We start from the raw sequence: 119961 nt of genomic DNA, 5'->3' as shown, positions 1-119961 counted from the left end.
TTGTTGAGGGATGACAGGTCTGGATGATATATAATAAACAGTTTCTCTTTTAAGCATAGGTTGCATCTTTTATTACCACTGTTGTAAGGTGTGCTGGATGCAAGAATTTGCCATGTTATTGAATATTCAACATTATTGTCTTTGAGGTTCCAAATGTGCTTGCTGATTTCTGTAGAATTCCGCAAGGTCTGGTTTCTAAAGGAGGCCTTGTGATTATTCCATCTGGCTTTTAACGCTCCTTCTGTTAATCCTACGTACGTGTCGGATGTGCTAATGTCCTTGCGTGTTACCTTTGCTTGGTAAATGACTGATGTTTGTAAGCACCCCCCGTTGAGAGGGCAATCAGGTTTCTTGCGACAGTTACATTCCTTATTGGTTTTAAAGTCGTTTAGTCTAGGGGTAGGCAGTCCTTTTGCAATTGCTTTGTTGTGGTTTGAAATGATTTGTTGTATGTTGTTCATACAGTTGTAGCTCAATTTAATGTTGTACTTGTTGAATATTTTTCTCAGGGTGTTGCCTTTGGGGAAGTGTTTGTCGATCAGAGTGAGGAACTTGTGGCCGATATTGGTTGAGACTACGTCTCAACCAATGAAGTAGTCTTGTGATTTTTCCCACACATACATATTGCGCTCTACCACGGTATCGAGCACTATTCTCTGGATAATCCAATCAAGACATATATATATATATATATATATATATATATATATATATATATATATATATATATATATATATATATATATATATATATATTCTAAAGGGTTGTACTTTTATAGCGCTTTTCTACCTTCAAGGTACTCAAAGCGCTTTGACACTACTTCCACATTTACCCATTCACACACACATTCACACACTGATGGAAGGAGCTGCCATGCAAGGCGCTAACCAGCACCCACCAGGAGCAAGGGTGAAGTGTCTTGCTCAGGACACAACGAACGTGACGAGTTTGGTACTAGGTGGGGACTGAACCAGCGACCCTCGGGTTGCACACGGCCACTCTCCCACTGCGCCACGCATATATATATATATATATATATATATCTATATATATATATAGATATATATATATATATATGTATATGTATATATATATATATATATTACCAAATAGTAGCCCGGGCGTTTATTTCACAAAATCATTTTTGGAGACGGGCGTTAAAAGAAGCAGGCGGTTATTTGCACAAGGCTTTTATTTAATTTTGCACCAGCCTGCACCAGGCCATTATTTGGTTACAATAGTTACTGTCCAGTATTTTTTTTTCGTATAAAAAACTTTAAATGTAAAAGCTCTTGTAAACATACAAATAAAAAAAACAAGACTATCAAAAGACAAGAGATCAACAAGGCCTCAACATGGCAGTAGTGCAACAATTGTCAAATAGAATACCAATACTGAAAATAAATACAGTTTTTAAATAAAGCAGCCTACTGGGAAAAATAAAATTATGGTACCAAGTACTCAAGTGTAAAACCCACCATCAAAACAGAACAATAATAGTGTCACTTAAAATATATAAAGGCTACAGTATTCCAAGTTTTAAATAAAGCAGCATACAGGAAAAATAAAATTATGGTACCAAGTACTATATAAAACCATCAAAACAATAATAATGCAGCAAACGCAACCCCAAATGCAACTCAAACCCACTCATAAATGGGTTGTACTTGTATAGCGCTTTTCTTCCTCCTCCTTTTCCTCCCCCTCCTCTCCCTCACCCCCCTCATCATCATCCTCCTTTTCAATCACAAGTTCTTTGAGGAACTGCTGTTCCTCATCACTCTCCTCCTCTTCCTGAACCACAGCAGCACCCTGCTGTCCAGCCCTCTACAGCATCTCTCTGCCTGCCTGACATGGCTGTCCCTCCTTGAGGCAGTAAATGAGCTCGTCCTCACTCCCATCATCTGCCACCGTCAGCCCACACACCTTCTAGGATACCAGAAAGCAACAATCAGCTATGGCTACAGTTTGCAACACACACACACACACACATACACACAGCCAGCCAGCCTACCTTGAATGAGTTGATCAGAGTGTCCCGATCCCAGGCTCCTAGGACCCAGTCGACCAGGAGGTGGCGGGAAGGAGCTCTCAGGTTCCCTGACTTGGTGTAGGTCTTGTCTTTATCACCAGCCATCCAGTTATCATAGTAGTCATGGAGCTGCGCTTTGAAAGGGCAATTCCACACAACATCGGGGGCCTGCAGGTACTTTGTGTACCCTCCAGATATAACAGCCGTTGTAAGGTTGTAGCCCCTTTTGAGCTCTGCCTTCGTGGCCTCGCTGATATGGCATCGGTACGAGTCCCATGCAAGTAGCCTCGGTCCGAAGTGAAATTTCCCCACTGCCCTCTGGAGCCAATCCTTTGTCAGGTCATCATGAAACCAGCCATTCTTGGAGGAAGCTATGATCACCCTGGGGATGCTCTGCATAGCCTTTACATCACGGACAGCACCTTTAAACACAATGTAAGGCTTCAGCTTTGTCCCGTCTGCTTTGGCTGCAAGAGCCACCGTGACGCGTGCCTTCTCGTGGCCGGTGGTTTTGAGGCAGATGGAAAGGGCGCCCCTCTCATTGACCGTACTAAAACCAACCATGTCAAACCAGACGGCTGTTTCATACATATTTTTGGGCTGGATTTTCTTGGCCTCTATCTGTTTAGTAGAGAAAACGAGGAAGTTGACAATCATCTCCGACGGCAGCGTCCTTCTGTGCAACAGTTGTTCTCCTCCTGAGGGTAAAGTTGTTCTGACGCAGGAATCGATTAAGCTAGCCACTCGTTGCACCAAACTGTCGAGTCACTCGCAGTGGCATACAACTCCTTGGCCTTAATGCAGATCATTTTGCAGGACACACGGTGGTTCAGTCCACGAACGTGATGTATCCACTGACACAAATTAGCATCAAGCTCGTCGCTCACTTTCTTCCTACCTCCGCCGGATAAGCGAGCCCGTTTTCCATCGATTGCCGACTGAGATAGTAGTTATCCCTTTTTTTGTTTCCATTCGCAAACACGTTTTGGGTCAACGTTAAACTGCCTGGCCGCTGCCAAGCCAGAATTCTGCTCCGCATACTTCACAACCGCTAGCTTGAACTTGAAGTCAAACTTTCTGTTCTTTTTCCCCTTTAAAGTACTCCCGTCCATCAGTTGTGGACGGCTATTTGGACATGGGCTATTATTAGGAAGAGGCGTTTAATTCACAAAATGGGCTCAGACCCGGGCGGCTATTAGGACATGGGCGGTTATTTGCCCAAGGGCGTTTATTTGGTTATATATATATATATATATATATATATATATATATATATATATATATATATATATATATATATATATATATATATATATATACACTGTATAAATAGATTTGATTGACACTGCCAGGCATTTAATCATATATTTTTAGTTTAGTTTGTATAATGTTTTTCATAAATTCAGCTTGTAAAAACTTAAAAGTGGTCCAAAAGCCAAAAGAAACATTACCAAATGCACATATACAATATTTATCCATCCATCCAATTTCTACCGCTTGTCCCTTTTGGGGTCGTGGGGGTGTCGTTGCAGCCTATCTCAGCTGCATTCGGGCGGTAGGCGGAGTACACCCTGGACAAGTCGCCAGCTCATCGCAGTAAAATATTTATACAAAACATTATTTACCAACTGCGATGAGGTGGCGACTTGTCCAGGGTGTACCCCGCCTTCCACCCGATTGTAGCTGAGATAGGCACCAGCGCCCCCCGCGACCCCAAAGGGAATAAGCGGTAGGAAATGGATGGATGGATGGATTATTTACCAACAAAACAACCTAAGAATCCTAAAAGCAAACAAATAACCCATACATACTCATAAACAAGATGAAATATGATAACAATATATATTTTGCGTGGCGCAGTGGAAGAGTGGCCGTGCGCAACCCGAGGGTCCCTGATTCAACCCCCAACTAGTACCAACCTCGTCACGTCCGTTGTGTCCTGAGCAAGACACTTTACCCTTGCTCCTGATGGGTGCTGGTTAGCGCTTTGCATGGCAGCTCCCTCCATCAGTGTGTGAATGTGTGTGTGAATGGGTAAATGTGGAAGTAGTGTCAAAGCGCTTTGAGTACCTTGAAGGTAGAAAAGCGCTATACAAGTACAACCCATTTATTGTTTATTTATTTATATTTTATATAGTTTGTCATAGTATTTGCTGCTGATGTACAGACTCAAACTATTCCTAAATGTTTTTCTTAATCAATGTTTAATATATCGTTTGAATGTCATTTTTAGTTATTAAATTCCTTATTAGCACGCCTTCTATCTTTGTGTATCTGTTGTTACTCCTTTATTATTTACTCTTCCTATGAGAATATGCTTTAATTGCCAAGATGCAATACTTTCTTTCACCACATACTAGTGCTGTTCACAACATTATTGTGGAGGTGCAATACATTATACCAGGGCTGTCCAATTTTCTTCTGCAAAGGGCTACACACAGAAAAATCAAAAATCATGTTCAAAACCAATATTATATAGATGTGTTTAACCTTCAGGGATACCCTAAAGTGTGGTCCCAAAAATCTTACAACTAAGTCATATGTATATGTACTTTTTAAATTCAACGTTTAATAATCTATATCAACTTCAGCTCTATCTGTCGATATAAAGTATTTTTTTATATTTTAGACTTCTTTGTCAAAACCCTGCTTTTTATGGTAAAAACACAACGTATTCAATATTTCTTCACCCAAAAAATGTTCAAGTGGAATATTTGATGTGATGTAATTGTAGCCTTAAATAAGTCAATTGTGTGAATGCTTCAAAGAGTTGATAGTTATGCAATACACCAACATTCATCTATTTATTAATATTGTGTGAATGCCTTTATTCTATACCAAAAACACCTACATTTATTGTGTGGATTTAAGATTCTACACCATATTTTCATCTATTCTTTATTATTATATGAATACGATGTCACATGTTCCAACCAATTCCAACCATTCCACCATCAAAACATTTCAGTAATCAGGACAAGAATGTTACCTATTTGATTTTTCCTAAAAAATTCCACAAATTCCGAAATACCAATTCTGTATTCAAACTGCTACAATGTCCACAATTTTCAACCAACTCAAGAAAATCCAACACCAACCCATTCATAAAGTCTAAGACAATTGCTGGTGTCAATATTTGAAAACAATTCCCGGTTTTCCCGAAATTCCCCAATTTCAATGACATTCCAGTTTAAATGAATGGACATATTCAAAGTTCTACATGGCCCCAAATTCTCAAAATGTTGTGTCATTTTCAACCATCCACAAACAAAATATAGTTTCGTTTGGGTATTAAAACTACGAGTTGGTCAACAATAAACACATTTTTTGTCAAAAACACACTGATTATTCCCCCCAAATAATTTCAAAGTGGAATTTTTGATGTGACTCAATTCGAGCCTTGAATAGGTCAATAATTCATAACAATGTTCGATTCATTATTAGCTTATGAGCGATGACAGCAAAAAAACCAACAAAAAACAAAGCATGGCAGCTTTGTATTATTAGAGTCAACATTGCTATTTGTTGTCGTTACATTTCACCTGTTTGCTCTTTTATTCCACTTGGACACCACTCCATGAAATAGTAAAATAGAAATCAATTCCATTTAAAAGTAATTATGCTCCAATAACCAATACATTTTAAAGTTTCAGACGTGGAACATTGAAAGTCTGCGGGCTAGAGGGCGTTTTCTATTTGGGCTCAAGTATACTGGATTGCCCTCTGTAACAGTTAGAGATGTTACCTCAGTAGAAGCATTTAAGTCCCATCTTAAAACTAATTTGTATACTCTAGCCTTTAAATAGACCCCCCTTTTAGACAAATTGATCTGGCGTCTCTTTTCTGCTTTGCCCCGCTCTCCTTCGTGTAGAGCGAGGGCACAGATTAGTTGACCACATATATTGTCATGTCTTGTTGATCATGTCTTGTTTGGCTATGTTCTGTTGACCTTTGGACTCTTTAAGTTCCTGTTTTTTCACTCCCTGTTTTGTCACCATGATGACCAATCAGTTCACCTGTCCTCCCGACTCACGCACCTGATTCATTTGAATTCATGCACCTGTTTTCAATCAGCACATCACTATTTAAGCCTGTCATTTTCTGTCGGTCGTCCTGGCGTCATTGTGTTCATTTCATTCTCTGTCCATGCTATTATTTTCATGCCAAAGACCATGCTCCTATTGTCAAGCCACAGTAAGTGTTTTTTTTTTATGTCCAAAGTTTAGTCGTAGTGTTAGTTTTGGTTTCCTTCGTCAAGTTGTGTTTTCGCCTTGTGCGCCTTTTTGTTTGTACCTTTTTTTTTAGTTAAAATTAAATCATGTTTTCATCTAAACGCCATGTCCCGAGTAGTCCGTCTGCCCTCCTGGGAGAACGACCTCACAGCAAGCTGCGACCCCCCCATCTTTACATATATGACGCGCTAGCTGTTCAAAGACGGGACCCGGGGTGGACCACTCATCCGTGCGCCAGTTGGGGACGTCTCTGCGCTGCTGACCTGTCTCCACTCAAGATGATCTCCTGCTGGCCCCACTATGTACTGGACTCTCACACTATTAACTAGATCCACTCCAAAGTTTCTCAGTGTATCCCATTGGGTTGAGTTTTTTCTAGCCTGATGTGGGATCTGAGCCGAGGATGTCGTTGTGGCTTGTGCAGCCCTTTAAGACCCTTGTGATTAAGGCCTATATTAATAAACATGTCTGTCTATCTGTGTTGGCCCTGTGATGAGGAGGCGACTTGTCCTGGGTGTACGACGCTTTCCGCCCGAATGCAGCTGAGATAGGCTCCAGCACCCCCCGCGACCCCAAAAAGGGACAAGCGGTAGAAAATGGATGGATGGATGATTGATTGATGTTTGATTAATGAACTTTTTGTCAAAAACACACAATATCTTCTCCCCAAAATATTTCAAAGTGGAATTTTTGATGTGACTTAATTAGAGCCTTGAATAGGCCAATAATTCATAACGATGTTCGATTCATTACTAGTTTATGAGCGATGAGTCAATATTGCCATTTGTTTTCGTTACATTTAACCTGTTTGCTCTTTTATTCCACTTTTTAATTTTTATAATGTTCCAAGGACCGTTAATAAAATAGCTGCGTGCGGCAAATGGACCCCTTGGCCACAGTTTGGACACTCCTCCATGAAATAGTAAAATAGAATACAATTCTATTTTAAAAGGGATTAAGCTACAACAGTGGTTCTCAACCTTTTTTCAGTGATGTACCCCCTGTGAGCATTTTTTTATTTCAAGTACCCCCTAATCAGAGCAAAGCATTTTTGGTTGAAAAAAAGAGATAAAGAAGTAAACTACAGCACTATGTCATCAGGTTCTGATTTATTAAACGATATAACAGTGCAAAATATTGCTCATTTGTAGTGGTCTTTCTTGAACTATTTGGAAAAAAATATATAAAAATAACTTAAACTTGTTGAAAAATAAACAAGTGATTCAATTATAAATAAAGATGTCTACACATAGAGGTAATCATCAACTTAAAGTGTTCTCTTTGGGGATTGTAATAGAGATCCATCCGGATTCATGAACCTAATTCTAAACATTTCTTCACAAAAAAAAAAAAACCTTTAACATCAATCTTTATGGAACATGTCCACAAAAAATCTAGCTGTCAACACTGAATATTGCATTGTTGCATTTCTTTTCACAGTTTATGAAGTTACATTCATATTTTGTTGAATTATTATTCAATAAATATATTTATTGCATTGTTGCATTTCTTTTCACAGTTTATGAACTTAAGACCTACTAAAACCCACTACGACCCACCATGCAGTCTGATAGTTTATATATCAATGACGAAATATTAACATTGCAACAAATGCCAATAAGGCCTTTTTAGTTTACTAAATTGCAATTTTAAATTTCCCGGGAGTTTTTTCTTCAAAACTTCGCGTAATGATGATGTGTACGCGTGACGTCACGGACTGTTAGGAAATATGAGCGCTGCACACACACACAGCTAAAAGTCGTCTGCTTTAACGGCATAATTACACAGTATTTTGGACATCTGTGTTGCTGAATCTTTTGCAATTTGATCAATTAATATTGGAGAAGTCAAAGTAGAAAGATGGAGTTGGGAAGCTTTAGCCTTTAGCCACACAAACACACGGTGATTCCTTGTTCAAAACTCCCAGAGGTGAAACTTTACTATGGATCAGAGCGCGGTCAAGTGAACATGCATCCCGACCGAATGTCAACCAGCAGGTTTTGGTGAGAAAATTGTGGTAAAAAGTCACTTTTTACCGGAGATCAGCTGAGCTTGTCCCGTCCATAAAGTTGGCGTCGACTTCCCTGAGACATTGGCGTCAAGACACCCGTGGACACACACCTCCGACTATCAGGTATTGTTAAACTCACTAAAACACTATCAACACAATAGAAAGATAAGAGATTTCCCAGAGTTATCCTAGTAAATGTGTCTAAAAACATCTGAATCTGTCCCAATGAAATTGCGTAGTTTTTTTTAAACTTGTTTTTTTTTTTTTTGATGGGGAAATTGTCGTTTTCTCGGTCCGAATAGCTGTTTTTGTTGGAGGCTCCCATTAAAAACAATGTGACTATGTGAGGAGCCCTCATTGGGTGACGTCATCGTCTGCGACTTCCGGTAAAGGCAGGGCTTTTCTGTTAGCGACCAAAAGTTGTGAACTTTATTGTGGATGTTCTCTACTAAATCCTTTCAGCAAAAATATGGCAATATCGCGAAATGATCAAGTATGACACATAGAATGGACCTGCTATCCCTGTTTAAATAAGAAAATCTCATTTCAGTAGGCCTTTACATTCATAGTTTGTTGAAGTATTATTCAATAAACATATTTATTGCATTGTTACATTTCTTTTCACAGTTTATGAACTTATGTTCATATTTTGTTGAAGTACTATTCAATAAATATATTTATAAAGGATTTTTGAATTGTTGCTATTTTTAGAATATTAAAAATAAATCTGACGCACGCCTCGGCATACCTTCAAGTACCCCCAGGGGTACGCCTACCCCCATCTGAGAACCACTGAGCTACAATGACCAATTCATTTTAAAGTTTAGCTCCATCCTATCTTGCCGATTGTATTGTACCTTATGTCCCGGCAAGAAATCTGCGTTCAAAGGACTCCGGCTTATTAGTGATTCCTAAAGCCCAAAAAAAGTCTGTGGGCTATAGAGCGTTTTTCGTTCGGGCTCCAGTACTCTGGAATGCCCTCCCGGTAACAGTTCGAGATGCTACCTCAGTAGAAGCATTTAAGTCTTACCTTAAAACTCATTTGTATACTCTAGCCTATAAATATACCTCCTTTTTAGACCAGTTGATGTGCCGCTTCTTTTCGTTTTCTCCTCTGTCCCCCCCTCCCTTGTGGAGGGGGTCCGGTCCGATGGCCATGGATGAAGTACTGACTGTCCAGAGTCGGGGCCCAGGATGGACCGCTCGTCAGGACCTAGGATGGACCACTCGCCTGTGTATCGGTTGGGGACATCTCTACGCTGCTGATCCGACTCCGCTTGGGATGGTTTCCTGTGGACGGGGCTCTCGCTGGTGTCTTGGATCCGCTTTGAACTGAAATCTCGCGGCTGTGTTGGATCCACTATGGATTGAACTTTCACAGTATCCTGTTAGACCCGCTCGACATCCATTGCTTTCGGTCCCCTAGAGGAGAAGGGGGAGTCTCCAAGGTTCTCATAGTCATCATTGTCACCGACGTCCCACTGGGTGTGAGTTCTCCTTGCCCACTGGGTGTGAGTTTTCCTTGCCCTTTTGTAGGTTCTTCCGAGGATGTCGTAGTCGTAGTGGTTTGTGCAGCCCTTTGAGACATTCGTAATTTAGGGCTATATAAATAAACATTGGTTGATTGATTGAAAGTTTCAGACGTTAAACATTAAGATGTGCAAGGTCAGTAATGTGTGGTTTAATGCGACCATCTGGTCATTTTGCGACGTGTCGTTTAAATGTTAGAAGCGCAAAGCTCGTCTTATCTGCAAAGGGGCACTGGATGATGTCAGCCAGAGCGATGTTGCGCACTTCTCGTGTCGCCCTGGCGACCACAACACGTTCTTGCAGATGAGGTCATGTGTTACGCTCATCGTTTCCATAGTAACAACCTAGAGAGGGCGCTGCGAAGTAGCGCCGCACGTAAAAATGACGCAGGGCGGGGGTGTGCGCGCGCGCGCGCGCTGCGCAACGCTGCTTGTTGTTCCCGCAGAGAGGCGAGAAGATGGCGGCCGTGTCAAGCGGAGGTGCTGCTGGGACTCCCGCGGCCGGGATAACGCACTCTGCCCGACCGACCCACGCCGGCATGGGCCCTCAGAACCGAGTCCAACCATCTGCCGGGCTCAGCCACCCCAGTCGTGCAAGCGCGGCCGCCGGGTGCATCACCAATCCGGTCCAGACTTCCACCACCAGGCCCCCTCCTGCCCGAGTGGGCCACTACGAGATCGAACGGACCATCGGCAAGGGGAATTTTGCGGTCGTAAAACTGGCCACACACATCATTACTAAAGCAAAGGTAAGGCGAATACTTGTCAACGTTAAAAGCAGTAAGTTGTCATTGTTTATTCGTCAGAGTTTTTTTTGTTTTTTTTAATAAAAACACACGGAGGACCAGGCTGGGGCCTTCAAGACACAACGGCCAGCTCGCTTTGGTGACACCGCTGCTGCTCGGGCTTCATTCAGTACCGTACGTCCCGGGAAACTGTTGACACATAAACGCACTTACCGACGACAGCGCGGCCGTGTTTGTACACACATGAGGAAAATAACATTGCCACAACGCAGTTGGAGTCGTGACTGAAATGCGGCGAAGCAGCTGAGGACGGAGAGAAGGTGCTGGCGAAGATCTAAGAGGAGAGCCCTCCCGCTGTAGCAATTAGCTTAGCATTAGCCGCGAATTAGCTGTGTGTTTGGACTAAAAACATAGACGGGTGACATTGCACTGAATCGAAACTTTGTCTTCGACGAGCTTTTAACGACTTTTATTTTACTTTTTCTTGCCACTGGGGTGTTATTTTTTCTTTAAAAAAACATTGTCTTCTTAGTTTCACAAATAGTCATGCGAGGACACTGCAATCCAATTCAACTTCTCGAAGTTTCACCCAAGTAAGGCCTTTTGTTTTAAAAAAGAGGTACTGTGCCCTTTTTTGGAATTGTATTTATTAGGGCTGCGAATCTTTGGGTGTCCCACGATTCCATTCAATATCGATTCTTGGGGTCACGATTCGATAATATATCGATTTTTTTTCTATCCAACGTGATTCTCAATTCTAAAATGATATTTTTCAAAACGATTCTGTATTCATTCAATACATAGGATTTCAGCAGGATCTACCCCAGTCTGCTGACATGCAAGCAGAGTAGTAGATTTAAAAAAAAAAACCTTTTATAATTGTAAAGGACAATGTTTTATCAACTGATTGCAATAATGTAAATTTGTTTTTACTATTAAACAAACCAAAAATTTGACTTATTTCATCTTTGTGAACATATTGGACACAGTGTGTTGTCAAGATTATGAGATGTGATGCAAGTGTAAGCCACTGTGACACTTCTTTTTTTTTTAATTTTTATAAATGTCTAATGTTAATGTCAATGAGGGATTTTTATTCACTGTTATGCTGAAATTATAAGCAATATTGATCCTGTTGTTGATAATATTCATTTTTGTTTCACTACTTTTGGTTTGTTCTCTGCCGTGTTTGTGTCTCCTCTCAATTGCTCTGTTTATTGCAGTTCTGAGTGTTGCTGGGTCAGCTTTGGTTTTGGAATTGGATTGCATTGTTATGGTATTGCTGTGTATTGTTTTGTTGGATTGTTAAAAAAAAATCGACTTTTTAAAAATGAGAATCGATTCAAAACGATTTTTTCCCACACCCCTGTATTTATCATTCACAATCCTTACGTGAGAGAAGTGCACATGTTGTTACATTTTTTAATGCATTCTAACTCATAAATTTTTTTTAGCAAAAGTCAGTTAACAATGGAGCCAATAGAAGTTGCTTGATTTTGCCTATACAGCGCTCTAAAGCCCTGTTTACTCTAAGGTAGTGGTTCTTAACCTGGGTTCGATAGAACCCTAGGGGTTCGGTGAGTCGGGCTCAGGGGTTCGGCGGAGGTCAAAACACACCCGACTCATCGTGTAAATAAAAACTTCTCCTTATCGGCGTATTACGGATACGGCAACAGCAGAAGTCATACTAATTTGCAGGTGTGTCATTTGTTGTGAGTTTAGACACTGTGTTGGTTTTGTTCTCTGAACAAGGTGATGTTCATGCGTTTTTTGTGCACCAGTAAAAAAACATGCTAACACTTTAGTATGGGGAACATATTCACCATTAATTAAGTTGCTTATTAACATGCAAATGAGTAACATATTGGCTCTTAACTAGTCATTATTAAGTACTTATTAAAGCCTTATTCGGCATGGCCTTATTATAACCCTAACTAAATAACTATAAATTAGGTCTTTGATACTTACAAAGTGTTCCCCTAGTGTCCAAAAAACTCTAAATTAAGTCTTTGTTACTTAGAATATGTTCCCCAAAACAAAGTGTTACCAAACACACATAACTTTGTCTTGAATCTGACAAAAAACAACATTTTATTTTTCACTAAAGAAGGGTTCGGTTAATAAGCATATGAAACCTCCAACAAGGTTAAGAACCACTGCTCTAAGGTTATCCAGGGTAAATCCCACCGAACCTTATCCGTGTCCACACACAGCAATACCAACATTTAAGACCCCCTCCGTGCGCCAGCTAAACGCGGCCTAATACGCACGTGCGGAAAATGCGCACATCATAGTCACCGTCAGTGTTGCTTTGTGTGCTAGTTCTTAAATTAAATGTAACTTATCTGAACAATATCCAGTGTTGAGGTATTTCAATTAACTGGAATCCAGTGTGCTGTGGGGGCCTGTTGTAGTGAATCACACCTGAGCCGTCATAAATGAATCAGATCTTTGATAAACACTTAAAAGTACACAATGTGACAAGAACATTTTACAACAATCAATCTCAGGATCAAGATATCTGTTTAGGAGACTCCTCACTCTTTTGCCTTCACCTTCATTGGCCATTTGTTTTTGGTGACTTTATATACTCTGGCCCTAGACGTTGAGTCCACGACATACATTGTGGACAATAACTGATACAGTCTGCTTTGCCAGACCAAAAGCATTCGCCGTTTTCCGTAGTCTTCCCTCGACAACCAGGTAATACAAAGCACACGCTGCCTTTTTTATCACATCACGGGAGCCCGCATTCTCGTTGTCTCTCCTTCGACAAATTGACAAAGTTTTTCGGTAAGAAGAATCACAGCTGACCTGGACATTCAAAAGTTTTCTTGCCGTTTGAGATGTGTAGTATTCGAAATAGCTGCAACCGCTTTTTCTTAAGGTATTCATTTGTGATTTCCACAAGCATCAGTACAGACTGAAGGAGAAACGTGCATGTCTGGATGACTCGCCTTCATATTTTCACTGATTAGCTCTGAGTTACGAAACCGGTTTATTATGAAGCTAGCTCTGGTGCGTTCTTTCTGACATCACTTCCTGTGTGAGACACGGTCTTTCTGGCATTACTACCTCTCCAAACTCCGTTTGTAAACGATCAATGAGTCCATACAAACCCTGAGGGGGACCTTAAATGATTGTTTAGTGTGGCTGAAACAGGGCTTAGGCTAAATAATTATTTGTTTAAGGGGTTATCCGTCTGAGTATAGACATAGCCTAAAAAAAACCTCAAACTCCAAGTGTATATGTGATGTAGTAACAGGCATATTAAGAATAAGATGTAATATTTGAATATTTCGGTCATTTTAAAGTACAGTATAATGGAATCTATATCTATTATCATATATATTTAGGCCGATAGGTTAATTAACTGTTGATAAATTTAAATTAATTCGGTAATTTTTCCAGCATCGATAAATCGCGATGTGCATGCTACAGGATCACTCACGCTTTTCATCGCTTTCAGCACACTGTTGTGCCATAGGGGAATGAAAAAGGAGTGAATCCTTGTGTCTTTCATTAAGTGTCTTTGACACTTTGTGCGGCGAGGCGGGGCTACTGAGCCGCTAGCATCATACAGTGCAGCAAGTTAGCTCGTGACCAACACATGTCGTAGTAGAATTTGCAAATATGCAAATGTCCACCAGTGTGGGAATATTTCAGTTTAAAATTTTGGAACAGATTGTGCCAATCAACACAGAGGAGCCAGTTTGTCGAATGTGCTATTTTACACAAGACCACCTGACAGTTCACACTCACTTGCATTGGGTGAACAAGGTGAGTGCAGACAAAACTGCACATAATTGTGAACGTCCCACAGATAGTGCGGTTAAATACATTGCAAAAAACATACTGCCATTTAATACTTTTGAAATACACGTTTATTGCATTTGAAAGGATATGCATTTTTATTATGTATTATTACATCATTGGTAATTTGGTCTCAAAAAATAATGGCAATAATATTGTTTATTGGCAATAATTTGTAGTCAATGCAGGGTTTCCACCTTATGTAGTTGAATGTGGTGCGTTGCCACATGATTTTTATTACCGCCACACTTTGACCTTCTTTTTTAGTTGAAAACCAATTAAAATAATAGAATGTATTGTAGTCCCGAGAAGAAATCACAAAGTCCGAGGCTATTTTTAACTATTATTACCAATATTATGATAACAAACGGCACAGTTCCAACAGGTTTTACCTCACAGGTATACACTTTCGTCTCGTGAGTCTGTGTTTCCCCGAACACACCAAACCCTTCTTCATTCTGCACCAATCACCTTTCAGGCACAGACGGTGTGTTTGTGACCATGTGAAAAACTGGCATCAAATACAAACCACATAAACATTAACATTAGTTGGTTGTTACAGTATGAATTGCTATTGACAAATGATGTACCGAAAACCTGACCACCGGAAAAAACTTTGATCACCGAAAACCGTGCTACTGTAAACAAAACGCACGGCATTGTGACTATCTGGAGTCTTGTCAGCATGTCTGTGGAGGTAATATTTATTTATATTGCAGATATACCCGCAGACAGCCATCGGCAAAATGTGCAAATATTAAGAGGGCAGTGGTGGCTTTTAAGAATTATGCAAATTATTCTGAAGTCATGGTGACCACGCCCAAAACCACGCTCACACTATCACATATATCTTGGCAGTTCAGGGGAAACCCTGCAATATATTACTGAGCAAAATTTGTTTTTGACCCAGGCATATACATATTTGATTTATTACATTGAAAGACTTACAAAGTTTGCGAGTAAATAGATATGACTTCAATAGTATCAATCTCAAATAGACTCCCGAGCAATATTGAGAGATAATGAGCAAGCCAGTCACGTAATCTGTGACGTAGACGTGGGAACCACAGATCCCTTCCCCACCAACATCAATGATAATCAATCAGATATCGTAAGCGGCAAAAAAGATTACTTAGGGAAGAAATGATTCAGAAAGTAATATTTCTGAGCTTAAATATAAGAAGCGGGAGTTACACATTTTTGCTAAACAGATCCAGCTTTAGTAAAGGCAGCAGCAGGACACTAGCCAGGTCAATGCTGCAGCATAAGCTTGTGAGCTCTCTGTGATCAATGCACTGCTAATAAATAGTTTGTCTGGTTCAGCGTTTATAGTAACAATATCGCTAATACTTGGTTAATATTCAGGTGACAAGATGTAGATGGAGTATTGCTGGCGTTTTTTGGATGTTGGATGGTTATTTGGACTGGGTTTTGTTGATGGAATAGACAGGGATGGGAATTTTCTGCGAATCCGCGGAATTCCGCCGATTTTGGCGCCGCCTGTCATTTATATAATATAATGCCAATGTGTGAAGGTACCAGATTGGCTAGCTCTACAATCAGCTGACGACATCAACCAATGACATTGCCCGTTAAAGGCGTCTGCACGCGTCGTTTGCTGACAATATTTATTCCCTGATCCTCAATTATTGTGAGCGCTTCTGAACTCTTACTCTAATAATATTATATATTATATAATTCGTTATACTAGAAGAGAACAAGATGGCGCTGTTGTGTCTGGTTCGCCGCTTGTTTCTGAGCACTACTGTCTGTTTTGTGGTTATTTTGACATGTGTATTGAGGACCATCGATTCACTTCTAGTGTATGAACGCCAGGAGTTGTTGAGGATAGGGGAGTCAGTACGGTCATGTGAACTTTACAATGCAAGAGACTCATTCATTTTTCCGTGCTAATGCTAACCTACCCGAGTGCTTCCGTCGCGTGAACACGCCACTGCCCAGGAAGCGGAAACGCAGAGGAGTGCGATCCGGCTAACTGGTAAAAGTGAAAGCTTGGTTGGCACATCCTGACGCGGTGAAGATCTCTGCACTTCCCCTGGAGTACAGCGACTGTTTTGGTCGCTATTTGTCGCGGCGGGCGCTTTGACTGGTCGGTGGGACAGCAGGAGGGTCCCTGCGCGCTGCGCCCTCTTCGCTCATCTCCCCGGGGCTCAGGTGGCGTGTCCCTGGCTAGTCTTCGGTCTCAGTGCTTATATTGCAAGGACATTGTGAACTATGGATCTCTGGTAAAGGTGGCACTCTTTGACCACGCGAAATCGGTTAGGCATCTAAGTAAAGTGACTTTACGGAGAAGTAATTTTTCACTGGGATCTGCCTTCAAGCTGAAGTCAAACATCATCACAAATGCAGCCTCAAATCAACTATTGAAGCCTCCCACCTCCGACTCGGCTCCACTCACACCAATCTATGACAGACGAGTCCATTCAGAGGGACAATACACGATCTTATGTGTTTCAACATTTTTATATTTTGAATTCTGGTTAATCCATTTGTAAGCATATTTTTGTCTATTATCCAAAAGTGTGCAAGAATTTGATATGTGTAAACTTGTATACATAAATTTCATCACATGATACATTTTTATGAAATATTTGCTAATAAATGTGAAATTTTGGTCAGGAGAATATTGTTAGATTTTGACTCAAAATAGCAGGAAATGCATCCTAAGCTAACATATATTTCAAAATTTTTATGGGGGAGCATGGCCCCAGACCCCCCTGGCAGGCGACTGCACTTTTTAGCACTCGGATCAGGCCGCAAACGGCCTTCCGCAAAGCGGTGTTTTAGGATTAAAACATTTTCAGATGATTTGGTAAATCTTCATTCCCATCCCTGAAAAGAGGAGGCACCATTGATTCAATTGCTGGCTGACTTTATATTTATTTATTTAACATTTCAAAACCATAAACAGGAAAAACATGTGTTTTGTCTGAAATAGTGATTATGAATGATTTACAGCATGATGCATTCCAATTTTTGCGTATTTCTATTCTAGTATGACTGATCTGATCATATGGTCAAGAGTGCAAAAGCGTTGCCATCATGATGTCAACCAACCCCGAATCTACAAAAATTGACATTCGTAACGGAATATTTAAAATGGCTGTCTAAAATTGTGGAATTTTTACGGATTTGGAAATACAATTGGGTATGGTTTATTGGATACAGTGAACAGTCAACTTGTTTTTCCATTATAATGGTACTTTAAGCATCAACGCATATTAATTTCACAGACTCATCACAACGCTCGCTTTTCCCTTGAACAACAAAACTACTACTCATCATGACAGACTTCATGAGAGGCATCCAAGACTGCTTTGGGACAAATGATGACCCAGAACCTTATATTTTTAAGCTTGAATATAAGGAGAATGAGCTACACGTTTTAGAAGCTGTGTGCTAAACAGATTAAGCTTTAGAGAAATGCCAAGCATCATGCCGCAGTATTGCTAAGTGCAAAGCTGGAAATACAAACTACGAACACAATAAAACAATCACTGACTGTACGGTGTTTTCTCTCACTGGAATGCTGACTCATGGTATGTTGATATATTTTTTTATGAAGGATTAATAATAATAACCCACCCAAAGGTTTAAAAAAAAAAAAAAGCAAAACGCGCTTTTTCGTGTCTTTCTCGCCATCTCTGGGTCCAAGTTGAATGTCGAAGCTGACCAACTCCTTGATTTATTGCTAAAACCTTCCACTATCCAGGTGAGAGGCGTAATTCAATAATCTAGAATTAACTTTCACCAACGCACGATGCAGTAGCTCATTGGCTTAGTATCTGCGATCACAACGCCACTAAAAGTAGTTTCTGCGTTATAGCGCTTGTAATAACAATATTGCTAATACTTGTTTAATATTTAGGTCACAAGATGTAAATGGAGCTTTGTTGATATTTTTTGGATGTTTCTTTGGAGGGCTTTATGGCGCTGTATTGTTAGCCATCTAATACTTTGCGTATATTAAAAATTAGACTGCATTAAAGTAAAAAAACAGATGTGTCCTTGTCTTACACAAGTCATAGGCAGTATTCCCCAATAAAATCTGAAAGCAATGTTTAATAAACAGTGATGTGAAGACACAGCTATCCAAGTGATACACAACTGCTCGAAGTTATATTCAATTAATTTAGTCAATTTAGAAACCTTTTCTAGAGCTTATTGAAAAAATGGTAAATTATAAATACAATTACTGTAACATTGGTGTTATATATTATAACAATATAATATGGGAGCCTTTTAATGGAAAAATGAGTAGTTTGGAGCGAGATTGGCGAATCTGTGGGTACCTCATGATTCAGTAACTATGACTTGATTATAAATTTAACATTTGCATATCCATTTTTCTACCGCTTGTCCCTGTTTATTATTTAGGGCTGCAATGTTTGATTACAAAAAGCTTTTAGATTATTGTAATAGCTTGCCCTTTCATCCTCTCTCTGTCTGTATCACTTCATTGAACATTCATAAAGAATTGATATTTAGATATTTATCATTTATTTTGAATCCTCCTTGCTCCAAACATGATGCATCGAATAATCGATAATTTTCTCACCTCTTTTTGCAACTTCTCACTTGAGTGTTAATGAGCAACGTTTGACACAATCTCATCAAAGATGTTCTGTAAACCATCAAACTGAAAGCATTGCAAATTGTTAGTTGCACCTTTGAGACTGCTTTTGTGTATGTACTCGGGCTGCACAATTTTGGCCAAAAATAAAATCCCCATTTATTTTCTCTTAAAAGAAAAATTTCCAATTATGATTTTGATGTTTTTGGTGTACATAAACAATACAATACAGCAGTTGCTGACATTACAGTATATTGTTATTTGTAATGAAATAGGTTAATTAAAAGGATAAAGAAATGTTGTATGTAAGGACACATTTTTGTGTCTTTATGCATTACATGGATCAATATTTTCATCTTTTTGTCATTACATTATTTTGTTATTAACCATAACAATGACAATAAAATGAGTATATCGTATTTTCTTACATTATGGCTCTTTTATCAGTTTTTTTATTTTGTTATATTATTTCTACAATGTTCTACGGATTCCAAAAAAAAAGCTGTGTTCCACAAATGGCCCCTTGGCCTAACATGGAACATCACAGGTTTACATATTTCACCAGGAGGGTCAAAGTGTTTGCAAAACAAGGGAAATGTTTGTTTAAGCTGTGTCTTAAAAGTTCTTAGCATTTATGGAAATTATCAAGGTTGGGTTTGCTTCTGGAGGTTTTCTGTGTGTTGGTGTGTGTAGAGTAGCTACGTTACCCAAAAGTCTTAGGGGTGGTTTGGAACTAGAAGTATAGACGATAGTAGTAGCAGAGATACGACAAGTAAGTACGAGTATCCTGCGGATTTGTAAATAAAGAGTTCCTGTGTTTTTGAAACAAGCAACAAACATAACATTAAGTGACAACCCGAAGGCCAGATTATTTCCGTTTGCCGACAAGCAATTTTTATTCAATATAGTCAGTCATTGTGGTAAAATATAAACGCATAAAATATATGTTTTGTTAAACCTCATTAGCCTGCCGGTTTTTGGTTTGAAAATATAATTTTAAGCAAGTTGTAAACAGCCACTTAATAAATGTGGTTTATTTTGTGGATCAACTTGATCTGGATTGTCCTTAGGCCCATAAAGGACAACCAATAACAAATACACCAGCCTTATTGACACACACTTTCTTAAGGTGTGTTCACACTTGACGGTCAGTTGTTATGATACACACAGTCCACTGAACCCAGCACTGGACCAAAATGGTGGACCGAGACCACCCTAGAGAGGGGGATCTGTCCGCCTGCAAGCAGGTTTCAGTGTTGAGTGAGAATGCTGACCACATCAAAAACCCTAAAAATTATGTTGTGTGTAAAAGAAGTCTAGAAGCGTAAATACAGGAGTTAAACCTAAAAATAAATTAAAAAAAAGTGAACAAAGTTGTCAGAATTTAACGCCACCAACCTGAAGCACAGCTCAGCTAATAATGGGTGATAGAAACAATGTATAATTGTTAAATTTTGCCCATGACAGTGACTTTAATTCTATTGCTTTGTTTTGATAATGCATGTTGATCACTCAGTCTGTAACTAATAAACAGAGGAGCTGGTGAAAAAGACTGGTACCTCATCCATCATTTCAACTTGGTTAAAATTTAAGCCGTCTGACCATCAGCAGAAAACTACCCACTTCACAGTGGGTGTAGCAATAATTCCGACACAGATTGGTAATATGACCAATTTGTTTTACGGTCTTAAAACGAAACACATGGTTGAGAACGAGCAATTTTGTGTCATTTAACTGAATACAATAAACTAAATGGAAATAAACCTCTAAAATTTAAATACTGTATTTCATTAGAAGTAAGTAAATGGTAAATGGGTTGTACTTGTATAGCGCTTTTCTACCTTCAAGGTACTCAAAGCGCTTTGGCGCTACTTCCACATTCACCCATTCACACACATTCACACACTGATGGAGGGAGCTGCCATGCAAGGCGCTAACCACCACCCATCAGGAGCAAGGGTGAAGTGTCTTGTTTAAGGACACAACAGACGTGACGAGGTTGGTACTAGGTGGGGATTGAACCAGGGACCCTCGGGTTGCGCGCGGTCACTCTCCCAACTGCGCCACGCCGTTCGTTCATAAGTATGCCTTATGCTGGAAGTATTTCTCTATTGGAAATAAACTTTCAAACTGTAAATACTGTATTTCATAAGAAGTAAGTGTGCCTTATACTGTAAGTATTTATTATATTTAAATGATTACTTTAATTGGAAAAACATAGCACTAATTGTTGTTTTTTGTGCTATGTTTTTTTTTTAAGTATCTTGAATAATTGTCTTTATTAAAGTAGCTACTAAATACTTAGTCATTACTTAATTCACAGTCACAATTCCTTTTTTTTTTTTTAACAACAAACCAGTTTTTCCTTTTTTCTGTTTTTTGGGTGTCATTCCAGAATCATGGACTAAAACTACCTGGAAGGTAGTACAAGTGGTACCTCGGGTTAAAAGTGACAGTTTAGGAGTTTTCCGGGAAACCAGCTGTCTTTCTGCAAATTGCTATGCTCTAGGGTGCGAGCAACAATTTGTGTTACGAACCTTCCCACTGTGAGTTTACGTAACAGATGCCACAGTAAACCCCTTAGCTGTGTGGTATCCTTTTTGACACATGGAAGCCAGAGAAAACATTTTAGCTGGTGCACACAAAGTTTAAAAACAAAGGTTGCAGTGATGCATTATACTGAAATCCACGCAAATGGGATGATGGAAGGGGCTGCCAGTTTATTTGGACGAATGTCTGCTTCTGCCAGGCTTAGTTTTTTAAACAGGGATACACTTTGACCTATTGTGTGCAAACATCTGCTGTTGCTGGTGAAAGACGAGATTGATTAAAGGCGAGTGACATGATCTTTGTGCTTTATTTATTGTCCTTTAAAGTAGCATTTATGTGTCTTGCTTTATGAAATGTGCTGCAATTGGTCTTTTAAAAAATCTGGGATTTATTCGGTCGATTTTTGACCCAAAAAACGCTGCTTGTCCAGTGTAGTTTATAGCGTTTACCCTATCATAATGTTGTCGCATTTAGGGATGCACAATATATATTTTTTAAAGTTGATACCAATACAGATAACTACCTGCTTCTCAAGACCAACACTTGGGGATGCACAATATATATTTTTTAAAGTTGATACCAATAAAGATAACTACCTGCTTCTCAAGACCAACACATATATTGATGACCGATAATTGATTTATTTTACTTTTTAAAAATACAAATTAACTAGTTTGCACACCCTGCATTGTAGCTCGCTGTGGGGCAGCTTCTTTAGCAACACAGGCGTCTTTGCAGGCTATGAAATCATAACATAAAAGAAATACAACACAAAGTGCTTTACAGACTTAAAAACATTGCCCAGTTCCCCCCTGCCTTCTTCCGAACCGGCCCACTCATCTTCAGTTACACACAAACACGCGCACGCACAGGTTAATGCGTAGCTGAGTACAGAGGAGCCAGGTGACAAAACACAATCACTCTCAAAACACTGTCATAGCGATGCTGGTGTTTCTGGTGGCTGATTAGGGTTGATGTCTAGAACCTTGATGTTTTCCTTCCTTGTGGAATGTTTGCAGAACATTTTGTGCTAACAGCATGTGGAATGCATTCCTCTTAAACAGTGCACTATTGATGCCATGTTGTTTACAGTAAGCTAAGGGGAAGTTAAAGGAAAGTAGCGCTTGATTTGTGCACCCTTATCCCACTTACTGCACTATACAGGTAATCTCGCCTCCTTGAACCGTTTTTAAAAAAAAATCTGAACTAGGGCTACACAATTAATCAAATTTCAATTTTGATTATGACTTCTCACGATTATGAAAATATGATAATGAAAAAAACTAAACTATTAATTGGCCGCGCAACGTGCATGCAAATTCCAGAGCTTATGATGATGAAACAGATGAGTGAATTAGTGAAAAAAACAGCCCGTCTACTAGAAGTCTGGAATGTCAACATGGTACTTTCTATTTGACACAGCGCTAGTATATCTATGCCGGGGGTCGGCAACATGTGGCTTTGGAGTCTTCAGCGCCGCCCTTGTGGCTCTGTGGAGCTTTTAAAAAAAAATAGATTAAAATGGAAAAAGTTGCGGGGAAAATATATATATTTTTTTTTAATATGGTTTCTGTAGAAGGAAAAATATGACACAAACCTTCCTGTTTTTTAGAAATCCTGCAGTTTATATTAAACATGCTTCACTGATGAGAGTATTTGGGGAGTGCCTTTTTTTTCCTACAAATTCCGACAGTCCTTGAACTCACCTTAGTTGTGTGGACTGTGACGTAACAGTTTGTTTACACGTATAACTTTCTCCTGATGCTGCCGTAGAAAGACTTGTAAAGACTTGTTTTGTGCCACTTTTTTTTTCATTTTCTCCACCAAAGGTTTTATGGCGTGTGTGAGCTTTGTTGATATTGACCTGTGTGGAGTGCTAATCAGGCATATTTGGTCACTGCATGACTGCAAGCTAAGCAATGCTAACATGCTATTTAGGCTAGCTGTATGTACATATTTCATCATTATGCCTCATTTGTGGGCATATTTGAGCTCATTTAATTTCCTTTAGTTATGTCCTCTGTGTATTTGATGTAGATTTGCAGATCTCATGACACATTATCTGTACATAATATTGGCTGAAATTCCAATTGTTGTTTGTGTGCCATGTTGTTCCAGAACACAGCAAGCTTTACATAACTTGCAAAGACTGTAGTAAATCCCCTAGAAGAATACAGCCTTCCTTTAACTTGGACATACACATCTATACCTTTGGCCACTCTAATAAGCCATTATTTTCCAGGAGTTATCGCACCCTCTGAGAATCATCTGTTTTACTAATGTTTTCCAATTATGCAAAAACGGGCAGAACAAATAGTAAATTTAAACATTTCTGTCAACAAAGATTTGCTTCAACCTCTCAGACAGTCATTTTGATAGTAGGCTATTGTAGCTAATAGACATTTACATCATAACACTTTTATAAGGCGATTACAATATCAATCTAAATAATGGTGGTTATTATTTTTGCTATAATTGTCCAGCCCTAATTTGAATTTATCATTATGATGTCATAGTTCGTCATATAGGCCTGACAATTATACATCAAATATTTATCATGCACCACTAATTATTTTTCTTCAGTTCTATGTTTTTCATATGGTAAAGTAATCACAATCATTATAAGACTTTCTATTTACGTGCACAATGCCATGCGCAGACCTAATGCATTGTTTTAAAATTTTTGTTTATCAACAATTGTGAAGTAGTCATTCTTATCTAGCAAAGAGTGATTGTATTCCACTCATTTTATAACTGAACTACGCTGAATGCTGGACAAGTGGCCACCTTAAAGCATAACACAGGAAATATGTTTGATGCCAGAGAAGCTAAACATAAGTTTGAGAAGTATTTACATTATTAAAAGTTATAATGTTAGTTTACTATTCTGAGAAACAACATTTTCCAGACTGATAAAAAACATCGGTAGAGGACACTGCTTCCCGTAATGTGAAAGTTGAAAGACATGAAACTGTACATTGTTTTATACTTGCTACACTGGATGTTTACATTGTTACTTTAAAGACATCAACTGTAAGTTATTATTTTTAAATATGTACTTGAAACACTAGATGTTCCTATTTAAGATTTTTCCCCCCTACTTTGAAAAAAACAAAACAGGCATTGAATGACAGAGATAATTCAAAAACAAGTTTTTATTTAATTTAATCAAAAACTAGTAGTTTGAAATGCCACTGCATACACTGCAACTTACTCTTGGCAAAATATTCATTTGTATAATGTTCTTCTTTTTAGACAATTAATTTAATCAAAAACTAGTAGTTTGAAAGGCCACTGCATACACTGCATCTTACGCTTGGCAAAATATTCATTTGTATAATGTTCTTTTTTTTAGACAAGACATAAATTGTACTTTTTATGCAATGATTTTCAAAGAAATATTTCAAGAAGCTTCCAGTAGGAAGCAATACTTCTGCTTTAAATACTTCTGCTTTGATAGAATATTTTCCAACATTGTGATCAATAAAGTGCAAACTTCAAACTTCTGTTTGAATAACATCCAGATGGGTGGATGGATGTTTGAATAACATACTTCTGTAAATAAAAATGTCATATAACAAACTTCTGTACATAAAAATATCATACTAACCATTGTATCCAAATAAATAAAGAAGTAAAACGTTGAAAGGACTATAGTTTGTTTTAGCAAAGGGGTAAAGTAAACGCAGCCTTTTTTATGCACACATCTTGGCTGTGTGCAAAGGGACTGCTTTAGTGACCGCTTTACACATTGTGCTTCATTCTCATCATACATGGCATCATCAGACATCCACATCCATCCAGCCATCCATCCATTTTTTACCACTTGTCCCTTTTTGGGGTCGTGGGGTGTGCTGAAGCTTATCCCAGCTGCATTCGGGTGTAAGACATATATTCTGTAAATGATTCCACCATAGTAACGTGTTTTTAGCCCTGTAGTTTTTTTGTTGTTGCGTCTTGTTCTTCTTGAAAATTGTTGTATTTCCTGCACTCTGCTGGATGCTTAGGTTTCAGATGCTGGAATAAGTTAGTTGTGCTGCTGCCTTTTTGAAACAAACTTTGCAACGTGCAGTCACCTGATGCACGCCTGTTGCCGCAAAACCAAAGTACTGAGTCTGACAACACTTTTCTTTTCTTGGAAACAAACATCTCGCTCTTGTTAGCATTAGCCATGTTTTGCTATGTGTGCCGCAAAGAAAGTAATGGGACGGCGCAAGCTCCTGAGGGGCAAAAAGTATGCGGAGCATGAAGAAAAAAAATAGATTTTAAATTTTTAACTTGTCTGCAACACAAAACTCCAATATATCGATGAAATTGATATTGCCAAGGCCTAGTTCTTACATAATTATTGGCACTTAGAAATACACGTTTGTAGTAATAAATATGAGTAGAACATTGTAACATTAAGTTTTTGTTCAATTACATTAAGTGTATTTGAACGCATGCTTTATCTTAAACACTCCTGACCAACGTTCCCTCCAAGATACGCGCCTGTGCAATTGCACACTGCTCACGCGTCCTCTGCGCACAAAATCGAATAAAAAGATAAGCGCATAACAGTGTGCACCAGTCTGCCGTCGCTCACATGTGCGCCACTGAATGCTCAAGGAGTTTTGGCGTTTGCTCACACATATGAAAAATTTGAGGGAAAATTGCTCCTGACACTTCATTATACACACTATGGCATTTTTACAAAAGCTTTATTTTTTTTAGGACATTAGCCACAATAATATCGCAAAGTGGCCTAAATACTGTGATAATATCTTACCATGAGATTTGATACCGTTACATCCCTAGTAATGAGAGGTGCAAACATCACCGAGATGTGTACCTGCCTGCCTTAAGAAAAAAAATGGTGTGGTTGATCATTTATTTGTATAATGTCGATTGTAGCTGAGATCGGCTCCAGCACCCCTCGCGACCCCGAAGGGAATACGCGGTAGAAAATGGATGGATGTTTGAAAATATAGGGCTTCACAGTTGTGTAGTGGTTAGTGCTCTTGCCTCATAGTAAGAAGACCCTGGGTTAGATTCTCGTGCTCAGTGTCTTTCTGTGTGAAAATGTGCGTGAGTCTGAGTGGGTTCTCTCTGGGTACTTCGGCTTTCTCCCACCTCCAAAGACATGCACTTGGGGATAGGCTTATTGGCAACACTAAGGCCCCTTTTACACATTATCCAGGGTAAATCCCACCTAACCTTATCCTTGTCCACACACACACAATGGTCGTTTAAGAACCCCTCCGTCAGCCGGCGCAACGCGACTTAATAAGCATGCGTGGAAAATGCGCAAGTCATAGTCACCTCCAGTGTTGACTTGTGTGCAAGTTCTTAAATTTAACTTGTCCGAACAATATCCAGTGTTGTGGTATTTCAATTAACTGGAATCCAGTGTGCTTTAGGGCCCTATTGTAGTGAATCACACCTGAGTCATCATCGATTAATCAAATCTTTATGGGACACGAAAGTACACAATGAGACTGATTGTTGTCAAATGTTTTATCTAGGGATGTAGATATCTGGTCAGGACACTCCTCACTCTTATGCCTTCACCTTCATTGTCCATTCGTTTTTGGTGACTTTATATACTCTGGACCTAGACGTTGATTCCGCGACATACATGGCACGCAATAACTGATACAGTCTGCTTTGCCAGTCCAAAACTGCTTTACCTGTCCAAAAGTATTCGCCGTTTTCTGTAGTTAGTCTTCCCTCGACGGCAAGGCAATACAAAGCACACGCTACCTTTTTTTTATCACAGCCACGGTAGCCCGCATTCTTGTTGACTCTCCTTCGACAAATGGACAAAATGTTTCGGTAAGTAGAATCACAGTTGACCTGGACATTCGAAAGTTCTCTTGCCGTCTGGAGAAGTGTTGTATCCGAAATAACTGCAATCGCTTTCTCTTATGGTATTCCTGTGTGATTTCCACAAGTGTCTATACATGTAGAAGAATGACAAACACGGATATGTTGGTTGACTCGCCTCCATATTTCCAGTGGTTAGCTCCGAGTTATGAAACCGCTTTAATATGAAGCTGACTGTGGCGCGTTCTTTCTGATGTCACTTCCTGTGTGGGACGCAGTCTTTCTGGCGTCACTTCCTCTCCGAACTCAGTTTGTAAATGATCAATGAGTCCATACAAAGCTAAGAGCTGGAGATTCAAGAAATACACGGCGCACTTACCCATGTAAAAATTTGTCCGTGGAGCGGAACCTTAAATGTTGGTTTAGTGTGGCTGGAATGGGGCTTAGGCTAAATAATTATTCCTGTAAGGGGTTATACGGCTTAGTGTAGACCAGTGGTTCTTAACCTTGTTGGCGGTACCAAACCCCACTAGTTTCATATGCGCATTCACCGAACCCTTCTTTCGTGAAAAATAAAATGTTTATTTTCAAATTCAAGCCAAAGTTATATGTTTTCAGTTCCACTTTAGTATGGGGAACATATTCTAAGTAACAAAGACTTACAGTAAGTTGGAGTTTTTTGGACACTAGGGGAACATATTCCAAGTAACAAAGACTTAATTTAGAGTTATTTGGTTAGGGTTAGAGGGTTAGGGCCAGGGTTAGAGGGTTAGGGTTATAATAAGTCCATGCCCAATAAGGCATTAATAAGTACTTAATAATGACTAGTTAAGAGCCAATATGTTACTAATTTGCATGTTAATAAGCAACTAATTAATGGTGAATGTTCCCCATACTAAAGTGTTACCATGTTTTTTTACTGGTGCACAAAATGAACCGTTCTTGAACATCTCCATGTTCAAAGAACAAAACCAACACAGTGCATGAACTCAAAACAAATTACACACCTGCAAATCAGTGTGACTTCTGCTGTTGCCGTATCCGTAATACACCGATAGGGAGAAGTTTTTATTTACACAAGGTGTGTGTCTTGACCTCCACCGAACCCTTGAGCCCAACTCACAGAACCCCTAGGGTTCGATCGAACCCAGGTTAAGAAACACTGGTGTAGACACAACCTAAATTGGCCTTAGTGTGTAATTGTGAGTGTGAAAGTTGTCGAGCTGTTTTGGCCCTGCGATGAGATGGCAACTTGTCCAGGGTGTACACCCCTTCCACCCGAGTGCAGCTGGAATACGCTCAAGCCCCCTCACATTCCTGAAAGGGACAAGCAGTAGAAAATGGATGGCTGAATGGATGATTGTGAAAATACAATAAATAGAATAGACAAATTAATCATCTTAATTTATTAATAACTTGAAGTGTTGTCCTTAAACCAGTGCTTCTCAAATAGAAGAAGAAAATACTTTGCCACCCCCATCCTCTTTCTCCAGCGTGACTATGAATAGGATAATTTGTCTATAAAATTGTTATAACTATACCTCTGCATAACATTGTGCGCTCATTAACAATAAAGAAAACAACACACCAGTTTTTTCCACGTCTCCCACCATTGTTAAATTGAAACCAAGTGCTTCATACGCTTCATCATTTTCTGGTACGGCATAAAAAGCATGTTCCCCGAGGTAACACGTGCCCCCTCCTGGCATTGCACCGCGCCCCCCCAGTTGGGTCCTCCCCACTATTTAAGAAGGACTGCCCTAAACCAATGTCTTTAATTTCCCTCTGCGGATGAAAATTTTGTCAAACTATTTATGTAAAAAATATCAGGTTTTTCAAAAAATATTTATTCAAGGTGTATGGGTACATGTATTCAAAATCTGATGAGGCATACAGAGTTCCCACGCAGTACATGTTGAGTAAAGGACAGGAATTTTGCCTCGTCACGAGTTTACTTGGTGAACAAATAGATTTGCTTTGCTTTTGGCTACTAGGAGTCAGGGCTAGTGATCATGCCAAGAAGAGAGCTCCTGAAGCCACTCTTCATTTGTTAAGTATCCTGTTTGGGAACAATTGGTCTTCCCGTTTAAATATGTAAACGGGAAAAATTACAGTTTTTGTTTTTAGATTATTGGTTCTGGAAGGGTGGTGGAATAGGTTTGTGTCAAATGAGCCAAGAAAGTTATGTGTAGAGGTGGATGAACTGGTCTGTGAAATGGAAGGGTCTCAGTTTTGGGGACTTCTGTAGATGGGATAAGATAAGATCAGAATTTTTTTTAAAGTAATTTTGTTTGGTCTCATAATATTATATTTGCCAAAGGCTGGATTGGCTTTGTAGAGTTAGGGCGTTTTTATACACTGTTAAAAACTATACTGATACTTCATCATGTACGGTATGTCACAGCACAGCCGAACATGGCGTTTTATGTGAAGCGTTGCTATCATCAAGTACCGATATTGCTCTGAAGTATCTTTGTATAATTATCATCATCATCATTAGGCTTGTGTCTGTTGTGCATACTTGAAATTAAGGACAAAACGATTAACAGTATTAATGACAAACAACAGTAAATTTCTCGGCAGTTAGTATTAACATTTTAAATTAAAGTTATTGTGAAGCCATGCTGATAACTGCACTTCAATAAACTTGTAGAACAGTGATGATGCTATTTTACTGGAGAGGCAGGCTAGCACGTTAATAGCTAGCTAGCTTACTTGTTAACATGAATACAAGAGACATTAAAGTCAATCCTCATTCTAAACATAGTTGTGTTATTTGAGTTTGTAAACAATGAAGTCTCTAGATCAGGGATGTAAAAAATGCGGCCCTTGGGCCGGAACGGGCTCGCGAACACGTTCAATGCGGTCCCAGGGTAAAAGTTAACAGCATTTTAGAATTAAAGAAACTGGTGTTCTAAATGTGTTCACTGGATGTCGCAATAGTAATTCTGTTAGGCAAGCAAATAGTTCATACCGGGCGAGCAAGTATACCAAGCAAGAGTTACACGGTACAGAGGGGACTGCAAATCCTCCCCCTCGACCCAACATTAAACATAAATTGGTAACCCCACTTAAAATGCTGAATGAGACACTGCACATTGATATGGTTCTGTGAAACTTAATGTATTTTTTCAAATATAAAGAGTGAACAGTGTATGATTTACTGCAATACTGTCAGTTTTTGAAGTATTACTTTTTTTTTGTGGAAATTGTTCACACATGGCAAAGAGTTTGATTTTCTTTTAATCTCAGTGTATTCAATCAATTGCAACTGGACTGTTTGGTTTGTCTTAGGCAACGTTTTGCCTCTCATCCGAGTAGGCTTCATCTGTTCATGCTCATAGACTTAAATTGGTCAGATCTAGTCTGGCGGCTGGTGCCAAAACCCTAATGATTTATACTCCCAAAACCAGGAGGTTGTGTCTGGGAAATGATGGTTTTGCCTTATTGTCTTGAGAAAAACAACTGTTTTGATGCAAAACAGTTGTTCCAATCATACTGTCAAAGCCAACAACAGTCGTTGAAGTGTAACTTCCGCTCGTTGCATTAGGTATTGCGTGGCAGAACTATCGCTGTGGATGGACTACTACTAAACCAAAATAGTCAGAATATCCCACGTTGGCATTCCATTCAGTTGTAACCAAAAGGCATAATTGGCATTCTAGTCCCAATTCTGACACTAAACTGTTGTAACTCCTGTTATTCGTTGGAGGCTTAATTGCAGCGTCTTCAAGGTATGGTTGAAAGGACAGATTTATTCGCCTCCTCTGTTCAGGGATGGTTTTTCTATCTATACACAGTGATGCCTAAAACACAGAGAGTAACTCAACCCTCTTGAATAGTTTCTACCTCAGTTTGTAATGTTTATTGAGTTAGCACACAATACGTGGAAATAAGAAATTAGGTAGTTTGTACATAGAAGAGTTTTTACTAATGTTTTTTTGTTTGTTTTTTGTTCAATCCTAGATGGGCTGTGCCTTAAAGTTTAATGGCTTTGTAGATACACTGAGATTATGTCTAAGTTCATTGTGTTCTTCATGGTGATTTTGAAACGGCATCAATTTTTTTCCTCAGAATTTACAACTAATTTGACATGATTTGTCAAGAGGATAATTTGTGATATGTACATTTTCAGAATGTGCTTGTTCTATTTTGGGCCAAAGTAAAACAAAGAAAACTATCTGAAGTTGTCATAGATGTATTTTTTTAGTTATTATGCCATGATTTTACCTGTCTGGCCCATGTGGGAAATGATTTTTCTCTAAGCGGCTCCTGAGCTGAAATGAGTTTGACACCCGTGCTCTAGATAGAAAAGGCTTTGAGGGCAAATCCTAAGTGATTTAAATGGGACCCAATAGTAGGTTTGATTAGTTATTGTACATTATTAGCCACTTAATTTTGTTTAAAAAAATTTATGTTGCAATTTAATACCACACATTTAATGCATCATCTAATTTACAAAAATACTAGAACATTTTATATAGCATTACAACATTCACATAATTATAATTTTAATAAAATACACTTTATAAAAATGTGTTATTGTGTTTACTTCAGTTACTTGCCATGAAACATTTACACATCTATAATATATAGTCAAAGTATCAAATCCAATCAGAGGCCTTAAATATTGATTGGGAACATATTTAAACAATCAAATCAATATAATATGGCTCTTAAGAAATAAGATGTTTAATGTTTCTTCTGCCAAGGAAAGTATGTTGTGTCCATTATCCTTTTTAAATACAAAAACCCAAATCCAGTGAAGTTGGCACATTGTGCAGTCTATTCAATTGAAAATAGGTTGAAAAGGATTTGCAAATCATTGTATTCTGTTTTTATTAACGATTTACGTGCCAACTTCACTGGTTTTGGGATTCGTAAAACATGGAGAGCGGGGCGATTAAATGATCATGATTAATTTGAGTTCGAACATATATTATTTTGATCAAACGTGGCGGAAATCTCTTTTAGAAGATACCACAGGAATAAATAATAGGGAAGCAACGATGCTCGGTATATTGCTGCACGGAGAAATCCGCCTTTATTGACCTTGATCCTTTGTGTGTCTGTAAATGTTTGTGTACGTGTGCGCGCATGTGTGTGTGCGTGTGTGCACGCTTTCCTCTTACACAGCTGAAAATCCGGACCAGAAAAATAAAATAAATAAATGTGTCCAACACTGGCATATAAATTGAAAAACAACGTTGAAAAAGACCACAACTTTATAGTGACACACTTAGTCTCACTGCAGCTCACCAGTAATCCTGCTCTTGATGCGAACTCGCAGGCGGGCAATGTATGTGTTTGTGACTGAACTACTGTATTGGTGCCTACATACTCATTTATCAGAAATAATTTATATCTAAATATTTTTGAATCAGACTTTGTTTGTTTGCGCTCTGATTTAACTTTTCAGATGTAACATGTTTGACAAAACCCTCTGCAAAAACGTTTGTTGAAATCATTTTTGAGTTTGCGAATTAAAACATTTTGTTTATATATACATTTTGAAATAATAATTAAACATGTCCTGGGTTCAAATCCAGGCTCGGGATCTTTCTGTGTGGAGTTTGCATGTTCTCCCCGTGAATGCGTGGGTTCCCTCCGGGTACTCCGGCTTCCTCCCACTTCCAAAGACATGCACCTGGGGATAGGTTGATTGGCAACACTAAATTGGCCCTAGTGTGTGAATGTGAGTGTGAATGTTGTCTGTCTATCTGTGTTGGCCCTGCGATGAGGTGGCGACTTGTCCAGGGTGTACCCCGCCTTCCGCCCGATTGTAGCTGAGATAGGCGCCAGCGCCCACCGCGACCCCGAAAGGGAATAAGCGGTAGAAAATGGATGGATGGATGGATGTTTTATATGTTTGTACTCGGGCTGTCAAATGATTAAAATATTTAATCGCGATTAATCTCATTGTTCATAGTTGACTCAAAATTAATCACAGATGAGTATAATTTTTCATCATTAATAAGTGTATCCTAGACAGTTCATTTTATTCCTAAAACTGATGTACTAGCATTTCTTTGGTTACAAATATCACAGAATAACTTTACAAAATATTTCTGACGAAGCATGATTGTAATGTAAGACATTTTTATTTTGTTAATGTCAGGGTTTCCCCTAAATTGCCAAAATACCTGAGGCGGTGGGGACCTGGTTAGGGGTGTGGTCGTTACGACACCGTCACATTATATGATGCATATATTCCTTAAAAAGGTGTGAAAAAAAAATGTGAATATACATTTAAAACAAAACTGTTAACATAAAGTATAGTAACAACAAATATATTTTTCTGACATAATATCGTTTTGTTTTATTTTTAAATTGTTGCTTGCATTTTTGCTTGCTTGTGGCTCATCAGTAGCAAGTGAACTGCAGCCAAGTTCCCCGCTATGGCACGTTCCGGCCCCAAGGTAAAAAAGTACGTGTGTGCGTTACTCGGCCGTTAAAAATATTTGTGTTGTTATTAAAATTTATAGTAAACGTTAGTGTTGTAATGATACCAATATTTTGGTACCGGTACTAAAATTATTTCAGTACTTTTCTAAATAAAGGGGACCACAAAAAAATTTAAATATTGTGCAGTTTAAAAGGCAGAATAGATATGCAGTATTTTAAGCAATCTAAGTAAGAAAACCCACTGTCCTACAAACACCTATGCAATCCTTGTACGTCAATCACTAATTTTATTTCAAATGTTCTGAATGTGTACACTGAATAAACATGAACTAAAAATGTCAAACTTTGTCAGTTAATGCAATTAAAACAAGACAACTTGTGTGATTATGATTTAGAATACAGCATTACATATTGTTTCATGTTGCTGTATGGGGTCTCAGAAGCCCCTTTTCTCTGTCCCTCACTTCCCTTTCCTGTCTGCAGACAGGAAGTCTGTCTTGTCAGGCCGGCGTTGTTCCTTGGTTCTCCGGAAAAGGTCTTGGGGTGACACATAACAGATTTGACAGAGGATGCTCATAGTGTGTTTATTTGCGTGTGTGCGTTTATTCATGTTGAACGCGCATGGTATTTTCTCACACACACACACTTGAACAGGCGCTTATTTTTGGCAGTAGGTACATTTTTGGAACATCCCTTTTGATCCACATGAGTAAATCATGAAAGAAATCCGGTTATCCCTAAGTGGCAGAGCAAAACTCTGTCACACGCCATCATCTTCCACATGGCTGGTCCAATTGTTGACAGCTCTGCAGTTATGCAATAGTCTTAATCACTGTCAAAGGTCATAGTTGGGCCACATTAGCCAGACAGTTTCTGAAAAAATACTCCTTTCTAGTTTTAATATTAACTAATTATTTGTTTGTAGTATTTATTTTGGCAGCGAAGTCAAAAGCATTGCTTAAAAAACGTTTGTGGGTCTGGTCTCTTAATGTTTGATAAAAAAAAGTTTTTAGATTTATCTGATTAATTAATTTGGATATCTTGACATAAGTCGAAAAGCAGAGGAGCATCACTTTCTAGACTGATATACTACTGTCCGAGCCATGTCTGCTTTGCTATATTCAATTTCACTTATCTTTCTCTAATCCCTCTCTTGTCTATTTGCTTCAAGGTGGCTATAAAAATTGTGGATAAGACCCAGCTGGACGAGGAAAACTTGAAAAAAATCTTTAGGGAGGTGGAAATAATGAAGTTGCTGAAGCACCCCCACATCATCCGTCTATACCAGGTGCGTACACATCCACATTGACATTAGGGTTGGGTATCGTTTGAATTCGAACGATTCCGATTCCGATTCTTTGTTTCGATTCCGATTCTTTGTTTCGTTTCAGATTCCTGACGATTCTCGATTCGGATTATTTCTTTAAAAAAAAAAAGAGAAAAAAAAGGCAGTGTCAAAAAAAAGTTTAGGATATTTTAAATGAGCTAGCTAACCTACAGTCTTTCTGAATGAAATAGTCTAACATTCTCCATCAATTTTAATTCTATTAAATTTTTTATGAAATTTACTATAAATTCCCCACAGGGCTGTTTTCAACTAGAATATAAATATCAAATCTATGAACTTGAATATAAATATTATAAATTATGAATACATTTTCACAGGGGTACACTTTCATCAAGAGAGCTTTACTTTTGAAAACCTCATGAAAACACATTTACACATAAGTGTATGATGCTGCAGGAAACCTCATGAAAACACATTTACACACATGTGTATGATGCTGCAGGTACTTAAACATGTTACCGTGCTCCCACTGATGGGCTAACTTGGTGCAGAAAAGCAAATAAACAATAAGAAACAACTTGCAAAACCCAGTCCAGATTAGCAGCAGGTACAGTATAGAATCAGAGACAGTTCTTGTTTAGGAAAATGACTATATCCGCCTTCTCACGCAGGATGCGTGAGCGTTCTGGACAGATAGTGTCTCCTGTCGAAGACGGGACACGCATTTATTTGTACTCCATGAACTCGGAGGTGCTTCATCATGTTCGACGTGCACCCTCCTAAGCACGAAACAGTCCTGTCGCACGTTTTACATTTCGCCAATATTTCATTTTTTTTAGTAAAATAAAGCCACACTTTCGACCGTCGACGCCCGCTATCCATGCTTGACTGATTCGCTCGGCTACATAGGCTCGGCTATGCTAACACTTCCGGCAGTGGGCGCTTCTTCGTTGGTGTTCAACGGCTTCTTCTTCCGGTTCGGCGGACTTATAATTTTTTTCCGGTCGGCGGACTGGGTATCGAAACTACAAATCGAAATTTAAACTTTTGAACGATTCCGGGAGAATCGGAAAGTTAGTCCCGGTTCCAATCGATACTCGATACCCAACCCTAATTGACATCCAACCATACATTTTCTATGAAGAATTACTCCTATTCTTATGCAGGCATGATAGTGCCCCTTAAGTCACTTACCGTTAAAAAAAAAAAAAAAAAAAAAATCACAAATAATTGGCTTGATTGTGGCCTGTAAAATGCTTGTAATAAAATATTGTTTTTGGTTTTAGGTGATGGAGACAGAAAGGATGATCTATTTGGTAACGGAATATGCTAGCGGTGGAGAAATTTTTGGTAAGACTTAACTTTTTAGACTACCTTTGCCTATTTGTCTACTTTTGAATACATGTAGATTAAGGATGATTATCGATTTTAATTAAAAAGTATGTGATTGCCATTGCCTTTTTTATTTTTAGTCCCGGTTGACTAGCTAATAGCTAATTTCAGGGTTTCCCCTAGATTGCCAACATACCCGTGGCAGTGGGGATGTGTTCACCATGACCCCATCATATAATTTAGCATAATTTGCCATGATGACATGATATTTTTTTAAAAGGCTAAAATATGTATACATACATAGGGTTTCCCCGAGACGGCCAAGATTTCTGTAGCGGTGGGGGCGTGGTCACATGACGCCATTGAGTATTTTCCAAAATTTTGCTACGATATTTCTTTAAAAATGCTAAAAAAATGTATGCATACATTTGAAAAGAAATCTGTTTTTAATTAATAATGAAATATTTTATTGTTTTGCCATATTTTCAATTGTTGTTGCTTGTTTTAGAATGTACTTTGTTGAGATTTTTCCATGTGTTTGCAGACTTTTAATTTGTTTTTTACTAAAAACAACTACCGTATTTTTTGGACTAAAAAGTCACAGTTTTTTTCACAGTTTGGCCAGGGGTGCGACTTATACTCAAGAGCGACTTATATGTGAAATTATTAACACATTACCGTAAAATATCAAATAATATTATTTAGCTCATTCACGTAAGAGACTAGACGTATAAGATTTCATGGGATTTAACGATGAGTGACAGATTGTTTGTTTGGTAAACGTATAGCATGTTCTATATGCTATAGTTATTTGAATGACTCTTACCATAATATGTTACGTTAACATACCAGGCACGTTCTCAGTTGGTTATTTATGCGTCATATAACGTACACTTATTCAGCCTGTTGTTCACTATTCTTTATTTATTTTAAATTGCCTTTCAAATGTCTATTCTTGGTGTTGGGTTTTATCAAATAAATTAACCCCCAAAAATGCGACTTATACTCCAGTGCGACTTATATATGTTTTTTTCCTATTTTATTATGCATTTTTGGCAGGTGCGCCTTATACTCCGGAGCAACTTATATTCCGAAAAATACGGTAGTAAAAATATCTAGCATTTTATGGTATTAAAAAATGTACTCGTGTTTAGAGACTACTTCTGTCCCTCGATTTCCCTGACGAAAGGCAAGCTGCAGCGAGCATGACGTCACACTTCCATGGTGCTGTTGCTGTAGTTGGACTTTCCCTACATAAGAGCCGCCACTGTCCTCTTAGTATTTGCACATTTTGTAGATTGCTGTCCGCGGGTGTATCTGGAATATATTAAAATGTTGTCAACATTGCAGACATGTTGACAACGCTCAAAACAATGGCATGCGTATTGTTTACATCTGTGCTGCTCAAGTCTTTTTCCGGTGGTCAAGTTTTCGGTTAATAATTTCTCAATAGTGCTCAAATAGGTTATATACAGCAATTCATACTTTAATGACAAGATGGTGTTAGTGTTTTATGTTCGTGTAGCTTGGATTTGTTACGAACAACAAATCTAGCGTTTTTTTTCTGGTCATATTGGAGACAGACATGAAAGCATGTATACTTTTTTTCAATGAGTAGCGACAAAAAAATTAAAAGAAGCCACAGATGAACTTTAATTTGTATTTCTTGTAGAGGTGCAGGATATCGGACAGATAATTATTGGGCTGAAATTAGGAATTATGATGTCATACCAATAAATCAGATAGCATTGAAAAATAGCTACAATTAAAAAAAACAAACAGAACACTTCAATGGGACAATATTATCCCTATTGTGCTGTAGGTGGGTTAGGGTGACTAAATCAAGCACTTCAGTGCTTGTAGCATGTAGAAAGTGTTAATTTTTCCCTTTAGTTCCCTGTAAGCAAACATGAAGAGCGTATGGGACTTTTTTATTGTTTCAGAGGAAGACATTTTGCACCAAATGAAATACCGAAATTCCACAAAGAGGGATAAAAATATTTAAACATCAAACAACTTCAGACAACTTTAAACACGATGGTGTTTTGAAAGCCTACAAATATGCTAGAGCTGCTAAAGAAGCTGCCTCAAAGCAAGCTGCAAAGAAATGTGTGCGCCAACTACAGTTAAATTAAAATATACAAAATAGTAGAAACAAAAAAACTTCTTAGTATTGGTCTTGAAAAAAAGGACGTCATCTCCATCTGTATTGGCTTTATAAAAAAATACTGCATCTCCAACTTCCAAACGTATATTTTGCTTTTCATGATTATTTTCTCGTTTTTTGTCTCGTACAACATTATTTCGCTGTCCTACAACGTTCTTTACATAACATTAATTGTGGCCAATTATGCAAATTTTATTGTCATCTGGCATCCTGCACCCAAACCCACCACCACAATTAGATAACAGTTCTGTGGAAAACTCTGCTGTGCCCATGACATTGTATTAATTTTCATTTACTAAAACATTGCCAGCAATTGGGAAACTTAATAATTATTTGGGGACTACCTATTTATGTATTGAGTTTTATTTGCATATGCACAGAGGAACCCCAAAAAGTGGATACCAGCATTGCCGATTATAACAATACTGGTATGGGAATTGATAAAATTTTTCCGGTTATGACTCCACTTTCGATTCTGCTTAACTATTTGGTCCCTTATCAGTTTTCTTATCAATTCTTATTTGGGGAAAAAAAGAGAACAAAAAGTTGGATTTGCATAAGTTGTGTTTAGTTTAGAGGTAACATGACCTTGCAAAGCCAACAGTGAGGTTTCATGAGGCACATACTTAGCATAGAAAAAAACTTTAAAAAGAAAAAATATAAACAAGAAATATTCCTCTCTAGAATTTTAACAAAATAAAACATGTGGAAATTACACAAGAATATAACATTTTAAAACTTTTGAGAATTTTTTTCATCTCCCAAGATAATACACTGGTGAAACTCAGAAAATATAAGATTGTGCAATGTTTTTTTTAAGATTTACAATGTGAAACTTAATATATATATATATGACAGGCCCATTCATAAAATGCTACTATAATCATCATAATTTTGATGATTATAGCTTACAGTTTATGAAAAATTTGAATTCTAAATCTCAGAAAATTTGTGGTTTAAAAAACTGTAAACCATGATTATCACAATTATAATAAAGGCTGGGCATATCTCACTTTGCATGGAATGAGTTCATATCACATATTGGTTTCACATTTGAAGTTGAATTGCTGACATGAACAAACTTTTATACCATATTCAAATTTGTTTGTGTTTCACCTACATAATGGAAATTACTGTGTGAAAATCTGGTGGGAAGAATACATGCAGTTTTTCTCCGACTACAATTGAACCATTAACTTTTGAAAATCTGGAGTACTGTGGCAAATGGGTGCAAGTTTTTGCCCACAAACATAGTCACTGCTCGGTGACTTTCGTCTAGCGCCAGATGTAAACTGGAGTGAGTACTGCCCGCGTTAGAGCCCTTCTGAATATGTCTCTCGTCATGCTCATCTAAATGAGAAAGCATTAATTTCAATTGTACAGGTATTACCACTAACATGATAGGCAGTGTTAGTAAGTACCTGTACCTAGTACATGACTTGCTATCTTTACTGCTGCTGGGATGAGATTGGAGCAAGCAATTTCAAGGAATTATTACACTGGGAACTGGTTCTGAACAAGATTCAGTTTTTGATTCCTATCCCTACTAATAACTTTGCTTTGCATGTCCAGACCACCTGGTTGCCCATGGACGTATGGCAGAAAAGGATGCCAGAAAGAAGTTCAAGCAGATTGTGGCGGCGGTTCATTTTTGTCACTGCCGTAACATTGTCCACAGAGACCTGAAGGCCGAGAATCTTCTTCTAGACCACAATCTGAACATCAAAATAGCAGGTGTGTGAGTTGGCAGGACAGAATGTGACTTGTTTTATTAATTACAGACTTTCTTAATACAAGTAGGTGTTAGCAAGCGACAGAATGTGTGATATGAGCATCTTTCTATGACCAGGGAAGAGATGGGATTGAATTAACTGTCACTGTATTTCTTGTCAGACTTTGGTTTCAGTAACCTGTTTTCTCGAGGCCAGCTGTTAAAAACCTGGTGTGGCAGCCCTCCCTATGCCGCACCAGAGTTATTTGAAGGCAAGGAGTATGATGGACCCAAAGTAGATATATGGGTGAGTTGAAGAAATATTGACCAAGTTGTCTGTTTTGTTTATTTTTTTATTTACGTCGGTTGATCAGATTTCATGAAGTTACACTTTTAAATACCACCTAGAAGTGGGTTTATAAGAACATCAATTCAGATATGTTGAACCAGGGGTGTCCAAACAATGGCCCGTGGGCAAAATGCAGCCCAACGGCACCTTCAGTTAGCCCGCAAGACGACCGAACAAGTTCAATTTCAATAAGCAATCTGGCCGTAAAGGGTGATTTCATCTTAAATTTAAATAACCAGGAACCTATTTGTTGCCATCTTGTGAACAATATAAGAAACTCAGATCAGTGACCATGATGGCTATTTTTTTCCCCACATTTCAACCACAGAATGGCCCTATATGACCCAATCCAAACAACTTTTCCTAGTCATGGCGCATGTTAAAAATTCAACCAGCACAAAAAGTCAGCACCAATGGTCACACGTAACATAACATAGCTCACTGAACTTTGTGCATACTATTAAAAACATCCCATCACCATCAGAAATTTGAAATTAACATTTAAATCCATTGCAAGGCATGATGGGAAAACAGTCTCTCCACACTAATCCATGTTTGACCTTTAGATGTTTGATATTTCTGATTGATTACAAAGCTTTAAAGTGGTCACTACATACTCTTATTACTCAATTGTAATTTCCTGTATACAATTTTATTTTAATTGTATTATAATTATATTTTTTAATTATATATTCATACAATTATGGTTACTTTGCATGCAGTCAGCTTTTGTCCTCCGGTCAGATTTATTTAACCTAATGCTGCCACCCAGTCAAAAAGTTTGGACACCCCTGTGTCCAAACTGTCCCTGTGGCCATTGATCAGACTTGAAGTTTAACAAAATGCAAATAGAGTAGAGGTCAAAAGTTGACATACACTTGTCAAGAACATAATGTCATGGCCGTCTTGAGTTTCCAATAATTTCTACAACTCTTATTTTTTTGTGATAGTGATTGGAGCACAAACTTGTTGGTCACAAAAAACATTCATGAAATTTTTGTTTCATCTGACACCACATGGACAAAGATAAGACCTTCTGGAGGAAAGTTATGTGGTCAGATGAAACAAAAATTGAGCTGTTTGGCCACAATACCCGGCAATATGTTTGGAGGATAAAAAGTGGGGCTTTTAATCCAAGGAACACCTCGCCTACCGTGAAGCGCGGTGGTGGTAGTACTATGCTCTGGGCCTGTTTTGCAGCCAATGGAACTGGTGCTTTACACAGAGTAAATAGGACAATGAAAAAGGAGGATTACCTCCAAATTCTTCAGGACAACCTAAAATAATCAGCCTGGAGGTTGGGTCTTGGCCGTAGTTGGGTGTTCCAACAGGACAATGACCCCAAACACACGTCAAAAGTGGTAAAGGAATCAAATCAAATCAAATCAATCAACTTTATTTATAAAGCACATTTAAAATTTACCACAGGGGTATCTAATGGCTAAATCAGGCTAGCAATAAGGTTTTAAAATGGACTTCCCAAAATCCTGACTTACACGTGTAGACAATGCTGAAGAAACAAGTCCATGTCATAAATCCAACAAATTTAGCTGAACTGCACCAATTTTGTCAAGAGGAGTGGTCAAAAATTCAACCAGAAGCTTCTGGATGGCTAGCAAAAGCGCCTTATTGCAGTGAAACCTGCCAAGGGACATGTAACCAAATATTAACATTGCTGTATGTTTACTTTTGACCCAGCAGATTTTGTCACATTTTCAGTGGACCCATAATAAATTAATAAAAGAACCAAACTTTATGAATGCAAGTATGTGCTCCAATCACTCTATCACAAAAAAATAAGAGTTGTAGAAATTATTGGAAACTCAAGACCGCCATGACATTATGTTCTTCAGTAGTTAGTTTATGTAAACCTTTGACGACGACTACATGCATAACAAAAAGTATGTCTTGCATGTATGGAATAATTGACAGGAAAGAATCATTGAAAGTTGAAGGATTTTACATTTTTATGTAATCGGCAGCTTTCTTCTGGACATGGGTCTTATCCAAATTTATGAGTCTACATTTTATCCCTGACATTAGTTTTCTGAATCCCCACAAACAGTGTTTTGGAATGGAAAAAGTGCATATCTACAAATATTTTGACAGCTTTTGGGTGACAGATTTGTTTGAGCCAATATTAATTTATTCATTTTCATATGATTTATTATTATGTTCTCTCCTATCTGTTCAGAGCTTAGGTGTGGTGTTATATGTGTTGGTGTGTGGTGCCCTTCCTTTTGACGGCAGTACTCTACAGAATTTGCGAGCACGTGTCTTAAGTGGAAAGTTCCGAATCCCCTTCTTTATGTCTACAGGTAGGAGCTCTTCTTCTCTAACCAGTTGTAGAATAATGTCACTAATGTATTTCTGTGTCATTAAGCTGAGCAAGTAATATTAAAATATAACATTTCGGATATCGATGGCATTGCATTGTAGAAAGAGTTAAGCTTTGTCATTAATACCCTATTGATGGGAAAAAAAGAGTGTCTTTTTCAAAAACTGTTTTTAGAAACATGTTTTTTAAGACAAGAGTTATCATTTTTTAGAGTCATGTTTTCAATGGCAGTCATGTCATTTTTAATTCCCATATTTTATTGATCATACTTCTTAGCTGCTTAGCAGTTGTTTGATGACTTCGCTTCAGGGCTAACTGTAATCTTAAAGGCCTACTGAAATTAGATTTTCTTATTTAAACGGGGATAGCAGGTCCATTCTATGTGTCATACTTGATCATTTCATGATATTGCCATATTTTTGCTGAAAGGATTTAGTACAGAACATCCACGATAAAGTTTGCAACTGTCGCTGTTAAGAGAAAAGCCCTGCCTCTACCGGAAGTCGCAGACGATGACGTCACAAGTGTGGGGGCTCCTCACATATTCAGAGTGATTTTAACGGGAGCCTCCAACAAAAAGTGCTATTCGGACCGAGAAAACGACAATTTCCCCAATAATTTGAGCGAGGACGAAATATTTGTGTTTGAGGATATGATATTGGTAGCGACGGACAAGAAAAAAAGAAAAGAAAAAAAAGAGTTAAAAAAAAAAATCAACGAGATTGCATTGGGACAGATTCCGATGTTTTTAAACACATTTACTAGGATAATTCTGGGAAATCCCTTATCTTTCTTTTGTGTTGCTAGTGTTTTAGTGAGTTTAATATTACCTGATAGTCGGAGGTGTGTGTCCACGGGTGTGTTGACGTGGAGTGTCTCAGTCAACGGCTGCTATGGACGGCATAAGTTCAGCTTTTCTCCGGTAAGAACCGACTTTTTAACCACTATTTTCTCACCGAAACCTGCTGGTTGACATTCGGTTGGGATCCATGTCTGCTTGACCGCATTCTGATCCATAGTAAAGTTTCCCATTCGGGAATTTTAAACAAGGAATCACCATGTGTTTGTGTGGCTAAAGGCTAAAGCTTCCCAACTCCATCTTTCTTCTGTGACTTCTCCAATATTCATTTAACAAATTGCAAAAGATTCAGCAACACAGATCTCCAAAATACTGTGTAATTATGCCGTTAAAGCAGACGACTTTTACCTGTGTGTGTGCGTAGCGCTCATACTTCCTAAAAACGCGTGACGTCTTGCGTACACGTCATCATTCAACGTTTCCAAAGCGAAACTCCCGGGAATTTTAAAATTGTAATTTAGTAAACTAAAAAAGCCGTATTGGGATGTGTTGCAATGTTAATATTTCATCATTGATATATAAACTATCAGACTGCGTGGTGGGTAGTAGTGGGTTTCAGTAGACCTTCAAAATTAGCATCACAGCTCTTCCAATTTTATTGCGAAGAGTAAATGTTAAACGTTCAGCTAGTGCAGTTCATTCGAGTTCCAAGTGATAACGCAACCCTGTTGCACACCAAACAAGCAGGCCTGGGTGCCATTTGCGGCCGGCAGTTAATATTATGTAGTCCGATACATTTTATATTACAACATTATACAAATAATTAAAAAAATAATATAATTGCCATAAACAACGCCCTTCCCTCCAAAAAAAAGAATTAGGACCTGAAAACCAAAATGATCTGTCATACTGTAAATTGTGTTTGATCGTTCCCATTAGGGTTGGGTATCGAGTATCGATTGGAACCGGGACTAACTTTCCGATTCTCCCGGAATCGTTCAAAAGTTTAAATTTTTATTCCTAGTTCGATACCCAGTCCCCCGACCGGAAAACAATTATGAGTCCGCCGACCCGGAAGATGAAGCCGCTAAACACCAACGAAGAAGCGCCCACCGCCGGAAGTGTTAGCATAGCCGAGCCTATGTAGCCGAGCGAATCAGTCAAGTATGGATGGCAGGCGTCGACGGTCGAAAGTGTGTCTTTATTTTACTAAAAAAAAATGAAATATCGGCGAAATGTAACACGTGCGACAGGACTGTTTCGTGCTTAGGAGGGTGCACGTCGAACATGATGAAGCACCTCCGAGTTCAAGGAGTACAAATAAATGCGTGTCCCGTCTTCGACAGGAGACACTATCTGTCCAGAACGCTCACGCATCCTGCCTGAGAAGGCGGATATTGTCATTTTCCTAAACAAGAACTGTCTCTGATTTTATACTGTACCTGCTGCTAATCTGGACTGGGTTTTGCAAGTTGTTTCTTATTGTTTATTTACTTTTCTGCACCAGGTTAGCTTATCAGTGGGAGCACGGTAACATGTTTTAGTACCTGCAGCATCATACACTTCCATCCATCCATTTCCTACCGCTTATTCCCCTTTTTTGGGTCGCGGGGGGCGCTGGCGCCTATCTCTTGTGTGTGTAAATGTGTTTTCATGAGGTTTTCAAAAATAAAGCTCTCTTGATGAAAGTGTACCCCTGTGAAAATGTATTCATAATTGATAATATTTATATTGAAGCTCATAGATTTGATATTTATATTCTATTTGAAAACAGCCATGTGAGGAATTTATAGTAAAGTTCATAAAAAGTTAATAGAATTAAAATTGATGGCGAATGTCAGGACTATTTCATTAAGAAATACTTTAGGTTAGCTAGCTCATTTAAAATATCCCAAACTTTTTTTTGACCATGACTTTTAAAAAAATTTTTTAAAGAAAGAATCAGAATCAAGAATCGTCGTGGAATCGGAATCGAAACTCTGAATCGGAATCGTTCGAATTCAAACGATACCCAACCTTAGTTCCCATGCGTCCTTGTTACGATGAATGTGTTACTACAAATATATGGTTCGTTTATAATCGTGCTAAGAGTCCTTAAAAAGATTGGAGTTGGTGGAAAAATATTGGAAAAGAATAATACCGAGAAGAAATTTGTTTTTGTGGTTGTCATCACGAACATTCTGCAGTAAACAAAGCATCATTGATGTTGTGAATACTATAAGACTTTTATGTCAAGTTAACATTTACTAAACAAACACTTTCTAATGGAATATTAGTATATTTCTCCTTTAATTGCTTGTGTACATCAGCGCTTCATACCAGTGCTGTGGCAAACAGCATGCGGTGACCCACATTGTGGAGTTTTTAAAACTCAATTACTGTATCTTCTATTGAATGAAAAAACATTCAAGTGCAGTTTGAATTTGAGGTACTGTAAAATATGTACCAACAAATAAAACAAGTTTCCTACCACTTGTCCCTTTCGAATGATATGAAAAAAATAATCGTGACCATTTTATTTGGCCATATCGGCCAGCCGTAGTTGAATGTGTTTAAAAAATACTCATACACACACACTGCCATCCTTAGTTTTGTTTTAAATAACTAAAATAACTAGACACAATGTTAGAAACCCACAATTTTGCATGTTTTGTATTTCTTATGCTTCACTGATCGTGTTTTAGTGAGAGTATTTTATGTGTTAATAGCTAAGCTTTTATTGTTTTAGATATTTGTTTGTACTTAAGAACTTAAAGATTAATTTAATTTAAATAAAAATTGCATTGCAAATGAAATCTTTTATTTTTTCTGGTAGACGGTCTACTCTTTGGTTGTCCTATTGTTTCAACAGTCCTTGAACGCAGAGTAAACACCTCCGTCTCGTATTTCTCAGATCTATTACTTTGATGACAGCACAACTCAATAGGCTCAATGTGCACAGTTGAATATCTTTGTTGTTCAAACAGTAATTTGTTTATGTAAGTTTAGATTAAGTAATTTTTTCATAATGGGGAAAAATGTTAATGTCTCTTGTTTTCATGTTACCATTTAAACTAGCGCAAGTCAGTCCCTGAGTTTAACAAAGTGCAGTTATCAATCACAGTTTTTCAATGATTTTAATTTAAAACGCTAATACTAATTGTCGGCAGTTTTACTGGGGTTATTATCGTTCATTGCTAGATCCCTAGTTAGAGCCAGCTCAGTTTACATCCGGACGTTACATCACCCACAACCCAACATGGCACCGTTGGATTTTACGTGAATCGATGCTCTGTCGAACCAGCAAGATTTAATTGGTGCCAAAAAAGGACAGAACTCTGTGCACATCCCTAGTTACTTTAGTTTACAGTGATGCATTTTCACTAGTCCTGGTTTTGTTTGCTTGTTTTCAAAGAGTGGTGTTTACACCTGTTTGACAAACTTCCCCTGAATGTGTAGTGTTTATTCTCTAATGCCAGACTAAGAGGCTTATTACCATCGAATTATTCAACAAACCAACTAAAACCCCCTTTTAAGAATTTTCAGTTTTGGTTGATTTTGGCGGCGCCACTGGACCCAAGCCACAGTGTTTTGCCAGAAGTAAGACCACATTTTCCTTGATGACCACCACAGATAGCTTCAAACTGACATGATGTCTGCTGTAATATTGGCAGGGACTACAAATATCACGTCTCTAATGGCTATGCTGATGTTAAATATCAGACAGCATCAAAAAATCATCTTGGATTGAGCTACAAACAAGACGCTACTATCAAGAATGTATCGGGGCAGATGCAGGTCGGAAACAAAGAAAGACCGGCGGGAGTTTTTTTTTAAGGAAGTAGTGTGGAACTGCGAACAATCAAGCTGGTGGCTATTTATTGCTACCTCACACATTTACAATAGCTAAATTTGGAATTATCATTTTGATTTGAGCATCAAAAGTCACCTACTAGTCTAGCAGGAACAGAGCCAAAGCATAATCGGCTGAAAAAAAATCCCTTCTCATCTTCGAGCTTGCTGCAGTGACTGAAAGCCGGGCCAATGTTGATCATTGACTGTCCTTTTATCTGGGTAGCCTTCCTTTTTCTCTCTATCGCTCTCCTCTAACAAAACTTTTTATTTCTTTTGTTGTTTTGCAGCTTCTGCCATGATAGCACTAATTGCATGTAGGCGCCCTTTTTTTTGTTTTGTTTTCTGGCGAACATAGGCGTTCACATCGACTTCTGTCTTTTTAACAAATAGGGAAAGGGAGTGACGTATGCATTAAAGCAAGTCAGCATATTTGTAGTTTTTGTCTGGCAGGGTTCCTGCCCCCCTCCTCAAAGTTGTTTAGTGCCAGTAAAAGTGATACAGGCCCCCTCAGGCCATGACAGCTGTCTTCAACCAGTTCTACTGTAAGTCAAACTATCATCTCAAAAGTTATTAAAATATTCTATGACGGTTAAGAGGTTACTTAATGCTGCTTTAAGGTAGCAGTAGTATGCTTTCTCCTTACTACACACAGTTGGCTGTTGGAAATACCATCATCAGTAACAAAATGCTTCAGAAGTTTTGTCAGTGTGCTCTGCTTTCTATTTCTCGGTGTGTGACAGATTGGCCTGTTTGCATAAACGTTTGGACTCCTCGTATAAGACATGTTTTTTTGTACACTATTTGGATTCAAGTCAGTATAGCAGTAAAGAAAAATACTCTGCAGTCTTTTGTATAAATGCAGATGAGAAACACCTCAATGTTCCGTGTATAGAGTTTTTTTTCTGCAAAATAGTTGGATAAAACCCAAGCTTTGCATGTTCTTCCACAACTTATCTGAATCGATTTTAAGTCTTAATTTTGTGTCTTGGAATCTTTTGTATCCAGCAACATTCATACATCCCATATAATAATTCACAATATAATTGTGTTTCTACAGATTGTGAGTACTTGATCAGACACATGTTGGTGTTGGAGCCCAGCAGGCGGCTGAGCATGGAACAGATATGTAAGAACAAGTGGATGAGACAAGGCGACCCAGACAATGATTTTGATAGGGTGAGTGTTCAGATTAGTAACATACACTTCAGAATTCCAATAACAATATTGTTATGAGCCTTATCTTTAATATATTTCATGAGTTATATTTAGAGATGGGTACACTCACATTCAGACTGATAGGGTACCAATTCCCTGTACCTAGTACCCCGGTACTCAACAGTTCCAATTTTTATTCATGTGGTCATATGTTAATTTATTTAACGATAAAAACATTTTTTTCTATTTATTTAATATTTTACACAATGCTGATAATGACAACTCTGCTCTCAAGTTGTTATATCTTGTTGTCTTGCACTTCTGACTTGTTTGCTGGAATGCAATTATTTTAATTTGTCTTAGGTGTGTTGCCGTAGTCACAAAGTAGTCTTTGCCCCAAATTGAATTTGCCATTTGTCTTTTGTTGAGCTCTACAAAGTGTTGTTTCTATAAGTATTGTGCCTATTACAAACCAACTGTTTGATTGTATCTAACGTGCATCTTAGTAGTAGTTTTGTTTACTAAATTTGAAGGTGTTCAAATCGTCATGAAAAATCACTAATGCAGCGGGTATATGGCATATCCAATTAAGCTAGCCGGTTTTGAAAAGGGGAGCCCTATTTTTGAGCGCTTTATATCAAGCAATTCTGCGTGTCTGTATGGAAAATTGTAACATTACCTTAGAGGCAGTCCGCTATAAATACGTCTGTTTGCCTGCCTAGCGACGTCACGTGCAACAAAGGTATCAAAATATAGTATTGTTTGATTTTACGTAAATTGGTACAATCTACTTTGTTTGGTACGTATAAAAATATTGAATTTTGTACCCATCCCTAGTTATTTTTAATATGACTGTCTTATTTATGTTTGTGATGTCACAAAGTTTAAATAGCTAAGCTAAAAATGCTGCATCTTTCACCATTTAAATGTTTTTGAAGAATCATCATAGACTTTGCATCACAATGGCTTTGGCGATTTTAACATCCAACCTGTGTTGTATACTGTTATTTGTTTTATCATTGATTGAACTTTCATTACTTGTTCCCAACCAGTTGATAGCAGAGTGTGAGCAAGTTAAGACTGACAGGGAAACCGAACTCATCAATGAGCAGGTGCTGATAGCCATGATCGAGATGGGCCTGGACCGAGAACGCACCATAAAGGTCAGGCTAAAATCCTGGCATTCACTGACCGCAACATCATGAGCCCTTGCAACATCCAAGATATAAGAAATCTAAAAAAGATAAAAGTACTCTTTGATGTAGTCAGGTAGATTTTGTACTTGACTCATTTGGCTACATGAGAGAGTAAATATTAGACAAAGCTCTGTGCTGCAAGGCAGTCTTACACCTGTGCAATATATATATGATAAATTAATACTTATTTGACTATCAATCAAAGCTTTACAATTATCCATCCATCCATTTATGCCGCTTGTCCTTAATGTCGGGGGTGAGGATGGATATCATAAAATTGTGCAAGTGGTCATAATGTCAGTGTATATTTTCGGGCGAAAGAGCGGTTGACTTTTAAAAATATACATTTTAAATTTGAACCTTTTTCTTCTTCTTTTCAGTCCCTACAAACAGATGCATATGATCACTACAGCGCCATCTACAGTTTGCTATCCGACCGTCTCAAGAAACACAAGACTCTGCGTGTCGCTCCACCCACACCACGCCCCATTAGTTATTCCCTTAACACTCTACAGGTAAATAATTTTCAATGTCTATACAGTGGAACCTCCAAAGTTGAGCACAATTTAGATTTCACTGTCAGTGCTGCTGTACTATAGGAATCTCAGAAAACCAAGAGCTGTTGAATGCTCAACAATTTATATTTATTTTTTACCTACTTAATTACATGTGGATTTCAGCCATGGCAAGGGGACATTTTATTCAAGAAGAGCGTAAAGGCAGCAAGAAACCGCTGTCAAAGATTCTGGCTCATTATATTGGAGCATCCAGAACTATGGCACAGCAAACAGGAAGGCAAATATTAGTGTTCGTGTTTTATTTTTGTCATTTCTACCAGTTTATCCGTCATCAAAACTTATGACATTGTAGTATTTGGTTTTGCCTTTTTAATTTGTATGGGGCCAAAGCCTTTATTCAATCAACGTAGCTTAAAGTACGAGTAGAGTGGAAAAAAAAAGTTGACTTCATCCGCATTATTGTGTTTTATTGTATCCCTTAAACCATATCCAATTGTATTTACAATCCGCAAAGCATTTGAAAATACTATCTAAACATCACAAAATGCCACAAATTCAGTCAGCCATTTTGAGTATTCCTCTCCAAATGACCTTCGGCTATTTTTAGGGATTGACGTCACTGGAGGAACGCTTTTGCACTCTGACCATATTATAAGATAAGTCATATTGAAAATACGCAAAAATTAGAAAGAGATGTGCCGTCTATCATTCACAATCCCTATAAAAGTCATGAACACACGTTTTTCTTTTTTTATGCATTCTGAGTTGTAAATAAATAAAAAGTCCGCTAACAATTGGGTCAATGGGAACTCCCTATTGGCCCACAGAACTCTTTAAATAAACATGTAAAACCTGCAAACAATACCATATTTATATTTTGTGACCTGAATATTAACCAAATATTAGTAATGTTGTTTTTGTAAGCGCTAACGCAGACAAAGTATTTTAGCATTGATAACAGAGCTAACTGTAGTTTATGCTGCACTGGACTCAGAGAGACTTTCATGTAATTACAAAATTAAGCTAAAGATGGCAGCAATGCAAAATATATAGATGCAAAGTTGCAAACTGCCGTAAAAAAGAAAAATAACATCACTCGGCACGTAAGCATTGAAAGGGCGATGTCTTGTTTGCTGCCGGATCTACAACTGCTGCATTGCGTCTAGATTAGAAATCATGCCTCTCATCTGAGTAATAGGAGGATTCGGCCATTAATCTAGGAGTACTTCATCTGTGACATTCATTTTATACCCGGAGATGGAGACAAACTACAACAGAAGACCGCGTCAGCAGCAACTTTTTTAACCCTTTTGAATGGATTATAAGTAATTATTGATCTAAACTGAAAGAGTCATCATCACATTGAGAACATATATCGTACAGTAAGCAATTGTTTAAGTTTATGTTTGTAGTTTGTATTTGTTGTTTAAAACTTAGCAATGCTCGTACATGATGCTTTGTGTTTCACTAAAGCTGGAACTGTTTAGCAGAGCTTCTAAAACTTGTAGCTCACCCTCCTTATATTCAGGATCACCAATATAAGTTTCTGGACCATCATTTGTCCAAAAGTAGTCGTTACTGGCTCTCACAAAGTCTGCATGATTTGCATTGTTGTTTGTGTGGAAGGGAGATGCGGTTCCTACATCTACAGCACACAATCACATGACTGGCTCGCTCATTATGTCTCAAAATGGCTTGGGAATGTCCGTGAGATTGATACAATTCTGATCATATCTATTTACTCGCAAACTTTGCAAGTCTTTAGGTGTCATAAATCAGATATATGTTAATAGTTTCAGATGGAGCCAAGTGTTTTTTCCACTCTACGGGTACTCTAAAGTGTAAATGCCATTCTGCTAAAATGGAGTCACTTAAAGCTACGTGCCAATCCCACTACTGTAAGAGGATTGTTTCAAATATGAGTGCAATCCTGACCTGACCTTTTTGTGTCTGCCTGTGTTTCTTTTCCTAGTTGGATCCACAGGGTAATCCAGTTAGCATAACTGTTCCTCATGTTCAGCTCATCAACCCAGAGAACCAGATTGTTGAGGTAAGTTGAATAATATAGAATAAGACTTTGTCATTGCACTTCAAATGTACAATGAAATGTGTTTTCAGTACAACTGGTCCAAGATTATATATACAAGGATAGACAGAACAGGAAGACTGATGGGTTCCTACCTAGCGGGTGGGAGGGGTGGGGGCGACCATTTGAGACAAGGAAACAATATGAGCACATATTACTACGTGCAAAACTTTTGACTTGAAATGGGGCAGGGGCCGTCCGGCCTGAAATTGCAGCTTCCATGGGTGCCACTTGTCGTCATTCAGACTGTGGAAGCGGCGAAGGTGTGGGATGGAAGTTGGGGCGTATTAGTCCATTGTTGCCTGTGTCCACAAGCCTGGAAGTCACTCCGTTCAGCGTCACAGCCTTTTGCCTCCTTCCCCAGGGGGACATTTGCATTAACACAGCTGCTTGCTATAAAGGCTTTCGAGGTCTGCTCAATACAGTAAAAGACTTCGTAGGTATCCTCGAAGGAAGGGATTTCAAAGAATCTTTTGCGGCAATGGTCTCACTTTGTGTGCTTACAGAGTAACCCTGCCAAAGCCCGTGCAGAGCGAGCTGAGTTGTAGATAAGGACTGTTTTAGTTAATGCAAGCATGCCCATTCCAGTAGGTATGTCTGTTGTAGTTGTTCATTCTGTCTCTGAAATTGATCATAATTTCGCCTCGCATAGCAGAAAGCTTCTCCAAGATGTTATCCAGTTTGCGATTCTGTTCAGAAATCGCCAAAGTCTGAGTGCCCACTGCCCTGCCCATCCCATCAATCTTGACAGGCAGCCTTTGGGATTTGTCGATGACCAGAGCAATGCTCAATCCAATCAGCAGATGACCTGGTACCGTGGTTTCAAATAGATAGGCGTCTTCAATGTCTTTGAAGGAAAGCATCACCAGGCACACAACCCCCCGCTTCTCCCTCAAGTCTATCATGTAATTGGCAGCAAACGTTCTGTCAGGACAGGCGATGAGCTTCTCATCGAGAATATCTTGTCTATTGCATTGAGACCAGTTTATCAATTCCATGTTTTAGATTTCAGAACAAAAAAGAGGCTCTTAGAAAGTTAAGACGAGACAAAGAAGCAAAAGCAGGAGAGGGAAGGGAGGCGTTCGCCTTCGTTGAGAGCCAGAGAGATCACTCATTTGCATCATATAATTGTTCAGATAGTTAAGAACTAACAATGAATAAAAGAAAGTGGCTAGGAGAAATGATCAATTATTAGATGCATTACAATTGAAACATGGAGTATTCTGAATCGATAGACAAACGTCCAAATATCTATTGTTTAAATATATTTTAAAAAGTCATGTAGATGGTTCTAAAATTAGTGTGAGGGCTCAGAGATCCACACAAGTTTGGTACACTTTATTTCATTCAGTTGAATGATAAGTGTCACATTTCCTAAAACAATAATAAAACTCAATAATCTGAATGTCAAAACATTTGTGTCCATAATAAAGACGTGTTATTTCATTAATGCCATCGCAAATAATTGACAGCTTTGACTTTGCACCAAGGAAATAATCAAAATGACCTAAAATAATGCAATAAATAAAGAACATTTCTGTAACGCAGCAATTATGTTGCACAAAAACGGGCCAAGGCAAGTATGCGCAACGAGGACTGAGAAAAGGAAGGGGGAATCACAGCCAAGTTAGGCACGGTACAAATAATTTCGTGCGACAGTGCCCTTAACCAATAAACTGTGTTTTTGCTTAGCCTGAGGGCACCATGGCACTGGACAGTGATGAAGGTGAAGAGCCATCTCCTGAAGCTATGGCTCGTTACCTCTCAATGAGGCGGCACACTGTGGGGGTACCAGACCAAAGGTAACTCAAAAACTGATATTTCTTCAGACTTCAGATATTGACAAGCACTTTCTAACTTCGAATTATTACCTGTCTTGTTCTGTGTGGCAGTTTAGATTATTTTTAACAAGTGTCTTTCTTTGGGCTACCATGACTTTTTCAGAGCAATCAGAGCTTGGTACGATGCTAAGAAACTGCTATTAAAAACCCGCTCACTAATATTTTTTTACCTTTTTTTCGTAGGACAGCGATGCAGGAGGACCTTCAGAAATTGCCATCGGGTTTTCCTCGTGGAGCAGTGCCTCAGCCCCCTTTTCCTCAACTCTCGCCAGCAATGGGACAAATGCACACTCTCATGCCAACCCAAAGCCTACAGCCCACACAACAGTTGGAGTACAAGGTATGGTCATGTAGGTCTAGTCCTCTATAACTGGTTATGAATCCTCAATATTGCAGTTTATGTGCCAGGACTAAATATCACTTGATTAATGTTCTTGTTTATTTCAGGAGCAGTCTTTGTTGCAACCACCCACTCTGCAGTTACTCAATGGCATGGGACCACTGGGTCGACGAGCTTCAGATGGTGGTGCCAATATCCAACTACATGCTCAACTTTTGAAGAGGCCCCGGGGTCCATCACCACTTGTTACCAGTCCAGTGAGTGATAACATACATATATTATATGTGTGTGTGTGTATATATATATGTGTGTGTATATATATATATATATATATATATATATATATATATATATATATATATATGTGTATATGTGTGTGTGTATATATACATACATATATATATATATATATATATATATATATATATATATATATATATATATATATATATATATATGTATGTATACAAACACATTAATACATACTAGGAATGCACCGATCGATCGGCGTTATCGTCACATTTCCTGGATTGCCTGATTATTGACTTTCAATACATTTGACAAAAAACGATCACTTCTGGTTGGTACCGGTACTTTTATTTTTTGTCCACAGCCTGACAGAGGTGCAGCTGCTAACTGTGCACTTTCATACACAGTGTAGCTGCACCCCTAAGGTAATAATCGTCACATCCATTGCAGAGAATAAACTGTATTTTCTTACTATTACACTTATCACTGTAGGGCGGGGCTATACATATATATATACAGTATATATTATTGTATACCACCAGGAATCCAATTCAAATTTTGTTCCTAGCAGTTCAAGTCAATCAGAACTGTATAATATATATTTATAAAGGCATGGTTTCTGATTAATTTCAGTTAGTGTATATGTAAAAAGTAAGTAATATGTTAAGGTACATATACAGTACCGTCTACTACCGACTTGGGCTGATAAATCAATCGAACAATAAATGAAAAGGAATCCGATAATTTTGCCGGCATTGATAAATTGCCTCTTTTGTTTTTCTTGCTTTCTGGCTTTCAAACAAGCTGCACAAGGGTTCACATTGCATCGCTTTCAATAGAAATAAATGGGTGCAATGACCCCTCTTGTCTGTCATCCATAATATTTGTCTTTGAGGGTGGATGCAGGACCACTAGCTTAACACACACACCCGATGCATGGACAGAGCCATGCTCTTCGAGGTGTTACTTTTTTCATTATTTTTGTTATTAGTGTTTAATAAAAAGCACTGTAAGGTAACAAAAGTCAGGAAAAAAGACATTGATTACAAAGCCAAATATTTTGTCTTTAAAACAAATTAAAAAGTAGACATTTTGCCGAATTTGTGTGATAGCAACAAAAAAAGACAGTAAAACAAACCACTCGACAGTGTTTCCAACTAGGGAAAAAACTGCACTTCAAGATTTTCAATATTTTTTGAAGTGCAATTTTTGCTAACAGAGATTGAGAGTTAAATTCTATTTTTGTTTGTTTACTTATTTAAGATAATTAAAAGTTTTGACCTTCCAATTACAATGGTAAAAAATGTTAAGGAGAAATAAAAGTATATTGTTTTTTAAAGGGTTAGTATTACATATTATGGTAACATTAGTGCTTAATTTGGTCTCAAAATAATAATTACAGTAATATCGTTTATCAGAAATAATTTTTGGACAATAGATTGTCCAACAAAATTTGGCCTGGAGGGGATATGAAAGTGTTGTTTACGACACTTGCATTTCAAATTGTCTCAGAAATGTAAGTCTTCTGCCTTTATTGTTGATAGTCATGAATTTTAAGGATAATTTTCTTCTTCTTTAAGCACCCAATACCTGCTGTCGCTCCGGTGGATGAAGAGGGATCAGATGGTGAACCAGATCAAGAAGCAGTACAGAGGTAATCAACTGTGACCATTTTTGGTGGTGGGATATTTTATACAGAGGTGCTGTCCAAAACAAGATGGTGTGGCACCTGTTACGTGTGAAAACAGGTGACTGTTACGCGTTTTGAATGTTAGTGTTGAAATATTGGTCAAAAAGAAACTCAACAAGCCGTCTAAAGACAGCACCTACTGTATATTTTTCTGGTGTCCTGGGTTGCTGGGAGGGTGCGCCTTTAGGTTGCTGTGCTCTTTCCCACGGGTGCGGGCCTCTCTGCTTTGGTGTACACCACCATCTCTCCTCCTTTTACCGTTGTGCCTTCCTCTCTGGCTCTCAACTCAGCCAACAAAAACCCAGTTGTCCGCCTCTTTCTTTGATTTCTCTTCCTCACTCAGCTTTGCTCACTTTAACCCTTGCAAAGCCAGTAGGTGAAAAATCCTTAATTTTAATGTTGGGGTGATGTGGGATAACAATAAGCTCTAAAACAAATCTCCAGTTTATTTTTCATACAATTGGATGTAGTGACGCCCCCCTTTTGGCAGTGGTGGAAATGGGTGGGCTTTCCCCCTGTCTGGAGTAGCAAATAAGGGCAGTGAGCTGACCAGCACTGCTTCCTGTCTCCCACCCTCACCCCGTCCCCCCCCTCCCTGCGGCCCAGGTACCTGGCGAACCGCTGCAAGCGGCACACGACGCACGCACTCATGAGCACATCGCATGGCGATCCCTCTGCAGAGCCCCAGCGGTCACAAGGCCACCGCCAGAGGGTGGGCTGGGCCCCTGACACACACACCCGGTGAGGGGACACACCCACTCCGAGCTGTATTATGCACAGACACAATGAAACCCATAGATTAAAATATAGGAAAAATTAACTTAAGACGTAATAAAAAAAATGTTCAAGATAATTGCACCTTTTAAAGAAAGGAGTTTTTTTTTTCCAATGGTGGTGGAGGAAATGCGATGAGTGGTAGGCATAGTACCGCCACAACAGCATTTAACCAGCTGAAACCCTTGATTGAAGGTATGTGACAGACATTTCCTCAGGTTTTAGACTGTGTAGCCAGACCCATTAGCTGAGTTGTCCATTTTCACGTTATTTTTGTGTGGGTGTGTATTGTTTTGATGCAGTAATGGGCACAACTTGCTGCAGTTGAGTCATCCTGTATATACGTAAAGTTGAATACTAAGTTTGATAATTTGATATCCAACTGACTCCAAGAAACTTGCTTGATGTGAATTTTTTCAACCAAACTATGATAGGCCTGCATCACATTGTGTAAATTTGTATTACTTATTAACTATTGTTGATACCTTAAGATGACATAAACTCACCCAAATATATATTTTTTGTAACCAGGTTTGATGTTGTGAGTTGTACCTAATCTTTGTCATGTGTCTGTTTGTCTTCTTTGTGTGACTGAATGTGTCATCGTCTCTCTTGGTTTGTTTGTGTCTCATGTCTATTTCCATGTGCGACATTGTCTTGTTTTGGTTTGTATGTTTGTTCCCTGTGTTTCTCTCTTCAGATCCAGTTATAAAGATTGCAACACCCTTCATCTTCCCATGGAACGCTTCTCACCTGTCAGACGCTTCTCTGATGGTGCTGCTACCATTCAGGCCTTCAAAATGCATCTAGAGAATGGCCTCCTTAAGCAACTTCAGCAGGTACTCTACCTTTGGACACCCTGTGACAATGAATGTTTGAGAAAAGGTAGAATATATGTATTTTTGGAGACAAAATACATTGATACATACTAGGGATGCGCCGATCGATCGGCCTTATCGTCACATTTCCGGTATTGCCTGATTAATGCCTTTCAATACATTTGACAAAAAACGATCACTTCTGGTTGGTACCGGTACTTTTATTTTTTGTCCACAGCCTGACAGAGGTGCAACTGCTAACTGTGTACTTATATACGCAGCGTAGCTGCACCCCTAAGGTAATAATCATCACATCCATTGCAGAGAATAAACTGTATTTTCTTACTATTACACTTATCACTGTAGGGCGGGGCTATACATGTTACCCACAGAGTAAGCAGAAGCAAACAAGAATGCATGATATTCGCTAAACTGGCCGTTAACATATCTTAAAACGAACACAATTATTAAGTGTTAAGTAAACTTTAAGAAGTTTAGATGGAGCTGCATTACAGCTGTAATTAAGCTAGTATTAACAGGAAACTAGCACATTGATAATTATGAGTCTAGCAAAGGCTAATACAACATTACCCTGTTGCTGAGAAGTGGCCAGGTGTACACGTAAGTGGAAGGTGGCTTGATCAATATATTAGTGTTGACACAGCGTGTATTATCAGTAAATGATCGATGATGGCTCCATCAATTACATTTTTTTACAAAATAATTTTTGTCTTTTTGTTCTGTCAGAGAATAAGTCTCTGACATTGGCAGACTTTTTTTTGCTTCTGTTTTGTAATTGTTTTTTTAAAATCTTTGTTTCTCTAAAAAAAAAAAAAAATGTAACAAACACCAAGGAAATGCAGTAGCACATAATAGGGATGTGAATCTTGCAAGGATTCAATTCCGATTTTTGAGGTAATGATTTGACTCAATTGATTCTCGCAATATATTATTTGAAGTAAAAATGATAATAAAACCTTTTTAAAACAGGTTACAGGTTACTGTTTATATATGACTAATACATGCAGTGAACTACGGCTGTCCGCAGTGATTTTCTCTCTATTTCTTACATAGAACAAAGACAGCACCGTCTACCAAGTCAAATTACCTTTGTGTTAAACATACTGGACCAATAAAGTTGATTCGGAGTAAATGCTGAAAGGGCCTAAACACATTTTATCCCCTAAAAAGTTGTAAAAATCTGTAATTGATTTTTGTAAATTATCAATTGATCTGGGATCGGAATAAATAAGCATGGTGATTTGAATGTGAATCAATTTATTTTTATTTTTATATATAGCCCCCAGTACCTCAACGTAAGCGCTTAATTGGTGCAATGACTGTTCTCTTGACTCAAAACACTCGTATCTCAAATCCGTGTCGCCCATTGAAATTAAGTAAAATGAATTGGATCTGGGCCCCACCAAACAGGGATGTATCTCCCTATGCGCAGATCATACACTGTGTGTAGGGCGACAGAATCTGTTTTGCAAGAAGAACCACACGTAAAATGTCAATTAATGAATGACAAGGTGCTTCATATGAAATTTTACTGCAAATGTTTTCCTATCCCCTTCATGCTTTGTCCTTGGTAAGAATATGACACATTTCCACAGTGCTGGTCTTGAAAAACATTCTTAATGGGTTTGATACTGAATGATTCATTCTGGCAATAGTTATACTCATAAGCGGTGGGAGGCTTGTAACTTAAATCACGCTGGCAACCCAAAGCATAACAAAGAGCCGAGAGACAACTCGGATTTTAAAATACTCATATGTTTTGGTACTCATTAGTTGAGGTACCACTGTGTTGAAAATGTTGCACTGTTGTCCTACATTTTTTACCTGATTATAATTGTGATTAAGATTTACAAATAATACATGTGATTAGTAATCAGCCAATCTCACACATTGATGATTGGAATCGGCAGCATAAATCGAAACGGCACTATTCATGACACGTTTCTGTATGCCTTTGAGACACTGTGTGTGTGTGTATATATATATATACTGTATATATTCATTTGTTTGTTCTTCAGTTGTTTACTCGTTTCTCAATTTTTATGAAATACAAAAGTAGTAGGCCACTCTATTTGTTTTGAAAAAAAATGGCTGATTATAGTCTGTAATTTTTTTTTTACGTGATTAAATTGTTGTTCTTTATCTTGATTTTTGTTGCACATGAAAGACGAGACACTGACACAATTGATGTTTTTTGGACATTAGTGGTGGTGTTATGTTCCAATCATACTATTGTTCATTCACTGGTTTAACACATTTCTGTGCATCACTGGTAATGAGTCCTATTCCTCACCTCTTCATGTCTGCGTTTAAGTCAGCATTATGAGCACATTTTCAAGAAGTTTACCTCCAATTCTACTTCAAGTAACACATGTGTGGAAATGTGGTAAAATGGCAATTTTGTTCTTTCTTAGAGGGAACAGTGTTTTCTGTTTGCTGTGGTAGATGGACAAATAAGAATATGTCCGTGTGTTTTCTGTTCTGTATAAGTGGACACAGACCAAGACTTTGTAATCAAATTATTTAGAGTGCTGTTTGCCAATTGCTCACAGTTACATTTATAACAAGAACACCACTGGCTAGCCTATGATATACTTACTGGTTTAAAAGAACACATTTGTTTTAAAGCTGTCAATATTTTTCACCATTGCTAAGTTTATGCAATAAAAACTTTTGTTGCCCGAAAAAAATGATTGGTGTTTACGGCGGTCACTCACCCTCTTACGTTATCATGTTATGATAAAATATATATCGAATGACTGCTAACACAAGCTGTCCAAATCGCTATTATTAGCTAACAACACCCAAAGCTAATGCGCGTGCATGAGTTACGTGTGTGCACAGTGTGCGTCATTAAGTGCGAAAAGCTGTGAGAAGGCAGATATGTTGCGTAAAATTTATTGGAACGTTAGCACCCTCTAGGCATCAATGTAAATGTTTCAAACAGCCTCTTTGTGATTCTGTGGTGAGGCCTGAAAATTAATTTAACAGGAAACAAGCTTCTCATACCAACAATACAATGTATTCTTTCAAAATCTGTCACATCACATTGGAAGCAGATTTTTTTATTTTAAATATGTCATATATTTAAAACTTTAAACTTGTACTTTATTTTGCTAATGATAGTCTGTGAGGCGGAAAAATAGATCAAAGAGGTTACCTTACCTTAACATGCTATGTTGTAATTGGCATACAGTAAGATACCAAAAAACATCCATTGTAATATTTCTCCTTTCTAGAAATACAGTCACATATTTTGAAATTCCAGCATGCCTTTATTTAACTCGAATAAGATGGCTTGGCTGTACATAGGGGAGAATTACAGTATGAATCTTTTACAGGAGTGTGAACAGCTTCAGAAAATGTATGCGATTCAGCAAGATAACCGGCTCCTAGAGCACACCCAGCAACAGCATGTGCTTTACCAGCAAGAGCAACAAATCCTCCACCAGCAAATCCAGGTATATGCATGTTGTGATTATTACATTACCTTTGTATTGGTATATTATGTGTGGGTTATTCAAAACATGTAAAATTGTTGCAAGTTATTTAGATGGGAGCATCTGTCCTTGTGTTGATGTATTTTTAGTCAAAAACCAAACTCATTTATTAATATAAAGGTATTCTCTACAGGGTCTGTCTTTAGGCCATGGAGAGAGCCAGCCCAGTCACCTAACCCACCAGCTCCAAAGGTATGATTTACACAAAAATGCACATTCTGTGGTTCTACAATTACGGTACCTTGACTTAGTACCCTTGAGTACGAGTGTTATATTGCTGCCATATCTCTCTTTTCTCCTACTGGCTCTGCCGCCCTCTCTCAGGTTGCATATCCAACCATCCAGTCCTCCGCCAACACATCCCAGCAACCACCTCTTCAGTCAGCCAAACCAGAGTTCTCCGCCTGGCTCAGTGGGCATGATGCAAGGGCACGGTAAGTAATCATACTCTAATTACACTTGTAGAATGGCCATACGATGGTGAAGTGTAATTACCAGTGAAAATGCTTTAATCTTGTCCAAACTATATATTAAATGAGTTTTTTTTGGGTCACATTTGCAGATGGCTGCAAGGGAAATCTAATGCGAATAGTGTTGATTCCCCTGCTTTTGTCGGTATGGCGTTTTGGTATTGGCACTCCCAAAAAAAACATTAATTGGACCACTCCGAGAAATACTTGAGATTTTTCTGTGAATGTCCAATACACAGATATGAATGTCCAAAAATAAACTGCTCACTAAGAGAACATGCAATTCACTGGATACTAGGTATGCACTATATTTCTTTTATTCAGCCGATACCGATAGCTTCCGGTTTCACAAGAACGATACTGATAACTTATTTATATCTATTATTATTATATAGATTTCAGTGTAGGTAAGCAAGAATCTAACAATTGTGGTTTTGACAAACTCTTCCTGTAGATTTCCATTATGTGAGGTAGCAGTAGCACTTGATGTGTACACGCTAACCCATCTTTAGCACAGTATGGGTAATCTGGCCTCATTTGAGCTTTTAAAAAATAATGTTATCAGTACCTTTTTCATATGATTATCTGTGTTTCGTCAACATTTCTTAAATCGATAAGATAATTATCGTGCACCACTACTGGATACATACTGTAGTTGTTTTGATTGATTGATTGAAACTTTTATTAGTAGATTGCACAGTACAGTACATATTCCGTACAATTTACCACTAAATGGTAAGACCCGAATAAGGTTTTCAACTTGTTTAAGTCGGGGTCCACGTTAATCAATTCATGGTAAAATGTACATCTCTTACCTCCAACATATCTGATTTTTAAAACCTGGTTGTTTAGTTTCAGGTGCATATGTATTAGGGGTATCAAGGTGAGTATTTACCCATATTGAGCCGATGCAATATCAGAACTAATCATGCTTAGTTTTATTTTTTTGTAGCATACCGTTAATAAAAGAAGAAATGACACAAAACAACGATAGTTATCTTGCAGAACTCCCTTTCAAAGTAGATTCAATTGGACTTTCCTGGGTAAAAAGAAGGCATGATAAACCCTAAACCATTATTATTATTATTATTAACAATGTGAAATTTTATACGTTGAGTAGTAATTGTTTTTTTTGGCACCACTTAGTGGTCACCATAATTAATGACGTCAAGCTCACGACACAAAAAAGGTGAATGATGCAGACATGTTTGATACTAGATATTTTCCAATATGCTTCTTCTGCCTTGGAGACTTTGTATCTGTAAGTAATATGCAATTAGGGTTGTACGGTGTACCGGTACTAATAACATAGCGCGGTACTACACTACCTTTTGAAAAATACCGGTACCGTTTATGCTACTGTGCGACGGTGACTACAGAGCCAAGGCGCGCATGATGTGGAGTGTGTCAAAACGCACACACAAAGGGCATACAAGCAATAACATTGTAGAGAGTAAGAATGGCAAAAAATTGAAATTTTACTGGTTAATAAGAGGTGCATGAAGCGCAATATGGTGATATTTTGGCTTCTAAACTAAGGAAAGGTGACGCTTTAAACAGGGAGGTGCCACGCTGCAAGTGTTGCTTTAAAACATGCCTTGCCAAACGTGACATTGCCTCACCAAACGTGAGATTAAATTATTACCACCTTCTTCAAACTTAGGTAAACATTGAAATAATAATCATTCAGATCTGCACAAGGATTTATAAAGAGTGACAGGTAATAATGTAGTTGTTAAACCTTTCCAGCTGTTCGGCTCCCATGCAGACCGTAGTTAAGGAGCACAGGGCAGATGTTCCCTCCAGGGCCGATGTTTTCGTCGGTGGTAACATCCTTCACTTTACCTGGCAATGGGTCTGTTAAGCTCTGCTTTCGGGCCAGACCGACGAAGCCACCGAGTCGTGACAATCGCTATATTATTTGTTTTGCAGTGCACAACCACACCCGTTTAGCACTCTACTGAGCAGTGCACAAGCTACCTCTCTTTACTTGCCCACTCACTCACTGACGTCACTCAGCCAACAAACATGTTGCCATTCTCGCAAATGCACATACTGTATGCTACTCTCATGAGTTAACCAGCTCCTCTGTTCTGCACATGTACATACGTAGATGTGCACACAGCTGCTTGAATTGATGCCAAATATTAGCAGAGCTAAATCCACCTAATTAGTGTCAACTAATGCAAGTGAAATGACTGAATTTTCTAACAGATTCCTACTATTTGTGTTTTATCTATAACAATGTGTTTTACTTGCTACATGGCTTATATGTATACTTTGTTCCATAATTTTGTTTTTAGTATTTACTAGTAATTGTTATTTTCTTAAAGCGCAGACGGAGTGCCAACCATAAATCATGAAACATTTAATATAATGTCAACAAAGCTTTTCATTGTATTCTAACCTACTACTTGATTATGGCAAACTATATTTAATATTGTAAATTTTTCTTTTAGTGCAACCAGAAAAGCCCAATGTGTTTAACGCCTTTTAACTTGTATTTCAACCTTTTAAAATTGTTCTTTAGGTGCAATGGGAAACATTTGTTTATGTATTATAACAATTTTGGTTAAAATAAAGCCAATATAGACATGTGCGAAGTTCCCTCTATTTTGAAAAGTAACAAAGTATTGATATATATACCGGTACCTAAATATTGGTATTGGGACAACCCTATATGCAACTATAATTATTTTATACTTGTTTATATTGACAAATGTTGTGTTTAAGAGTAAAATATTATTCACTTTAGGGCACTTATGTATGTCTAGCATGGGTGCTATTGTGTGCTTAGCTGTTCTGTAGCTGCTAACTCCTAATATTAATCAATCAATCAATCAATGTTTACTTATATAGCCCTAAATCACTAGTGTCTCAAAGGGCTGCACAAACCACAACACAAACCACTACGACATCCTCGGTAGGCCCACATAAGGGCAAGGAAAACTCACACCCAGTGGGACGTCGGTGACAATGATGGCTATGAGAACCTTGGAGAGGAGGAAAGCAATGGATGTCGAGCGGGTCTAACATGATACTGTGAAAGTTCAATCCATATTGGATCCAACACACCATGTTTATTTTTTTGTCAAGGACTTCACAAAAATAGAAGACAATACCAACCTTGTGTTCTTATGGAGAACATTTAGATGTTTTTAAAAAAAATGGGTTAGTTAAAAAAGACTTAATAGATCCCAAAGCTTTTTTCCTTTTGACTTCTGTGATAACTGTGTGGAACAATTTCCCTTGTGGATCAATAAAGTTTGTCTGAGTCTAAGTTTTAAATTGTGTTTTTTGGTCCTTCTTCTCTTAGGTCCATCTTCAGTACCCTATCAACATGGTTCTCCTTCACTGTACCAGGGCCAAAGTGGTAGCCCACCCCCCACAGGACTTCAAAGAGTATCGCTACCAACCAATCAGCAGTCAGCATCTGTCCACCCTTCTGTCCCAATGGCTCAGGGTGTCCCGCAGCAGCAAGTAATAATCCTCATGCCTTTGTCTTACTTTTTTTCTGGTTTGAATCCCTTTGTGATAATGGTTATGGTGTAGGTTTATTTTGAAAATGCATGTAATTACAACATGATACGTTACATATTTCCAGTTTCTCATAAGAGCATGTCTGAAAAGTAGTAATTTAAGTAGTAGTTAATCGTACCGCTTTTTGTATCACAGCAGTTTTGAACACATTGGTACTCAATTTGTAACACAACAGTAAATAAATAGACAATTACATAGATGATACATAAACAACAAATAAAGTTATCTTAAATGGTTAAGTAATGTATGGTTCACCATAATAGATTAATATAATTCTCATTTTTAATAAGGCTCAAGAGCCATCCATCCATACATCCATTTTCTAGATCTTTATCAAAAAAATGTTTCTCTCTACTTCATAAACTGGGGCTGCAAGATTTTTATTTAAAAAATAATTGCAATTTTACTCTTCAAACTGCGATTGTGATTCGATTTGCGATTATTTATATTTTATACATAAAAATGCATAAAACTGCAGAAGTAACAAGTGATGGAAGACATGTTACTTTTAGACTGTCAATCAACATATCTTAATCTCAAGGTGCCACACATTTAAACAGTGTCCAATCATGTGTCTGTTTTATTCAGGTGACCATTCAGCTACAGGAAGTGGAATTAGAAGGCGGAGCACAAAGGCAAAGTAGCTTTTTGTCAACACCATGTGGACACAGAGTTCTTGGGAAGCAGTTGAGTGCGGACAACGCAGAATCGCACAGGTGATATGATTTGTCCTGTCCATTCATCGCTGCCAATTGTCCGCGATGTTGACTTCAGAACATGTTACAGTGGTTCTGGGTTAAGTTTTTGCCGCATCCCTCACTCAAAAGTGTGATTGAAGAATGTACTACCATCCATCCATCTATCCACCGCTTGTCCCTTTCGCGGTGCAGGGGGTGCTGGCTACAGACCTGATAAATACAAAAGATAGAGATGATAGTCTTATCTGCTCACAGATGCTTCCTGGTGGTTGATTGAGCACACTGCATCTAGTCCTGGATTGTCCCAGGTTTTAATGCTTCAAAATTCTCACAGTAATGAGGGAAAAATACAACCTTATCTACTGTATAACAAATTTCAGAGGAACTTTGTTGATATTTCCATTTAATTTCTACATTTGAGCATTTCATAACATTGTCACTTTGGGTAGAACTTTAAGATATGAGTGAAGATAGGAATTTTAGTAACTGTCACAAAACTGTGTGTGAAAATGCCTCATGGACATTAAGCAGATGACAACCACTGCGCTTGTATTCGGTGAGTGCATGTACAGCATGTGCTATGGGAGCACACATAGAGGTTATTGTAGTTTGAATAGGAAGTATTGTGTCCCTGACATTCACATCTGTGTACTGCCTTCACTGAGAGATTGTGCTGCCATCTTTACATAAATACTCAGAGAATGTCTCATTTAAAAAAGGCCCATACATCTTTCAGTGAAGACTAAAGCTTGGTCAAGAATCCGTTTTGATACTTTTTTCCTGTGTGAAGTAGTGTAGTGATCTATTTCACATTATATAACACAAATGGATTCAAATAATACCAGCTGTCGCAAATGAACTTGTTTTTTTTTAATGTCCTTCCAGTCGAAGCCTTGGACGCTTCACGTCAGCCTATGACCAGGCCCAGTTCAATCCCCACCTTTTTTCTGGTGATTCAACCAGCCGGGGCTCCCCTGGATTGGTGAACTCTTATAACGCTTATATGCAGGGAGCCTCTCTCAATGTACCTGGCCTGGAAGGTTTCCAGGGTGGGACAGTGGGACCCAGCGGTTATGGCACCCCATCAGCACTACAGCAAGCATTACTCTCTCCGACGCCATTGGACTACCGCCCCCCACAACAGCATGTAACGCCCACTCTGCAGGGGCTCCTGTCTCCCCGCCATTCTTTAACAGGCCACGCAGATCCCAGGCTACCACCCCATGAACTGGCTGCAATTTTAAAGAGGCCGATGCCTCGCTCTTGCGCAGCACCCTCAACACAGCCCACGAATGCAGCACCAGAATACGAAGAGATGCTGCTTCTGCGTCAGCTTAGCCAGGGTGAGACTTTGGATCCCCAGGCGCCCCAAGGCTCTTCAGGAGGCAAACACTACCATCACCTTCTCCAGATACTACCACCAGAAATCCAGCAGCAGCAACTCTCTGCACAGGTCCCTAGCCGTAACTTGGCCCATTCGGAGAGCATGGAGGAAGATGAGGCACCATCTGGTTACCATCACACACACGAGGGCCTTCTGGCCAAAGCGGGAGAAGGTCATGAGCTCCTGGGTCCTCCGAGAGGCAGCACCTCTACCTACAGCTCCCCAACACACAGACATGGATACATCAGTCCTCCAGTAACCCGAGGTTAGTTTACAAATCACTAATTTAAATACATTCTGTGATTTTCTCAAGAATTAAGATTATGTCAAAAATAACCAGTTGACTGATGTGATTAATCAAAAACATTATTGCATTAATCACGCAATTTATTTTGACTGTATGCGATTTTACGATAACCATGGATAATTACTTGAAAGGAGGTGCAGGTTGTTGTTCAGCGAGGGATCAGGTCAATGCGTACAGCAGCGCCAAAAGAGTGAGGAAACTCTAACTGGTATGTTTACTGCCGAATTTAACTTCAAAATAAACCCAGACGGTACGTTAGAGCACTGGTTCTCAACCTCTTTTCAGTGATGTACCCCCGTGAACATTTTTTTAATTCAAGTACACCCTAATCAGAGCAAAGCATTTTTGGTTGTAAAAAAGAGATAGAGAAATAAAATACAGCACTATGTCATCAGTTTCTGATTTATTAAATTGTATAACAGTGCAAAATATTGCTATTTTTTATTGGTCTTTCTTGAACTATTTGGAAAAAATATATATAAAAACACCTAAAAACTTGTTGAAAAATAAACAAGTGATTCAATTATAAATAAAGATTTCTACACATAGAAGCAATCATCAACTTAAAGTGCGCACTTTGGGGATTGTAATAGTTAATTCTAAACATTTCTTCACAAAAACGAAATCTTTAACATCAATATTTATGGAACATGTCCACAAAAAATCTTGCTGTCAACACTGAATATTGCATTGTTGAATTTCTTTTCACAGTTTATGAACTTACATTAATATTTTGTTAAAGTATTATTCAATAAATATATTTATAAAGGATTTTTGAATTGTTGCTATTTTTAGAATATTTAAAAAAAAAATCTCACGTACCCCTTGGCATACCTTCAAGTACCCCCAGGGGTACGCGTACCCCCATTTGAGAACCACTGCGTTAGATATACAATCTATACAATATCCTACCTTAATACACTACTGTGCAGCATTACCCTTCGAGGGCAATTTGTCCGACGCTGATTGTTATTTATTACTCCGGCACGCCTGTCTTGTTCTGTATAGTGTACAGTATTTTGTATTTCTCTAGTGTTTTGTATAATGTACAGGATTGCTTATTATTTTTATTGGATAGTAGTCTGTTTATTCCAATTGTTAGGTTTTTTTTATTACCACTTGTGTAATTTATTTTTACCCCATATTTGTTCCCACTACCGCACCTTAAATTGGAGTCCTTAATCTCGTTATATGCAAGTATAATGACAATAAAGTCTATTCTATTATATATTATTCTACATCAGAGGTTTCTTAACAATAGGTTGTTGTCCGTATGGGCCGCAGCGGTACTCAGTTGTAATACACTTTTACACCACTTTGGCAGATACATTCTGGAGCTAAAGTCAGAAGTTTCTTCAGTGGAAAAATATTACTTAAAGGGGTCAGATCATGTTTTTTTTTCTACACGTAGAACAATTCCGTGTGGTCTACATAACATGTAATGGTGTTCCTTGGTCAAAATGTTGCATAGATTATGTTTTACAGACCTTTTTCAAGCCGTTTTTTGATTGTCTCACCAGGTTGCGTCATTTTGTGGCTTATTTATGTGGCTCCACTTCGACAGTGTCCTCCTCGACATCTTTATTGTAGTTTTTAGCGCTTCCGTAGCAGGCCTACTGACAAAGTTTGAACTATACACTACTTTGTATCATAAATGGCAACAGTGGGGGATGCATGTGCATGTACAAGCCAGTCCACACCACAACAAGCGGATTGCAAAAAAGGAGTTTATGGACTACAGTGTCGGACTACCATGGCGGACCCCCACAAAGCCCTCTGAGTACATTTAAACCGCTGACGTCATCTGTGTGAAAAACGTCACAGGTTTTGCAAATTCCAAATGGCTCGTTTGGCAGAAGTATGAAGGAAGGCTAGATTATTTTATAACTCTATCCGCAGTGCCTCCACTGTTTGATCTCAAATTTGTGGGACTAATGGGATACCAAATCCACAACAGCAGGTACCAATAGGTAAGAAAAGTTGGTTTTGCATAAGTAATCAAGCTTTATTTTCATTTGCACTGGAATTTTTTGCACTTATTTAAGAAACATAATTATTTTTGATTTAGTTAGAATATTTTCATTTTAGCTCTGCTTAATTTTATGTACATTTATTTTTCATCAGTTTGTATGAGTCCCTTCCTTTGCAATATATTTGATTATATATTGGAGTGAGCCCAGGGCTGCTCTGTAGTGGAAAAATTGGGCCCCACAATCAAAAAAGTTTAAGAACCCCTGTTTAAGATATAACTGTTCACAATTTTGGAGCAAATGATTAAATTAAAAATGTTTAAAAAATGTTCCTCTGACATTCCCACAATAATACTGCATGCCTAAAACTGGGCTGTTTTTTATGTTAATTTAAACTATACAAATGAGTAATAACCTGGGGTTAATCATGATTAATCTAAATTAAAAAATGTGATTATTCAGTTTTTGAAGAAATAATCATTTGACAGCGCTAGTCCACACATCAACTTATTTTTTTATTTTTTTGTATCAGACCCTGAACATGTAGAATGCAGACCGGCAGGACAAGCCATGGAGGTGCCTGATCATAACGGTTTAAGCTTTTCACGAAGTCAGCAAAGAGATGTGTACAGGTCCCGAGGACAACTTCAGCGCCACCACACCATCCAGACATGTGATGACGCATATGTGAGTGACTCAACACGCGATACACAGAAAACTGAAAAGAACCATCATGTTTAAGTGTACAAGTGGTCCTGGCTTTACAATGCTCCGGGGTCGTGGTGTTTCTTGGGTTACGAACGCACTCCCATAGATAACATACATTTTGCTCTGTTAATACAAGAGATTGGCTCAAGGACTATAATCACAGCACGCACGGTGGCAGGATACAGAAGCCACCCTGTGTGAGGCAGCCGGCTGCCGCTTCACTGTGTGGTGTCTGCTTTGAGTGAGACAGTTATACTGGAGAAAACACAGTAGATGCTTTTTAGTTGACTTTTTACAGTACATTATGTCTCCTGAGCATCAGTGTGCCAAAAAAAAGATAGTCATAACCATGAAAGTGAAAATGACAATTGTAAAAAAATCCGCCCACCAATATTCAAGGCTTGACTGTTGCGACTCTTATTCATGCTTAATAATAATAATGCTCATGAGTGTTAGAAGGGTTATTTATTTTGTGCTTTTTACAAGGAGATCTGGGAGAAAAAGAGGTGGTTAATCCCCCTTAACTAGCCAAAACAATATTTTAGAAGGGTAGAAATGCCTGCAAGACAACTACGGGGGTAAATTGAACTGAGGGTCTTAGCCAGTGTGTGCTGGAAAGTGCTTTTTAGGGCTGTTTCTTAGCTTATTCACTAGTGGCATCGGTACTACTAAATAAAAAACATTAGTAGCACAAAAAATGTTCTAGCAAAGAGAAATATTAGGCGCAATATGAAAGGTCATAAAATGTTTTAAATATCGCAAGTTCATTATTAACACTCAAACAATGTACACATGTGCACTCATACATATATACTGCAACGCTCAGTTAAAAGCCGAGAACATACCTAAACAGTGCTAACACGAGTGTAGGGCTGGGCGATAGGGATCAAAACTGGTCCATATACCAACCCATAAATAAAAAAATCCGTGGACGTAACTAAATATCTCCACCATGCCTTGATTTAACATTTTTGGGACTGATGAGGATCCCAAATACGCAAGAACAGGTACTAACAAGAAAAGTAGGTTTTGCATATTGGGACCCAACTTAAAAGGTGTTTTGACATAAGAAAAAAGAAAAAAGCCTTAAAATGAATACAAGAAAGTCAAACAATCTCCAATCTTCTTTAAAAAAAAAAAAAAAGTGCTCTGGTTTAAGCGGACATGATTAAACTTCGGCAGCAGGATGAAAATAATTGACCTTTAACATTAGTGTTTTTATAGGTAAACATTATTTTAGGACATACAAAGATTTTAGCCAGGAAACCAAACCTGCCAACTGCTTCATAATGCTGTGTGACAGGCTGTGTTCTGAAAATTACTTTAAAAAAGTCATTAATTATAGTTACTCGTTACTTTACCAAAAAAGTAATTGAATTACTAAATAAATGACTTTTTGATTTAGGTAAAGTAATTAATTAGTTACTTAAAATAACCTTCAAATATCTGACATAATGCAGTTAAGATATGTTTGTGTGTGCATGTGCCTTTTAAAATGTGGTGCCTGATGCCTAGTGATGTGTGACGTCAGCGAATACATGCTCGGCATTTAGCTTGAGCTGTTTTGTTAGCTTGGCAGGCTAGCAGAGGTATTTTGTTGGACCTGACGGCAACTCTTTTGAATCTTTCACTGGTTTGTTATCTCTGCTTAATAAAAAGATTGAAGGTGCTTCCTTGGATGAATGTTCTTGTCAACAAACATGGTATTGTTTGGATGGCAAGTTTGTCACTTGTCATTGATTTGTTGTTCAATATTACTTCAGACCCTAGGGCTGCACAATTAATCAAATTTGAATCGAGCTCATGATTTTGGCAGCTACGATTAAACGAGGGTGATCGTCTGCGGTATTTACATTTAAAAAAACAGCCTCTGTTGCATTTGAAACCAAACAGGTTCACCAGGGGAAAACCAATGTGAGAGCGAGGAAGAGTGAGTGACAATAGAGGTTGAAGATAGATCAACCACAGCCTGAAAATATTAGGAAAAATAAATACTTTATTGGGTAAAATCTGTATTTGCACACGTGCTACTTTTTTCCCCATTACTCGCACAACCTATATAAATAGTACTGAAACGCTCGCACTGTACAGCCCTGCTCTTAGAGTGAAGGCCAGAAGTTGGCTGTTGGTTTTAGGGGTGCTTGACGAAAGCAATGTGTGACGTTGAGATGGAACTGGATAAAAACACAAGTCCCTAAAAAGTAGTTTTCATTAGAAGTTGTTCTTTTTATTATTATTATTGTTTCATTCAATTGTTGTAATTCATATTTTTAACAAATATTTTTTTGTATGACCTTTATGGGTTATGTCTACAATTTGAGCGACACTGTTTAGGAACAGAACTTGATTGTAACCAGAGGACTATCTGTAAAGCTGAACTTGGTTGGAATATGCAGAATTCCAAAACAGCCTTTTGCTCATTCCAGATTTCATAAAATGCACATTAATTATAAATGAGCGTGTGCCTGTGTCTGAGAAAATGTTCATCTCTTGCCAGGACCAGACTGAGCCCATGTCTGGGATGAGCTTGTTGGCTGGGAAGGCTCTAAGTTCTGCTCGCATGTCAGACATTCTCAGCCAGACGTCACTGTCAGGAAGCCAGCAGCTGCGCCAGCGGGAAGATTCAGGTCAGCAGCAAAAACGCAATTAGCTAAAACGTTAAAGATTTTTTTCCCCACCCGGAATAATCAGATCAGCAATGAAATATCTTTTTAAAGCAGTGTGTGACGTTGAAGGGGAGCTCCATGCGGCAGCCTGTTATCCTTCTTCCTGCACCACAGATATGCTCCTCAGCTACAAGCCCCCTGACCTGCAGTACAGCATGGAGCAGGCTGGAGTCTAGCAATGGTACGTAATCCTTTCTTTGGGCGAGTGGTTCAAAATAGTCGTCGTTGCCTTTTAATTGACGAGTCGATACAGCGATAGATAGGCTTTACCAAGCATGTGAGGTAAATTAATACACAGTTGAAAGTATCATTTTGAAGTCGCACCATTTGTATCAAAAGCAAGCTGGAACAGCTTAATGAATTAGGCGGGAGACATGCAAGTTGTAATGTATGCGTCACACTGCAAAAAGTCAGTGTTCAAAAACAAGAAAAAAAAAAATACAAAAATTAGGTGTTTTACTTGAACTAAGGACAATGATCTGCCAATAGAACAAGAACATTTGGCTTGTCAAGACCTCCCAAAACAAGGAAAATTAGCTAACCTCAATAAACCCCAAAATACCTTAAAATAAGTACCATATATTCTCACTAATAACAAGTGCACTTTTCTTGGTAGAAAAACAAATGAGACCTTTTTGCTCAATATGTTGAAAAACATTCTTAAATTAGGTAAATGCTAGTGCCATTATCTTGACATAATGATATGCGCTCGGCATCATGATTTTTTTTTCATGCTTTAAGTAAGAAATTCTTACTTTAAAAAAGTAGTTTTATACTTGTGAGTGCTAATGATGCAGCTTTGCAACAGTTGATATTCTAGTTTCCACTATGTTTTACTCAATATAGGTCATAAAATATCAGCAACAAGCTGTAAAATCTTACTGAGATAATTTAGGACCAAAACCCTTAAAACAAGTAAAACACTAACCTAAAATCTGCTTAGTGAGAAGAATTATCTTATCAGACAGAAAATAAGCAGACATCACCCTTATTTGAGATATTTACTCTTACTTAGATTTCAGTTTTTGCAGTGCATCTAGTGTTATAACAATAAACTGTGGTAAAACGGTTAACATTACCGTTTTTCAATTAAAATGATCGTTAAAAATTGATCAATAACACTTTGATAAACTTATATAAGTGTGACATCGCTCATTTACTACAGAAGCATGCTTGAGCTTGCTATCTTAATTGCTAAAATTAATACAAAATACTTATCTTTGTCCATTAAAAACGAACATAGTCCAATCTAAACTTGTATAAATGTATTACTGTCTGAGCAACTAAGATATTCACTTGTGCACATTCAACCTACGAGCTGTGTTCTCTTAAAGAGATTGACCGACTCGAAGCAAAATGACAACAAAAAGTGACTTTGAGTGACGTCACATAAACCGGATGTGATGCACCCATATCACGTTTTTTCTTCTTCATTAAAAACACTAAAACATTTAATTTAAAACAGAAGATTGTAAACATATTTAAACACTTGAACACTGTTTAATAGCCAGAACAATATTATTATACAACATATTAATTTCCTCTGCCATAAAAGTATATTAGTGTGGCTATTTATTCATTGTATTTATTTTTTTAAATAAAACTTTATTATTAGTGTGTAAGTACTTTGAGTACGTTCAACAATACCGTGAAACATAATAACTGATCATTTTGGTGACAATAACCGAGATATGACATTTTCATATCGTCACATCCCTAGGTTAAGATGGGACGATAACTAATGAAATACATGTTGACTAAGGCGATGACGAAATTTACAGAAATTAACATCTTGAACCTTTAAAAAAAAAAAGAGATACACTAATATCAGAGGTGAAGCATAAACTACTTAACTATTTATTTATAATAACTTTAATTATTGTGAATGTTTATATGTCTAATATTCATTATGTATTTAATGTGTTTACTTACTTGAGGTATATTGAATGTATTTATTCACTCTTCTGTTACAAACAGAACAATAAAATGGGATAAAACTGCTAAGATCTGAAAAGGGGTAGGATTAAATAAGCTCTGCTTTTTCCTACTCCTTTTCTGACGTGCTGTAATGAAACAACTGGAAATATGTGCTGCAATATATTGTAAAAGTATTGAATGCATGTTCGAAATGAACTGAAACTGTCTGATCAACTAAGATATTCAATTGTGCACATTGAACCTACAAGCTCTGCTCTCTCAAAACAGAGTGATCATTCTATACTCCGGGGAATAGAAGACAGGTGTTTTTAAACTGCATTCAAGGACCGCTGAACACAGAAGGACACCTCAACAGCCGATTGAAATAATCAATAATACAGATTTCCGATAATATCGGCCGATAAATGCTTTAAAATGTAGTATCGGAAATTATCGGTATCTGTTTTAAAAAGTAAAATGTATGACTTTTTAAAACGCTTCTGTGTGGAGTGGCACACGGTTGAGGGAGAAGTACAGAGCAGTTGTGTCTCCCAGTCATACTTGCCACTCCTCCCGATTTTCCCGGGAGACTCCCGAATTTCAGTGCCCTTCCCGAAAATCTCCCAGGGCAACCGTTCTCCCGAATTTCTCCCGATTTCCAGCCAGACAACAATATTGGGGGCGTGCCTCAAAGGCACTGCATTTGCACATAATATCTACGGCTTTTCACATACACATACTTGGTCAACAGCCATAGAGGTCACACTGAGGGTGGTCGTATAAACCAGTGGTCCCCAACCTTTTTGTATCCGCGGACCGGTCAACGCTTAATAATTTGTCCCGCAGCCCGGTGGGGAGGGGGGTTGGGGGGGTCCTTTTTTAAAAAAAAATTATTTATTTTTTCTTTGTCATGAAAAAGGGACGTTTTTGTCATGAAAAAGGGAGGTGTTTGTGGTTGGTGCACTAATTGTAAGTGTATATTGTGTTTTTATGTTGATTTAATAAAAAAATTACATTTTTTTTTTTTTTTTTTTTTTTTTAATAAAAATGAATCAAAAATTCTTCTATGGCCCGGTGGTTGGGGACCACTGGTACAAACAACTTAAACAATGTTACAAATATGCGCCACATTGTGAACCCACACCAAACAAGAATGACAAACACATTTCGGGAGAACATCCGCACCGTAACACAACAGAACAAATACTCAGGATCCCTTGCAGCACTAACTCATCCGGGACGCTACAATATACACCCCCCGCTACCCTCTATCCCCCCACTTCAAACTCCCCGCTCACCTCAAGCTCCTCATGCTCTCTCAGTGAGAGCATGTCCTAAATTCCAAGCTGCTGTTTTGATGCATGTTAAAAAAAAATCTGCACTTTGTGACTTCAATAATAAATATGTCAGTGCCATGTTGGCATTTTTTTCCATAACTTGAGTTGATTTATCTTGGAAAATCTTGTTACATTGTTTAATGCATCCAGCGGGGCATCACAACAATATTAGTCATAATAATGTGTTGATTCTACGACTGTATATGTCGGTATCGGTTGATATCGGAATCGGTAATTAAGAGTTGGACAAAATCGGAATATCGGCAAAAAAGCCATTATCGGACATCTCTAATTAATAATATTACCCACTTCATTGAATCTTAAAGTGCTACAGTATGAACCAATATTCAAAATAATGAAAGCTTCACTATAAAAACCAATAACATTATCAGTGAAGCATCAGAAACACAACACATGCAAAATAGTGCGCTTTTAAACAGTGCCTATTTTAGTTATAAAAATATGATTGACTTAAGCTAAAATGCATATTTATTCAAGGATAATGACTAAACTAACACTAAGCATTATCTTTGTAAATGCAGACTTTTTACCAATGTAAATTTTTTGATGGTGCAGAAAGTTGTTACTATTAAAGCATTATTGTGTGTTTGTCATGCAGCTTACATGAATGTTGTGTTGTTGTGCTTGCCTCCCCCTCCAGGATGCAGTGTATCCCATGTACAGTACAGAGGTCCATGTCAAGCATCCTGACCTGTCCACTTGAGTCTAGCAGCATCATGCCAAACCACCGTCATTTGTCTCTCTGCTTTAGAAAGCTTGTGTGGATGTTGACATCAAAGTGGTGGGGGAGGGCGGGGTGTTCAGGGTTCAAAAGGTCAAAAGTGCCAGCATCTCCTGCACAATCATTTCTTTCCAGTGGATTTTCTTTTTTTTTTTAAATACCTCTCTTCATTCAGTGTCTCCCATCCCGGGCAGATGAATACGTGACGGATCCGGTCGTGTATTCCCACCTCCTCCTCCTGCGCACACACTGCTGCACATCATTCCCGGCTGGGCACTTTTTTGGAGTTGTTCTCACACAGTTCAAAAACCAGCTCGTTTTTTTTTTCTTCTTATGTTCGCCTCCCTCTTTTTTGTTATTTAAAATGTTATTGTCAAATAGTAATGACCATGTTAAGACATAATGCTCAATATTATTACTCTTGTTCCTGTAAAAGAAGGTTTATTGAAATGACTTATGATAGAATATAGTTCTTTGTTGCAAAGAGGACAAACAAAAGGAACTTTGCTCTGCACTTTGGACTCACACCCCCTTTTTCCTCCATGATGTCTTTTTGGGCCCTCACCTTGTATTAATGACCTCCTCTTTCCGACCTCCACTCACATCTGTGACAGTTTCTTGAATCGTGGGTAGTTTTACCAGACTTTTGCTCCCTTTTCCTTGTACAGCGATGCCATGTATAGAACGCTATTTCAATTTGTCTTTTTTTTTTCATTTTTATGTTTTATGGTCACTTTTTATGTTTCGCTTTGTGAGTTTCCTGCCAAAAAAGGACAGAGAAGAGAGACAGGGCTCTTTCTATGTCTTAAAAAAGATTGTTCTTATTTGTTTTAATATTATTATATTAAGACACTTGAGTAATTATTTTGTTGCTTTTTAAAGTATTTCCTTTGATATTGTTCTTATTGCTGTTCCGCCTGTTTACGTTTGGATAGTTGTGGCAGGCTAAACAGGGTCAGGTTTTGGGCTTTGTCTGGGTCGCTTTAGGTGCTACAGACTTTGGGCGGGTGAACCGACACAAAGGGAATAAAAACTCGTCCCCAAAAAAGTTGACATATCCTCCAAAACATCAAGAATGGAGACTGACAAAAACCCTGTTCCGTGGATTTCTGCACTTAATTTGTTATGATCCTTCCATCTTGCTCCTGGATTGATGGTCATTTTTAAACACACTCTGGACTGAAACTGGAGTGAATCCAGCAGATGAATACCTTGGACAGGATTGAAAATGGACGTCATTGAAACAAGTATCCAGCCCCTGATCCTGTTATTTTTTTTCCAGTTCCAATGCCGTACTTGCCACACCCCCACCACCTCATGACAAAAACTGTGGTGCAGTCAAGACCCCTCGGATGGACGTGTAAATGTTTGTTTGACCCAATTGCACAATCCCAGACTGCACGGTTGACTTACTGTATGCTTTACAAACTAACTATTGTTGCTGTCGTGCTGCATTGGCGCTCCTCATTTGCATCCGATCACTTCCTGTTTCCTAAAAAGACTGAAAAAAAAAAATATATATATATATACATAATTAGATTATACTGCTTTTTAATGTTTGCGTCAAGCCAAAGTCAGATTTGTAAGGTGGAGTTTGGCTGAGGGGAAACAGGAAGTGACTGGCCAATGAGAAGCGCCGCACATGAGTCGGACAGAGTGGGGAGGAGAGAGCTGCTTCCCAAACCAGACTGATCCTACTCTTCTCCTTGTCTCTGCTTCAACGTGTGTGTGCTTCATCTCAGCTTCTCCTTCTACGCAAACCAGCTCTCTGCTCCACTCTTTAGTTATGTTGTCGTTTTTGGTTTTAGTTTTCATTTCTGTTGACTACAAAAATACTAAAAGTGCAACAACAAAAGAATATCAACCAAACAAAGATGAATAAATATATATATATATATAAATATATATATAAATAAAGAAATAATTTAAAAATGGTTATGTTTGTGTGTCTTTCTGCTATCTTTCCCTCAACACACACACTTGGGCTTGGAAATGTTCTCTAGAGTACAGAGAAGTGATATCTCCAGTTCTATGTGTTGCATGTATGGAAAAATTGACAAAATAATCCTTTAAATCATGGGTGTCAAACTCTGGCCCGCGGGCCGAATTGTAAATTAATTTGGCCCCTTGAGGCAATATCAAATTAACATAACATTTGGCCCGCCGTGTAATTTAATTTGGCCTTTGAGGCAATATCAAATTAACCTTAGTGCTTGCCCGCCGGTATTATAACACCGCATTCACCGCTAATACTCATACTTGCCAACCCTCCCGATTTTCCCGGGAGACTCCCGAAGTTCAGTGCCCTTCTCGAGTATCTCCCGAGGAAACCTTTCAACCGATTTCCACCCGGACAACATTATTGAGGGCGTGCCTTAAAGCGTTCTCTACAACCTGTCGTCACGTCCGCTTTTACTCCATACAAACAGCGTGCCGGCCTAATCACATAATATATGCGGCTTTTAAACACACACGAGTGAATGAAAGGCATACTTGGTCAACAACCATACAGGTCACACTAAGGGCGGCTGTATAAACAACTTGAACACTGTTACAAATACGCGCCACTCTGTGAACTCACACCAAACAAAAATGACAAACACATTTCGGGGAACATCCGCACCGTAACAGAACATAAACAAAATACCCAGAACCCCTTGCAGCATTAACTCTTCCGGGACACTACAATATACACCATGGGTGTCAAACTCTGGCTCGCGGGCCATGTAGTTTAATTTGGCCCTTGAGGCAATATCAAATTAACATTAGAGCTGGCCCGCCGGTATTATACAGCGGCGGGGCCGTCGTAACACCGCATTCACCGCTAATACTCACACTTGCCAACCCTCCCGATTTTCAGTGCCCCTCTCAAAAGTCTCCCGGGTCAACCATTCCCCCGAATTTCTCCGGATTTCCACCCGGACATCATTATTGAGGGCGTGCCCTAAAGGTACTGCCTTTAGGGTCCTCTACAACTTGTTGTCACGTCCACCTTTCCTCCATACACACATACTAAGTAGGGATGGCCTGGCGCAGTGGTAGAGTGGCCGTGTGCAACCCGAGGGTCCCTGGTTCAATCCCCACCTAGTACCAACCTCGTCACGTCTGTTATGTCCTGAGCAAGACACTTCACCCTTGTTCCTGATGGGTGCTGGTTAGCGCCTTGCATGGCAGCTCCCTGTGAATGGGTAAATGTTGAAGTGCTTTGAGTACCTTGAAAGTAGAAAAGCGCTATACAAGTACAACCCATTTATCATACTTGGTCAACAGCCGTATAAACAACTTTAACACTGTTACAAATATGCGCCACACTGTGAACCCACACCAAACAAGAATGACAAACACATTTCCGCACAATAACACAACATAAACACAACAGAACAAATACCCAGAACCCCATGCAGCACAACCTCTTCTGAGACGCTACCCAACCCCGCCCACCTGAGCCCCGACATTAATGAACTAGCATCCCAGAAAAGATGCCAGGCATCAAGCTTGGGCACATCAGATTAGATCAGTGTGTCACAAACTGAATGGTTGATTTATTCATTGTTATTTTATTTTCAAATTTATTATCCTCTGGAAAAAGTTAATGTTGATATTTGCCTCAGAAGGCTGCGAATAGAAAATAGGCATTACATTTTTTTATTCAAATTTTATTTAATACAACATTGATGTTTTTTCGCTTGTTTTTTTGAAAGTCGATTTTGCACCAAGTTATATAAGCATCGCTTGTTCCATATTCAGTGTTAAAGCAAATCAGTGTCGCAATAATTCATGTTTTATTCATGCAGGTTCTCTTGCTGCTTCAAGGCTTCAATGTTTGAGTCATTCATTATTGTTATTTTATTTTCAAATGTCTTAGTAGCCTGTGGAAAAAGGTTTATTTTGATATTTACCTCAGAAGGCTGCAAATAGAAAAGAGGCATTAAATTTTTATTTAAATGTTATTTGTTGTGTCATTGACTATTATTATTATTATTTGAAACTCCATTTTGCATGTCACTGTAAAGTTATATAAGCCTTGCTTGTTCAATATTCAATGCAAAAATCGTTTGGGTCCCTATTAAAAGGTTAATTTGTTCAACCTTGGCCCGCTGCTTTGTTCAGTTTTTAATTTTGGCCCACTCTGTATTTGAGTTTGACACCCCTGCCTTATATGCATGCTGTCAGATGTTTAATCAATTTGAATTGGGCTTTTTTTATTGTAATAATGGACTAATATTTTTGTTAAATAAAACACATTGCATTACATGAAATAAAAACATGTTCAAGAACAGTTATTTCCGTCCGGGTCGAGCTTTCCTGCAGAGGCTGCAGTAATTTATACGACCATAAGGTGTCAACAGAGTGCTATATCCTATAAAGCAGGGCTGTCCAAAGTGCGGACCGGGGGCCAATTGTGGAAATCCATCCATCCATCCATTTTCTACCGCTTATTCCCTTTCGGGGTCGCGGGGGGCGCTGGCGCCTATCTCAGCTACAATCGGGCGGAAGGCGGGGTACACCCTGGACAAGTCGCCACCTCATCGCAGGGCCAACACAGATAGACAGACAACATTCACACTCACATTCACACACTAGGGCCAATTTAGTGTTGCCAATCAACCTATCCCCAGGTGCATGTCTTTGGAAGTGGGAGGAAGCCGGAGTACCCGGAGGGAACCCACACATTCACGGGGAGAACATGCAAACTCCACACAGAAAGATCCCGAGCCTGGATTTGAACCCAGGACTGCAGGACCTTCGTATTGTGAGGCAGATGCACTAACCCCTCTGCCACCGTGAAGCCCCAATTGTGGAAATGCTATTGCAAAAAAAAAAAACATAAAAAAAAGTGGAGTGAGGTGCAATCTAACTAGAAAAAGTTGGCTGTTTTTTTTTTCCTTTTGTCCATCTTAATTTTTCTTTTTTTTTGCCATTGCGCCCAAAAAAAAAATAATTAAAAAAAGTCTATCTAACACTAGTAATGAATTATTGACCTATTCAAGGCTCCAATTATTTCAAATATTTCACTTTAAAATGTTTGATGTGCAAAATATTGCATATATTGTGTGGTTGCCATACAAAACATTGTTTTATTTGACAAAAGAGCATAAAAAACAAACAAAATAAAAGTTTAAACGTAAAATCGACGGATATATGTGAAGTTGATCTTGTAACTTAAGTTAAAAAAAAAATAATAAAAATGTATCACTTTAAGAGTGGGGCACCTTTTGGATCCCAAATATATTTAATGATATTTTATTTATCTTTTCACTGAGATTACTTAAAAAGATTAATGAATTAAAACCAATGGTGTCCTGCATTATTGATATTTTTAAAGCTGTAATTATTCACATCAAACATTGCTTTCTGAATGTTTTGGGCAGTGGGGGAAATACTGCATATTTCAGTTCTATTATAAAAAAAAAACAAAGTTGTCTTTAACAAAAAAAGGCATGATATCAACCCGAAGTTTATGTATTGTACAGATTAACTCTAAGCGTTAAATAATTAAAAAACAAATAATAATTTGACTTGTTTTTAACATGTTAGTGACTTAGACCCTTTGTGGCCCCCGGGAGCCTTCAAGGTAAAAAAAAAAAATATTCCATATATTTTGTTACGGTTTGAAAATGAAGAATATCAAAATGGCCCCTGCATGCCTTAATATTTCTGTGTGCGGCCCTCAGTGAAAAAAGTTTGGACACCCCTGCCATAAAGTATACATCCGCAGCCAAGAGGCATTTTAGTAACCTATTTAAAATTGGTTTATATATGTTATATAATTAAATATACATATATTTTGCATTGACATAACCTTTCAAATTGTTATTGTTTAAAAATGTGTTATAATGTATAATTTTATTATGTTATGTAATAAAAAAAAATATCATTTAATGATACATCCAAAGACATGCACCTGGGGATAGGTTGATTGGCAACACTAAATTGGCCCTAGTGCAGGGGTCACCAACCTTTTTGAAACCAAGAGCTACTTCTTGGGTACTGATTAATGCGAAGGGCTACCAGTTTGATACACACTTAAATAAATTGCCAGAAATAGCCAATTTGCTCAATTTACCTTTAATAAATAAATCTATATATTAAAACAAATGGGTATTTCTGTCTGTCATTCCGTCGTACATTTTTTTTCCTTATGCGGAAGGTTTTTTGTAGAAAATGAATGATGAAAAAACACTTAATTTAACAGTTTAAAAGAGGAGAAAACACAAAAAAATGAAAATGAAATTTTGAAACATAGTTTATCTTCAATTTCGACTCTTTAAAATTCAAAATTCAACCGAAAAACATGAAGAGAAAAACTACCTAATTCAAATCTTTCTGAAAAAGTTAAAAAAAATAATTTATGGAACATTATTAGTAATTTTTCCTGATTAAAATTAATTTTAGAATTTTGATGACATGTTTTAAATAGGTTAAAATCCAATCTGCACTTTGTTGGAATATATAACAAAAATCGGAACAAGCTCTATTTCAAACAAAGACAAATCATTATTTCTTCTAGATTTTCCAGAACAAAAATTTTAAAAGAAATTTAAAAGACTTTGAAATAAGATTTAAATTTGATTCTACAGATTTTCTAGATTTGCCAGAATTTTTTTTTTGAATTTTAATCATAAGTTTGAAGAAATATTTCACAAATATTCTTCATCGAAAAAACAGAAGCTAAAATGAAGAATTAAATTAAAATGTATTTATTAATCTTTACAATAAAAAACTAAAAATACTGTATCAAAAATAGCAAAATGTGTCCAACAAAAATTACAGCTTGTTTTTTTTTTAAAATCATTTCCCACGTTTTGAAAGACAAATGTTGACATGTTTGACCTTAAAGGCCTACTGAAATGAGATTTTCTTATTTAAACGGGGATAGCAGGTCCATTTTATGTCATACTTGATCATTTTGCGATATTGCCATATTTTTACTGAAAGGATTTAGTAGAGAACATCCACGATAAGGTTCGAAACTTTTGGTTGCTGATAAAAAAGCCTTGCCTGTAGCGGAAGTAGCAGACGATGTGCGTGTGACGTCACCTGTTGTAGGGCTCCTCACATCCTCACATTGCTTATAACCATAGCCACCAGAAGCAAGAGTGATTCGGACCGAGAAAGCGACGATTTCCCCATTAATTGGAGCGAGGATGAAAGATTTGTAGATGAGGAAAGTTAGAGTGAAGCACTAGAAAAAAAAAGAAGAAAAAAAGGTGAGTGCAGTGGGAGCGATTCAGATGTTATTAGACACATTTACTAGGATAATTCTGGAAAATCCCTTATCTGCTTATTGTGTTAATAGTGTTTTAGTGAGATTATAAAGTCATACCTGAAAGTCGGAGGGCTGCGGTGACCGCCAGTGTCTCTGAGAGAAGCCAATGGAGGAGCCAAGATCAGAGCTGCCTTTTTGACAGCTGCTGCAGGAGGATGCTAACTCTGCTCAAGTCTCCGGTAAGAGACGACTTAATATCCCAATTTTCTCATTTAAAAACCTGCTGGTTGACATGTAGTAGAGAAACATTTTCCCTAAAGCTTCACAACAAACAAAGAAACACCGGCTGTGTTTCGGTTGCTAAGGGCAGCTGCAATCCACCGCTTTCCACCAACAGCATTCTTCTTTATAGTCTCCATTATTAAATGAACAAATTGCAAAAGATTCAGCAACACAGATGTCCAAATTACTGTGTAATTATGCGATGAAAAGAGACGACTTTTAGCCGTAAGTGGTGCTGGGCTAAAATATCCGCTCAACCGACGTCACAAACATGCGTCATTTTCTGCGACGTTTTCAACAAGAAACTCCGCGGGAAATTTAAAATTGTAATTTATTAAACTAAACCGGCCGTATTGGCATGTTTTGCAATGTTAATATTTCATCATTGATATATAAACTATCAGACTGCGTGGTCGGTAGTAGTGGGTTTCAGTAGGCCTTTAAGTGGTCACTGCTGAAGTCTTTCAATCCTGCATAATTAACCTCCGTCGGTTGTGTTGTTTTTGTGGTACGTCATTACACTCCCGTCCAAAGGCAAAACCTAGTAACTCACTTCCAGCTGATTTTGAGAAAACAAAGGAAAACCAATCTATCTTGATGCTGTCTTACAAAGATCTACAAAGTCATCAAACGTATAGATGTTTTCTTGAGCTTTCATTTTCTTGCCGATTGAGCCATGGATTGAATCTGCTCTCATGAACATGTGCCCTTTCTCCAGATATTTTATCACAATCTCGGGTGGGCCCTATTCTGCATTTGCACATTGGGCAAGAGCCGTATACAGCGTCTAGTTTTTATTTTGACCTCCACAGTTATCTGCCCAAAAGAGTACGCAAGGGGAAGAATCAAGAACATTACATTTAATGAAGGTGCTTGCAACGTCCTGGGCCAATCTTCCAAATATCCCCTCGTGCCATAATATCACATAATCAGGTTGACCGTCGGCCCCCATTCGTGCAAATGTGTTATACCTTGGCGAGAATGAGGACTCAGGTGCAGAAGGGGGACAATTGACACAGGCTCTATTTAATAGTTTTCTTTGAAATCTCTTTGAACATAGTGATTAAAGCAAAGCGGCTATAAAATCTATGATAACAAAAGACATATAGGCAAAACGCAATAAACAGAAAATCACTCCATAGGGAGGAAAAAGGCACTAGCAAAATTACACACGAATCTAATAACAAAACAACAACAATCTATGATTAGCTAAAAAAAAGGTAAATCACTCACGCAGAGGAGACAAGAAACTTTTAACAGAAAGTGCGCAAAAGTTGAGAAAAATACAAACTAAAGCGTTCCAAGAGGAGGGGAAAAAAGGAAGGCAAAGCACTGAAATTAGACACAAAATTCTTGACCAAAAACTTTAGCAAACAAAATCACTCTTTCTCAGAGGAAAAAAAAAAATCAATAAATAAGGCAAGGCAATACTTAGCGAAACTTGGTTCAAGGCTGTGGACAAGGCTGGAGGCACGTAGCGAGACAATATACTCTGGCACATGACAAGAGGAAGACCAGACATTTATACACATGAGGGAGGGTGACACAGGTGGGCACAATCAGGCAATCAGGAGAGACATCAGACCAGTGAAACAGGAGGAAGGGCAAGTGACTTGAAACGAGAGGGAGAGTTAACCTTTCAAAATAAAACAGGAAATGACAAGACAACATGAAACCAGACAAAACCCAGACAATATTTCACCCAGGTGTGACAAAATGTCTCATTAAAGACAATAAGGCGACTGACAAAGAAGCTCCGATTGGTCCCTTGAGATACTAGGTTTTTCTGTTGTATCTATGCGGTTATGTGGTAGTTGCTAGGTCCTGCCATGCGCGTAACAGCTTACTTACGGAACAAATTACAATATCGCATACACTAATGTAAAGCATATCACCTAGGAACTCCAAAATTATCATCAGCTCAGTTTTGACCAAAATTGAGTTACTGGGTTGTGCCTTTGGACGGGAGTACATCCGTAGGATGTATTTTGTACTCTAGTTTAAAAAATTAATATTATGACACTTTTTTTCAACATCCCTAAAAATGCCATCTTCTCTTCATTTTTTTTTTTTATCCTCTTAAAGAAACATTGCACCTTTTTTTTTAACCACAAGCTTTTGGGGCTGCAGTGCTTTGTGCGTAACTGCTTCTGTCTGAAATAATGGAGCTCGGATTAAAAACCTGTCTTTAAGATTCAGTTTGCTCCACCGCCATTTGAATCTATCTTCCCTCTCTCTCGTCCTCACATCCTCTCTAATTTCACTCCGTCTTCCCTTCATCTTCTCATCCTGCTCCTCTTTCTCCCTCCCTCCCACTCTCCTCTCAGTGACTTCCTGAGTCAGCTGGCTTCAGCAGAGGGTGAACGCTGCTACTGGAGGCGCCGTAGCCCGTAGAAACCTTGTGTGTGTGAGTGTGTGTGAGCGTGTGTACGTGTGTTTGTGTGTGTGTGAGAGTGGACACAGATGGGAAAGCGACTGAGTCAGAAAGGCTGCCTCCCATCGCTGTCCTTCGCTCCTCTGCTGCTATGGAGATCCAGCAGGCTGAATCACAGCAGCGACCGCACAAAGAGCTGAGGTAACACATGTGAGATGATGAAATGCATTCAAGCACAAGCCTCTGTACTGTACTGTACTGTACTGTACTGTACTGTACTGGCATGGCATATGTGCGTTGACCTCGATTGCTCGAGTAAAGCAAGCGTCGCCCGCCTGAGGCCTAGTTAGTGAAGACCATTTCCTTGCTCATCATCGTAGGCTTACGATGCGTCCTTGGTCAGAGGCGGTTCTAGCTTAAATGGCATCCTGGGCAAGACCCACCCCTCTATTCCCCCCCTTCATCCGAGCGGCGCCCTGAGAGAACGCTTCGCATGTGCTGGGTATTTAAAACCGTCACCGAACTCGGTGTTTGTGTCTGCTCCAATAGCAATCAAAGATGACAGAAATACCATAAATTCCAGACTACTGGCCGCTACTTTTTTCCTACACTTTGAACCCTGCGGCTAATCCATGGATTTCTCTTCGCTGACAGCCATAATGCGAATAGTTTTCATAAGCAACGGCACTGGTGTGCTATGGCGCCATCTAAGGTATTTCCTTCTGTGTGTCCTGGGCATGACGTTAAAGTGCATCCGGCAGTGGAGGCTCCGCTATGTGGTCTTGGGGCACTAGGGGGTTAACCCCCTTTACTACTGTGACCTCAGGTGGCCCTTGGCAAAGGCCTAGTACCTGACTGCCCCCTAGCCAGGGATACGGTGAAGACCTCAGCGGCTGCGATGGTGAGAAGAAGGCACCCCCACATCCATGTGGGCCCGGTTATGGGGAATTAATAACCCAAGACCTCAACGGTGGAACAGGAGCCTCATCACGGCTGGGATGGCGGATAAAGGCTGCAGCAAAAAATGTTCCCTAGTCGTCTTGGACTCCATGCCACTGGACCCTGACCCGGATCTGTCAAGGATAGTGTGGTGACTGTCTGTGGACCAGTCTCACCACGTTAAACATAGTCACGCACAGGCATCCTCCATAAAGGGATACACCCCTACCAGGAGGACCGTCATACTTGCTTCGAGTGACCGCCGATGATGATTTCCTTCTGTTTAGTGCTTTGACTTGGAGGCCGCATCGGGTTAAAACAATTTGGCCGGGGGCTGGGCTGTATATTCACTGTACATACATACATAAAAAACCCGTTTCCTTATGAGTTGGGAAATTGTGTTAGATGTAAATATAAATGGAATACAATGATTTGCAAATCCTTTTCAACCCATATTCAGTTGAATTCACTACAAAGACAAGATATTTGATGTTCAAACTCATAAACTTTGCAAATAATAATTAACTTAGAATTTCATGGCTGCAACACGTGCCAAAGTAGTTGGGAAAGGACATGTTCACCACTGTGTTACATCACCTTTTCTTTTAACAACACTCAATAAACGTTTGGGAACTGAGGAAACTAATTGTTGAAGCTTTGAAAGTGGAATTCTTTCCCATTCTTGTTTTATGTAGAGCTTCAGTCGTACAACAGTCCGAGGTCTCCGCTGTCGTATTTTACGCTTCATAATGCGCCACACATTTTCGATGGGAGACAGGTCTGGACTGCAGGCGGGCCAGGAAAGTACCCACACTCTTTTTTTTACGAAGCCACACTGTTGTAACACGTGGCTTGGCATTGTCTTGCTGAAATAAGCAGGAGCGTCCACGAAAAAGACGGCGGTTAGATGACAGCATATGTTGTTCCAAAACCTGTATGTACCTTTCAGCATTAATGGTGCCTTCACAGATGTGTAAGCTACCCATGCCTTGGGCACTAATACACCCCCATACCATCACAGATGCTGGCTTTTGAACTTTCCGTCGATAACAGTCTGGATGATTCGCTTCCCCTTTGGTCCGGATGACACAATGTCGAATATTTCCAAAAACAATTTGAAATGTGGACTCGTCAGACCACAGAACACTTTTCCACTTTGCAACAGTCTATCTTAGATGATCTCGGGCCCAGAGAAGCCGGCTGCGTTTCTGGATGTTGTTGATAAATGGCTTTCGCTTTGCATAGTAGAGCTTTAACTTGCACTTACAGATATAGCGACAAACTGTATTTAGTGACAGTGGTGTTCTTAAGTGTTCCTGAGCCCATGTGGTGATATCCTTTAGAGATTGATGTCAGTTTTTGATACAGTGCTGTCTGAAGGATCGAAGGTCACGGTCATTCAATGTTGGTTTCCGGCTATGCCGCTTTCGTGGAGTGATTTCTCCAGATTCTCTGAAACTTTTGATGATAATATGGACCGTAGATTTTGAAATCTCTAAATTTCTTACAATTGCACTTTAAGAAACGTTGTTCTTAAACTGTTTGACTATTTGCTCACGCAGTTGTGGACAAAGGGGTGTACCTCGCCCCATCCTTTCTTGTGAAAGACTGAGCATTTTTTGGGAAGCTGTTTTTGTACCCAATCATGGCACCCACCTGTTCCCAATTAGCCTGCACACCTGTGGGATGTTCCAAATAAGTGTTTGATGAGCATTCCTCAACTTTATCAGTATTTATTGCCACCTTTCCCAACTTCTTTGTCACGTGTAGCTGGCATCAAATTCTAAAGTTAATGATTATTTGCACACAAAAAAAATGTTTACCATTTTGAACATCAAATATCTTGTCTTTGTAGCATATTCAACTGAATATGGGTTGAAAATGATTTGCAAATCGTTGTATTACGTTTATATTTACATCCAACACAATTTCCTTACTCATATGGAAACAGGGTTTGTACATATATATATATATATATACTGTATATATATATATATATATATATATATATATCTTGCACACTAATTGACTGAAAAAGTGTGCACTTGATGCACGCTCGCGCCACAATGATGTCCCGTCATCGATGAAAAAAATGCATTTTTAGACAATATGATTTGCTTAAGCGACCATATCAGGTTCAAACACCAAACTATCTATTAAATGAGACACGGAGAAAGAAATAGAGCAGAGACAGAGTTGAATTTTGCTCCTGAGGAGGGACGTATTGGGCTGTACAGTCAGTTTCAGTTTCACCCTACGCTCTAAAGCAGTGTTTTTCAACCTTTTTTGAGCCAAGGCACATTTTTTGAGTTGAAAAAATCTGGCGGCACACCACCAGCAGAATTAATAAAAAAAACGAAACTCAGTTGACAGTAAAAAGTCGTTCTCGCAACTGTTGGATATGACTTAAACCATAACCAAGCATGCATCACTATAGCTCTTCTCTCAAAGTCGGTGTACTGTCACGACCTGTCACATTACGCTGTGACTTATTTGGAGGGTTTTTTTGCAGTTTTCCTGTGTGTAGTGTTTTAGTTCTTGTCTTGCGCTCTTATTTTGGTGGCTTTTTCTCTTTTTTGGGGGGGTATTTTCCTGTCGGAGTTTCATGTCTTCTTTTGAACGATATTTCCCGTATCTACTTTGTTTTAGCAATCAAGAACATTTCAGTTGTTTTTATCCTTCTTTGTGGGGACATTGTCGATTGTCTTGTCATGTTCGGATGTACATTGTGGACGCCGTCTTTGCTTCACAGTAAGTCTTTGCTGTCGTCCAGCATTCTGTTTTTGTTTACTTTGTAGCCAGTTCAGTTTTAGTTTAGTTCTGCATAGCCTTCTCTAAGCTTCAATGCCTTTTCTCAGGGGCACTCCCCTTTTGTTTATTTTTGGTTTAAGTATTAGATACACTTTTAGCTAATTAGCTACCTGCTGCCACCTACTGATATGAAAGGGTATTACACGGTTACTCTGCCGAGGTCTAGACTGCACCGACACTCAACAACACATCATTTGCAGACTATAATTACTGGTTTTCAAAAAATATTTTTTACCCAAAATAGGTGAAATTAGATCACCTCCCACGGCACACCAGACTGTATCACACAGCACACTACTGTGCCGTGGCACTGTGGTTGAAACACACTGCTCTAAGGTACGTGCTCCTCTATTTATACTAACATCAATGAGGCTGCATCTGAAGGGAGGGGTAATGCAAGCAGCCCCAGTAGACACAATACATTATTATTCAGAATGGAAATGTACTGATTGTGATTTCGCCCTGTCTCTGTATTATCTGCGTTGGGGTACTCGATGTCCGTCCTTGGCTGTCAGCAGGCAGAGTCTGGAAACAAACTGCTGATACGAGACACCTTGCAATGGAAGATTACAAGTTGTGTGCCTTTGCACAGATAGAAAAGTACAACTTCAGCACAATTGATAATAACTATAGCAACAGCCTTTAAGCATAAGAGTTGTGTGATAACTTATACATAATTCTTTTAACAGACGAGGAGACACCGAGTGGTATAAAATGGATTAGAAAGGACAGATTTAAAAAAAATATTTAACTTGGGACTTCCCGTGTGCCGTATTTTGGACGCTGGCGGGCCGGATTCGTAGTTTGGGGATCCCTGCTTTAAACCGTAGGCACAAGTGTCGTTTCCTCTTCTCGTCATCCATAGCTTTTCTACTTGTATGGATTTTTCATTCATCACGCAAAGAAACGTTTGTAAGTTTTACAATACAACTAAAACAATTCCTACTTACCAAACCGTCCCAGATTAACTTTTTTTTTAAAACTAATAATTAATAATATTATACTTAGTCACCTATAACACAAAATTGTGTCTTTACATTTATAAAACATTTAAAAAAATAAATAAAATAAAATAAAAAAAAGAAGCAAAATGGCTCCCCCATTGTTGACTTTTCAGTATGCGGCCCTTGGTATAAAAAGTTTAGACACCCCTGATCTAAAATATTACAAGCTCTCAAAATGAAAATAAAATACACTTAAAAATGTTTAAATAAACAAAAAATCTGCCTAAATATTTTGATTTCAGAGTCGATATTATTAGAGCATAAATATCTGGTATCGATATTTCAGTAGGGACTCGCACATCGCTGCTGTGTGTTCCAACAAGTGGTGGTCTGTCCCTGCAGGTAGAAGTGTGTATGCTGAGCTAGCATGGACAATGCATGCAAGAGATGGTGGTCATCTGGCTATCGGGCTGTTGTGTTTCTCCACACGCTGGCCTTCTCCTACACAGGTAAAGATTGCTCTCACCCAATAAAGCAAATCATGTGACTGCATGGGGTTTTAGTCCTTGACTAAGCACAAACCGAGAAGGACGACACAAGAAACTAACCACTAAAGCTTCAATGTAAATAGATAGATAGTACTTTATTGAGTCCTTCAGGAGAGTTCCTTCAGGAAAATTAAAAAAAAAGTAGAGGTGATCGATCCATATGTCGATCCTAGTGATACCAAGTGTAGTATTGGTATACAAACAATACTAAAGTGATTTTATTGATAATATCCTGTTTTAATAACTACAAAATATTTTTGGATATTGTTTACAAACTCAGGTAATGAGTCTCTGGATGCAGGAAGGCTTTGAAGGCAAATCCTAATTATTTAAATGGGAGCCAATAGTAGTTTTTGTCCAGTTATTGTGCTCTAGACACTTTATTTTTGTTAAAAAATATTGTATGTAGAATTCAATACCACACATTTAATGCAACATACAATATTAGCAAATTGTACATTTACTAAAATAAGCTTAAAGGCCTACTGAAATTAGATTTTCTTATTTAAACGGGGATAGCAGGTCCATTGTATATGTCATACTTGATCATTTTGCGATATTGCCATATTTTTGCTGAAAGGATTTAGTAGAGAACATCGACGATAAAGTTTGCAACTTTTGGTCGCTAATAGAAAAGCCTTGCCTTTACCGGAAGTCGCAGACGATGACGTCACCCGTTGATGGCTCCTCACATCCTCACATTGTTTTTAATGGGACTCCAACAAAAAGAGCTATTCGGACCGAGAAAACGACAATTTCCCCATTCATTTGAGCGAGGATGAAAGATTTGTGTTTGAGGATATTGATAGCGACGGACTAGAAAAAAAATAAATAAATAAAAAAATCAAGTAAAAAAAAAAAGGCGATTGCATTGGGACGGATTCCGATGTTTTTAGACACATTTACTAGGATAATTCTGGGAAATTCCTTATCTTCCTATTGTGTTGCTAGTGTTTTAGTGAGTTTAATAGTACCTGATAGTCGGAAAGGTGTCTTGAGGCCATTGTGTGAGGGAAGTCGACGGCAGCTGTATAGACGGCACAAGCTCAGCTGATCTCCGGTAAGTGGCGACTTTTTACCACAATTTTCTCACCGAAAACTGCTGCTTGACATTTGGACGGGATCCATGTTTGCTTGACCGCTCTGATCCATTGTAAAGCTTCACCTCCGGGAATTTTAAACAAGGAATCACCATGTGTTTGTGTGGCTAAAGGCTAAAGCTTCCCAACTGCATCTTTATACTTTGACTTCTCCAATATTAATTGAACAAATTGCAAAAGATTCAGCAACACAGATCTCCAAAATACTGTGTAATTATGCGGTTAAAGCAGACGACTTTTAGCTGTGTGTGTGAGCAGCGCTAATATTTCCTTACAGTCCGTGACGTCACGCGTACACGTCATCATTCCGCGACGTTTTCAACAAGAAACTCCCGGGAAATTTTAAATTGCAATTTAGTAAACTAAAAAGGCTGTATTGGCATGTGTTGCTATGTTAATATTTCATCATTGATATATAAACTATCAGATTGCATGGTCGGTAGTAGTGGGTTTCAGTAGGCCTTTAATCAAAATGTTTATTGTGATTACTTTAGTTACCGGTTATAAAACATGTTCAGTTCTATAATCCATTGTCAAACTACAGATTGATACTTGGGATCAAATTGGATCTGAGGCCAAAAATCTTCTGAAATGTTCCAACAATCCCTTTATTTTATTCACACTTGAGTATAAATACTGTACTTTCCTACTTCCTGTTCCCACAGGTGCCGTCGAACCCGCCCCCAAAATTGACGGACATCATCGGGCGGCGGTAACACTAAGAGAAAACATGACACACAGGTTCCTCTGTCAATCAGACGGATGGGATCGCGAAGCCCCGCCCTTGCTGACCTGGTACCTAAACGGGGAGCCGCAGAGGGTGGTCTCTCCAAAAGGTGGTCAGGTGATGACCACGCCTCATAAAAGGTCTGAGCTCAGGAGATTAGGAGCCAATCACAGCAACAGCTCCTTTGCGCTCCGGGCCAGGAAGTGGGACAGAGAGCTGGTGTGCGTGGCGTTGGACCCCAAGTCTGGCACCAGCTACAATGCCACGGTCACCCTCAATGTCCAGTGTGAGTGCCATTAAAACAACTTTCTTTTGGTCACATTGATAAACTACTACCAAAAAATGTATTTTACAGTTTGTAACACATTTTATTGCCATCGGCAGAATTGGAAAGGAATACTATAAACACCAGTGTTTCTTAAAGGCCTACTGAACTCCACTACTACCCACCACGCAGTCTGATAGTTTATATATCAATGATGAAATATTAACATTGTAACACATGCCAATACGGCCTTTGTAGTTTACTAAATTGCAATTTTAAATTTCCCACGAAGTGTCCTGTTGAAAACGTCGCTGATGACGTGTACGCGTGACGTCACGGACTGTTAGGAAATATGAGCGCTGCACACACACACAGCTAAAAGTCGTGTGCTTTAACCGCATAATTACACAGTATTTTGGAGATCTGTGTTGCTGAATCTTTTGCAATTTGTTCAATTAATATTGGAGAAGTCAAAGTAGAAAGATGGAGTTGGGAAGCTTTAGCCTTTAGCCACACAAACACACGGTGATTCCTTGTTTAAAATTCCCGGAAGTGAAACTTTACTATGGATCAGAGCGGTCAAGCGAACATGGATTCCGACCGAATGTCAACCAGCAGGTTTCGGTGGGAAAATTGTGGTAAAAAGTCATTTCTTACCGGAGATCAGCTGAGCTTGCGCCGTCCATAAAGCTGATGTCGACTTCCCCGAGACACTGGCGTCAAGACACCAGTGGATACACCCCTCCCCTTCGACTATCAGGTACTGTTAAACTCACTAAAACACTAGCAACACAATAGAAAGATAAGGGATTTCCCAGAATTATCCAAATAAATGTGTCTAAAAACATCTGAATCCGTCCCAATGCAATCGCATTTTTTTTTCTTAACTTGATTTTTATTTTATTTTTTTCTAGTCCGTCGCTATCAATATCCTCAAACACGAATCTTTCATTGTCGCTCAAATTAATGGGGAAATTGTCGTTTTCTCAGTCCGAATAGCTCTTTTTGTTGGAGGCTCCCATTAAAAACAATGTGAGGATGTGAGGAGCCATCAACGGGTGACATCATCGTCTGCGACTTCCGGTAAAAGCAGGGCTTTTCTGTTAGCGACCAAAAGTTGCAAACTTTATCGTCGATGTTCTCTACTATATCCTTTCAGCAAAAATATGGCAATATCGCGAAATGATCAAGTATGACACATAGAATGGACCTGCTATCCGCGTTTGAATAAGAAAATCTCATTTCAGTAGGCCTTTACCCACAGGGCCTGGGCCCATTGTTGGTTTGCGAGGGGGCAGCTGACAAAAAATATTTGTTTCTACGGTACTCAGTTGTAATACACTTTTCCACCACTTGTGGCAGTAATGACAATATCAAACAAACATGACGTCCTGAGCTAAAATAAAGCAAAAACGATGACTTAGGTGGTGAAGCTGTATTTTCATTTGCACTTAAATTTTATTGACAGTTTAAGAAACATATAAATTATTTATTATTAGATTTAGATTTTTTTTACTCTTTATCAATTTGTTTATATATTTTTTAGCACTATAATTTTTTGATAAGATTAAAATCAAGAGTAAGATGACTAATCCAGTGTTAATATATGAGTGGGCCCCGCGCTCCTCCGTAGTGAAAAAGTTGGGCCCTGAGGTCGTGGAATAGGGGGTTAAATCACCAAAATGATTCCCGAGCGTGGCCACTGTTGCTGCTCACTGCTCCCCTCACCTCCCAGGGGGTGGAACAAGGAGATGGGTCAAATGCAGAGGGTAATTTCACCACACCTAGTGTGTGTGTGACTATCAGTGGTACTTTTACTTTAACTTTAACAAGGTTAATAAACTCTGATATTGACTGCTGTTGACAAGAAGCTAAAAATGTGCTTGTTTGTGATCAGAACTTTGTGAAAATTGGCAACCCCACTGAGTTAAAATTTCACCAAACCAGTCAGGTTTGTCTAACTATTATAGTTTTAAAGTTATTCACAAAGTAGTTGGACTCACAACCAGTTCCCCACTTTCATAAAATCGCAAAAATCAGTCCCAATTGTTTTTGCTACATTTGTGCTGCAAACATTTTAATTTGTGCCACTATGTTTTTTTAACAGAGTATCTAAAAAGTCTCAAATCTGACAATTTGAATTTAGGGCCTTAAAATGTCTAAAATTCTCCTAAAATCTCATAAACGGGAAGGCAATAGCAGTGAATGAATTCATGTACTCACAATTCATTCTGGCCCTCTGATTTGTATTTGTATTTTTTTGTCTGCATGAATATGAAATGGTCTTAAATGATATTAATTATATTCTTAAAACAGTCTTGACTTGTTGAAACCTTTAGACACTCTTTTTTAAGTTATTGATGTTTTATATATTGTTATGGTATTAACGTGTTATTAGTCATAACCAGCTCTCCAACCAGGTCAAAATCTCCCCAAATTTGTCCCAATCATTTGTGCGGAAAATATTTCAGCTCTAACTCTTATATTTTTTAAGTCATAAACTAATTATGATAAATAACTACCTCCATAAAACGTTAATAACCTAAAACATACAACAGTTAGACCAAAAAATGTTTGCAGCACAAACCAACACAAGCGCAGCATAAATCATTGGAACTGTTTTGGGGAGATTTCGAGAAGATGGGGGTTGGTTACAAATCATAATTTGTTAATAACTTAAAAAACTATAATACTTACACAAAAAATGTTTGCATCACAAACGCAGCGCAAACAAATGGGACAAGTTTGGGGATATTTTCACATTGTTGGGGTCTTGTTGATTATTAACTCATTAAATACATGCTAATTACTTAAATATTATAATAGTAAGACAAACATTTTTTGCAGCATAAACGTTTGAAGCAAGTTTGAGGTGATTAAAACAAAAAAAATTTTTTTGAATAACTTAAAAAACTGTAACGGCAAAAACTACAAATTTTGCAGCACAAACGAGCACAAACGATTGGGAGAAGTTTAGGGAGATTTTGACAGGTTGTGATCAGAGGTGGGCGATAAAACAAATCTTGAGTGGTATCACCGATGCTAATACTAGCCCCGATATCGATATATTCTACATGGCTATTATTCAAGATGATTAAATAAATTGGCCCGAGTATGTGAATGTGAGTGTGAATGTTGTGTGTCTATCTGTGTTGGCCCTGCGATGAGGTGGCCACTTGTCCAGGGTGTAACCTGCCTTCCATCTGAAAAAGGGACAAGGGGTAGGAAATGGATGGATGGATTTAATGATATTGACATTTTTGCCTATGTCGACCTGGAAAAAACAACACAGGACAGAACTAAAAATATATACACTAAAATATTTATGAAATATTTAATAATTTATACTACGGGTGTCCCGATCTGATATTGATACCATATATAGATCCGATATCAGCAAAAAAAACCCACAAGAATTGGATGATATCAGCTTGCATCTAAAATCTCCGGTATATAAGCTCCAATACGAGCAGTTCTGATTTACTTGTGCAACGCTGGACAGCCAGTAAACATCTAAATGTCCTCAAATAAGTAAACAAGGTTGGTCTTTTTCTTGTACTTTTGTCAAGTCATTTATAAAAAGTAAATATGGTAGGCAATAGGCTACTAGGATCCAGCAGCTACACAACGGCTAAGCCCACTTTGGTGCACAAGTTGGTGTAACATATGTCTTTAATTGAACGATATTACAGTCTGAAACACCACATTTGTCAGTAAACATGCATCAAATAATCATAGTTGCAAATTACTTACTTACTTAATGAATTGTTGTGGCTAGCAGATGTACATATACCTCAAATATGTGCTATAGCCTGTTAGCAAAAAGTAGGAAATGTTTTTTCTTTCACATATATGATCTGTCTTGATACAGATACAATAAAAAAGTAGTTTTTTTCGTTTGGTATTTCATCACTGTAAATATACTTCATTTGTGAGCTATATTTAGAACACTAAGCAACATAACCTGCTAACAAGTACTGACATTTTTTATTATTCTTTTTTCAAGAAGTATATCTCAGATTTTAGTGCATAATATTTCTGATAAGAAAATTGGTTTTAGAAGAAAGTGCGTGTTTAGGAAAAAATATATACTTATATATATCGGGACAAGCGGTAGTAAATGGATGGATGGATATACATATATACATATACGTATATATATATATACAGTATATATATATATATATATATATATATATATATATATATAAATATATATAAATATATTTATACATGTACAGGGTTTCCCACACATTCATTTATTTGTTGCAACCCGCCACGAAAGAATTACGGTCGCCACAAATAAAAATGTAAATAATAAAAAAATTAAAATAAAAAATAAAATTTATCCATTTATTTTATTTCTTTCTTTCGACTTTTGACTCGCTCGACCGCTCATAAAAGCAATGGGACTCTGTCTGTGAATGGAGCTTGTAGTTACATATTATATAAATATGTAAATATTATATAAATATGTATATAAATATGTACATAAAGTAATTATATTCCAACTCCGCATTCTTCTTGGTCATCGCTGCCGCCTCCGCTGCCACTACTGCCTCTCCCACCCACCCACTCCCCCGCCGCCCGACCACACCACCACACCACCACAAATAGATGCCTGACCTGTGGGAAACACTTATGTATATACATATATCTATAAATAGATATACATACATACATACATACATATAAATAGATATACATACATACATATATATATATATATATATATATATATATATATATGTATGTATGTATATCTATTTATAAATATATATATATATATATATATATATATATTATATATATATATATTATATATATATATTATATATATATATGTATGTATGTGTATATATATATATATTATATATATATATGTATGTATGTATATCTATTTATATGTATATATACACATTGACTTTATATGTTAAATATAAAATTAAAATAAATAAGAAGATATTATTTTCAGATGCCACTGTGTGAGATTTTTGATATTTGAGATAAGATTTTACTCCATATGAATCCGCCACTTTTATTTTTTTTACCCGTGGGTTCATAAGAAAATGTCAAATCAATAAATTACTGCATTCAAACTCAAACGTTGACTCTAGCGCTACTCTACCAATTAGTTCTACTTTACTGTATTACTTTTGTTATATTTATAACCAGCATAAAAACAGCTGGGTAAATAAATTCGGTCTTTTCTGTCCCCTAGTTACTATTAGTGGTGCACAAAAAAAAATCGATTCACATCCCAATCGTGATTTTTATTTATGTTGGTTGTTCCAAATTGATTCATAATTTTCAAAAATGTATATTATTTTTTTTTGCCAACTTATTTTTTTAAATCATATATATATTTTTTTTAATCAAAAACATTAAACAACTATTATTGGTATGTTAATTATTGAAACTGTTGCTTTTATTATGTTTTGGTTTTCCTTTTATTTTATTACTGTATTGAATTTGTATGTCTTCTCAATTGCGTAGTATATTTCTATTGTAAAGCTAGGATTGACTTGGAGTTGGGTTTGCTCTATTTTCTTTTATTAGATTTACATTGTGTGATTTTTGTAAATAAGATTATAAAAATAATTTTTTTTAAATACGTTTTTCTAGGCCAACACTGCGTGTTAGTCCTACTTCAGTTTTTGTAATCTGGTTTCAAAAGGTTTTATTATAATTTGTTTACCAAATAATATCCATCCATCCATTTTCTACCGCTTGTCACGTTTGAGGTCGCAGAGGGTACTGGAGCCTATCTCAGCAGCATTCGGGTAGAAGGCGGTGCACACCCTGGACAAGTCGCCATCTCGTCACAGGGCCACCACAGATAGACACACAACATTCACACTCACATTCACACACTAGGGCCAATTTAGTGTTACTAATTAGCCTATATTACGAGATTTATGTTAAATCGAGAATCGATAACTGAATTGAATCGTATTAAAATAGCTTTGTGAGGTGGCCAAAAAATTCCCAACAATGGTGAATATGGCTTTTTATTGTGGTCTTAACTCAGAATTAGCATACTCAGGATTGGGTGTTCTGGAACCTGATACTCAGTTCCCAATCTTAGGGTAAATCTACTCAAACTTCAGGTTTAAACTCGGAGTTTGTTGAACTTCTTACCTGGAATACCCCCTGAACAAAAAGCACACATCATGCTTGTACTGTATATGGATTTGATACTGTTATCCAGGGGTGTCAAAGTCAAATACAGAGTGGGCCAAAATTTTAAACTGAACAAAGCCGCGGGCCAAGGGTTGAACAAATTAACCTTTTAATAGGGACCCAAACAAGTTTTGCATTGAATATTGAACAAGGAAGGCTTATATAACTTTATAGTGACATGCGAAATCGAGTTTCAAATAATAATAATAATTATGAAAAAATATCAATGGCATATCAAATAAAATTTAAATAAAAATTGAGTGCCTCTTTTCTATCAGCAGTCTTCTGAGGTAAATATCAAAATAAATTTTGTCCACAGGCTAATAATAACCTTGAAAATAAAATAACAAAAATTAATGAATCAAACATTCAAGCCTTAAAGTAACAAGAGAAAGTGCATGAATAAATTGTTAATTATTGCTCAGTTTGCTACACTGATTTGCTTGAACAATGAATATGGAAGAAGCAATAATTATATAACTCAATAGTGCAAAATCCATCCATCAATTTTCTACCGCTTATTCCCTTTCGGGGTCGCGGGGGGTGCTGGCGCCTATCTCAGCTACAATCGGGCGGAAGGCAGGGTACACCCTGGACAAGTCGCCACCTCATCGCAGGGCCAACACAGATAGACAGACAACATTCACACTCACATTCACACACTAGGGCCAATTTAGTGTTGCCAATCAACCTATCCCCAGGTGCATGTCTTTGGAGGTGGGAGGAAGCCGGAGTACCCGGAGGGAACCCACACATTCACGGGGAGAACATGCAAACTCCACACAGAAAGATCCCGAGCCTGGATTTGAACCCAGGACTGCAGGACCTTCGTATTGTGCACTAACTCCTCTGCCACCGTGAAGCCCTAGTGCAAAATCAACATTCAAAAAACAAACAAAAAATAAAAAAACTCAAATAAATACAATTTAAATAAAACATTTAATGCCTCTTTTCTATCTGCAGCCTTCTGAGGTAAATATCAACATTACATTTTTCCACAGGCTAATAAATCTTAAAATAAAATAATAATGAGATGGGTGGGGTTGGTGGTGGGGGGCGGGTTTTGGTGGTAGTCAGTGCAGCAAGGGGTTCCGGGTATCTGTTCTGTTTTGTTTATGTTGTGTTACGGTGCGGATGTTCTCCCGAAATGTGTTAGTCATCCTTGTATGGTGTGGGTTCACAGGGTGGCGCATATTTGTAACAGTGTTAAAGTTGTTTATACGGCCACCCTCAGTGTGACTCGTATGGCTGTTGAGCAAGTATGCTTGGCATTCACTTAAGTGTGTGTCCAAGTCGCATAAATCATGTGACTTGGCCGGCACGCTGTTTGTATGGAGTAAAAGCGGACGTGACAACATATTGTAGACAACGCTAAAGGCGGGCCAGCTCTAATGTTAATTTGATATTGCCTCAAGGGCCAAATGAAATTGTACGGCGGGCCAAATTTGGCCCGCGGGCCAGTGTTTGCCGCCCATGCTGTTATCGATACATCAATCCATCTATCTATAATCGAAGCGCCCACTGATACTATTGCTTGGCCTTGGGGGAGGTCTGCAATGTTTCTACCAGTGATCAAAGTGCTGAGTCATCCTTTGCTATGCCTTCTAGTTCAGCCTAAGATCCTGCGGGTCAACGCACACTACAGTGAAACCTCAGACCCGGGCCTCTTCTTAGTCCTCTTTGCTCTGGTTCAGTCCAACCCGCCTGCCACCTTCGCCTTCGTGGACCAGGCCGGCCAGCTGGTGGCGAACACTTCGGACGTCCTCCTACTCGACTCGCACAACTACCCCTGGCTGACCAATCACACGCTGAAAGTGATGCTCAGCAGCCAATCGAGGAATATCTCGCTGAACGCCAGCAACAGCGTGGGCACGGCGCAAAGCAACCTCACACTGGCAGGTCACTGGCGTGGCAAACCAGGGCTGTATTTGAAAAACTGGTGTTTACCTTCGGTACAGCCTTACTTACTGTCTCTCCTCCAGAGTTCCTGCAGTCTCGTGTGGAAGTGCCGATGCTGGGAATCGTAACTGGCGGGGCGATGGCCTTCATGGCTCTTCTCATCCTCAGCCTGATTGTCCTCTGCCTCATGCAAAAAACAAAGAGCAAGTCCCTTGGAAAGACATGTATCCCTTTATGTTCGTGAGCACCTTATAATTAGACTCACTGTATTTTGTTACAGATGATTCAGTGGAGATTGTGATGACCAAGAAAAGGTAAAAACTGTAAACATTTCCTGACTTGGGGGGAATACTTGACAGGGCTTATTTTGTTTAACACAAGACGTTATCAATTGCCTGCAAGTATTTAAAGTTTAATCACAGAAAGAGATGTGAGGTACAACCTCAGAGGAATGGCAATATATAAGCATGCTTAAAAGAGCCATATGCATACTTGCCAACCCTCCCGATTTTCCCGGGAGACTCCCAAATTTCAGTGCCCCTCCCGAAAATCTCCCGGGGCAATCATTCCCCAAATTTCTCCCGATTTCCATCCGGACAACAATATTGGGAGCGTGCCTTAAAGGCACTGCCTTTAGCGTCCTCTCTCACCCAAAAAGGAGACTATTATATATGTCTCCGTTATCCATAGGTTTATCTACAACCCATCTCAGCGTGTGTTTATTCCAGCAGGCACGTTAATACACTGACACACAACATCTGGATTCCCATCATGCATTGTTTCAAAACTACGGCAAGTAGTAATGCCCAAAAACATAACAGAGACGTAGCAGAAGAACGAAGAAGAGACATAGCGACGAAAAGTCAGAAGAAGTACGCTTGCAAGTTACAAAATGATTGGAAAAAAATAATTTCAGTTCATCCAGGACAGCTCGAAGGGAAAGGGGTATGCTGCCTGCAAATTTTGTAGATCAGATTTCTCCATTGAACACGGTGGCCAAACAGATATACTCATTCATCCATCCATCCATTTCTACCGCTTATTCCCTTTTGGGGTCGCTGGGGCCTATCTCACTCATTCATGAACGGATTATACTGTATATGTAATAAACTGGCCAGAAAAGGTACTGCAATTCTTTAGTCCCCTCCCCCTCTCCCTGACTGAGGTTGCCAGATACTCAGCCAAATCCATCTCGATCGACTGGGCTACTCCAAGGAACTTCAAACTTCCACTGCCTTTTAATAGGGGTTGAGGTGCTAGGACCATAACAGCTGAATAGACAAGCCTTTTGTCAATAACACATTTCTAACCCACACATTTTACACAGAAATGTTCAGGAATAATTACGTCATGCCTGCGTACAATATCACAACAAATGCCAATCATATGGTTATTGTCAGTACTATCAGAAAACAAAGACTAAAACAAACTATAACCAACGCTAGCAATGGTTAAACTGGTGAAAATAAGAAGAGCATGCTTAGCAGACTAATGTACACCCAAAACTAAAGAGGAGACTTGTTACCAAGGTATGCCTATAGGCTACTATTTCAAATGTTTCAGATTACCATATAACTTGGTACATGTGGTCCACAATATGCAAACCCGAATGAGGAATTATTTTATCATGTGATTTGGCTGTCTTCATACGTTTCACATTGCCATGACAGCTGCGCTAATGTTACAACCCATTTCCTCAGCGTATTAACGAAATAGGCACTGATACTACCCATATCCACATAGGTTTTATTTGTCGAAAATATATTTTGCCCTTTCAGCTCAATTATGTCAGGTTGAGTTTGTGACGAACCCCAAGATGCAGAGAAGGCGGCAGGCATTTTGCAGGTAAACATGATTTAATTTATCACTAAAACAAGAACACACAAAAAGGTACAAACAAAAGGCGCGCACGAGGCGGATAACTAACTTGGCTATGAACAAAAACACTTACTGTGACAAGAAGGAACTATGGCATGAACAGAGTGAACAGAAGTAAACAGAGCTACAACGATAAGTAATAATAACATTGACAGGTAGTGGTGACATCGACACGACAATAATCCAGCATCTGACTGGAGGACAAAACAGGTTCAAATAGCAGTCGGCTGATTGACACCAGGTGTGGCCAGGTGCCAATCAGCCGCAGCTGAGGGGAAACAGCGCTCAGGGAGAACAGCAGGAAATAACCCAAATAAAAGCGCTGACAGGAAACAAAGATACAGAGGAAAAACTAAAACCTAACCAAACTGTCAGGGACGAACCTAACAGATTACACATCGACATACAGTCTAACGGTCATATATTTTTCCCGTTAGCCTGTATGTCGATGTGTCATTGACCTGGCTAGCATGCTAAGCATTTGTTCAATGAACATACCAGCTTTGTTAGACAAGATCATAGACTGTATTGGACAATATAGTTTACATACGAAATGTCCATTTCCAGTTATCACATGAATTAAGAAAATGTAAATGCCTTACTTACTTAGCAAGGCGAAAATTAGCCAGTTTGGTGTAAAATAAATAATCTTATCCGCCTTCGATCGTGTCCATCTTTCAACGGCATCCCCCATACAAATTCTTGTTTTGTTCCTGGCTTTGTCATGAATAAGTTGAGAATCGTAACAAGGCCTTTTAGATTTACTAAGGTCTGACATGTTTCGTAACTTTACCAGTGGCAGTAGCCAGACGAAGAGGGCGGTGCAAAACTGCCAACCTGGATGTAACTCACTCACAGACTTTCTAATTGGTCAAACGGTAGAGGGCGGGACATCAAAATGAAAACAATAATTAGATTTCAAGGCTGTAAATGTAATATCTCGGTTGAATTACTGTTATCAGCTGTAGAGGTATTAAAAAAGAACATGATTTATTAATGCCTTTTGACATATCAGGGCCATCTAATGATGACTTGACATGAAATGATTACACTTGGCTCCTTTAAGGAAGTCATGACTGTTGTCATTTTTCACCACAAGAGGGAGATAAAGGTGCTGCAGTATTCATTCTGTTGGGTCCCAACTAACACCCCAGTCCCCAACCCACCATGAAAGATTTTGGGAAGATAGGAACATGTGAAAGGAAGTTTTGAGTTATATATATATATATATATATATATATATATTTTTTTTTTTTTTTTTTAACCACAAATTACATTTAGCACAAATTACACTCCTCTTGTCTTAGTCCGTTCCATTTTGCATGAGTCAATTTGACTGGAGAGGTCCATACTTGCCTCATATTCCAGTCATGTGGACCAACCCCTTTAGTTGAATTGCTACAACCTGCAACAAAGCATCTGGCAGACATATTTGATCATTCCTTTACATCCATCCATCCATCCATTTTCTACCGCTTATTCCCTTTCGGGGTCACGGGGGGCGCTGGCGCCTGCAAAAACATCGTGATTGGAGATGAAGATGCTACCAAAACACACAACGTTGCCTCCAGTCTTCTGTAGGTGATGCAGGTCTGACCCATTTTGGAGTTAAAAGTGGGCATTACAAAATGTGCTAAAACCTGTTAGAGAAAAAGCCTAAATTCACTACGATTTCGACATTGATTTGTCAGTCCTGTGTTAAAGATGTAAACAGATTGCGACGTTTGCTCAAACCCTGATGGCTTTCCTATCTGTCCTTGTTTGGACAAAAACAGGAAGAAATCTACCTGTGCATCTAACTAAATTGTCCCACCAGAAACAAACTAAAATGACATGGCCTTACAAAATAAGATAGTTAACATTTAAGAAATATATTTACAAACATCACAGTAAGAGTTGGATCAGTGTGAAATCGCTGCTTGTGTCTTCCACTGGTCTTTGTCCATTTTACATATTTTCTCAAAACACGCTCCACAGGCGCACAGAATTTCGAGCTACTTCCGATTTACCACGGTCAAGCGAAGCCTTCATTTGCACGTTGTTTTCCGAGGTAATCGCACGTATCGGCAGTTTCTTCTTGGCTTTTTCGGTTTTCTCATCAATTGTCATCATGCCTAAAAGCTGTGAGGCAGTGTACTGTAACAATCATAATAGGAATCGAGGAGAGAAGTTGTCATTTTACAATTTTCCGTTTAGAAAGAGATCACCAAGTGGCTTCATGCTGTCAAGCAACTGACAAGGACAGGCAAACGCTGGAGACCTGGAAAACATGCTGTGTCGTAAACACTGAATTTCTTTATTTTTTTACGGATTTTTTTTTTTTATACAATATTTAAACAAAATATAGTGTTTAGTTGTAAGAGAAAACCGCCTGAACGATGCTAAATGAGGTTCCGTGCCATTGCCCTTGTTAAATCATAAATATACAACTGCACACTACTGTGTAGAATTGCGTTTCTTAATGTAATCTCCTTGTTGAATAGTTCTGGTTTGACTGATAATCAAATCCATCAATCAATCCACACATTGGCAGGATGCTCGTAAGGGCAATTTTACAGCCCTTTTCCTCATATCGATGTTTGGCGTCAGCACCCAACTGGTAGACGTAATAAAAAGACATGGCGGCATAAAAATTATGCAGACACGGCAGAAAATGTCACATTTATAAGACGGTAACTCAGTGTTTACATATGAAGCAAGCGCTGGAGTAGCGTTAGTTTCCACCTCGCCAAGAGGGCAGGGACCGTGGGAAACCGAAAGTAGCTTGTAATTGCATGTGCCCGTAAGTGTGAATTTTCCAGTGTAGGCCGTAGGAACAGTTCGGAACTGTATCGCATACCATCGCATACGCCCCCCCAAATATAAACACATATGCGTTAACGAAATTTTGCATCTAAATTGTTTGGCACATCGCCTGTTATCTATCTCTCACTGGATTGGTTCGTAGCCGAGTGTAAAGCGACTGGGATGAGAATCAGCACCTCCAAGTCCGAGTCCATGGTTCTCGCCCGGAAAAGGGTGGAATGCCATTTCCGGGTTGGGGAGGAGATCTTGCCCCAAGTGGAGGAGTTCAAGTACCTCGGATTCTTGTTCACGAGTTAGGCAAGAGTGGATCGTGAGATCGACAGGGGGATCGGTGCGGCGTCTTCAGTTATGCGGACGCTGTATCGTCCCGTTGTGCTGAAGAAGGAGCTGAGCTGGAAGGCAAAGCTCTCAATTTTCCAGTCAATCTACGTTCCCATCCTCACCTATGGTCATGAGCTTTGGGTTATGACCGAAAGGACAAGCTCACGGGTACAAGCGGCCAAAATTAGTTTCCTCCGCCGGGTGGCGGGGCTCTTCCTTAGAGATAGGGTGAGAAGCTCTGCCATCTGGGGGGAGCTCAAAGTAAAGCTGCTGCTCCTCAACATCGAGAGGAGCCAGATGAGGTGGTTCGGGCATCGTGAGCATGCAACCCGAACCCCTCCCTAGGGAGGTGTTTAGGGCACGTCCAACCAGTAGGAGGCCACAAGGATGACCCAGGACACGTTGGGAAGACTGTGTCTCCCGGCTGGACTGGGAATGCCTCGGGATCCCCTGGAAAGAGCTGGACAAAGTGGCTGGGGAGAGGAAAGTCTGGGCTTCCCTGCTTAGGCTGCTGCCACTGCGACTCGGAAGCGGAAGAAGATGGATGGATGAATGTACATCGCCTCTTTGTGTAATATCCATCCATCTTCAACCGCTTATCCGGAATCGGATCGCGGGGACAACAGCTCCAGCAGAGACCCCCAGACTTTCCTCTCCAGAGCAACATTAACAACTTCCTCCTGGGTGATCCCGACGCGAATACCCCCACCTGGTCCTTGGCCTGCCGCGGGGTCTCCTCCCAGTGGGACGTGCAACGAGGACCTCCCTAGGGAGACGCTCGTGAGGCATCTGCACGAGATGCCCGAACCACCTAAGCTGGCTCCTTTCCAAGCGAAGGAGCAGTGTAATATGGTAAAAAATGGTAAATGGTTGTACTTGTATAGCGCTTTTCTACCCCTTTTAAGGAGCCCAAAGCGCTTTGACAGTATTTCCACATTCGCCCATTCACACACTGACGGCAGGAGCTGCCATGCAAGGCGCTAACCAGGTCCCATCTAGAGCAAGGGTGAAGTGTCTTGCCCAAGGACACAACGGACGTGACTAAGATGGTAGAAGGTGGGGATTGAACCAGTAACCCTCAGATTGCTGGCACGGCCACTCTACCAACTTAGCCAAGCCGTCTCCATGCAATATGTCTTTACATAATTCGAAAAACTGCATAATTTGGTTTGAAAAACACTTCTTTGTAGTGTAATGGAAATATGTTGCACTAAAATGACACACAAATATGCAGTTCTGAATAGAAAAGTGTGGACACGGAAAACATATCAAAATATTTTTGAAATTGTGTGTTTTATGAAAAAATAAAAATAAATCAACAGTAGCCCACTTGCCACAAAGCAATACACAAATTATTAACAGTGAGATGCTAGCTGGTAGCTCCTGAACAACACAGCTAGAATTTCGCCTACTATGGTCTTAGTACCCCACTAAAATATTAAGCACAACTAGGTGATGGCTCTAAAAACTTCAAATGTGTCTTGTACAATATCAAAATACTCACATTGTCAGGTATTGGCGCACCTATTGCAAGCAACAAAGAGAAAACAAGTTACCTTTAGTAATACAAGTAAATGAGGAAGCGGAAGTGAGACAGTCCGACAAAATGCTTCAAAATAAAAGTATTTGCAAAAAGTACAAAGCAATTTGAGATTTCTTAACAGTGACACTTAAAATATAATGTTTATAGTGATGAGTTAGCTAAACATTGGTTGTACCATTAATTGATTAACGTGGACCCCGACTTAAACAAGTTGAAAAACTTATTCGGGTGTTACCATTTAGCAGGGGCGTCACTAGACCTCATACTGTACTGGGGCACACCTGGGGCACAAATAATTAATGTGAGCGTGCAAAGCCCACAAGAAAAAACTTATTTATCATAAAAAAATACATAAATAGTGCTGTAAACTATGAAATCATATCAGATTATGTTGTATGGATCTTTGATTAACCACCTGAAATTAACTAATGCATTTGACCTACTTGTGCACTTTTTTACTCCAGACTTCTAAACTGCTACTGGTAAAAGCAAAAAGGAAGAGCAATGAATCTTTTTGAAATATATATTGCAGTAATCATCTGCAAATTTAACATCTACAAAAGTAAAACAAAAATAAAGCACCCCTACATCTCTGGGTTCTTTTATATTATTTAATTTCCATTTATGGCAATGTGGCTAATCCTATTTCAGATACACAAAACTATAAAATATACACAAAACAATAAAGCCACAGTAGTAGAATAAATGAACAAATGTTGTGTGTCTGTTCAGGGAATCATTTTCTGAGAAGTAAACTAACGTCTCGTTTTCATTTTTGCGAAGTGGTCAATCACTCTGGACAGACATGGAAATATTACAGTAACTCTTATACAGTTACTAAATCATCATTGATGCAGAACCAGCAGACAATAACCAACATTATGTTTCATGTTCATTGGAAATTCCCCCGACAGCTCGTACAGTGGTTCCCAACTGGTGGGTTGTGACATAAAAGTGGACTGTGTGTCATTTTCAGTGAGTCGCAGTCACGTGTGCATGAAAATCAAATTGTGGCAACAAAACCAGATATTTTTAGCCATTTTTCTAGTGACTATTAGTGATTTATTTTAGCAAAAGGCAAACAGACTAACAAGTTGGAGGAGGACTCAGGACAGACATGGAAATATATTTAAAAAAAATCTAAACCCGATATTTTCAGCCATCTTTCTGAAAACAAATACAGAAATGTTACTATTATTTCTGGAAACAAAACCAGATGCTTTAGCTGTAGCCATTTTTCTGGTGACAAAACAAGATTATTTTAGTCAAAGTCACACCGATTAACAAGACAAGTCTACTGTGCTATTTTTCTGTGAAATAAACCTTAATGTTTTAAAAATTTGGCTCACGACTTGATATGGAAAAATGTTTTTCTTCCTGAAGATAAACCATTTGAGAAGCACTCAACTCACACATGCTTACTCCAAATCATCATTGATGCAGAACCAGCAGACAATAACCAACATTATGTTTCATGTTCATTGGAAATTCCCCCGACAGCTCGTACAGCAAATGAATATGTTTGTCTTGATACAAGGAATAACATTAGCTAACTTAGCATCAACTTAAGACAATGATGTTGCCTAGCTAGCTAGGACTTCACTTACATCTCTCATTCCTCGCTTCTTCTCTGCTGCGGGCGAATAACTTTCTTAAATCCATCTAGGAGTTACAGTTTGAGTCAAATCAAAATCAAAATATTGTAATTAACAAATTGTTGTTGGCTAACGTTACCTACCTCACGCAGTGATTCGAATCCCCCCCCCCCCTCTCTCTCTCAACTGAAGTCTCGATCCACACGTGAATAAATTACCATATTAATTAGCCATGTGCTCACTGTTTCGTGGAGTGAATACAGTAGCAATCAATTAGCATACTAAGTAGTATGTGCGCTGTTGTCTATGTTATGTAGACTTAAAACTCTGATGCGTTTTTTTTTTATTGGTGAAATTTTTACTTGGGCACTAAAGATCAACAGTGGGGCACGTGCCCCAGTGAAATATGTCTGGCGACGCCCCTGCTATTTAGTGGTCAATTGTACGGAATATGTTGAACTGTGCAATCTACTAATAAAAGTCTTAATCAATCAATGGTGCTTGATGCATTACAATAGTAAAAAAACACATCTATACTGCAGCCCAACCACAGTTCAATCATTTTTTCACAAACATTGTTTTTATGTATTGTTTGTACACTAAACAAGCTAATGCGACGTAAACACACTTTGGCACGTCTTTATTTATTTTCACAGTGAATCGACCAACCTTAAAGCAGTGAGGGCTTACATCCCAAGAGAGAACATGTCGCTGCCCTCCAACATGCAGCTCCATGACCTCAGCACGTTGAAAAAAGGTGAGTCTTGAACTTAAACCCATCCATCCATCCATCCATCTATCCATCCATCCATCTTCTTCCGCTTATCCGAGGTTGGGTCGCGGGGGCAGCAGGCTAAGCAGGGAAGCCCGGACTTACTCTCCTCAGCCACTTCGTCTAGCTCTTCCTGGGGGATCCCGAGGCGTTCCCAGGCCAGCCGGGAAACCAAAAGCCTAATATTCATATTTTGCATTGGACTTCAGATGATATAGTTGTCACATACAGTAGACTGATCACATATCTCATAGCAGTTATGTTGTTATCCCTGCCCACCTATTCTGCGGTACGATACATCACAAAAGTGATAGTGGTAGCCCCTTTTTTATGTGATTATAAAAAATGTGACACAATTAACTTAAATTGGTCTGAGTTAGTTTTTATGTTGTACAAATAATGTATCTTTGTTAATCGATACAGGCCTGTATTGGCCGATGCCCATTTTCATCCGATACGATACTAACGATGAGGTGGCGACTTGTCCAGGGTGTACCCTGCCTTCCGCCCGATTGTAGCTGAGATAGGCGCCAGCGCCCCCCCGCATCCCCAAAAGGGAATAGGCGGTAGAAAATGGATGGATGGATGGACGATACTAACATGAACTACGAATGTAGTGTGAAAAATTAGTAAAGGTTTGAACAAAGAACAATGCTAGGTATTAAACAATAATCGGTTTATTCTTATTCTGTATTTAAGTTGAAGTGCAGTGGTAATTGTTTCTTTTTGGCGACATTTAGTGGCCACAATAATTCATTAAACTAAGATCAATAAGTTGAATGATGCGGACACGTTTGTTACTGTATACTTTCTAACACGCTTCCCGCCTTGGAGAGGTAGTAAGTAATAAGAAACTATAATTATTCGATACTTGTTTATATGGACGGATGTCCTGTTTTAGACTGCAATATTTAGACTTAGACTTAGACTTAGACAAACTTTATTGATCACCAAGGAAAATTGTTCCACACAGTAGCTCAGTTACAAGGATGGAAAGGGTATAAAGTAGACTAAAAAATGTACCATAGTAGCAATATAAAGTATGAAATATATGTAGTGTTTACATATTATATATATAATGCATATATAATATATACTGATATATTATATTTTTATATACAAACCCTGTTTGCATATGAGTTGGGAAATTGTGTTAGATGTAAATATAAACGGAATACATCCATCCATCCATTTTCTACCGCTTATTCCCTTTCGGGGTCGCGGGGGGCGCTGGCGCCTATCTCAGCTACAATCGGGCGGAAGGCAGGGTACACCCTGGACAAGTCGCCACCTCATCGCAGGGCCAACACAGATAGACAGACAACATTCACACTCACATTCACACACTAGGGCCAATTTAGTGTTGCCAATCAACCTATCCCCAGGTGCATGTCTTTGGAAGTGGGAGGAAGCCGTAGTACCCGGATGGAACCCACGCATTCACGGGGAGAACATGCAAACTCCACACAGAAAGATCCCGAGCCTGGATTTGAACCCAGGACTGCAGGACCTTCGTATTGTGAGGCAGACGCACTAACCCCTCTGCCACCGTGAAGCCCAAACGGAATACAATGATTTGCAAATCATTTTCAACCCATATTCAGTTGAATATGCTACAAAGACAACATATTTGATGTTCAAACTGATAAACATTTTTTTTTGTGCAAAAAATCATTAACTTTAGAATTTGATGCCAGCAACACGTGACAAAGAAGTTGGGAAAGGTGGCAATAAATACAGATAAAGTTGAGAAATACTCATCAAACACGTATGTGGAACATCCCACAGGTGTGCAGGCTAATTGGGAACAGGTGGGTGCCATGATTGGGTATAAAAGCAGCTTCCATGAAATGCTAATTAATTCACAAACAAGGATGGGGCGAGGGTCACCAATTTGTAAGCAAAATGTCAAACAATTTTAGAACAACATTTCTCAACGAACTATTGCAAGGAATTTAGGGATTTTACCATCTACTGTCCGTAAAATCATCAAAAGGTTCAGAGAATCTTGAGAAAATACTGCACGCAAGCGATGATATTACGGACCTTTGCTCCCTCAGGCGGTACTGCATCAAAAACCGACATCAGTGTGTAAAGTATATCACTACATGGGCTCAGGAACACTTCATAAAACCACTGTCAGTTACTACAGTTGGTTGCTACATATGTAAGTGCAAGTTAAAACTCTGCTATGCAAAGCCAAACCCGTTTATCAACAACACCAAGGAACGCCGCTGGCTTCGCTGGGCCCGAGCTCATCTAAGATGGACTGATGCAAAGTGGAAAAGTGTTCTGTGGTCTGACGAGTCCACATTTCAAATTATATTTGGAAACTGTGGACGTGGTGTCCTCTGGAACACAGAGGAAAATAACCATCTGGATTGTTATAGGCGCAAAGTTTAAAAGCCAGCATCTGTGATGATATGGGGGTGCATTAGTGCCCAAGGCATGGGTAACTTACACATCTGTAATGCTGAATGGTCCATACAGGTTTTGGAGCAACATATGTTGTCATCCAAGCAATGTTATCATGGACGCCCCTACTTATTTCAGCAAAACAATGCCAAGCCAACTGATACAACAGCGTGGCTTCGTAGAATTTGATGCCAGCTACACGTGACAAAGAAGTTGGGAAAGGTGGCAATAAATACTGATAAAGTTGAGGAATGCTCATCAAACACTTATTTGGAACATCCCACAGGTGTGCAGGCTAATTGGGAACAGGTGGGTGCCATGATTGGGTACAAAAACAGCTTCCCAAAAAATGCTCAGTCTTTCAAAAGAAAGGATGGGGCGAGGTACACCCCTTTGTCCACAACTGCGTGAGCAAATAGTCAAACAGTTCAAGAACAACGTTTCTTAAAGTGCAATTGTAAGAAATTTAGAGATTTCAAAATCTACGGTCCATATTATCATCAAAAGTTTCAGAGAATCTGGAGAAATCACTCCACGAAAGCGGCATAGCCGGAAACCAACATTGAATGACCGTGACCTTCGATCCTTCAGACAGCACTGTATCAAAAACTGACATCAATCTCTAAAGGATATCACCACATGGGCTCAGGAACACTTCAGAACACCACTGTCACTAAATACAGTTTGTCGCTATATCTGTAAGTGCAAGTTAAAGCTCTACTATGCAAAGCGAAAGCCATTTATCAACAACATCCAGAAACGCAGCCGGCTTCTCTGGGCCCGAGATCATCTAAGATAGACTGTTGCAAAGTGGAAAAGTGTTCTGTGGTCTGACGAGTCCACATTTCAAATTGTTTTTGGAAATATTCGACATTGTGTCATCCGGACCAAAGGGGAAGCGAATCATCCAGACTGTTATCGACGGAAAGTTCTAAAGCCAGCATCTGTGATGGTATGGGGGTGTATTAGTGCCCAAGGCATGGGTAACTTACACATCTGTGAAGGCACCATTAATGCTGAAAGGTACATACAGGTTTTGGAACAACATATGCTGTCATCTAACCGCCGTCTTTTTCGTGGACGCTCCTGCTTATTTCAGCAAGACAATGCCAAGCCACGTGTTACAACAGTGTGGCTTCGTAAAAAAAAGAGTGTGGGTACTTTCCTGGCCCGCCTGCAGTCCAGACCTGTCTCCCATGGAAAATGTGTGGCGCATTAAGAAGCGTAAAATACGACAGCGGAGACCCCAGACTGTTGAACGACTGAAGCTCTACATAAAACAAGAATGGGAAAGAATTCCACTTTCAAAGCTTCAACAATTAGTTTCCTCAGTTCCCAAACGTTTATTGAGTGTTGTTAAAAGAAAAGGTGATGTAACACAGTGGTGAACATGCCCTTTCCCAACTACTTTGGCACGTGTTGCAGCCATGAAACCCTAAATTGATTATTATTTGCAAAAAAAAAATAAAGTTTATGAGTTTGAACATCAAATATGTTGTCTTTGCAGTGCATTCAATTGAATATGGGTTGAAAAGGATTTGCAAATCATTGTATTCCATTTATATTTACATCTAACACAATTTCCCAACTCATATGGAAATGGGGTTTGTAATATATACAATATGTAACACATTCCAATTAATGGGGGCGGTATAGCTCAGTTGGTAGAGTGGCCGTGGCAGCAACTTAAGGGTTCCAGGTTCAACCCTCGTTTCCACCATCCTAGTCACTGCCGTTGTGTCCTTGGGCAAGACACTTTACCCACCTGCTCTCAGTTCCACCCACACTGGTTTAAATGTAACTTAGATATTGGGTTTCACTACATAAAAGCGCTTTGAGTCACTAGAGAAAAGCGCTATATAAATAGAATTCACTTCACTTTACAATTACCACGTACAATAATATTACAGTACATGTAACAGCTGCATCAAAAAACAAACAAACAAAAAAAAGGTACTTATTTACTGATATATGTCTAGCTCATGTGCTATTGTGTGCTTAGCTGTTGTGTAGCTGCAAGCTCCTAGTAGGCAAAAAATGCAAGGAAAGCTCAAACTTGTGTGCTTATTGGTGGACATGTAGATGTTACCTGGCTGTTCAGTTTTGCACAAGCACACACACACTGCAGGACTGCTTGTATCGGAGATTTTCAAGTACAAGCCGATACAGGCCTGATATCAAGCCGACATCCAATAACAATATCAGATTGAAACACCTCTATTATTGGCTCAAAAAGTGCTCCAAAGTACCCCAGCAGGCAAAATACATTAAAACAACTTCAAGAACTTGTTGAATGCGGTCCTGACGTTGGAACAACATTCTTTTTGACGACGTTTAATCGACGTTGGGTTCTGATATTGATTTTACCATTGAATTTCCCAGCCAACAAAGTGGATCTGAAGTTAGACGTCAACGTATTTACAAACACAACTATTTTGCAACGTTGTTTCAAAGTCAGTTTTATGTATAATCAACATTGTATCAACGTCTTGTGCCTCATTCAAGATTTACTATTGTACAACTTCAAAGTTAGTGTATCTTGCTTAGACTTTTTAAAAATGTCCTCCATTGCGCCAATAATACTTCATTACTACCTATAGCACGGGAGACTGCACAGCAAAGCGGTGGCGGACAGAAGAAGAAAGAAGAGGAGGATGAAGACTTGTCTTTAGCGTATGCTGCCAGAGGTCAGATCTTGCTATTGCATTCTTTATTCAAAGTCCGAATAGTGTTGGTATTTGATTTTCTACACCGTGTGTTCTCTCCCAGGGTTTGCCAGATATCCCATGGTGGGTTACATCTACAAAGTGAACAGCACAAGCAGTGAGGAGATCTGGCTGTGACGGACCTCCAAAGCAATACACATATTATACTGTATGTGCATGTATGACTATAGTTTTTAGAGGTTAAGTTGTGTCTTTATTACCGAAGCTTTCTTTTGGACACTGAATTTATATAGCATCATTTATTTTGCATTTGAATGTTGTGAATTTAATTTTTTTTTTTTTTACATCAAATTATGCTGACAATCTCATTGAATGAAAAATTGTGAGAAAAAATTGTGTTTAAAAATTCAGTTTGTAAAAATAGAGCGTATAAAAATTCAATGTATACAGTGTTTTAGAATTCAGTGTAAAAAAAAATCAGTGTATTAAAATTCAGTGTATAGGTTATTTAAAATCAGTGTATAAGAATTCAACGTAAAACAGTTACTTATTCAGTCTATAAAAATATAATACAAAAAATATATAAAAATGCAGTGAAAAAATTAATGTATTAAAATTCTGTGTATAAAAATATAACATAAAAATATAAAAATGAAGTGCAAAAATTAATGTATTAAAATTCTGTGTATAAGAATTCAATGTAAAATAATTAATTGCAGAAATACTTCTTCAAATTTAAGACTCACTCCAGGTAAATTAAAAATGGTTCTGTGACAGGACCGATTGCTTAACTTACTTTGAGTGAGTATTGAGTTTTGAAGCAATGAATATGTTTGCACCCTTAGTTTTTTGAATACACTGAATTTTTACACATTGCGTTTCAAAACACTGTATTTGAAGAAACTCACTTTTTAATCACACAGATTTTGCTCACACATGTTTATTCAATTAATATTGAATTAGAAAATGTGGTTCACAAAATTCAAACGCAAACAATTTGTTATGATCCGTTGCCAGTTGTTCTGTTAGTTTGACTTCCTCAGTTCTGTTTTCAGCACCCCTGGGTTTGTGTTTTGGTTTCCATGGGTGCTGATTAGTTTCACCTGCCTCTGATTAGTGTTCGGGACGCACACCTGCTCCTGGGCACAAATCAGAGAGCTAATCAGAGAGCTACTTATTCCTGTAGTTCGCCACAGATGGTCTCCTCCCATGACTTTTTAACTTTCTCTTAGTTTTTTTCAGGGGACATCTGGCCTTAAAGGGGGGGGCGGGGGGGGGGGGGGGGGGTACTGTTGTGATCCGTTTCCAGGATCATGTTTTGTTCCGTTAGTTCAACTACCTCAGTTCTGTTTTCAGCAGCCCTGGGTTGGTGTTTTGGTTTCCATGGGTGCTGATTAGTTTCAGCTGCCTCTGTTTAGTGTTCGGGACACTCACCTGCTCATGGGCACTAATGAGAGAACTAATCAGAGAGCTACTTATTCCTGTATTTCGCCACACAAGGTCTGCCTGCTTTAGTTGCTTCCATTCAACACGTTACGCCGTTACCATTTCGATTCCGGGTATACTTGGCCCGGCGACCCACCACCAAGTCCTTCCTCCGTCCTCCCATGGCTTTTTAACTTTCTCTTAGTTTTTTTCAGGGGACATCTGGCCTTAAAAGGGGGGTACTGTTATGACCAGTTTCCTGGATCATGTTTCGTTGCGTTAGTTTGACAACCTCAGTTCTGTTTTCAGCACCCCTGAGTTGGGGTTTTGAGTTCCATGGGTGCTGATTAGTTTTCCCTGCCTCTGTTTAGTGTTCGGGATGCTCACTTGCTCCTGGGCACTTGTCAGAGAGCTACTTATTTGTGTCTTTCGCCACACACGGTCTGGCTGTTTGATTTGCTTCCATGCAACACGTTATGCCGTTACCTATTCGAATCCAGGGACACCTGGCCCAGCGACCCACCACCAAGTCCCCCCTACGCCCTCCCATTACTTTTAAACTTTCTCTTAGTTTTTTTCAAGGGACATCTGGCCTTATAGGGGGGTACTGTTATGATCCGTTGCCAGGATCATGTTTTGTTCTGTTAGTTTGACTACCTCAGCTTCGTTTTCAGTTTGTGTTTTGGTGTCCATGGGTGCTGATTAGTTTAACCTCCCTCTGATTAGCGTTTAGGATGCTCACGTGCTCCTGGGCACTAATCAGAGAGTTACTTATTCCTGTCTTTCGCCACACACGGTCTGGCTGTTTTATTTGCTTCCATGCAACACATTACGCCGTTACCTTTTCGATTCCTATGCTTGTTTTCCTTATCCTTGCTTTTGTTTGTATCCTGCATGTTTCATAGACAATAAATCCTTGTCTCACCTGCACATTTCCTCCGGAGTTCCTGCTGCATCTCGGGAGAACGACCCGCACAGTAAAATGCAACCAAAGCGTGACACAACACAAGTTACATAAATTCAGTGTGAAAAAAAAAGACACAAATTAACCTCAAAACAAACAAAAAAAAAAAGACTGCCCGCCCTCCATTTTGTTGATTGCACAAAAAGAAAAGCCACAACAATGTTGTCTTATTGCGACATCAAAACTTAGGTGTTCCGAAATGTCTCAACTAAGCGTGTGAGCACCCAAACCATTATTTATTTATTTATTTTACAGTTCTGACCCACCATCTATAACCAGGCTGATGTCCCCCATGCTGTGAATTGTTTCTGGAATGCGTTTCGTCATGCTATGCTTGTGAGATTATCCAAATGGACTTGATGTACGTATTTAAATATGCACATGCAACATGTCAGGTCATGTAAATTTGTTTGCAAATGAACTAAATTGTATTTAATAAAGATGATAAGAGTGCGTGTTGTCTCTATTGGCTTCCACTAGGGGGTGCTGGAAGGTGCAGTATAAGGAAGTTCAAAGTGCATGCGTGCGCGCGTGCGGGCGTGCGTGAGACACCAGGTGCTGACGCTAAGTTTTTGGATGCTGTAGTTCAAACAGGAAGTGGTATTGTGCTGCGGGGAGAACGTATTTCGTGCATTTTGTCACACAGTTGTTGTTGTTTTTAACAGACACCATAGTATTGCATTAGAAATGTGAATGAGGAAAATTATTCCATCCATCCATTTTCTATACAGCTTGTCCCGATTAGGGCGAGCTGGAGCCCACCCAAAATCAGTGGGGGGCCGGGGAGCCCCGTTTTGCATGAATAAGCACATGTGAAATGTCAATTAACGAC

The 119961-nt window shown here is 38.7% G+C and overlaps 2 protein-coding genes across 5 annotated transcripts; both read left to right on the top strand.

Moving 5' to 3' along the window:
• Positions 1-10200: 10200 nt before the first annotated feature.
• Positions 10201-79397, top strand: sik3 (SIK family kinase 3). Of its 4 annotated transcripts, none has more exons than XM_061918955.1 (26): positions 10201-10554; positions 34890-35006; positions 36293-36356; positions 40078-40239; positions 40399-40523; positions 42760-42883; positions 48594-48712; positions 49744-49854; positions 50268-50402; positions 52378-52455; positions 54184-54293; positions 54516-54672; positions 54780-54929; positions 56502-56575; positions 57218-57352; positions 58086-58224; positions 61566-61685; positions 61858-61916; positions 62049-62158; positions 65511-65674; positions 66323-66450; positions 67318-68081; positions 70626-70780; positions 73299-73428; positions 73519-73648; positions 77383-79397. In XM_061918955.1, exons 1-25 carry the CDS (start codon positions 10264-10266, stop codon positions 73641-73643), a joined length of 3846 nt encoding a protein of 1281 aa, XP_061774939.1. In that variant the 5' UTR covers positions 10201-10263; the 3' UTR covers positions 73644-73648; positions 77383-79397. The 4 variants fall into 4 exon arrangements, with proteins under 4 accessions (XP_061774939.1, XP_061774941.1, XP_061774940.1 ...); XM_061918956.1 differs by having other exon boundaries at positions 10202-10554; positions 73522-73648; XM_061918957.1 differs by lacking the exon at positions 57218-57352.
• A 7890-nt stretch (positions 79398-87287) lies between these two features.
• On the top strand, positions 87288-117997 carry LOC133564573 (transmembrane protein 25). Its single transcript, XM_061918954.1, has 9 exons — positions 87288-87530; positions 92426-92532; positions 94337-94684; positions 102455-102745; positions 102829-102960; positions 103026-103059; positions 111544-111644; positions 116675-116761; positions 116844-117997. Exons 2-9 carry the CDS (start codon positions 92451-92453, stop codon positions 116915-116917), a joined length of 1149 nt encoding a protein of 382 aa, XP_061774938.1. The 5' UTR covers positions 87288-87530; positions 92426-92450; the 3' UTR covers positions 116918-117997.
• Positions 117998-119961: the final 1964 nt, after the last annotated feature.

This window comes from Nerophis ophidion, linkage group LG13 (assembly GCF_033978795.1).
Source record: "Nerophis ophidion isolate RoL-2023_Sa linkage group LG13, RoL_Noph_v1.0, whole genome shotgun sequence".
In the NCBI taxonomy this organism is placed as follows: Eukaryota; Metazoa; Chordata; class Actinopteri; order Syngnathiformes; family Syngnathidae; genus Nerophis; species Nerophis ophidion.
This window is presented reverse-complemented; position numbering and strand designations above follow the sequence as displayed.

Bases quoted from the DNA above. Each gene is read 5' to 3' on its own strand.
- LOC133564573 (XM_061918954.1), top strand. From the start codon at position 92,451: ATGGACAATGCATGCAAGAGATGGTGGTCATCTGGCTATCGGGCTGTT. The intron at 94,685-102,454 runs GTGAGTGCCATT...TATGCCTTCTAG, and splicing joins GGTCACCCTCAATGTCCAGT to TTCAGCCTAAGATCCTGCGG. The intron at 102,961-103,025 runs GAAAGACATGTA...ATTTTGTTACAG, and splicing joins AACAAAGAGCAAGTCCCTTG to ATGATTCAGTGGAGATTGTG.
- sik3 (XM_061918955.1), top strand. From the start codon at position 10,264: ATGGCGGCCGTGTCAAGCGGAGGTGCTGCTGGGACTCCCGCGGCCGGG. The intron at 58,225-61,565 runs GTACTCTACCTT...AATCTTTTACAG, and splicing joins TCCTTAAGCAACTTCAGCAG to GAGTGTGAACAGCTTCAGAA. The intron at 61,686-61,857 runs GTATATGCATGT...TATTCTCTACAG, and splicing joins TCCTCCACCAGCAAATCCAG to GGTCTGTCTTTAGGCCATGG.